This window comes from Saccopteryx leptura, chromosome 1, assembly GCF_036850995.1.
Source record: "Saccopteryx leptura isolate mSacLep1 chromosome 1, mSacLep1_pri_phased_curated, whole genome shotgun sequence".
NCBI lineage: Eukaryota > Metazoa > Chordata > Mammalia > Chiroptera > Emballonuridae > Saccopteryx > Saccopteryx leptura.
Genome location: NC_089503.1, coordinates 244,833,322 through 244,966,351, shown reverse-complemented (window position 1 = coordinate 244,966,351; position 133,030 = coordinate 244,833,322). Strand labels below are relative to the sequence as shown.

The window sequence follows — 133,030 nt, the reverse complement described above, 5'->3', positions numbered from 1 at the left end:
TACCGCTTTTTTGTTTTTTTTCACAGAGGCAGAGATAGACAGGGACAGACAGACAGGAATGGAGAGAGATGAGAAGCATCAATCATCAGTTTCTCGTTGCGCATTGCGACTTCTTAGTTGTTCATTGATTGCTTTCTCACATGTGCCTTGACCGTGGGCCTTCAGCAGACCGAGTAACCCCCTGCTGGAGCCAGCGACCTTGGGTCCAAGCTGGTGAGCTTTTTGCTCAAGCCAGATGAGCCCGCGCTCAAGCTGGTGACCTCGGGGTCTCGAACCTGGGTCCTTCCGCATCCCAGTCCGACGCTCTATCCACTGCGCCACCACCTGGTCAGGCTGGGTAGCTCATTTCTGATTCACCAAGGTTGTGGGGTTGATCCCCAGTCAGGGCATGTATAAGAATCAACCAATGAATGCATAAGTAAGTGGAACAACAAATCAATGTTTTTCTCTCTCTCCCCCTCTAAAATCAATAAATAAAGAGTCCATGGATAGTGAGGGGCTTTCCTACAAGCCTCTCCAGCTCCACATTTCTCCCAACAAGTGTGGTTTGTGTTTACCTGGCTAATCATCCTGCTGACCCCTAAGTTTGCCAGGGGCAGTCATGTGGACCCCAGGTGTTTCCCATTTCTGTGGTGATCCTCAGGCCAGACTCCAGAAAGGAGGTGAGGTGGGGGGACTTCCTTTAACTGTCCAGCAAGGCCAATCTAAACCTGCTGGACCCAACAAGGAGGGGAAAAACACTATCTCCTGTTTCCTGGAGGTTATAGGACACTTTGCTGCCCCCAGCAGATCTCTTGAGAAATGAATTCCTACTTACCTGCCCTTACTCTTTGAAGGCTTCAAGACTCCATCTCTCCCTCCCTCCCCCTCCCTCCCCCCCTCTCTCTCACACACACACAAACACACAAACACACACACGCACAATTGATCAGCCACCAACCAGCGCTCAATCCCCCTAGCCTGAAAACATTTGTTTCCAACAGGCAAACTCAAGTTCCCAAAATCTAAAACTCAACCTCTTTGCTCAAATCCCTTTCACCTTTAGTTTGCACACAATAATAACCGAACTGGCCCTAGAGGACTATTTACGATATAACAATATAATGTGATAATGGTAATAGCCATTATTACTAATTATAATGGTTAATATTTACTAGGTACTTATTTGGAACCAGACATCATTCTGGTTCTAAACACTTTACATCATCTCATTTAATCCTTATGTTGTATTGGAACAGTGAGAAACAGACGTTTTTGCCACACAATTAAGTAGCCAAGTTAAGGAGTCTATTTTAAAGCCAGTGACTGCTCGGAAACCTAAGTCATTCAAATCATGCAGCCCTGAACACAGTTTGAAGTCAGCTTTTAAAGACAAAATCACACACTGTTTGGGGAATAGGGAGGAGGGGAAGCCTAGCAGTAAAACAAAGTAGTGAAACAAGCTTTTTTACAATGCTTATCTATAGGATTAATTCAGGGAGAAACATTTTGGGAACACCTGCAACCTTGCAGAATCAGCCCAAGGCCATAGCCTGGGAAACCAGCCTCAAGGCCAGGGGTAAGGGAGTCTTTTAGAAAAAGTAAGTTCTGCTAAAAGTCTCTTTGTTTTAGAGAAATTAAGTTCTTCTAAAAGTTACTTATATTAAGAGCCTTTCTTTTCTACATTTCACTTACAACTTTATAGGACAGTATAAGTGCCGCAGCCTTCACAGGTCAGGGGGCTGGAAATACACCCCACCAGGCACATAGTTTCACAACATATTCTCCCCCAAACCCTAGCCACATGGGATTGGGGTGTGGAGGTAGTCCTCATCTCAAGTAGTCCTATCCTCTCCTGGACCATCTTTTATTTTATTGTCTTCCTAACACGTGTTATTACCTGGTAATATTTATCTAGAATGTCTAATTCATGAGGGCTAGAAATTTTGTTCACTGTGGATTCCACTACCTGGCCCAGAGTGAGTGTTTGGTGCATGTGAACAGACAGTGTTGTTATTATTATTATTTTAGCAAGACAAATGGAATTTCCAATGCATCTCTGCACCCCAGCCCTGCCAACCTTCTTCCTTGACAGTCCAAATATCAAGCAAGTCGTCACTGTTGCCACTTACCGACCAAAGACAGCATGACTAAATCATAGGCTTCAGACAAAACAAGCAGCTGCTGTTTGACCATTGCCAAAATAGCCAGGGACCAAAAAAAGAAAAAAAAGCCAGGGACCAGCACAGGGTTCCAGCTTCCTGTGGGGCAGGGGCAGTGCCTCAACAGTGAGACTCCAAGCAGGCTCCAACAGCACCTGGGGTCCTTTAGAAATGCAAGTTCTTGGGCCTCACCCCAGGCCAGCTGAATAGGAAGCAGGGCTGGGTGCAGCACCCAGAGGATTTCAGTGCATGCTCAAAATTGAGGGGCAGGCCCTGGGGCCAGCAGGAACTTTGGTCCCCTACATTTGCAATGTCTGAAGACCTGTAGTCATCAAAACTGGGGGTGCTCCTGGCATTGAGTAGATGAGGTCTATGGATGCTGCTCAACCCTCCAGTTCCCAGGATGTTCCCACTACCAAGAATCATCAACCCCAAGTGACAGCAGTGCCAAGGGAGAAAAATCCTATCCTAGAGTCAGGCAGATATGGAAGTTATACTGGGGACCTTGGACAAGGGTCTTGTTGGATCAGATGCGGCCTCTGTGTTTAATCTTTTTTTTTTCTCTTATTCTTTTTTTTTATTATTTTATAAATAAATTTTTATTTTAATGGAGTGACATCAATACATCAGGGTACATATATTCAAAGAAAACATTTCCAGGTTATCTTGTCATTTAGTTCTGTTGCATACCCATCACCCAAAGAGAGATCATCCTCCATCACCCTCTAGCCAGTTTTCTTTGTACCCCTCCCCCTCCCCCTCTCCCTCATTCCCTCCCCCCACCCCCCCATAACCACCACACTCCTGTCCATGTCTCTTAGTCTCACTTTTATGTCCCACCAATGTATGGAATTCTGCAGTTCTTGTGTTTTTTTTGATTCACTTATTTCACTCCGCATAATGTTATAAAGATTCCACCATTCTGCTATAAGTGATCCGATGTCATCATTTCTTCTAGCTGAATATAGTATACCATGGTGTATATGTGCCCCATCTTCTTTATCCAGTCTTCTATTTTTTTTACAGTGATTAAAAGCCTTTAAGCAAACTCTTGGCCAATACAGCAAGAATCCATAAAAGAGTAGTGTCCTTAACATGTTCACCAAGTCCAAGTTGGCCCCATCACCATGCGAAATCCCTGAAAAATGCAACCCAACCACAGTTCAGTCTGTTAGGAGCTGTCACAGGGAGCAGGAGTCCAGGAAAAGTCCGCATGGCACTGGAATTGTTGTCACCATTCTATACTTTGCAGCTCATGTCCAAGTCCCAATGACTGCTGCTTCCAGCTGGTAATGATTCAGGTAGACTGGAATCTGTGTTTAATCTTTAGAGGAGCTGCTACACCTTTCCCACAGCCACTGCCCCTTACACTCCCCTTACTTCATGTGCTGGTTCTAATGTTTCCACATCCTCCCCAATGCTTATTATTATCTATCTTTTTAAAGATATTTTTATTTATTAATTTTAGAGAGAGGATAGAGAAAAATGGACCTCTAGCTGCTCTAGCAGTTTCTACTAAAGCTAAACTCTTGTATATTCTCTAACCTAGCAAATCAGCTCCTGAAAGGACAGCTGTCTGCTCTGTGTCCCCCACAAGTCATACATTGTAGCCCTAACAATTGAAGCTCAGGATGTGACTGTATTGGGAGACAGTCTTTGAAGTGGTGGATGTTTCTGTCTAGTAAAAGACTTATGACTGTTAACAGCAAATTTATTCATAGTAGCCCCAAACTATAAACAACTCAAGTGTCCATCTGCAGGAGAATGCGTCAAGAAATGTGGTACAGGCCCTGGCCGGTTGGCTCAGCGGTAGAGCGTCGGCCTGGCGTGCGGGGTACCAGGGTTTGATTCCCGGCTAGGGCACATAGGAGAAGCGCCCATTTGCTTCTCCACACCCCCCCCTCCTTCCTCTCTGTCTCTCTCTTCCCCTCCCGCAGCCGAGGCTCCATTGGAGCAAAGATGGCCCGGGCGCTGGGGATGGCTCCCTGGCCTCTGCCCCAGGCGCTAGAGTGGCTCTGGTCGCAGCAGAGCGATGCCCCGGCGGGGCAGAGCATCGCCCCCTAGTGGGCAGAGCGTCGCCCCTGGTGGGCGTGCTGGGTGGATACCGGTCGGGCGCATGCGGGAGTCTGTCTGACTGTCTCTCCCCGTTTCCAGCTTCAGAAAAAAAAAAAAAAAAAAAAGAAATGTGGTACATTTATCTCCCTCTGGGAGCACGCCTGTGCCTTTCCATTTCCCCTCTCCTTCTTCTTCCCCCATAGGCGTGTATCTCCTAAACTCTAAAGGTCCTTAAGAGACTTGCAACCAGGGGAGCAGTAGGCAGTAGCATCTCATCCTGGGTTAACCCCCTGAACCTGTCTCCAAGGCCCACTCTTCTCTGACTTCACAGGAAGCCAAAGCAACCCTGCCTAGGCTCTCCTGTTGCTTCTCCTGTTTCAAGCCACTTCTTTCACTGTCCCCAGCTTTAATAAACTCATTCTCAAAAAAAAAAAAAAAAAAAAAAAAGGAATAAAGAAAGAAAAAGAAAATACAAAAGTATACTATGCAGCAATAAAGATGTGAATGACTGCCTGACCAGGTGGTGGCGTGGTGGATAGAGCATCAGACTGGGACGTTGAGGACCCAGGTTTGAAACCTCGAGGTCGCTGGCTTGAGCGCAGACTCATTCAGCTTGAGCACTAAGTCGCTGGCTTGAGCATGGGATTATAGACCTGACCCCATGGTCACTGGCTTGAGCCCAAGGTTGCTGGTTTGAGCAAAGGATCCCTTGCTCTGCTGTAGCCCCCAGTCAAGGCATGTATGAGAAAGCAATCAATGAACAACTAAGGTGCCACAACAAAGAATTGATGTGTCTCATCTCTCTCCCTTTCTGTCTGTCTGTCTGTCCCTATCTGTCCCTCTCTCTGACACTCTGTCTCTGTCACACACACACACACAAAAGGAGGTGAATGACTGCTACACACAACCTCATGACTCAACCTTATGGACCTGATGTGGACTAAAAGTATGCAACACAAAAGAGAATACACTGTATGACTTTATTTACAGAAAGTAAAACTGGGCAAAATGAATCAACAGTGATAGAAGTAAACTAGTAGTGAGTGACTTTTGGAGGGAAGGGACTGAGGATAGGAGGGAGCCTCTGGGGTGAGATTGGGGGTTGGAAGTGATTATTATACACAGGCTTGTATAAATGTGTGTGTGATTTTTAAAAATGATTTTTTTGTAGTTTTAAGTTCACAGCAAAAGTGAGAGAAAGGTACAGAGATTTCCCATATACCCCCTGCCCCAACATATGCACAGACTCCGCCATTATCTATGTCCTCCCACCAGAGTGTGACATTTGTTACAAGGATGCACCTACACTGACATGTCCATCATTGCCATCTAACATCCATAGTTTACACTGGGGTTCGCTCTTGGTGTTGTATAGTCTGTGGGTTTGAACAAATGTACATGTGTCCATCATTATAATGTCATACAGAGCATTTCACTGCCCTGAAAATCCTCTGTGCTCTGCGTACTCATCCCTGTCCCTTAACTCCCAACATCTTTTTACTGGTCTTTTTACTGTATCCATGGTTTTACCTGTATGTGTGCAGTTTAATTAAGCTGTGCAAACAGGGTTTGTGCACATTAAGGTCTGCAAGTTATATCTTAATTTTTTAAACATTCATTATTTCTGGGCCCTGGCTGATAGGCTCAGTTGGTTAAAAGCATCGTCCAGAAACAACAAGGTTCCATCCTGGGTCAGAGCACACAGGGGAAGCAACCAAAGAATGCACAATTGAGTGGAACAACAAATGCTTCCGTTCCCCCTCTCCTCTCTCTCTCTTCCTCTCTCTGTCTTTTGAAAAATCAACAAAAATTAAGCTGTGGCCGGATAGCTCAGTTGGTTGGAGTGTCATCCCGGAGCATGGAAGTTGCCGGTTTGATTCCCCAGTCAGGGCACATACAGGAGCAGCTTCATGTCTCTCTCTCTCTCTCTCTCTCTCTCTCTCTCTCCCTCCCTCTCAAAACAGAACAAAAAGACATTTCTGGCTGTGTAGATGGAAGAGGGTCTGGGTTGAGGAGCAGGATTCCTCAGGAAAGCCCCATGCCTCCTGGGGCTGGCTGACTCCTGTCCAGTCTACTCACCCCAATCCAACTAGCTAGCAAATGCTATTTTAGGAGCCCTCCACCCCCACTTCCTTCCTGGCTGTGTCAGGAGCCCACTTCCTGACTAGGTCTCACTCTCTCCCCTTGGGGTGAGGCAGACAACTTGCACTTTGGGATGGTTCTCCAACAGCCCCAGGGGCCCAGATCCCGACTTTGGGCCTCCCTGTCCTCTCTCTAAACTAGGACTGGCCACAATAATTTGCAGATCCCCGTTTGAAGTGAAAATACAGAACCTCTTGTTAAAAAATCATTAGGAATTTTAAGATTGCAGCCAAAGGACAGTAAGTCATGGGTGGGGCCCTTCTGAGCTCAGAGTCCTGGGTGACTGCACAGGTCGCAGTCCATGAAGCTGGCGCTTCCCCAAGCACCTGGGGTTCTTGCCCCACTTCAAGGTTTTATAAACTTTTTAAAATTTATTTTATTATGGTGAAATATACATAACATAACGTTTACCATTTTAAGTGTACAACTTGGTGGTATTAAGTACACTCACATTGTTGTGCAACTAACCTCACCATCTGTTTCCAGAATTTCTCATACCTAAAACTTTCTCATCTCCAGGATCTTCCCAAACTGGAACTCTGTCCCATCCCTTTCTCCCAGCCCTTGATTGTCACCATCCAGTTCTGTCTCTATGAATCTGACTTTTCTAGGAATCTCCTATGAGTGGAATCACACAGTTTTTGTCCTTCTGTTTCTGACTTATGTCATTCCCCCTAATGTCCTCAAAGTTCATCCACATTGTAGCAGGTGTCAGAATGACCATCATTTTCATTTTATTTTTTTGAGAGAGACAGACAGACAAGATGGGAGAGAGATGAGAAGCATTGACTCATAGTTGCATCACTTTAGTTGTTCATTGATTGGTTCTCAAATGTGCCTTGACTGGAGAGTTCAAGCTGAGCAAGTGACCCCTTGCTCAAGCCAGTGACCTTTGGTCTCAAGTAAGCAACCCCGCACTCAAGCTAGCAAGTCTGCACTCAACCTGGGGAACCCACACTCAAGCCAGTGACCTTGGGGTTTCAAGCCTGGGACCTCAGCGTCCCAGGTCAATGCTCTGTCCACTGTGCCACCACTAGTCATGCATCCTTTTCATTTTTTTTTTAAATTTTATTTATTTATTTATTTTTATTCATTTTTTTTTTTTTTTTAGAGAGGAGAGAGAGAGGGCGAGAGAGAGACAGAGAGAGAGGAGAGAGAGACAGAGAGAGAGAAGGGGGAGGAGCTGGAAGCATCAACTCCCATATGTGCCTTGACCAGGCAAGCCCAAGCTTTCAAACCGGTGACCTCAGCATTTCCAGGTCGACGCTTTATCCACTGTGCCACCACAGGTCAGGCCTATTTATTTATTTTTTACAGAGACAGAGAGTGAGAGAGAGGGATAGACAGGGACAGACAGACAGGAACGGAGAGAGATGAGAAGCATCAATCATTAATTTTCTATTGCGCATTGCAACACCTTAGTTGTTCATTGATTGCTTTATCATATGTGCCTTGACCGCGGGCTTTCAGCAGACCGAGTAACCCCCTGCTGGAATCAGCGACCTTGGGTTCAAGCTGGTGAGCTTTTGCTCAAACCAGATGAGCCCGCACTCAAGCTGGCGACCTCAGGGTCCTCTGCATCCCAGTCTGATGCTCTATCCACTGCGCCACTGCCTGGTCAGGCCTTTTCATTTTTTTTTTAATAAAAACTATGTTTTTTATTTATTGATTTTTAAAGAGAGAGAGAGAGAGAGAAACATTGATTTATTGGTTCACCTATACATGCATTCATTGGTCAATTCCACTTATGCATTTATTGGTTGATTCTTTTTTTTAATTATTTTTATTTATATTTATTTATTTTTAGATTTTATTCATTTTATTTTTATTTTTTTATTTATTTTTTATTTTTCATTTTTCTGAAGCTGGAAACAGGGAGAGACAGTCAGACAGACTCCCGCATGCGCCCGACTGGGATCCACCCGGCACGCCCACCAGGGGCAACGCTCTGCCCACCAGGGGGCGATGCTCTGCCCATCCTGGGCGTCGCCATGTTGCGACCAGAGCCATTCTAGCGCCTGAGGCAGAGGCCACAGAGCCATTCCCAGCGCCCCGGGCCATCTTTGCTCCAGTGGAGCCTTGGCTGTGGGAGGGGAAGAGAGAGACAGAGAAGAAAGCGCGGCGGAGTGGTGGAGAAGCAAATGGGCGCTTCTCCTGTGTGCCCTGGCAGGGAATCGAAGCCGGGTCCTCCGCACGCTAGGCCGACGCTCTACCGCTGAGCCAACCGGACAGGGCCTATTTATTCATTTTAGAGAGAGGAGACAGAGAAAGAGAGACAGAGAGAGAGACAGAGAGAGAAGGGAGGGAGGAGCAGAAAGCATCAACTCCCATATGTTCCTTGACCAGGGAAGCCCGGGGTTTCAAACAGGCGACCTCAGTGTTCCAGGTTGATGCTTTTACCCACTGTGCCACCGCAGGTCAGGATTTTTTTTTTTCTTTTTACAGGGACAGAGAGAGAGTCAGAGAGAGGGATAGACAGACAGGAACAGAGAGATGAGAAGCATCAATCATTAGTTTTTCATTGTGTGTTGTGACACCTTAGTTGTTCATTGATTGCTTTCTCATATGTGCCCTGACCGCGGGCCTTCAGCAGACCGAGTAACCCTTGCTCAAGCCAGCGACCTTTGGTTCAAGCTGGTGAGCCTTGCTCAAACCAAATGAGCCCGCACTCAAGCTGGCAACCTCGGGGTCTCAAACCTGGGTCCTCCGCATCCCAGTCTGATGCTCTATCCACTGCATCACTGCCTAGTTAGGCTTGGTTGATTCTTGTATGTGCCTCCAGTGGGGATCAGAATCCCAAACCTTGGCCTATGGGGACAATGCTCTAACCAACTGAGCTACCTGGCCAAAGCTGTCCATCCGTTTTTTTGTTTTGTTTTGTTTTGTTTTGAGAGACAAACATCAATTTGTTGTTCCACTTATTCATGCCGTCATTGGTTTAATTTTGTAATCTTGTATGTGCCCTGATGGATCAAACCCACATCTAGGCATGTCTGTACGATGCTCGAACCAACTGAGCTACCTGGCCAGGGCCTAGCCATCCTTTTAAGGTTCAATAATATTCCACTGTGTGGGCGGGCCAGATTTTGTTTATCTGTTCATCTATCCATGGCTATCTTGAATCATGCTGCTACAAATATTCATGTACAAGTCCCTGTTTGAGTCCCTGTTTTCAGTTCTTTTGGGAACCAACTGAGAAGCATAAGCAGAATTTTTCATAGCCAGCCTTCTTTTAGCCATGTAGCTTTATTTCAGCCTCTGCCTGATCATAGCAGTGCAACACATTCTACGCCAAACAAAGCCAGAACAAACTCAGATGTCAAACTGTGAAAAAGAGAAAAATTCACCCGACTTCTCATCTCCCCCATGTGATCCGTTCCCACTGTGGTGTGATTTTCTCAGAGAGGGGACCTATGATTTTTGTTTCCTGGGTGCAACTGGGTAGACCTTTTCATTAGAAGCCTCTGGTTCCAGGAACCACAGGTCCTCTCCCTCAAGAGTGAAATGCCTCACATGCCATTTCTGTTCTGGCCCCAACCAGAATCAATCTCCGTGTCCACCAAGAGGAGACTGAGTAGCCCTGACCAGGTATCTCAGTTGGTTAGAGAATCATCCCTATATACCAAGGTTGCGGGTTTGATCCTGGTCAGGGCACATGCAAGAATCAACCAATAAATGCATAAGTAAGTGGAACAACAAGTTGATGTTTCCCTCTCTCTTCCTAAAACCAATAAATTTTTAAAAAAGGAGAAAAGAGGGGACTGAGGATGCATGCAGTGAATCAGCACTAGGAGTTTCATGAGAGCATCACAGATGGGCCAAAGCAGAAGTGATATCTGCATGGAGTTTGTTGAAAGGGTTTCTGGCTATACAGATGCTGGGTTTCAAAGCACTGAATCAGGAGCTACTGGGGATATTGGCACCCTTGGGACGGGGTCGTCTCCTTCCTGATGAACAGCCTCTTAGATGCTTTGGATTTTAAACCATGTAAATAGTATATTTATAATAAAAAACATAAATAAAAGTAAAACTATTTTTTTAAAGGGTACTTTTTTGTGTTTTTTTATTTTATTTTATTCATTTTAGAAAGGAGAGAGAGAGGAGAGAGAGAGAGAGAAGGGGGGAGGAGCAGGAAGCATCAACTCTCATATGTGCCTTGACCAGGCAAGCCCGGGGTTTCGAACCCGCGACCTCAGCATTTCCAGGTTGACGCTTTATCCACTGCGCCACCACAGGTCAGGCCAGTAAAACTATTTTGAAAACAGAACCAGCCCTGGCCAGTTGGCTCAGTGGTAGAGCATCCGCCTGGCATGTGGATTTCCTGGGTTCGAATCCTAGTCAGAGCACACAAGAGAAGCACCCATCTGCTTCTTCACCCCTACCCCTCTTGCTTCTCTCCCCTCCCCCCCTCCACTCTCCCCTTCCTGCAGCCATGGCTCGATTGGAGGTAGTTGGAGGAGTGGAGAAGAAGATGGCTCCATGGCCTCAGCCTCAGGCGCTAAGAAGAGCTTGCTTGGTTGCTGAGCAACAGAGCAATGCTCCTGATGGCAGAGCATCGCCCCCTAGTGGGCTTTCTGGGAGTATCCCAGGTGGGACGCATGTGGGAGTCTGTCTCTATTTCCCCTCCTCTCACTGAATAAAAAAGAAAAAGAAAATAACAGAACCAACAGCTTGTATTGTCTCCATACCTTAGGGCTGCATTTTTTTTCTATCAAGGGTTAACCATAATCTTTTTTTCTTTCAAATTTTCTTCTTTTTTTTTTTTGGTGGGCCATTAGCTTTAATCCTAGCTTGTACCTGGCAGGTGAGCAATACACACAGTGGGAAAACACTTCTCTTTCCATTCAGAGCTTCCAAAGCCACTGACTCATTCAAGTATTCCTAGAATCAAAGGCCCCACCAGCCTTATTCACCTCTGTTTCCCATCTCCTCTCTGCACAAACTGGCTTCTCCTTCAGCAGTTCGCCATCTTGGCTGCCTCTCCTCTGCAATGCTGATGACAGGATCTGAGCCTTTTTTTTTTCAAATTTTAAGACAAAGTTTATTTAGAAAGTTACTGAGATAATAGAAATGAGCTAGCTGGGCTGAGGTGGCTCAGGGAACTAGTTACAGAAGATAAAGAAGGGCCCTTGGGGTTTAGGAGAGGGAAAAGCAAAGGTAATGAGCCTGGGGGAAAGAAGAGGGGAATGGGAAAGGCATTGGTGTGCTCCTGAGGGGGAGAGCACATTGGGTTGATCATAATCTTTATATCTAGTCTCTTCAGATAGCACTTCGAGACTATTTTTCTGTTTTTCACTGCATTATGATTAAAGATTTAAAAAAATATTTTTTTCTTAAATGAGAAGTGGGGAGGCAGAGAGACAGACTTGCACATGTGCCCCGACCAACAGGGGTCTACCCAGCAAGCCCCCTATGGGGTGATGCTGTGTTCATCTGGGGCCGTTGCTCTGTTGCTCAGCAACTGAGCTATTTTAGCACCTGGGGCCAACTTGGTCCAACCTAGCCATGGCTGTAGGAAAGGAAGAGAGAAATACAGGGAGAGATGGAAGAGGGGGAGGAGTGGAGAAGCAGATGGTCACTTCTCCTGTGTGCCCTGACCAGGAATCGAACAAGGGACATCCACACACAGGGTCAATGCTCTACCGCTGAGCAAACTGGCCAGGACTATGATTAAATATTTTTATTTATTGATTTTACAGAGAAAGGAGATAGGGGTGAGGGGGTGGAGCGAGAAGTATTAACTCATAGTTGCTTTTCTTTAATTATTGCTTGCTTCTCTTATGTGCCTTGACTGGGCAAGCCCAGGATTTTGAACCAGTGACCTCAGCATTCCAGGTTGATGCTTTATTCACTGTACCACCACAGGTTAGGCCTGTGCATTAAAATTTCCAGTAATGTAGGGATGAAAATCTATGGACAGACCTTGCTGTCTTTCATGTTGTTAACTTAGATCCTTAGAAGGAGAATTCCACCCTGGTCAGATAGGTTGGTTGGTTAGAGCATCATCCAGAATCACAGAGGTTGCCGGTTCGATCCCAGATCAGGGCAAACATCAATGTACAGAAGCACATCAATGTACCTGTCTCTCTCCCTCAAGTCAATAAATAAATTTTAAAAAGAAGAATAAGCCTGACCAGGCAGTGACACAATGGCTAGAGTGTCAGACTGGGCCATGGAGGAAACCACATTCGAAATCCCGGCTAGAATGCAGGCTCATTTGGTTTGAACACAGCTCACCAGCTTGAGCCCAAGGTCGCTGGCTTGAGCAAGAGGTCACTCAGTCTGCTGTAGCCCCCGGGTCAAGGCACATATGAGAAAGCAATCAATGAACAGCTAAGGTACTGCAAAGAAGAACTAATGCTTTTCATCTCCCTTCCTGTCTCTCTGTTCTTCTCTCTGTCTTTCTCTCTCCATCTCTGTCACACACACACACACACACACACACACACACACACGCATGAAGAAGAAGAAGAGGAGGAGGAGGAGGAGGAGGAGAAGGGGGAAGAAAAGAAAGAAAGAAAGAAAGAAAGAAAGAGAAAGAAAAGGAGAAAGAAGAAGAGGAGGAAGAAGGGGAAGAAAGGAGAATACCTCTCTCCCTTCCTTCCTTCTCTCTGTCCATCAACATTTATTGAGCACTTACTGAATACTAAGCCCTGAGCTGGGCACTAGGGAAAAAACTGGTAAAAAACATACACAGATGGTTGGTGGAACTCACCATCTAGCCTGGTGCTTCTATATTTTAAAAAAACAAAACAAAACTTTTTTTTTTATTGATTTCAGAGAGAGAGGAAGGGAAAGAGTGAGACAGAAACATCAATCTGTTTCTGTATGTGCCCTAATCAGGGATCAAGCCAGCAATGTCTGTACTTCAGGACAATGCTCTAACCAACTGAACTGCCTAGCCAGGGCTGGTGCTTCTAGAATTTTGTAGGTGATAGACATATTCTCCATCTGTGCTATCCAATATGGGAACTAGCAGTCCCATATGGCTCTTAAACACTTAAATTAAGGCCATTGCAACTGAAGAACTAAATTAAAAATGTTATTGACTTTTGCCTGACCAGGCGGTGGTGCAGTGGGTAAAGCGTCGGACTGGGATGTGGAAGACCCAGGTTCGAGACCCCGAGGTCTCCAGCTTGAGTGCAGCCTCATCTGGTTGTTTTTTCTTGTTTGTTTGTTTGTTTTTTTTGTATTTTTCTGAAACTGGAAACGGGGATAGACAGTCAGACAGACTCCTGCATGCGCCCGACTGGGATCCACCCGGCACGCCCACCAGGGGGCGACGCTCTGCCCACCAGGGGGCGATGCTCTGCCCCTCTGGGGCGTTGCTCTGTCGCGACCAGAGCCACTCTAGCGCCTGGGGCAGAGGCCAAGGAGCCATCCCCAGCGCCCGGGCCATCTTTGCTCCAATGGAGCCTCGCTGCGGGAGGGGAAGAGAGAGACAGAGAGGAAGGAGAGGGGGAGGGGTAGAGAAGCAGATGGGCGCTTCTCCTGTGTGCCCTAGCCGGGAATCGAACCTGGGACTTCTGCACACCAGGCCGACGCTCTACCACTGAGCCAACTGGCCAGGGCCCGGGCTCATCTGGTTTGAGCAAAAAGCTCACTGGCTCAAGCAAGGGGTTACTCGATCTGCTGAGGGCTTGCGGTCAAGGCACATATGAGAAAGCAATCAATGAACAACTAAGGTGTTGCAACGCGCAACGAAAAACTAATGATTGATGCTTCTCATCTCTCTGTTCCTGTCTGTCTGTCCCTGTCTATTCCTCTGTCTCTGTAAAAGGAAAAAAAAATGTTATTGACTTTTAATAATTTCATTTAAATTTAATAAGTAGCCATGTGGGGCTAATGGTTCCATATTGAACAGCTAGGGGCTGGAATTCATGGCTCCTGGGTGAGAGTGTTTTTAATACTATTGATTTTTAAAAATATTTTTAAATTGATTTTTTTTTAAAAAGAGAGGGGGAGAGAGAGGGAACGAGATCATTAACTGCTTCACTTTAGTTGTTCATTGATTGCTTGCTTCTCCTATGTGCCTTGACTGGGTAAGCTTGGGGTTTATGAACCGGTGACCTCAATGTTTCAGGCTGATGCTCTATCTACTGAGTCACCACAGGTCAGTCTAAGACCATTGATTTTGGTGGAGACCTGACTTGGGGTGATGAACACACAATGCAGTGTACAGATGATGTGTTGTAGAATTGTGCACCTGAAACCTGTATAATTTTAACCAGTGTCACCCCAATAAATTTTTTTAAAAAGATTGCTGATTCCTGTGGCCAAGTTATTTTCCAGACAGGTTGAGTGTCTCAGATCAGGAGAAAGTGAAGGAAGTCTTGAGTGAGGAAGGGCTGACTGAGTTAGTTTAAAAAAGTAACAAACCACAGCTGTGCAGTACCTTTATCAGCTCCCTGAAATAACTTGCAACACAAGCAAGGAAAACAGGATATGTGAATAGTCAAGGACAGTTTGAACCTCCTCTCACATCCCCTCCCCTCCTGGAGACAGGAAAGTCCTGTGGGTCTGCAGACAATCAAAGAAATCAGGTGCTTTTCATGTGCAAGCTAAAGCTGTAAAGGTATATAAGGCTCAGAAAAGCTAACTTCAGAGAGTATTGTGATGCCTAGTAGCTATGCTGCTCCGCTGGCTTATAAATCCTCTTCCTCTAGCATGTTTTCTGAGTGTCTTTGTCCTCCGTGAGTCACTTCCTTTGTTCCTGCAACAGTCCGAGTTCTGGGTGGCACTCAAAGGCTGGGTGAAGCTCTCTCCACTCTCACAGAAGCCATTCCCGGCCCTGGCCAGTTAGCTCAGTTGGTTAAGTGTCATCACCAAACTACAAGGTTGTAGCAGGTTAAATTCCTGGTCAGGGCACACACAGGAAGCAACCAAAGAATGCACAACTGAGTGGAACAACAAATGAATGCTTCCCTTCCCCCTCCCCTCTCTTTTTTCCTATGTCTCTCTAAAAATCAATAAAAATTAAGCTCTGACTGGATAGGTCAGAGCATCAAACCAGAGCGTGAAGGTAGCTGGTTCAATTCCCCAGTCAGGGCACATACAGGAGCAGCTCCATGTTCCTGTTTCTCTCTCCCTGCTTCTCTCTTTCTCTCTCTCTCTCTCAAAACAACAACAACAAAAACCCCCCAAAACAAAAAACAACACACACACAAAAAACATCATTCTCTGGGTCAGGGATTATCTCTATCCCATTTGTTATGCATCAATCAATTCATCAAACAGCATGGGGAACAGCTGGGAACATAGCGGAGGATAGCCCGGGTCCCTGCCCTGGGAATCAGATGAAATATGGAAAAGACAGATGGTAAACAAGAAAACAGCTCAATAAAATAATGTAAGATGGCAAGTTCTTTTTTTCTTTTTAAATTTTATTTGTTTTATTATTATTTTTTTGTATTTTTCTGAAGCTGGAAACGGGGAGGCAGTCAGACAGACTTCGGCATTCGCCAGACCGGGATCCACCCGGCACACCCACCAGGGGGCGATGCTCTGCCCATCCGGGGCGTTGCTCTGTCGCGACCAGAGCCACTCTAGTGCCTGGGGCAGAGGCCAAGGAGCCATCCCCAGCGCCCGGGCCATCTTTTGCTCCAATGGAGCCCTGGCTGCGGGAGGGTAAGAGAGAGACAGAGAGGAAAGAGAGGGGGAGAGGTGGAGAAGCAGATGGGCGCCTCTCCTGTGTTCCCTGGCTGGGAATCGAACCCGGGACTTCCACACGCCAGGCCGACGCTCTACCACTGAGCCAACTGGCCAGGGCCATTTGTTTGTTTTAGAAAGGAGAGGAGAGAAAGAGAAAAAGAGGAGGGAGAAGCAGGAAGCATCAACTCCCATATGTGCCTTGACCAGGCAAGCCTAGGGTTTTGAACCGATGACCTCAGCATTCCAGGTTGCCGCTTTATCCACTGTGCCACCATAGGTCAGGCAGATGGCAAGTTCTGATAGAAATAGAGTGATGGGACAGGGGTGGGTTTAGTAGGGATTTCAGCTCTGGGTGGTTTGGGAGGGTTCTCTGAAGAGATGACATTTGAGAGGGTGCTTTAAGATGAGGGGCCAGCCGTGTAGCTATTTGGGGACAGGATACTCCAGGCAGTAGACACAGCTTGTGCAAAAGCCTTGTGGTAGGAATAAACCTGGCAATACAGTGTGGCCGAGGCAGAAAAAGTAAGGGGAAAAGACACGGGAGGTGAGGGGGCAAAAATGGACCAGTGGCTGGAGGGGTGGGACACTGTTCTGAGGTGGTGGGAAGCTTATAACAGTGCCTTTATATTTGCAGAGTCCCCTTTGGTCAGTAGGTGAACTAGGTGAGGGCAGGGGCAAGCCATATTTAGATGGGAATTGAGCCCCCTCTGCACTTCCTGGACCCTGCCTCTTCACAGTATCTGCCAATGTTCCCTTTGGTGCATGCAGGTGGAGTTGGAATTTCTGATGCAGCTGCAGCTCTGGCCATTCCCAGCCCAGGGAAAGAGGGGCTGGATGGGAAGATGGACCTGTGGAAGGAGGCTGTGGACAGGCATCTTTCTGTTCCAGTGCTGGAAGAAGTCACAAGAAAACCAGAAGGAACCTGACCAAGTTGTGACCTGTGGACCTTAGGAGAACTTCAGCTGATGCTGGGAGCCTTGAAGGGGTCAGCAGAGGCAGGGGGACTCTGGGGCACCCCTGGACAGCCCTCAAGCACATGGTGGGGAAAGTGATGGCTGGGCCCAGGTCAGGGGACCAGGGCTGAGGGCTAGAGAAAAATAGCTGAAAACCAGTTATGGGCTGTGTCCACTCCTGACCTTGGGAATGGGGAGACTCCAGGCAGCTGACTGGAGGAATGGGGCCTTGGGAGAGGGGAGAGGGCTAGCCAGGGAACCCAGAGCCTTAAGCTTATCTCTGTAAATGAAGCTAAAGATTAGCATCCCTGAGAAGCCAGAGTGGGGGTGGGTATGGGTACTGCCTGCTGGATGTAGGGCACTTTGAGCTGGAATGCAGGCAGGGGGAAAGGCATATGTAAAGACAGGAGGCGTGGAAGGACAAGAGTATCCAACTAATTCACAGTCCTTCCTCCAGTTGGGCCCTGTTAGCCTCTGCAGCCTTTCTGTCTCTATCACTGTCACCTCCCCAGAAAGGCCTACCTTGACCACCCCAGCCACCTTTTAGCCATACCTCATTTTGTTCCCAACCCTTATCATCTCCCTGCAGTGTAAGCAGAGCAGGGGGGGACTAAGGTAAGGAGTACAACGCACTTGCCTCAGGCACAAAATTTAAGGGATGCCAAAAAATTCGGCTACCAAAATTCAAAGTATTTTCAAGCAATATTTAAAAAGATGAAACATGTGAATGCTTGACTGATGATGGTGCAATGGTTAGAGCATCAACCAGGGATGCTGACCAGGTTTGAAACCATGAGGTTGCTGGCTTGAGCAAGGGGTCACTGGTTCAGCTGGAGCCAAGCCCCCTCCTCCCCCTCAAGGCACTTATTAGAAAGCAACCAATGAACAACTAAAGTGCCACAACTACAAGTTAATGCTATGTCTCATCTCTCTCTCTTTCTGTCTATCTCTCTCCATCACTAAAAAAAAGAGAAACATGTGCAAAAGAACCTAGGAGGAACAAAAATATCGTGATTTTAAATAAAGGCAGGATCTGACCCTGCACTTGCACAATGTCATCTCAGCTTAGTCCTCAACCTGGAATGAGTAAAAGAAAGAATGATGCCTGACCAGTGGTGGCCCAGTGCATAAAACATCCACTGGGAATGCTGAGGTTGCCAGTTTGAAACCTCAAGGTTGCTGGCTCTGAGGGCTCATCATCTCCAGGTCACTGGCCTGAGCGGGGGAATTACCCATATGATCCCAAAGTTGGCCAGCTTGAGCACAAAGGTCGCTGGCATGAAAAGCCCAAGGTCCCTGGCTTGAGCAAGGGGATCATGGCACGCCCCGGTCAAGGTATGTAGAAGAAACTTAATGTACAGCTAAAAGTGAAATCAACTATAAGTCGATGTTTTTATGGTCTCTTCCTGCCTGTCTCTCTCTCAAAACAACAAAAACACAAAAAAATCCCCACAGACTGACCAGGCGGTGGCGCAGTGGACAGAGCGTGTACTGGGACACACAGGACCCAGGTTTGAAACCCCGAGGTCAGCCTGACCTGTGGTGGCTCAGTGGGTAAAACCATCAGCTTGGAACACTGAGGTTGCCGGTTCAAAACCCCGGGCTTCCCTGGTCAAGGCACATATGGGAGTTGATGCTTTCTGCTTCTCCCTCCCTTCTCTCTCTCTCTCTCTCTGTCTCCTCTCTTTAAAATTAATAAATAAAATCTAAAAAAAAAAAAAAAAAAAATGAAACCCCGACCTGGCTTGAGTACGCACTCATTTGGTTTGAGCGCGGGTTCACTAGCTTGAGTGTGGAATTAAAGACAGGACCCCATGGTCGCTGGCTTGAGGCCAAAGGTCGCTGGCTTAAAGCCCAAGGTCACTGGCTTGAGCAAGGGGTCACTCGCTGCTGTAGCGCCCCCCTGACCCCCACCACCAAGGCACATATGAGAAAGCAAAACAACTAAGGTGCCCCAACGAATTGATGCTTCTCATCTCTCTCCCTTCCTGTCTGTCTGTCCCTACCTGTTCCTCTCTCTGTCACAAAAAACAAAAAGACGAAAAATACCCCCAAACGACTGAATGATGAGGAGGCTTCTTGACGAGGAGACTCTACTCTTGAAAACCAAAGGTGTAACCTGGACCATGCTCACTCCCTGCGGATCTTGCACACCACAATCCTGCCCGTCCAGTCAGTGAGCCAGCCCTGCCTCCAATCAAGACCCACCTGACCAACCACAACTCGGTTCCGCGTACCCTACGATTAGCCCGGCTTCCAAGCCCGACCCATCCTATCAACAAGCCAACCCGCCCCCAGAAACCCAGTCTCTTTTCGGTAGGCGCGCCACCGCCGCGCGCGCTCGGGGAGGGAGGGGCTCCGGGTCCTTCTGGCCTCCGCGCGCGCCTGCGCGTCACTTCCGGGGCGGTGGCGGGAGCGAGGCAGTCTTCCGCCCGCGGGGGAGCGGCGGAGGTGGCGGAGGCGGTGCAGGAGGCCGGGCTGGGGCGCTGAGGGACCGACGGACTCACGGACCTGCAGCCGGAAGCCATGGATTGTGGCCCCGGGGCTGGGGTGCGCGGGCCGCGGCGGTGAGTGCCGAACAAGGGCGGGCGCGGCGGCGTGGGGCGGCTTCTGTTCCACCGCTGGCCGTTTGGGGAGCCAGACCTGGCCGCGAGGCCGGGGTAGCCTGGTATGACGCCCCCGAGGCCCGGCATTCCCAGGGCGGCGGCAGTGCCTTCTTGAGGGACCCCGGACCAGGGGCGAGGACCGCGGGGCCACCGTCCCTGACTCCGACAGAACCCTGTATGCCCTCCAGTCAGCCTTACGACGTGGGTTGAGCGCCCACTCCACTTCTTTTCCCCTTTCTATTCAGCCCTCCGATTGCGGTGAATGCCCATCCTCCTGGGATGCGGCCCCTGTTTTCTGGGAGGCGCAGTCCGAGTCGCGGACTCTGCTCCTGCCCCAGAACCGGCCCCCTAGCCCAACACCCGGGTCCGTTTGCCGCTGCAGCCCGCAGCCATCCCTGCTTTCTAAACGTCTCCTAGACGCTTCTGTCCCTTCGCGGCCTCTGCTCCAGTTCAAAGGACATCCACAGCCCCTAACCTGGCCCAAAGATCCTCCGGGGTTCCCTGTTTTCCCCAGGATGGAGCCCAGTCAGCTGCAAGGCTCAGGAGCGCAGCTCGATCCTGGCCTTCTGGGTGACCCGTCTGCTCTCTTTTTTCTCCCAGTGCCTGGAACGCGCTCTCACCTTTTTTTGCCCGTGCTCTTCTCTCTGCCCTGTCCCCCTGATACTCGGCCACTGCTGCTTCTTCCAGGAAGCTTTCCCACCCTGACTGCCTGAATAAGGTGTCGTCACAGTCGTCTGTATTTAGGTCGTCCTAGACTCAGTATTCCAATTGCCTTGGCTCCTCATTGGCCCATTTTTTTTTTTTTAAAGTTGATTTTAGAGAGGCAGGAGGGATGGGGGAAAGAGAGACAGTGATTTGATGTCCCACTTATTTGTGCATTCATTGGTTGATTCTTGTATGTATGCTGACTGGGGATTGAACCTGCAACCTTGTGTATCTGGACAATGCTCTAACTAGCTAAGCTACCTGGCCAGAGCTAGTTGGTCCTCTTAATACCACCAGCCCACATGGGGCCTGGCAGCATGGTGCTTAACAAGTGCTTGTGGGTGGAATCCCTGGGGCTTTTGATGCAGTGGTGGGGGTGGGGTGCCGGGTGAGTGAGGCACCTGGATGTGGACTGCCCAGTCTGAGGCCTGGCTCTTGAGGCACACTCAGTGATACCTGTAAATAAATAACATGCAGGAGGTCCCAGCTGTGTGTGGCCTACTAACTGAGAAGAGACTGTCCTCTTTCCCGGTTAAACCTGGCAAACTGTAGCTTCCTGGTTTCCATTTCCTTTTTTCCCCTTTGTCATTTGCCTGTTTGTTCAGCCATTGTTTATTGAGTAAAAACAAATAGTGGTCCTGCCTTCCTGGAGTTTTTGGTTGGAGCCAGGTACCATGAGAGTACAGTGGGTGCAGGGATGGGGGGGGGACCTGACCAGGTTTGTAAGGCCTCTCTGAGGGCACCGAAGTAAGATCTGAATGGTGGAAAGGACAAGAGCAAGGACCATCAATTGCGATTGGAGAGGGTTTCCTCAGGAAGGGAACTGGATGGGCTCTGGCTCTGAGTTATGAGTGGGCAGAGTGGCTTACCTGGGGAGAGATGAGTGGGGTACCAGATGAAAGGCTGGAGAGGTGGCCCCAGCCAGCTGCTGACCTGGCAGGATGTGGGGAGGGATTTGATCTAAATCCTGAAAATAGTGGAAGGCCACTTGGGCATCCCAAAAGGGAGGTGGTGTCATCTGATTTTGTTGTGAAAAGTTCCTTCAGCTGCTGATGGGGGGAATGGCCTGGAGTGGGGTGATGGTGGCCAAAGGGGGACCACCAAGGAAGGAGACTGCTGAAGTCCAGGTGATGACACAAGAGAGGACCAGGTGGCAGTTAAAGAGAGGGAAAGCCAACAGGGAAGAGTCAAGGACCACATCCAGGTTTCTGAATTGGTCAGTGGAGCTTGGCCACCTTTATGTACTCCTTTATCCTCAAGGTTGCTGGGGGCTTCCTAACTGCTCAGTAGCTCTCAGCCAGCTTTCACAGTGCTGCTCAGATATCAGACCTTTCAGTTCCCCCTTGTACCAGCAGACCTGTTGGAACCTGGACCTCTTTGAGAATGTTGTTTGACATTTTGGGACAGAAAATTCTTTCTTGGGGGGTGTACTGTGGGGTGTTAAGTAGCATCCCTGGCCTCCCCATTCTTGATTCCAGGAGCTTCCTTCCTTAGTTCTCATAACTGAAAATGTCTCCAAATATTGGCAAGTGTCCCTGACGGAGGCAAACTTTTCTGCATCTGAGAACTAGTATGATAGATCCTCTTCTCTGAAAAATACTTGCACATAAATTACTCATCCTATCTGGGAATTCAGAGACTCCTGGAAGCCATCTGTGTCCCTAGCTTGGCTTTTGCAGCTCTCCCTCTCCCCTGTGTGCCCCGAATCCAGGTGATGGAGGGATATTGTTCTCTCTAGTCCTTAGTCTCAGGTCACAGGTCTGGAGGGAACAGGTGTGTTCTGGGCCTCAGACTGTTCTGACCTACTCTGAATTCGCGTGTACCTGGCCTAGTGGTTTTCGGGTGCTGTGACCTCAAAACAATGTGTCAAGGTGCTCTCTGCTAAAGCTGAGTGGTGTGTGTCTCCGTCTATTTGTCCAGTCTGTAGGGAAAGCATAGTAAGAGGTCAGGTTTCTTCCAACCTCTGGTTTTTGTTGTTGTTGTTTTTCTCTCCATTGGCAGCTCTGTATACAATTATAGTTGCTTTAGCAATTAGCTGCCAAAACGAAGAACATTTGAGCTTCTACTCTGAGCCATGCCCTCTGCCCACTACTAAACTCCTCATCTCATTTATACCCCCTGTGAGGCGAGTGGTGTCTTTGTTGATGAAGAGACTGAGGCCCTAGGAGCATTAAGCAACTTGTCCAAGGTTCCAGACCCTTGGCAGAGCTAGAGGAGGAGCCTCAGTCACAGTGACCCCCACCCCATTAGCAGCTTGGCCCCAGCACCGGGAAGAGCCATTGTTCAGCTCAGTAGTCTGAGATGTATCCTGCTTTTGTTCCCAGAACCTTTGTTTATTGTGTTTTGTCTGCCTGGGTTCCTCTGTCTTCCAACATCACAGTCTTGCCGCATGTCCTGAGGCGGGCCCAGTCCCTACAATACTTAGGTCCCTCTGGTCCACAGTCTGCCCTTGCCTGGGCTGCTCTCTGTCACTTGAGGGTGGCAGTTGAATCATTGAAGGATAGCAGGGATGGGCATGGAGGAGAGTCTGGGTTAGCCCTATGGACAGAGGCATTGGGGGAGGTGAGGGGTGACAAGGTTTTACTGGACCCAGAGCAGGAGGGGGAGGAGGAGAGCTGGGGAAGGCCAGCATTTGCTTGTCCAGCATAGCCTCAGGCTGTGGCCAGGGTGACAAAAGGGCTTAAATGACAAGAGTCCGTGACTGGAAGGTGAGGAAGGGAGGTAGCTGATGGGGACAGGTCAGTTTTGGGTCCCACAGATATCACTTGGGAGGTGTGTACTCCCCTCAGAGGGCAAGCTGGGCTTGTAGGTCCATGGTGTGGAGCAAGGGTAGTCAACCATTTTATACCTACCACCCACTTTTGTATCTCTGTTAGTAAAATTTTCTAACCGCCCACTGGTTTCACAGTAATGGTGATTTATAAAGTAGGGAAGTAACTTTACTTTATAAAATTTATAAAGCAGAGTTACAGCAAGTTAAAGCATATAATAATAATAATTACTTACTAAGTACTTTATGTCAGATTTTCGCTAAGTTTGGCAGAATAAATCTTTATAAAACAACTTACTATAGTTAAATCTATCTTTTTATTTATACTTTGGTTGCTCCACTACCACCCACCATGAAAGCTGGAACGCCCACTAGTGGGCGGTAGGGACCAGGTTGACCACCACTGGTGTGGAGGATGAAGCAGTCTGAGCAGGAGAGGGTTTGGGTGAGATTGGGTCCCTGTCTCTGGTGGTGCCCTGGGGGAACTCACATGTCGCTGTTCTTTGCAGGGCTTCCCTGTGCACAACATGGAGACGTGAGGCTGCGAGGCTCCCGAGGGCTCGGCTTGGACCGAGATGGGGCTGGGCTGCTGCCTCCTAACAGGGCTCTTGTCTGGGGCAGTGGCTGGGGGTCGCCCTCCTCTTGCCTGCATCTTGGAGCACCCCCACCCCTCCCTTGCTGAGCAAGGCCTGCCCTGGGGCCTGGTGCCCGCCATGAACGGCCTGTCGGTGACTGAGCTCTGCTGCCTCTTCTGTTGCCCACCCTGCCCTGGCCGCATTGCCGCCAAGCTCGCCTTTCTACCACCGGAGCCCACCTACTCACTGGTGCCTGAGCCTGAACCCAGGCCTGGTGGGGTCGGGGCTGCCTCCTTGGGGTCCCTGCGGGCTTCCACAGGCACCCCTGGACGCTGGAAGCTTCACCTGATGGAGCGCTCTGATTTCCAGTATAGCCAGCGTGAGCTGGACACTGTTGAGGTCTTCCTGACCAAGAGCAGCCGGGGCAACCGCATTGCCTGCATGTATGTGCGCTGTGTGCCAGGAGCCAGGTGAGCCTTGAGGACTCGACCTGGACAGACCTGGAGCTGGGAAGAATGGGAGGGGGGCAGGACTGGGGAGTGCCCCATGCTATTCCTGAGGGTCCCTGAAGCGCCAGAATGGGATGAAAGGCCACCAGATGCAGAGCCACTAAGGGTGGGCCTCACTCTGCTCTTGGCTGCTGCCCAGCTGTCCTGGGTCCTATTTTTTTTTTTTTAATTTTAAGGTTTTATTTATTTGTTTTTAGGGAGATGGGGAAGGGGCAAGAAGCATCAACTCCCATATGTGCCTTGATTAGGTAGCCCAGGGTTTTGAACCAGTGGCCTCAGTGTTCCAGGTCGATGCTTTATCCACTGTGCCACCACAGGTCAGGCGGCGCTGGGTCCTTAATGCCAAGTGCCCTTCAATGTGCAGCTTTGAGGAGCCCTTGCAGTACCCCATCTTGCAGATGAGGAGAGCCAGCAAGGCTCAGGGAAGTGGCTTTAAGTGGCTATGTCACAGCACCTACTCAACAAGGAGCAGGGTCTCTCAGGCACTTGGTGTCCAGTGAAGTCTTGGTACCTGAGGCTAGCTGGTCACTCAGGCTGTCTGGCTTCCCATTAACAGGGTCCCTCAGGACCTGCCAGCATAACTTTACCCCTGAGTCTGAGGGGTGGGGCAGAGGCAGACCTGCCAGGTGCTTCTGCCTCAGACCATGCAGATTTATACTTCTGGTCTAAGTCCAAAGGACAAGCTCTTGCTTTTTCTCTGGGCCATGCTGGGCTGGCAGAGTGGGGAGCTGAGACCCAGTGGTGCTCGAAGAAGACTTCATGAGTCCATTGCCCAGGAACCACCAGGTTGCCTGTTCTTGGCAGGACCTTGGCAGGACCTTGGCAGGCCCTGTTACAACTGGCTACTTATGGGACACAAGGGCTGAAATGAGTGCTCTGGTCATTTTCTGTGGAAGAGAGACCCACACCATTGTAAACGGGTTGGCTTTATTCACTTGTGGGGTGGAGGTGGGGGCTAGCTGTCAGGAAAGGGGCAGCCCTGCTAATAGAGAAGCTGTCTCATTCTTCAGGAAGGCTCTGAGCAGCAGACCCATGTGCCTGCCTGCCATCCTCGAGCTGTTGGGAATCACTCTGAAAGGAACAGACCTAATGAGAGGCCACTGGGCCCATCCTGTGCTCAGAACGTGAGCAAGGGTCTCAGTGCCCCCTATCACAGAGAAGGAGCTTGAGGCTTCACCGGCTATCCCCTGCTCAAGATCACATAGGTGGGAGGAGCTGTGCCACTTTGTGGCACAGGTGGTTTGTGCTCATCAACATTCCTGTCTCTTCCTGGGTTAGGCAAGAGTAGCCCCCTCCCTCCCTTGCCCTCTGACTTGTTTCCCCCCATCCTCCTAGGTACACAGTCCTCTTCTCACACGGCAATGCAGTGGACCTGGGCCAAATGAGCAGCTTCTACATTGGCCTGGGCACACGCATCAACTGTAACATCTTCTCCTACGACTACTCGGGCTATGGTGTCAGTTCGGGCAGGCCCTCTGAGAAGAACCTCTATGCCGACATCGATGCCGCCTGGCAGGCCCTACGTACCCGGTGAGCTGTGTGCTGGGGACTTAGCCAACCTGGAGTGTCCTCTTGGAGGGGTCCAGATCCTGTGAAACTGGGTGGGTTGGAAGGCACCCACCAGGGACTTGGGCTGGCCTCCCTGAGGAGGGAGGCAGCTTGGGCCAGGTCCTGGTGGGTGGCCCTGCTGGAGAGGGAGCCATCAATGTCCAGTGGTCCAGAAGGTGAGTCTTGACCCATGTCCTCTCAGTATAGTAACAGGCGTGCTTGGTGTGCAGGCAGGGGCGAGGACAGGCTGGGGCTGTCCCCAGGGGAGTGGAGGTTCTCTCAGGAGGGAGTAGTAGGCAGAAGACTTGGGCCCAAGAGGTAGCCTGTGAGGGCTGTGTGAATGAACTAGGAGCCCCAATGCCGAGGGGCAATATGGAGTACGGGGCTGGGCTGTGGGCCGCATTGAGGTTCTGGGGGGTGGCCCTATGAGACACTTGTGGCCATGAAGCTTGACCTCATTCTTGGGTCAGTGGGTGGGGTATGGCTCCTCTAGGCCTAGAAGGTTCTGTTGGGCAGCTTGGTGCCCAGCATAGCTCTGGTCGCTGGTGGGAGGTCAGCAAGCAGAGGATATACCCATATGCTCTGGGCCACTCCTTTTCCGGACTGCTGTTATCCTGGTCATCCAGATCCTAGGCAGACCCCTCCTGCCCTAGTCCTCATTGAATTACATTCCCTCCGTCTCTAAACCAGCATTTGCAGCATGCCACCCTGTTCCTAGCACTGCCCACCTGGAGGTGGCACTCTGTCCACTGTCTGCTGGGGAATGCTGCACCTCAGTCCTGCTTGGTTGACCTGCAGGACCCTCTCCTTCAGGGCCAAAAGTCATTCTGTTCTGGGAAGACAGAGCCAATAGTGATGCACCAGGCAGTCCCTGTGCCAGGCCCTGGGAGCAGGGTCCCTAGCACTGCGGACCTGTCGGGTGGTGTGGTATAGTTACATGCCTGCCTTTTGCTGCCTCAGTCCTTCCTGCTATCCCTGTTCCTGCCAGGGGTTGCTGACAGAATCATACCCACTGTGGTGTGAGGGCTCTGAACTCTGTCCACCTGTCCTGCCACTGGCATTGATTTCCAAAAACCTGGTCCTTTGCTCCAACAGCTTAGAGGCAGCAGGAGGCTTGGGCCCAAGCAGTGCCTGAGGCTGGGGAGGCCTGGGGAAGAAGAGCTGATCTGTCTGGCACCTGTTTATACAGGTGGAGATGTCCAGGGGTTGCTGAAGGTCCTTGCTTGGAGTTCGGTGATAGGGCTGTGCTGGTGCCCAGAACAGTGATGGCCATGGCAGCCTGGGAGCAGGCTGGGGAGGAGTGGCCAGGGTGGTAGGCACATGGCCAGGTGGCATCCCTGAAGCCTGCAGGTAGGCAGGGGTTAACTTGGAATGCTACCAGAACAGGGACAGATGGGGATGCCCCTGTAGACGAGGTAGAGTCTGGTTTCCCAGGTGTGTTCCCCAGATGAGATGTAGAACTGCCCTGGTCCCTGTCCACCAGGAAGAGGGGTATCCCTTCGGGATTGGGGTTGGATGTATTAGAGGACAGCCTTGTGTTTGCCTGCATGAGGAGGGTGGCAAGTGGGTCCTTGTGTGGTTGGGAACAGGCATGTCGGGGCTGTGGAGCTGGCTTGTAATTGGGTCAGCTGTGCTGGGGAGTACCCTAATGGGAGGTGTGTGGGGAGGTAGCAGGGCAGGGGAAGGGGCTGAGGATCAAAGGTGGGAGTTGGTGCTGAGGAAGGAAGCCCAGGACCTGGCCACTATGTAGGGAAGGTGCAAGGAGGAGTTAGCACCCACCCACCTCCCCACAGCAGCAGGATATTCTACTCACCAGTGTTGTACTAAGCACCTAATTGACACGGGGAACACCAAAGGGTGAGGCATTGAGAAAGTTGCCTTGATTTCCCACAGCAAAGGGGGTAGGTGGAGGGTGCAGGGAGGAAGACACCCTCCCCCCTCTCCTGGAGTGCTGCCAGGAAGGGCTGTGTCATCTGGAACTCTAACTGTAGGGACCGGAAAACCCCAAGCAGAATCTGGGTGTGGCCTTGGTCAAGTATATTTAGGGTTGAGGGTTGAGAGGGTGACCAGGAGGAGCAGGAGAGGCCCCAAGTCTACCCTCCACCAACAGCCTTTCTGGGGTCCTCACCAGGTGTACTACCTACACTTGACTGAGTAGGTCCTGTTGAGAGAAACTGTGAGTAGAGCCAGGTGACCTGGGACTACAGCTATGGGGTGAGGGTTACAGCAATCTTCACAGGGGTCAAAGGCCCTGCCTCTCTGTGAAGTGTACTACCTCTGTTGAGGGGCAGAGGAGGGTCTGAGAGGCTGTCCAAGGAGAATGGGGGCTGCCCTAGGAGGGCGGGCTGTGGGCGTGTTGCAGTTGCGACTGACCCTGCTCCGCTGCTAGGTACGGCATCAGCCCGGACAGCATTGTCCTGTACGGACAGAGCATTGGAACAGTGCCCACCGTGGACCTGGCCTCGCGGTATGAGTGCGCCGCAGTGGTGCTGCACTCTCCCCTCACTTCGGGCATGCGCGTTGCCTTCCCAGACACCAAGAAGACCTACTGCTTCGATGCCTTCCCCAAGTGAGCTCTGGGTGCCTTGGGAACCTGGGTGGGGTGGGGGAGGGGCCTAGGAGGGGCAGGGTGTGGAGGTCTGACGTTTCCAACCCTGCAGCATCGAAAAGGTATCCAAGATCACATCGCCGGTGCTTATCATCCACGGCACGGAGGACGAGGTGATCGACTTCTCCCATGGGCTGGCGCTCTATGAGCGCTGCCCTAAGGCGGTGGAGCCACTGTGGGTAGAGGGCGCTGGGCACAATGATATTGAGCTCTATAGCCAGTACCTGGAGCGACTGCGCCGCTTCATCTCCCAGGAGCTGCCCAGCCAGCGCGCCTAGTGGAGCTGCTGTGCCCCGAACCAAGCCGAGACAGACCTTAGCAATAAGGCAGTGCTAGCCCCGGCCCTGGGGGCTGCATGTGAACCCCTGGGTGCCCCAGGCCCCTGAGGCAGCTGGTGGGTAATAGGGTCAGAAGTGCCCCGGCCCAGGGACTGTGGACGATGTATGAGCGACAAAGCTACGCTCTCCTTTCCTTTTGGAAGCAAAACAAAGGAAAAACATGAAAAACAAATTAAAGATTTAAAATTTTAGCATTCTTCGCTTTTATGGTTCATGTGTGTTCTCCCTGAAGCTCAGGAGCTCTCACAGGGTGCTTGGCTTGCCCCGAACCTCCAGGAAAGTTAGGCACAAATGCAGATGCTACCATTACTCTCCTGCGGAAGAAGGGTAGGGTTCACATCTCAACCATAGCGCCCCTTGAAGCTTGTTTCCTGGATAGTGATGGCGGGGTGGGCAGCATTCGAACCAAGGACCCTCCCTGTCCAGATTGGGCGCTCCTCCTGGGAGGGTGGTAGGATCCCTGTCGTTTCATGACAGTTGTGGGTAGGGGCGGTGAGTGGCCTGCAGGAGGTCTGGTCTAAGCCTGTACTGGGGTCCCAGTGAGGCACCCTTATTCTGCTCCCTTGTTGAGTAAGGACACTGCGCAATCGCTCCCATGGTAGCTAAGGACGCGGTAATCACAAGGCTGTTCTTTCTGTCCCACCTGTTCTGGGGGGCGGGCTGCAGGGTGGGACAATAATACCGTTCACAAAGGTCCTGGGGGACTGGGCCAGGTTACTTCCTTTGCAAACGGGGCAGCTGAAGCGGGGGTGGGGGGTGGGGGGGTGGTAGGAGAGTTCTATGGGGCCTCCCCCAGGAAAAGGGGCCACCTGAGGCTGGGTTTCCACAACACGCCCTGGGGCCTTTGAGCTGTGTTCTCCTGGGGTGCTCTTAAGGTCCCTGGTCTTTTTGGACCCCAGCTGGAGGAGGCAGGGCTCAGAACCAGAATGTCTCCTGCTACCTCCAGGGAAAAAGTCCTAGAGCCGGGAATGCCTCGGAAAAGAGTGACCTATAGTCCACCCCGAGGTCGGGTGGTGGGACCGGGCGATGTCGTGGTCAGAACCCTGGGCTGCTTGTTTCCACCTGGCCATTGTACAAGGCAGCCTGTTGCACGGTCCCTTTAAGAGGGCGGTGCTTCAGCCTACCGGTGGGGACGACGCTGAGCGGGAGCGGAGACCCGGGGAGCTCTAATCACACGTGTGCCGGGAGGGAGTGGGAGGGAGTGGAAGTGTGACGCTCACCCGGAAGAGGCGGTAGACGGTGAAAGAGGTCGTGGCCTCGCCGGTAAGTGGCGGTATCTCGGACCTCGCCTTTCTGGGCCTTGCCCTTTCTGCCGCTCCCGATGGCTACCCCAGTCCCCGCGCCTCAAACTTGCCTATATCCAAAACGAGCTGCCGCATGATCCTGCGGCACGCATTTTCCCCGTCTCCGGTGCTTCCTCCGGTCTGTTGACATCGAGCGGGATCAGGTGGCAGTGGATCGCTCCCCGTTCATCTGGCTGGGTTTGGCCTCCTAGGCCTCATAGTACTTTCCTTCACAGAGCTTTTTGTTTCTTGTAATTGGGAATGAGGGACTTGGGTGCTCATTAGAGTGGCCCGTCGGGCGCATAAAGAGCTCTGCAATTGTCGCTGTCAGACGAAGGTAACTCGCTGTGGTCACGCGGTAGATGTCCCTCCTACTTACCCCAACCACTGCTGTCCGTCCAGGCCTGCCCGCGTATTCTGGCCACTCTGGGCAACCCAGCCCTTGAGCCTACGGAATCCCGTCACTGGAAAGTGCTCTGGTCTGGGAGTGGGCGGTGGAGCTGCTGGTGTCATCGCCCCTCCCGAGCCCCACGGCCCCCTCTGGTTAGGAGTCTGGGGCCATTTGTGATAATATGGGACGTTTAGAAGCCAAACTGAACGTGAGAGGCATACTCACTAGAGTAGAGACCGTCTGTAGCCCTAGTTCTCAGTTGCCCTCCTCACCCCAGGACATGTGCACAGACTGGTCTTTGAGTCTGACATACCCTCACTAAACCCTTGGTCTTCTGTCGAGGCCACCAGCATAGCTAACTTTTCTTAACAAGTCTGGCCTCCTTTCAGTCTCTTGCTTCAATTGCTTTCTTTCCCAAATCAACTCTCGTCCTTGACCTCTCAGCCCCATGCATCCACTGATCTCTGGCCCTGCACTTGTCACAGAGCATATTGTCTTTTCACTCTATATCAGAATGTAAGTATACTGAGAGTCAGGGCTCCACAATACAGCAACCTCAAAGCAACTGAGCATGGAAGGGTGTCATTCCTACCCCTAGCCTCCGAGGCTGGGTTCCCCCTCTCCTGGAGCAGAGATAAACCAGTTTGTCATGTATGAACAGAGAAAGTCTATTCATGTATATCTAGAGCGTTTGTACAAAACGTCATTCACTGTTCATGTGATCCCTCTTGGAAAGTGTTTTCTTTGGATTTATTCGTTTTAATGGCTATACCATATTTTATTCGTACTGTGTATTTATCCTGTTTCCTGCTGCTTGAAATTTAGGTTCTTTTCAGTCTTGTAACAAACAATGCGAGGTTGACTGTACTTGGTAGCCAAGTAGGAATATTTTTGTTAGCTGAATTCCTTGGTGCAGAAGTGCAAGTCAAAATGCTTTCTGTAGATCTCTAACTGGGTACATAATCTCTCAACTGTCATACCAAATTGTCCCCCTCCCAACAAAGGAAGCAGATGGTGTCCCCCATTGCTTGGTAAGCATAAAATAGTGTTTCATTATAACTTTATTTGTGTTTCCTGGAAGTACAGTGGATCTCAATGCATTTGTCAGATTTTTGTTTTTTATTTATTGCTTGATTTTAGAGACAGAGAAATGAAGGTAAAGAGAGAGAGAGAGAGAGAAAAGCATTCATCTGACCGGGGATCAAAACCTTGCAACCTTGGTGTTTCTGGATGATGCTCTAACTATCTGAGCTAACAGACCAGGGCAAGATTTATATTTTTATGTTGATCATTTCTCCCATTTTGAAACTGGAAAAATCTATATCTATTGTAAACATCCCTATATTTAACAGCTATTTGTATTTCATATTCTTTGCCCATTTTTCTATTGGGTTGTTGTTATTCTTTTATAGGCACTCTTTCAATATTAAGGCATTTAGGCCTGACCAGGTGATGGCACAGTGGATAGAGCATTGGACTGGGGCGCAGAGGACCCAGGTCTGAAACACCAAGGTCACCAGCTTGAGCGCGGGGTCTCTGGTTTGAGCATGGGAACATAGACATGACCCCATGGTTGCTGGCTTGAGCCTGAGGTTGCTGGCTTGATCAAGGGGTCACTCAATCTGCATGCAGTAGCCCCCTGGTCAAGGCACATATGAGAGAGAAAGCAATGAACAACTAAGGAGCCATAATGAAGAATTGATGCTTCTCATCTCTCTCCCTTCCTGTCTGTCTTTCCATCTCTCTGTCTTTCAGTCTCTGTCTCTGTCACAAAAAAAAAAGGCAATTAGCCCATTGTCTGTTAAAAGTGTTTTTTTTTTTTTCTAATCTGTCATTTGTTTTTGACTTGGATAATTTTTTTTAAGTTTATTTTTGCCACGCATTTAAAGTTATTAATTATTATTAGTGGTTTTTTAAAATTTTTATTTATTTTTTACAGAGACAGAGAGTGAGTCAGAGAGAGGGATAGATAGGGACAGACAGACGGGAATGGAGAGAGATGAGAAGCATCAATCATTAGTTTTTCATTGCACATTGCAACACCTTAGTTATTCATTGATTGCTTTCTCATATGTGCCTTGACTGCGGGCCTTCAGCAGACCGAGCAACCCCTTGCTGGAGCCAGCGACCTTGGGTTCAAGCTCGTGGTCTCTTGTTCAAACCAGATGAGCCCGTGCTCAAGCTGGTGACCTCAGGGTCTCGAACCTGGGTCCTCAGAATCCCAGTCCGACGCTCTATCCACTGCGCCACCGCCTGGTCAGGCTATTATTAGTTTTTTAATGTGTGGCTTCTGCATTTTGTGTCATGCTCAGAAATATTTTCTGTATTCCAAGATTATATTTGATACTTTCTTCTGGAAATGTAATGGTTTCTTTAAAATATATATATATATTTAAAATTTGGTCTAATTTTAAAAGGTACTCCACAGAATGAGTGAGGTAGGAACTCAAACTGCTTTTTTCCAAATTGTTTGCCCCAACTACATGTCCTGAAAAAGCCATCTTTTGGCCCTGGCCAGTTGGCTCAGTGGTAGAGCGTCGGCCTGGCGTGTGGAAGTCCCGGGTTCGATTTCCGGCCAGGGCACACAGGAGAAGTGCCCATTTGCTTCTCCACCCCTCCCCCCCTCCTTCCTCTCTGTCTCTCTCTTCCCCTCCTGCAGCCGGGGCTCCATTGGAGCAAAGATGGCCCGGGCGCTGGGGATGGCTCCTTGGCCTCTGCCCCAGGCGCTAGAGTGGCTCTGGTCGTGGCAGAACGACGCCCCGGAGGGGCAGAGCATCGCCCCCTGGTGGGCAGAGCGTCGCCCCCTAGTGGGCGTGCCGGGTGGATCCCGGTCGGGCGCATGCGGGAGTCTGTCTGACTGTCTCTCCCTGTTTCTAGCTTCAGAAAAATACAAAAAAAAAAAAGCCATCTTTTCCCACTGAAGTACTTACTGTCTTTATGGCATGCCGAGCCCTTGCCTGCATGTGGATTGCTCTAGGTTATCATCCCAGTTAGCACTGTCTTCATCACTGAGGTCTCGAGGGCCATCTTCTCTCCTCATTCCTGCAGGTTGTTTTTCGTTGTCAACCTTAGGCAGGCTTATTTATTTCCCCAACTCTGACTTTTTTTTTTTGCAGAGAGTGGGATTGCTTAGAGTTATAGATTCGTTGAGAGAAAACTGTCATCTTATAATAAATATAGTAGTCGATGCCTTGCACATAGTCCATGCAATGCTAGATAGAAAGGATTCTGAAAATTTAAGTATGAGCAACGTCCTCACCCTACTCTCCCATTATTTACAGCAGGGGTCGGGAACCTTTTTGGCTGAGACAACCATAAACGCCACATATTTTAAAATGTAATTCTGTGAGAGCCATACAACCACCAGTGTACATTACACATTATCCAATAAAAATTTGGTGTTGTCCTGGAGGACAGCTGTGATTGGCTCTAGCCACCCACAACCATGAACATGAGCGGTAGGAAATGAATGGATTGTAATACATGAGAATGTTTTATATTTTTAATGTTATTATTATTTTTATTAAAGATTTGTCTGCGAGCCAGATGCAGCCATCAAAAGAGCCACATCTGGCTCGCGAGCCATAGGTTCCTGACCCCTGATTTACAGTGTATGATGTTGACCTTGGTGAGGCAGTCTGCTGAGACTGCTTTCTCCATGGGGCTCACCCTGGGCATTTCTCTGGATTTGGGGTTACCATGCAAGGGCAGTGATGGGGGAAGCCAGTGGTACATTCCAGAATATCCTTCCCCTTTCATTTGGTATGGTTCATAGGCAAGGGCTCCTGGGAGAGGGGCCAATTTTCGCTTCTCCGTTTTGTAAGTTTTTTCGACACATGTTCATACCGGCAGTGGTAGTGGCATTCTCCTGCTGCCCAGTGGCCCCCGGAGCATGAACCCCTTCTCTAGGAGGGTGGCCCATGACTCCGTGGAACCTTTTGTCCTGGCTTGGCATACCTCAGACATAGGCCCCTGAGATGAGGCCTTCAGTCTAAGGTGTGGGCACCCCCTTCCTCTCTGGAGCAACACTTAATCTGATTCACGATTGGGGTGCAAGGCCAACCTGTTGGCCATAGAATTCATCAGATGGGTTTGTTGGTCCAGCATCAGGGCTCCCCTTACATTTCACAGCTCCTGCCATATGCTAGGTTGCTCATGAAAACCCTGGGCTGCTGGGTTTACCATCACCCCTGTCCCCACTTACAGGGGAGACAGCTCAGGCAAAGCTACCCCCAGAGACAGTTCCTGGGACCCTGCCTGGGCTCTGGCCTCGGGCTCCTGTAGTGCTTACAGTCTTGGGCTACTGGCAAACCTCTGCTGGACAGTGAGAATGAAGCTGCCAGACCCCAGTGCCTGGCACTGGCAGGACACAGGCCACAGCCGTGTATGTGTCCATAGCACATGCAGGTGACACTTAGAGGGGACTGGGCCTGGCCGAGGCCGTTCTCTGAACCCAGAGTGCCTAGTAGAGCTCTCTCTGACCTGTGTTGGATGAGGGCATCCTGAAGCTGGCTTTCCTCCTTCAGCAGATCAGGTGGGGACCAGAGGAACACGGGCCTGCGAGAGGTGGTTTCAGAGGTGTCCTTGAGAGCTAGACAAATGGAACCCCTTTGTGCCTCTGTGAGCTTCTACTTTCAGGGTCACTGTGCCAGTCAAAGAGCTCTGGGGAGGGAATCCCCACTTGAAAGGAAGTAACGGAACACCAGGTTAGAGCCAGATATTGCTCTTCTTGCTTCCTGAGAAGGAATGGGGGTGCTGGGTCTGTCCCCAGCAGCTCTGAGCAGGGAGCTGGTATATCCTGTGTGGTGTGCCAGCAGTCAGTCAGTCAGATACCCACCATCTGGCTAGGTCTGGCCTGAGGCTGGCTGCTTCCTGGCCTCATCCATTGTCCCACCCCAAGCTCTCAGCTTCTGTGTGTGAGAGATCCCCTGACCATAGTAAGCAGCCTCACACATGTTAGAAACAAACATGCCTTAAGAGAGTGGAAAATGTGCATTAATCTCTAAAATGTTCTGTCACCAATATCCATTGCTGGAATGTTGGCTCAATGAGGGGGGTGACTTTGTATTTGTACTAGAGCAGCTAGCAGGACCATCACAGAGTGGTCAGGGTAACATCTGCAAATGCCTTATGCCAGGCAGTTGGAAGAACAGGATATGTGCTACCCAGTGTGCTCCCCTGAGGAGCTGGTCCACTGCCTCCTAAACCCCCATGTCCCCTCTTGCTCCTCCCATGTCCCTGTCAGGTTCTTGCAGGCCCCTCCAGAGGTAACCACCGTGGACAAATTGCAGATACAGGTGAAAACAGATCACAACATGAACAGGCCTCCTTGGGAGTTGGAGCTGGTTTTTCCCTCCTGACTCTGTCCTGTGTCCTGGTTCTCCGAAGGCACTTTCTCCATAACTTAGTAACTAATGTTGAGTTTCTTTTCTTTTTTCCCAATTACAAATAGTGCAACTATACATATTTGCTTCTTTCTTTAAAAAAAAAAGTTTATTGATTTTAGAGGAAGGGAGAGAGCTACAGAGAAAGAGAAACATGTTTCTGTATGTGCGATAACCATGGATCAAACTGGCAACCTGTTATATTTCTTTCTTCTTCTTTCTTCTTCTTCTTTCTTTTTCTTCTTCTTTCTTCTCCTCCTTCTCCTTCTCCTTCTCCTCCTCCTCCTCCTCCTCCTCCTCCTCCTCCTCCTTCTTCCTCCTTCTTCTTCCTCCTTCCTCCTCCTTCGTCCTTCTTCTTCCTCCTTCTTCCTTCTTCTTCCTTCTTCTTCTTCCTTCTTTCTTTCTTCTTCTTTTTCCTCCTTCTCTTTCTTCTTCTCTTTCTTCTCCTTCTCCTCCTCCTTCTTCCAGTTGAGGACAGCGAAACAAGGAAGGGCTTAGGACGGAAGCAAAAGGGGAGAGCCTCGGCAATGCTCTGCTTTGGCTCTCCAGAAATGTTATAGAAAAGTGAGTCAAGGTGGGGCTTCTTTTAGCTCACTGGAAAGCCAGAGAAAAGTGGGTCTTGGAGATAAGTTCAGGGGGTTAGTCCAGGATGAGCTTCTGCTGTCCATTTCTCCCTTAAGTGCAAGCCTTGTGGAGTCCCTTAGAGTTTAGGATATGCTTGCCTGTGGAGGAAGGAGAGGAAGAGAAAAACACGGGTGTGTTCCCAGAAGGAAGAACGCACTATACTTGCTTCTTTTTTTTTTTTGTATTTTTCTGAAGCTGGAAACTGGGAGGCAGTCAGACAGACTCCCGTATGTGCCCGACCAGGATCCACCCGGCACGCCCACTAGGGGGCGATGCTCTGCCCATCTGGGGTGTCGCTCTGCTGCAACCAGAGCCATCCTAGCGCCTGAGGCAGAGGCCACAGAGCCATCCTCAGCGCCCGGGCCAACTTTGCTCCAATGGAGCCTTGGCTGCGGGAGGGGAAGAGAGAGACAGAGAGGAAGGAGAGAGGGAGGGGTGGAGAAGCAGATGGGTGCTTCTCCTGTGTGCCCTGGCCGGAAATCGAACCCAGGACTCCTGTACGCCAGGCTGATGCTCTACCACTGAGCCAACCGGCCAGGGCTTTATACTTGCTTCTTTATGAATGTTTTTTGGGTACCTTCTTTTGTAATGGAATTGCTGGGTCAAAGAACACAACATTGACAGTTTTGGTAAGCTGCAGACAAGAGCAATGAGACTGTGAAATGCCTCTGATATAAACTGCTACTATCATGTGGTCATTAAATGACTCCCATGTTCACTGTCCACGTTTAAAATTTTCATTTTGGGGCCTTGCCCAGTTGGCACAGTGGATAGTGTTGGCCCGGTGTATGGATGTCCCAGGTTCGATTCCTGGTCACAGCACACAAGAGAAGCAACCATATGCTTCTTTCCTCCTCTCTTTCTTCCTCTTCCCTCCCGCAGCCAGTGCTCTATTGGTTCAAGTATCAACCTGGACGCTGAGGATAGCTCCTTTGGTCTGAGTGCTTCAGCCACAGGCATTAAAAATAGCTCAGTTGTTCGAGCATTGGCTCCAGATGGGCATTGCTGGGTGGATCCCAGTCGGGTCACATGTGGGAGTCTATCTCCCCTCTTCTCACTTAAAAAAAATTTTTTTTTCATCTTGGAATCGTTTGGGGTTTACAGAAAAGTTGCAAGGACAGTATAGAGTTCCCATCTACCCTTCACCCAGCATCCCTCATGTTCACATTGTGTTAAAGCCAAGAAATAGACTTGTGTGCATTCCCACCAACTACATGCCAGGTTGTATGCCAGTTTCATCAGGTTTTCCACTGACATCCTTATCTGTGTCAAGATCCAACTCAAGTCCCCACATGGCATTTAGTCATTTTGTCTCCTTAGTCTCTTACAATCTAGGACACTTCAAGTCTTTACTTGTTTTTTATGATCTTCACAGTTTGGGGGGCATTTTGTGAAATGTTCCTTAATCTAGCCTGTCTCTGTTCTCATGAATAAATTGGGATAATGGGTTTTTGGGAAGGACATACCAGTGTGAGATGCCCTCTGGTCATATCCCAGCAGGATTCCCCAAAACACACAAGATATCTCCCTGAGGTTGACCTTGATCACCTGGCTGAAGTGGGGTCCAGCAGTGTCTCTATGGCAGAATGTTGTCTTTTCTTGCCGTCCTTTGGAAGTGAGTCCAAGTCCAGTCCATACTAAAGGAGAGATTTATTTAGAAAGTCATTTTTCGGGGGCTCTAGTGGCGCAGTAGGTTAGTGCACGGTATTTATATGACAGAAAATCATTTTTCATATCGAAAAGTATAAGAAACAAAAGACATATGGCCCACAATTACACTGCCTAGATACCTGTTCACATTTAAAAAGTAAAAAATACACATGGGTAAAAAAGTTGAATTGTACAGAAAGTACTATTAAAATAAAACATTAAGCCCTGGTTGGCTGGCTTAGTTGGATAGAGCATTGTCCCAAAGTGCAGAGTTTGCTGATTCGATCCCCAGTCAGGCCACATACAGAACAGATGGAGATTCCCCTCTCTCTCTTTCTCCCTCCCTCCTTCCTCCCTTGCTATAATCAGTAAGTAAAAAATAAAACAAAAAATTAAGGCTTCACTGTCTTAAAAGATAGGGCCATTCTAGTGTGTTTGTACATCTATACACATACATACCCTGAAGCCTTGATTTCAACCTGCCTGCACCTTCCCTCTGGGCACACCTCACTTTATGTAGCCTTCCCTTCACAGGCACCAGCGTGACCTCTACCTCCATACCTGGCTGCATCTTCCTCCCACCCCCACCCCTGAGCCCCTCAGTGCTATCAGTGAAGGGCAAAGATGGTCCCCTATTTACAGGTGAGGAAACTGTGGTCTGGAGAAAGAAGGGTGCCCAGTCCGGACTAAACTCAAGCCATATTCCTTTGTATTTTCCCCAAACTTTCACTGCTGCTTAGCTGTGCATGGGCAGACTGCTGCTCAGCCCTCTTGCAATCTTGATTTCTGCATCTGTAAAATGGAGGTGGCCACTCCTGAAGGGATGTAGTGAGGACAGAGTGACCAGGCACAAGGCCAAGCTGAGCATGGAGTTAGAGGGGTTGGGGGCTGTCACAGGGGTTTGAGGGTTATATACGTCATGGTTGCTGCAGGTTGCCCTGGGTGTGAAGAGAATCCCCACAGGAAAAGCGGGGACCTCCTCATGGGGGCTCCTGCCTGCAGAGCAGCCAATGTGGCCTGTAGATGAAGGCCACAGACCCAAGACCCTGATCATCTCCAGGAGTGGTACACACCTGAGGCCCTGAGAGAATGACTTGTCCAAGGCCACTGGGCCTGCTGGGCATAGCCAGTATGGCAGCCCCAATCCCTTCCTTGCCACTGCCCTGTATTCCTGCCACCACCAGCTGGAGGTTCTCACACTTCAGGCCCCAGGCGGAGCTGCCTCTGGGACCATATCCCCACTTCCTCCACTTGTCAGGTTTGTGCCTGCCCACCCATGCCATTATTAGACTTCCAGCTGTCTTGCCCTAGACTGAGCCCCTGGAGGTCAGCCCTTGAGGGGCTCATTCTGGCCCAATAAACATGGGTGGAAGGAATGACAGGTACCAGCCTCTTTCTTCTGCTGTTTGCCCGTGTGCCTGGTGGGGAAAGCTGCAAGGTGCTGCTTGCCTCTTATCTAGACTTGGAGACGCTGGGCCACTGGGGCTCAGTAGTACTTGTGGTGGTAGTGGGGGAGGGCTGAGGCTCCTAAGGGCTGCTGGGGTGGGGGTGGGGGCGGTGGCGTAGGCGTAGGCCTGCCCAGGTGATTCACCTCCCAGATTTTCAAAGGTACAGGGGCCCTGATCAGCAGGTATGCTGACCACCAGAGCCCACTACTTAGTGCTCACCTAGAGGGTAGCTGTCCAGAGTGGGCCTTAAGAGTCCCAGATGTGCCCTGGCCGGTTGGCTCAGCGGTAGAGCGTCGGCCTGGCGTGCAGGGGACCCGGGTTCGATTCCTGGCCAGGGCACATAGGAGAAGCGCTCATTTGCTTCTCCACCCCTCCTCCTTCCTCTCTGTCTCTCTCTTCCCCTCCCGCAGCCAAGGCTCCATTGGAGCAAAGATGGCCCGGGCGCTGGGGATGGCTCCTTGGCCTCTGCCCCAGGCGCTAGAGTGGCTCTGGTGTCCGCAGAGCGACCCCCCGGAGCGGCAGAGCGTCGCCCCCTGGTGGGCGTGCCGGGTGGATCCCGGTCGGGCGCATGCGGGAGTATGTCTGACTGTCTCTCCCCGTTTCCAGCTTCAGAAAAATACAAAAAAAAAAAAAAAAAAAAAAAGAGTCCCAGATGTGAGAGTGGGCTTGTCTATCAAAAGGAGCCTAGTGGACTGCAATACGTCTCTGCAGCCTGAAATCAATTCTCCATGCTTCTCTCTTCCCTTGGGGTTGCCAGAGGGGGCTGGAACAAGCTGGCATCACCAAGGACGGTAGGGCAATGGGGGTCGGGAGACACCAGGGACAGTGGCTTGCATCAGGGCAGAGGGACCCAGCCGGGTCAGTTCAGTTAGCAGGAGTTGCAGGTAGAGAGAGTGAAGATAAGAGTTCCAGAATGGGGTTGGGACCAGGGTCACGGCCCCTGTCCACACGCAGGTCAGGGTGGGTCACCGAGTCGGCGTTAGCGATTGGAATCCGGTCAGGGAGGCCACGCAGGCCCCCTGGGGGCCGTTTAGGCCACTGCATGGCCCTTACCGTCGGCATAGGAAAGAGTGGGGGGCGTGGTCGCCCATTTACGCGCACCGCCACTTTGGGTCTGCAGACCCCGGCCATTTCTGTCCCCAGCTGGCCTGGATGCCCTCAGGGGCTTGGAGAGACCCCACTTTCACCGTCCCAAGCTCCAAGGATCTCTGCTCATCGCCAGGGAGCTATGTCCCTGACCCGCGTGTCCCGGAAGGGCCAGATGTTATGCCTCGCCAACGCGCCCGGAGCCCAGACCTTTACAACTCCGGTGGGCTTCTTTTCCCTACCCCGCTACTCTCGCCCTACTCGAATGCAAACCGGTCCTTCCTAATGCTAGTGAGGCGCAAAAAGAGGAACGCAGGCTCCTTCCACCTGGAGGAGTGAGATGAGCGCCGTCCCACCCTTCCCGGAGCCTAGGCCAGGGAGGCTACAGAGTCCTCGGGAACGGCGAGGGGACGCAGATACGCCCAGCTAAGCAGGGCACTAGGCCCGGCAGAAGGGAAAAGGGTCGCGCACGTGGCTTGGGGGCGGGGCTGGCCGCCTTTGAACCCCCACCAAGCCACGTGGGTGTGGAGTCCTTCCCCCATCGCAAACGGGGGCACGCCGGGACCCACGTTGAAGCGTCCGGGGAGGGGGCGGCCTCCTGTCGGCCGCGCGCAGCACCGCAGGATGGGAGCGCGCCGAGAAAAGGCGGAGGCCGCCCGGGGAAGGAGGGGCGTGCCGGGAGGGGCGGGGCGGGCTCTCGGGGGAGGGTTGTATGGGGGCAGGGGGCGGAGATCCCCGGCATGCGGAGGGAGCGCTCTGATGAGGGCACTGAGACCCGCGGGGCAGGGGAAGGGACGAACTAGGAGGGTCGAGCTCCGGAACTGGCGCCCCGCGTGCGGGAGAGCTCAGGGCATGAGGCTGAAGCACACTCTGGGGCAGAAGGGGGCGCGCCGGGGAGACGATTTTTTTCGCCCAGGCCGCGCACCCGGCGGCAGCGAGCGGCTTGTTAGGCGGTGGAGGGCGCGCCGTTCTGGGGGCGTGGCCACTGCGCCCCGAGGGGGCGTCCTCCGGGCGGGGCGGGACGTGGCCGCCCCCGCGGGCTCCGGTGCGTCAGGGCGCGTCAGGCGAGGCGGGGCGGGTCGAGCGCGGGCGGCGGCGGCGGCGACGCGCACCGGCCTCCTCCTCTTCCCGCACTCAAGCAGCCGCCGCTGGCCGGACGGGCGCCGCTCCCGCCGCCTCCGCTCGGTCCGCGTCGCGCGCCCTTTTCCGGCATGTCGGCGGCGGTAGCGTGCGTGGATTACTTCGCAGCCGACGTGCTCATGGCTATCTCCTCGGGCGCCGTGGTGCACCGCGGGCGGCCGGGCCCCGAGGGCGCGGGCCCCGCCGCCGGCCTGGATGTGCGCGCGCCGCGCCGCGAGGCCGCCCTGCCCGGGCCCCCGGGGCCTCCAACGCCGCCCCCCCGGGCCGTCCCGGGCCCGAGCCCAGGGGCTGCCGCCGCTCCCCACCTGCTGGCTGCCAGCATTCTGGCCGACCTGCGTGGCGGGCCCGCTGCGGCCCCGGGGAGCGCCTCGCCTGTCTCCTCCTCCTCGGCTGCCTCGTCTCCGTCCTCTGGCCGCGCCCCCGGCGCCGCGCCCTCTGCCGCCAAGAGCCACCGCTGTCCCTTCCCGGGCTGCGCCAAGGCGTACTACAAGTCCTCGCACCTCAAATCGCACCTGCGAACGCACACAGGTGAGTCCGGTCCTCCTGAGGGCGGCCTCTCAGGCCCCCTCCCCCCGCCGGGACCCCGAAACTGCGTGGCGCGTCGGGGGCGGGGAGGGGGGCGCGCCCGGGCCGCCGCCGCGCCTGCCGGGAGGGCGGGGCCTCGGTGGGTTGGGCGCGCGCAGGGGGCGTGGCGGCCATGCGGTCGGGTGGTGCGCGGTTGGCGGGTTCGGCGGCGGCGCCAGGGGCTTGCTAGGCTCGCGATGCCGCGCAGTTGGGGAGTGGGGTCAGGGCTCCTAGGGAGCCCCCTTTTGCGATGACTTCTTTCTCTTTTATTTTCTGTTGTGTTAGGATCTGGGTGGTATGCAGCATCGTTGGAGCACCTAGTTCTGAGGTTCTTCTTTTCCGGGGCCTCAGTTTCCTTAGCTGTAGAGAGGGAGGAACCACGTCGCGGACTTCGGGACAGTCGCGTGGGTTCTCTCCAGGGGGCGGTGCAGCGCCTGGCTTGGGGCCAGGGTGTGTGTTGGGGGTGTTTTAATAGGGCGGAGAGCTGGACTGGGAGTGAAGGTTGGGGCCTGAGTCTGGAAAGGAGAGAGATCTGATGGGGGAATCTCCTGAGGAAAACAGGTCCTCGCCGTGTTTCTAGCGTGTTAGTTACCCCCACTTGCTGCGGAACCCGGAAAGTGCACAGGGCCAAGGGGTACGGTTTTGGAACAGAATCTTAACAGCCTGGGGGGATTGGTGGGGCAGCTAGGGAGCCTGGAGGCATGGAGGTGCTCACGGCCACCCTTTCACTCTTTTATTCTGTCATCCTCTCTCCTTGTCTTGAGCTCCCTCTCTTCCTCACTAGTTCCTACCCTCCATCCTGAGAATGTCCTCCAAGCTGCAAGGTTGGGCTGGGGACAGGATGGTGGGCCTTGGTGGACACGGTGTCATTGTCTGGGTACCGGAAAGCAGGTTGGTCTCTGTGGCCTGGCAGAGACAGGTAGCCAGGCCTCAAATGCCACACAGGTGCTGGCAGCCCCTCTCCCCCTCTCTGCCCCATTCTCACCTCTCCTTGTCCTCAGGAGATGGAGGCTCTGCCTACCTGTGTGCACAGCCAGGACAGGACTTGGGGTGGAGTCTACATTTCCTTACAGGGAACCACCATCTTTCTCTCTCTGGTCACTGGATATTATTTTCTCTGTAAGATAGTGGGGTCCTTGTGTCTGTGGGAGAAACATTTGGGGGTCCATGAAGATGGAGAGGTAACTAACTCTCTGGGCGGCAAATTGGGGTCTAGGAGTTCAGTGGCTCATTGGGGTGAGTTTGCCCATCTCAACAGCGTGGGATAGGGCTGAAGTGGGAGACTTGACAGACGGGCCCAGTCCCTCACTTAGCAATTTGATCTTATGCTTGTCCCATCTCTGGCCTGAGGTATTTGTTATCTGAGAGCCTTTTGGATCCCCAGTTCTCTGATTTGGTTTGATTTTTCCTTTTCCAAATTCTGTCAGATTTCCTGGATGGATTGAAGGGGGCGGCCATGTCACTTCCTACCATGGCTTCCAAGGGACACTTCTCTAGGGTGTCCTAGGATCCTTCAGAGCCTCTGTAGGTCCCTGGGCAGTGGTGGCCACCTCCCTAAGCCCATGGGGAAGGAAGGATTCTTTGCTGAGGCCAGTACATCAGCATTGCCACCCCCATTTTTAATGAGAAACCGAGGCCCAAGAAGCTGAATTGCAGGGATGGGTGAAGATGGTGGCACGGGCAGGGTGCCATCTCTGCTGGGTCCTGTGTCTCTGTCTCTGGATGTCTTGTTTGGACCTTCCTTTATAACAATAGTGTGATGACCTAGTGAGGCACAGCTCTTGGACCCACTTGGCAGGCACCCTCTTTTCCATTTCCCAAGGGTTTTGGATACTTGTGTGCTTAATGGTTGTTGTTCAGTGTATCTCCGATTCCTGGTACCTTCCCAGAGTCTGTATGAAGGCCTTTTGGTTTTTCTAACCCCTGGGGGATGGGCAGTTGCTGTTAAAGCTTGTTTTGGAGGTGAGGAATCCATGCTTATCCTTGGTGTCCCACCGCTAAGGACAGAACATAGAGCTATTTGTCTGCTGAGCTGTTCCCTCAAAGGCTTTTGGGAGAGAGTCCTGCTACCCACCCCTTTATGAGGATTGTTCTCTCTGTAAAGGCAATGCCAATGCCAATCTTGGTCTAGCCCTGCTGTGCAGATGAGCAGACTGAGGCATTGGAGTGAGCGTGGTGCTACCACCATCCCTGCTTTTTGGTGCAGGGTGGGGGTGAGGAGGCCTGGAGAGGCTATGAGTCTTTTCACAGGGCCACCCAGTTGCATAGGGTGTGAAGAGGGCAGTCCTGTGGTTTGTGTCCATCCTGCAGTTCATGGCCCAGCGCGGAGTTCTTCTGTGTGGGGCGGGCAAGGACTTTAAAAGCTGCCAATGTTGACGCTGTTGCCATGGATACGAGAGTGCGAGCTGGGAGATGGGGCGGGGGCGGGAGAGGCTGGCTGTCTACTTGCTCTCCCCAGCCTCCCTCAGCTCCGAAGGGCTCCCCTGCCTGCGCCCCCAGTGCCCAGCACGCAGTCAGCCATGTGTGCCTTGAGGGGGCCTCAGTTCCCTGGCCCCCATCCACTCGTTGTAAGAGCTCTTTCAGTTATGACAACTGTAGATGTCCCTGGACATTGCCTAGTGTTCCATGGCAGGTTGCAGATCACCTCCAGTTGAGATTCCCTGTACCGCTCTAAAATCCTGTCTACTTAAGACTGAGAAATAATAGCTGAGCATCTAGGCACTGTTGGGGTCCCAGTCCTTTTCCTTGGGCCCCGGGAACCTTGGGGATTTGATGGAGGAAAAAGCTTCCAGGAAGAAGAGATCTGAATTGGGTGGGACAGGGAGGGGTGTGTCCCAGGAGAGGGGACAGCACCCTGACTGCAAGGGGTGGGGGGCGAGGCCCTGGGATGTGGATTTTGAGAGGTGATAGTGTAAACTGGGGAGGGGGCAGAGCAGTCTAAGGGCTACATTTAATCCCAAGGGCAGGGTGGGGGACAGGCAGAGAGCATCTGGGCTTTGCAGAGGAAAATCCGTTTATGGAAAAGGGATTAGGGCTTGAGGATGCAGGCCACTGTGGGAGGGGAAGGGTGGGCTGATTTATGAATTGAGTGTGGGGGGAGCCTTAGGATGTTGGGGGGCAGGAGGAGGCTAGAGTGATCTGCTTGAGGTGGCGCAGGGTGGTAGTGATGATTATAGTTTTTTGAAGAGGCCACCAGGAGGAGAGGGCAGATGGGGAAACTGAAGCCTGGAGGAACAGTTCCATGCAGCTCAGGCAGAGCTGGGAGTTCCCTTAAGGTCAGGTGGGGTTCAGGAGATTGGTGTTGGGGCAGGAGGACATTGCTAGTCCTGAGGAGGGTATGGGTGCCCAGGAGCTGCCTCCCCACCTAGCCTCTCTCCAGTGGGCAAGGGTACAGAGAGCAGCTGAGACTAGCTGCAGGTGCCTATGCCCCAGCTAGGGGTGGGTGGAGGAGGGCCCTTCAACATTGCAGGGGGCGATAACCACCTACCACCCAGGCTCCCTGATAAAGGTGGCCCAGATGGCCTGGCATGGGCAAATGATATGGGGATGAGTAGCTTGCGGAGGCAGGCTCGGTGGGTCACCTTCACCCAGTGATGTTTTCAGAACATTAGGCCTCTGAAACACATGTGCTGGGCGGTCCTGTGGGAGCTGTGCCCCCTTATTTCAGGCACCAAGAGCTCCCCCTCCATGCCAAAGATACCAGTCCGGGTAGGAAGTGAGATGGGGCAGCCTGGGTCCTCCAGGAGGGAGGAAGGACATGGGAGAGACTGCAGATGGACATCTTCTTAAATAAATGGGAATAATCATAGCTCCTCTCTGGGGGTAAATGAGATGATGGGCAAACATGTTAGATGCTACCTGAGCTGTGCCAGGAGCCTGAGCTTGAGTTTCTAGGTCTGTAGACTCTTTCCAGAGATTTATTCCGCATGCCAGTTGGGGGTGGGCGGCAGTCTCACACCCAGGAGATGCTGAACACAAATACAGAAAAGTGGGGAAAGGGGATGTTGGGGTCAGGGAGCACCAGCAGTTAGGGAAGAAGAGACCACTCTGAGGGGTGATGCTGAGCCTGCTGGCACCATGTTGTCTCCTGGCTGTTCCTAGTTCACCCTGGCCTAGCCCATCACAGGATCAAGTCCACTACAGTCCTACCTACCACATGCTCCCCAGCACCCATTCCAGCCAAGTTGCCTGGGCAGCCAGGTGGCCACACTTGGGGGCCCTCGTTGCCCCTGAGTCTCCAAATGTACCTACCACCTTTCCTGGCTAGTGGACTGTGAGAGGGTGGCAGGGCCTGGCATCTTGCAGGCATTTGCCCTGTGTTGTGGTTGGCATCTTGCAGGCATTTGCCCTATGTTGTGGGGGCTGGAAGCTGGGCCGGCCCCTGTGGGGGTGGGACCACGTGAGCAGTGAGGGCTGGGGCTGCGGATGTCCCCACACCAATGACCTATGTGCGGCAGCTGTGTTCCCAGCGGCTGTGGCTGCGTATGTGTCCTGCCCTGGCTGGCCCTATCGCCACTCCTGCAACCTGCTCTGTGCAAAGTGGAACTGTGGGGTTAAGGGGGAAGGTGGGGGCCAGCCCCACTGCCCTAAATGGGGAAGTGAAGCCAACTGCTGGCTGCCAAAGCAGTGGGATGCTTCCCCCTACCCACTTCTGCTCTCCTGACCAGTGCCCTGCAAATGGCGACATGACTGCATGTCCCTCAGAGGGGCATCACTGCCCTGGCCCTGGGTCTAGTCCAAAGCTAGCAGCCCTGCCACGGTAACCAGACTCCCCTTCCCCAGGTAACTCTTCTGAGTGGCTACAGTTGAGGTGAGTTTGGGATCCCTGATTCTGAAGAGAACTTCCCTGCTGTGACCCCTTCCCTGGCTGCTGCTGTTCCTGCCTTCTGGATTGTTTGGGGGAGGCATGGGGCATAAAGGGGACAGCCCCAGGGATTTGGGGCTACCCACAGTCTTGGGGACAGTTACTCTCCCCCCAGCAGCACAGTGTGGTCTGAGACTTCCGGGGGAAGGTAGCTCTGCTAATCTTTCCCATACACCTGGGCCCACATCTTCTAAGGACTGTCTTCCCCCAGCTGTGAGCATAACCGACAGGTAGCCCACAAGAAACTTTCTGGGGGTAGCCTGTTTGGCTTCTGACCCCCTTTGTTCTGTTGTGCTAGGGGTGTCCACGTGTGGCCTGGAGGAAGGGGTAGGGTAGGGGAGGCTTTAGTCTTTCCTAGGCCAGGGTAATGGCTGAGCCCCTGTGTCCACTGGTGGCCCCCACACCAACTCCTCTTCCGAGGGCAGGCCAAGTTTGAGCTTTCAGAGCAGAAATGTCACCAGGTTACCCTGGGAATCCTGGCCCTGCTCTCCCCATGGCTGTGGTGTCTCCTGTCGTCTCTAGGTCACCTCTGTCTATTCCCCACTATGGGTCCTGCTTTGAGGATCTTATCTGACTCTTGGCTGAGGACCCCCTTCTGTCTGTCTCCCCAACCACTTGCCCTTCCGGGGGAGGTATTCCTGGAAAAAGGATCAGCCCAAGTCACCAAAGTGTTCCAGATTGGGACTTTCATTGTATAACCCATGAGGTGACACCCTGCCCAGGCTGTGGCTTCCCCCAACCTGGTCTAGCTGGCTCCTTTCCTTCATGGGCTTGCATCCAGTGCCACAGGGGGTGTTGTACCAACAAGGTGCGTGAGCGCCCCAGCTCACGTGCCCATATTCTATCTACACCTGCCCCCACACACTTCAGAACCTTTAGGCCAGTGGTTCTCAACCTGTGGGTCGCGACCCCGGCGGGGGTCGAAGGACCAAAACACAGGGGTCGCCTAAAGCCATTGGAAATACATATTTTATTTAAAAATGTATTGTATAATAAATATGTATTTTCTGATGGCTTTAGGCGACCCCTGTGTTTTGGTCGTTCGACCCCCGCCGGGGTCGCGACCCACAGGTTGAGAACCACTGCTTTAGGCATTGGGCAGAACACCACAGGGGGAAATCCAGAGCCCCAGATACCTGGTGCAGAACCCTGCAGAGCACAAGCTCTGGATGCTTGGCCCTGTGGCCTGGAGTGTGGTGGGGTCAGGGATGGACAGAGTTCAAGGGTGGAGCCCTTAGTACCCTGGCTGGCTGGGGAGACGCTGGGGGTGGGCTGGTCATGGTTGTGGGGCAGAGACCTCAGATGGGACAGGATGGGCTAGGCTAGCCTGGGTGGTGGGTGTGGCCTATGGAGGAAGTTGCAGGGTAACAACCGGGCCTCTGTGCCCTGCCTCTTCCCAGCGGCCCAATGCTGGGGCCCTTCCTGTAGGGCTGCTGTGCCTGAATATGCGGGGATGCAGGTAGCTGGGGATGCCCTTCATATGTCTGTCTGCCCATACAGGGGCCACGAGGGTCAGCAGAGGGGTTGGGCATGGGAAACTGCCCACATTGTATCCCCTACTTTGCACCCCGTTGGTCATTTCCAAAAGGAGGGTGTTTTAAGTGGGGTCAGTAACACCTGGGAGGCCTTGGAATGCCTGAAAGAAGGGGTGGAAAAGAGTAGTTGGGGATGGGGATGGCAGGACCAGTTTGCTTGAGAAGTCTCTTCAAAAACCCAGCATGCATCTGAGCCTTCACACGTGTGGCAAATACACAAGGAGGCCTTCATCACTGTGGAGGTTTCATTTTAGGGGGGCGCCCACGAGGGGGTGTGTTGGTAGAACCCAGCCTCTGTAGGTTGTACTTACAACTAACGGAAAGTGCTCACAGCTGTGTAATTACTACTAGTTCCCAGGAAATCAAGGGCTAGGATATTCATTAGGGGTTTGTGAAATGAGTGGGGATCCTTTTTTTATTTTTCACATTTACATGGTTTAAATTCACACCCAGAATTCAGCTGCTAAAACTATGGGTGGGGGTGAGACAGATGACCAGAATGCTTTGGGATCTGATGGAACATTCCCTTCTCCCTATCTCCTGACACCCACCACACTGACCATTGTCTTTGTCTTCTGCCTCCTCCATCCAGGTGAGCGCCCCTTTGCCTGCGACTGGCCAGGCTGCGACAAGAAGTTTGCGCGCTCCGATGAGCTGGCCCGCCACCACCGGACGCACACAGGGGAGAAGCGCTTCCCCTGCCCTCTCTGCTCCAAGCGTTTCACCCGCAGCGACCACCTGACCAAGCATGCACGCCGTCACCCTGGCTTCCGTCCAGAACTACTCCGGCGCCCTGGTGCTCGCAGCACCTCGCCCAGCGACTCCCTGCCCTGCAGCCTGGCTGGCAGCCCTGCACCCAGCCCAGCCCCAAGCCCAGCCCCTGCCAGCCTGTAGGGCCCATCTAGCCTGCCCAGAGCTCCCCCTGCCCAGAGCACCAGCAACATGCCTATTGTCCAGGCTCCCTTCCAGCATTCCCTGAGGGCCCTAAAATGCCTCTGATCCCCTCAAGAAAGCAAGGAGGGGGCCTGAGACTGGACTGGGGTCAGCTGGATCTTGGAGATGCCCCATCCTCCATCCCACCTCTTGGGATGGGTGCCTGGGGCCTGTGTCTGTAAATAGCCATGACCTATAACTCTTTCCATCTGCTAAACTGGGACCCCAGGTGGGTGGCCAGCAGGTGTTCCCCTTTCCCCTTAGTCCCTTCCTTGCTTTTGGGGATATTGGGGAGCAGAAAGCCACCCCCTGCCCAGTGCTTGGAATTGGCCCCAGGCCCCTCTCTCCAGGTTGGGAAGAAGTGTGCAACGAGCCATAGAGGAACCAGGGGTGACTGAGGGCCCACCTGTCCCCACACACCCTCCTGGGGCCCCTCACACCACAGAAAGCCATTGGAGATGTTCAGGGAAATGGGGTGCGGCCCGGCCGTCCCCCACTCGGGTATTCGATCTCAGGTGTCCACAAGTTCTGCCCCACTGCCCATAGGAGGGGCCCCTGTCTCCCTGCCCCTGGGAGGCAGGGGGAAGGGAGGGTAACCACAGGGTCTGGATTTTGCTTCTGAGATGGGGGAGGGTGGGTGAGGAACAGGGTTCTTCCAAAGAGCATTGCCTCACTTAGGGGCTGGGGGGCGGATATGGAGATAGAGTGAATGCTGGCTTATTTATTTTCTTGTTTCTACTGGCTGAGGTGGTGTGTGAGTGAGTGAGAAAGACAGTTCAGAAAATTCTGGGAAGCTAGTGCCACAGCTGCTCCCTGCCCCTGACTTTGGCCTTCTGTAGCATCTCGTGACAATCATTCCCTCCCCTTAGGGACCAGTGCCACTGGGTTTGAATGCACCCCTTTCCACCCCCCACCCTGCAGGTGGAGGCAGGAGCCCTGGCTCCATCCCACCCTTGCTGCATGTCTCCCTGGACTACAGGGTTGGACCAATGATTGAGGTCCTGGCCACAAGGACAGGAGGCAGGAGGACTGGCCCCAGCCCCCTGGGGATAGCTCGTTTTTTTGGACCGGGTAGAATATTTTTTCAGGCACCAATCCCTTTCTTGATCTGGGCCACTGTGGGTGGTCCATCATCCTCAGGGGATGGGGGGTGTGAGGGAATGGTCCTCAGTTACCTAAACTTAGGGTAAAGAATGATGGTTACCATGTCCTTTGGTAGGTTGGTTGGGTTTCATTTTGGATTTAGGACCCTGCACACCTTGGAGTGGGAAGGGACCCAGGCTCTCTGCCCCCAGACTCTAAAAGGGCCTGTATCCACACCAGTCACTGCAGGAGGTTTGTGGCAGCTGCATTTGTTACAGAGCCTTCTTTGTATCCTGATTGGGGGCTGGGGGTTTGGATGGCACTGTTGTGGACCCAGACCTGGCCTGGCAGGATCCAGGGATGGGTGCCTGGGATCCTGGGTGGGTGCCTGGGATCCTGGGTGGGTGGGGGCTGGTGAATCCTTTTGGAGCTGGGCTAGGGAGGATCTGTCTTCAGGGGTTTCCTATGGGCAGATCATTGCATGGCTGGTCCATCTGCCCTCAATCCTTCCTTTCCCAGAGGTGGTAAAATGCCTTTGTCCATGAGGGTGGATTGGTGTGTGCTCCATTCACCTTTGTGTTTATGTGGTTATCCTCTTGGTTGTCCTAGGCCTGGCAGGTATCTGTCTGCAGATAGACTGTGGGTCCCAGGGCCCAGGAAGCTGAGATCTCTGGCCCCTCTCCAAGAGGGGCCTGGAGAGACCCATGCCTCCCTCCCTCAGTGGGCTGGTGGTAGCTGTGGCCTTTCAGAGGGGGAAGTGGAGGGGGGCAAAAAATGGTTGCATCCCTAGGGAATTGTGCTTTCTTGGGTAGCACCCCTCTCCTCCCCTGCCTGACCTCATCCTTGTATTTAATTAAACAAGCCCTTTTTTAGACCCAATTCAGTGCTCCTGTGGTTTTTCCCACCTCCAATTCCCAGCCAATGGCTCTGTACCACTCATCAATGTAGGCCCAAGATCACCAACCGTTTGGGGAAACTGAGGCAGCAGGGATGGTGAATTCAGAGATCCCTGGTGGGGAATCTTTGCAAGTTTACAGTGGCTGGGACATAAAATAACGTGACGCAGCCTTGAACTTCCAAAAGTTTAACGCTACCTGCAGCAGGGAATGCTGCTGCCCAGTGTCATCCACGCCTCGCACAGCTGCAACCACTGCCCACCTTCCCACCCTGTTACCCGGCTACCAAGGCGAGCAACAGGGCTCCTCCCGCCCCTTCTTCCGGCGCCCAGCCTTGTGGTAGCTCTTGTACATCTACTGTATGCTCTCAATTGGGAGGAGGACTGGTGAGGGTGAGGAGCCCCTTAGAAAGGGAGGATTAGCCTCCCTGGGAGCATCGCGAAGCTGGTGCAAACTTTGAACTCCCTTCCTAGGAAAAAGGCACCCCAGATCGCAGCGATCTCCAAGTCCCTGAAGGCCGATGGAGCTGTGGTTGTGAACGCAAACCCTCTAGGGTGGCTTCCCTTCTTCCCGCTCTGGGTAAGCATAGAACCCCGCCATCTGGTGGTCGCTTACTCCTTGGGCACCTGCCCAACATTGCTCAGGGCCTTGCCCTTGTGGCCGTCAAAATAGCCACCATCCTCCTGAGCCTGGGCTCACGTTAGATGACGGCCTCCCTCTTGCATCCCCTCGTTCCCGCTCCACCAATTTTCTCTTTATTGGATTCTGCCCCGCAAGACTGCAGACATAGCTTCCTCTGTCCTCTGGCAGGATTCCTGGAATGCGGAGTCCATGCGTGCAGCCCCTCCCTCAGTCTCTCCTGGACACACTCCCACACGCCTTCGAAACAGATTAAAGATGCCCCCTCTGCCTCTTGGACGCTCCGTTGGCATGTGGACCCCTAGCCCTTCCCCCCTGCTCAGGTCCCCCTGTGTGCAGACAACACCCCCTGCTCCATCACTAGTCAGACCTTGCCTTCAACTCCAGATCCGATGTCTCCAGTTCATCCTCTGGCTGCCCTCTGCTTCACCCATTCAGTCACTGGCAGCTCTATCCACGTGTGCAAGCCTTGGGGTCACCCTTGACTTCAACTCTTTGTCTCACCACCCACGTCCATCCAGTCCATGAGGAAATCTCCCTTAAGTTGTACCTTCAAAACATATCCAGAATCTGTCCACTTCTCCCTTTTCCTCTCCCTAACCCCATAGTTTGTCCTCCCATGGTATCCACTAGAGGGCGCATGCGAGCGCCTGAGTCAAGTCCCACAGCTCTCCAAGGTTCTCACCTCCCTCCTGATAAAACCCCAACATCCCAAGGCTCACAAGACTCTGTACCACCTGCTTCCCTACTCCTGTTACCTTGCTGCCCTCACCTCCTCCATCTCTCTCCCTTGCTCACTGTGCCTGCACACTGTTCCTCCAACATGCCAGGCACAGACCTTTGGATGTGTTGTTCCCTCCTCTTGGAATGCTCTTTCTCTAGATGTCTCCTTGGCTCTTTACCTTCTTCAGATCTGCTGAAATCCCACTTTCTCCATAGTGATCCACTATGGATCACTCCTTTTCCCTACCCAGTTCTACTCCCCCCCACTTTCTGCCTTTTGTCATTTTATCTCATTTATTTACTTATTTCCTAAATTTCCTATTGTCTCTCTACTCCGTCTAGAACAGGGGTCTCAAACTCAACTCAGCATGTGGGCTGCAGAGCAAGATCACAGCCGTTCGGCGGGCCGCACTAGGTCTACAAAAGGCAACTGTTACGCAACACTTTTCTCACTGCAGTTGAAAACAAAAAAAAAATCAGTACAACAAGCACAATCGTACATGCAGTTTACTCAGTGTCACAAAACGACCAGAAACTGTAGTTCGCATCACAACTGCTGTTAACTAAGCTAATATCTAGCTAGGATGCTAGAGAAATGAAAAATACAAGTAGGCCCCTAGGCTTACTTAATTTTATCCAAAATATTTTGAACTTCGTGGATTAGTCTGCGGGCCGCGGTGGGCCGCATGTGGCCCGTGGGCCACGAGTTTGAGACCCCTGATCTAGAATGTCACCTCCATCAGGGTGGGGTCTTTTCTTTGTTCACTAATGTTTCTAGCACTGTGTCTGGCATGGAGTACATATTTGGTAAACATTTGTGGAATGAACGGCTAAGGCCAGTGAGTATGAATGGAGCCCTTACTAGTGTGAGTTCAAGGATGACCTCATTTCACTGCACTAACATTGTCACTAGCTAGACTCAACCCTTTTGTTGGTGGTGGGGAGGTGTGGTGAGATCTCTGGGCAAGGAGTTTCAATCTCAAATGCCCTGGGGCTGGGTGGCTGAAGTAAGGAGAGAGGTGGGCTGGGAGAAGGGGGACCTGAACAGACACACCCCTCACCCCTCACCCCCTTCACACGGGGGTCCATGGCAATTGCCAGCTGGTGGGCCCAGTGTCACCAACAATTCATAGAGTGGCTGGGGATTACAATTTTTATGTGACATCACCCCATTCTAAACATGGGCAACAAATTTATATCATTTTAAAAACAAGCCTGACTGGTGGTGGCACAGTGGATAGACTGTACATCCGGGATGCTGAAGTCCCAGGTTCGAAACCCTAACGTCACTGGCTTGAGCATGAGATTATCGACATGATCCCATGGTCGCTGGCTTGAGCAAAGGGTCACAGGCTTGGCTGGAGCCCCCTGTGGTCAAGGCATGAATGAGAAGCAATCAAGGAACAACGGAAAGTACTGCAACTACGACTTGATGTTTTTCATCTCTTCCCTTCCTGCCTGTCTCTCTCCCTCTAAAAAATAAAAACGAGTACTGAAAGAAAAGGTACTTAATCAACTATACCTACATACGTGTTCATAGTAGCACAATTCACAATAGACAAACGTAAAGCAACCCAAATGTCCCTCATCTGATGCATGGATAAACAAAATACGGTTCAGCATAGCATGTACGGCAGCTGGCATAGAGCAGGCGCTCAGTATTTGGTAGACAGATGAGTGAATGAGAATAGGACTTCTGTGGACCTGGGGATTATTACACTGCTGACAAGAGTCCAGGTGGGAGAAATCAATCACTGAATTTTAGAGTGTGAAGTAACTCGGGCATTGGGATTGTTGGGTACAGGTACAGGACTCATTTGTCCAGCAGAGGGCGTATTGGAGGAAAATGCTAATATACACAAATTAAATGCAAATAAGCCATATACCAGCCCTGAGGAGCTTTTTTGGTCAGGCGCACCGTGGGCAACCCAGGCACCACAGGGGCTTTGGCCTCAAGATGATGCTCCAGTCGCCGCGGAAGGCCGGGAAGCGGCACCAGAGAGGCCGGCAGAAACCTCAGGTAATACGGTCTGCATCTCCCACCTCATCGCTCGTGGCTGCCTGTCCCGGTCCACGGGCTCGCGACCCGCCTCGATCCCGCGAGATTAGGTGTTTCTGATCGGGCGCGCTGTGGACAGCCACTCCCCGGGGCTTTACGGCGTCGCCCCGGGGTCCTCTGGGGTCCTCTGAGCAAGATGGCGGCATCGGGGTTTGTGAGGCGCGGGCGGAGGCGACCACGGCACCAGTGAGGGACCCGGTCTGGGACCTGGGCGGCTCCGGGTCGGGGCCTTGCCACGGGACTGATCATGCTACGCTCCACCGGCTTCTTCCGGGCCATCGACTGCCCCTATTGGTCTGGGGCGCCCGGGGGTCCATGCCGGCGGCCCTACTGTCACTTTCGGCACCGCGGGGCCCGGGGCCCGGGCGCGCTCGGCGGCGGCGGAGCGGCGCCCCCCGCAGCAGGTAATGCCAGCCCGCTCGTTCTTCCCGGGCTAGGCTCCTCGCCCCGGGCCTGGACTCCACCGCCGGCGCTTCTCCGGTCCTCGTTCCCGTCCCAGCCCTCTTCCCACACACACACTCGCGGGCAACGTCCCTCCAGTCAGGACCGGGACCACCCACCTCAGGGCCCGGCTAAAGTCCCGAGATCTCTGTGAGCCTCCGTTTCCACATGTGTAAAACGTAAACAACGGGAAAACATGCCCTTCGAGGGGTGTCACACGAGGGTGGAGTGAGATAATGCAGTCCGAGCGCGGGACTCGGGAAGCGATCCCGGCTGACATTGGTTAGCAGGCCCCAGGATTCCTCCTACTCTAATTCGCATCTGAACTCCTGGGGAGGGAGGACTGTGCCCGCCGCTTACCCGGACCTTTTAAGTGCCTCTGACAGCCCTTGTTTATTTCTGCGCTACTTCCCCGACTGTGCCTTACTTAGGAGCACCTACTGTGTGTCAAGCTGTCAGTCGCGACTGCATAGGGAAGGAGTCAGACCCACCTGACAGGGACCGGAGGGGGATAGGCTCCCAGCCCTGCTTTGCTTTGAGCAGAGAACATTATTGGACGTGCTTCTCTTTTTCTCTTTTTTATTTTTAATTTAATTTTTAAATTTATTATTGATTTTAGAGATACAGAAACATCAGTGTTCCTGTGTGTGCCCTGACGGGGAATCGAATCAGCAACTTCTGAATATTGGGACAATGCTCTAACCAACTGAGCTATCCGGCAAGGGCTTTATTTTTTATTTTTATTTATTGAATTTCAGAGAGAAAGGAAGGGAGAGAGAGAAAAACATCAATTTTGTTGTTCCACTTATTCATGTTGTCACAGGTTGTTTCTTGTATATGCCGTTACCGGGATGGAATTTGCAACCTTGGCAAGTTGGGACTACACCGTAACCAACTGAGCCACTCTGCCAGGGCCTGAGTTGCTTCTTTAGGTATCATAGTGGTGATTGTCACGGTCATAGCAGGGTTTGGTGACAGCTGGGAGAGATCTGGGGGGGTGGTGGTGTTCTTGTAGGAGGTGTGAGATTTGAGCTGAGATGTTAATAACCTCTGGTCATAGATTATTCTTTTCTTGCTGAGGCTGCCTTTTTAAGCATCACCTCTATGTCCTTCCATGGAAGCTCTGTGTACAGGTGTGGTTCCAGCCCCCCAGGGACCCCCTCAGGGAACTGGGGCTATGAGCCTCCTGAGATTGAAGCCTGAGGCCTCCCAGAGGAGGGGCCTTCACTGCTGCAGGGTGGGTGATTGTTTTGTTGTTCTTGTTTTTTCTGTAAAGGTGGATTAGAGTAAAGGTGCTGTGGGTTGTCAAAGCAGTTCTCTTTTTGTAAATGTCACCAGCACTGAGTTCACTTCTTGCACTAGCTGTTTCACGGATAAAACAAACCTGGGTTTGTTTGTGCTTCTGCCTCACACAGATCCCTCTGTTAAAATAAGTTTTTTTCAGAACTTAGATGGTGCTCATTTAAAAAACATTGAAGAGTACCAAAAAGCCAAAAGAAAAATGTTTTGTATGTTGTCCCAAGTCTCCCATCTGTCAGCTTGCTTTCCTTCCTCTCAGCCTTAAAGACAAAAGACTTTGTGTCTTTTCACCAAAGTTGTGATCCTGCCACACTGATTACGTTGGATTCTGTTTAGTAAGGCCATTCCTGGTCTGTGGTTTCCACACCAGGCAGCCCCTCCAGATGGTCTGGGAGCTGTAAAAACCTGTTTCTCACCGAGATCCAGGCTCGGGTATTTTAGGATTCTTTGCTTAGTGCTGATCAGTAGAGCAGTGAGATTCTGGGCTCAGGCTTTGACAAATGACCCACAGCCTGGGCTCAGGCTGTATGAAAGTGGGTGGTGAGTGGCTGGGATACATGGAGGAGCTAGGGAAGGGGGCTGTACTAGGAGGGACATGAATGTGTTATGCAGGTGGTGCATGTTATCTGTGCATCAGCTTCTTACTTGAAGGAGTCTGCACTCCCCAACCGAGGGAACCTGGGGCAATGTCTGGGCACGTCTGTGGTGGTCACAACAAGGGGTGCTGCTGGCATTCAGTGGGTGGGGGCCAGGGATGCTGCCTAATACCGCACTGTGCCCAGGATGGCCCCTTCCCCTACACACAGATTTATCAGCCCCAAATGTCAGTAGTGCTGACATGATCAGTGTCCTAGCACTGGCCTGTTGTGTATTTTGGAATGGGATGGGTGAGCTGCCAAGGCCTGTGGGGATGACAGACCCTGAAAACTCCACCTCTGTTAGTTCCTCAGGCCCAGAGGCTAGAGGCACAGGAGTCTAAGAACCTTGGTTAGGGTTGGGGGACCACTGCATGGGGCTTGGGTGTGGCCCCCCAAGTTCTTCAGGGGCTCTAGAGGGGAGGTGGAGTACCCAACAGATTTTCAGCCCTTGCAATGGTGTGGAGACCCTAGTGAAGGCGTTTTGGCTTCGTTTTGTATTGTGCAAAGAGCCGGCCCAGGAGGGGGCAGCCTGGCCTCTCATTTATCTCTTCTGCAAACCAGGCCTCAACAAATAGCAGCGTGCCTCCTCTCCATCTGATGCTGAGCTGCAGCAACCCTTCTTCCTGCTTTTGCTTCTCTCCCCCTCCCCCCCAGAACCCCCTTTACAAGTATTTTCCAGCAGATAGTTTGTAAGCTGAGCAGTAGGAGCTGAGCGGTAGGTTCTCAGGAGTTGGGTTTGTTATTCTTTGAGCTGTACATGTGCAGCAGTCTGACTGTTGTGATCTGATTCACAACAGAGAGTGGAACAGAATGAAATTAAGTATTGAGGGAGAGGCTGGTCCAGGCCAGTGTGGGCATATTTGGACTGAGATTCATGAAGGCATCTCCTGGCCACCGTTTTCCTCCTTGGTGGTGGCCAGGACCTCAGGAGTACCTGCAGTAGTTAGCCTGCACTGTTTGAGGAAGCAGGCATGTGTGCCAGAAGTTTTGGGGAGATTGGTCCTGTGGCTACCTCTAGGCACTGGGTTTTCTGGAGATGGCTGTGTGGATTGCCTGTCAGTGGAGCTACATTGGTGGCAGGCAGGATTGAAAAGGCCAAGGAGCATTCATGGGGGAACTGCCCTCCCGATTGCTGTTTTAGTTTGCTGGAGGAGAACAGGACAGGAAGATGATGGGGGGCCCAGACCCTGAGTGCTCTGAGGAGTGGGACTTGGCCATTTCACAAGCTGTGACCTTAGCCTGTACCCACGCATGTAGGTACATCCAGGCCTTCATGTCACCTGTAAAAGCAGGAGCTGCCCTGGGGCCCTCCATAAGAGCTCTTCTGGGTCTTTGTGAATTCAGTACATATCTGGAAGCAAAGGAGGTGTGTCCAGCATCACAGATATAGGCCAGAATCCGGAGACAGAGAGCAATTGGCACATGGGGTGGTAGGGAAGCAGGTGCATGTCCCCATGCACATGGTTACTGAGCTGGGCTTTGAATGATGAGTAGGAGTTCTACCTGGTATTAGAAATAGGTTGGAAGGCTGGCAGCAGTCTAGGATTCTGGGCAGGGAGATAGCGCACTGAAAGGCCTGGGATATTCTCGTGCTCTGTGGTTTGGAGGGGCATAGGAGGGGAAGAAGAAGCTGTCCCCAGCATCACTTCTATCCCTGGCAGTTTTGATAGGGTTCCCATTGTCACACTGACTTATAACTTGTCCTTTTCTAGTACAGGCCATGAGAGTGCCACTGCGGTCCAGCTGGTCTGCCCCAAAGATGGGGAGATGGGGGGACTCAGAGCCGGTTAACCTTGCTGTGTGGCTACTTGGAGTTGTCTGTCCTGAAGGGACTGTCTCTACTGATCATGACAGAGGCCTGTGTCCTTGGGAGTGGACGTGCTCCAGGCATTGAGAGGCCCATGGCTTTTGGTCGGTATTTCATTCATTCATCAATTCATTCATCCTATAGACCTTTGCAGACATTTGTACTGGTTAGCTCAGGCATGCAGAGAGAAACCAGGGGCTCAGCATGTTGAGCTGATAGACGGAGGAGGCAGAGCCTGGAAGGTGATGGGGAGGGCATGTCCAGAGGGCACTGGACCACAGTCACTCCAGGCACATTCTGGTGATGCTTGTCCCTCTGTGTCCTAGAGGCCAGATCCATCCCTGCCTATTTGACAGTCATACATCACAGTCTCTTGTCTGGAGAGACTGGTGTCCCCTCCTCTGGGAGTGTGGTCCAGAGGGCCCTCATAGAGCAGGGTGTGAGCACTGCTTCAGGAGCTAGCCCTCTGTCACCCCCTCCCCAGCACCTGCCTGCAAGTCAAGTAATAAAAGCCACTGTGCTCATGTGTAACCCCTGTGTGTGGACTCTTTCTTAGGGGTTGCAGTTGGCTCCCCCCTCGCCTTGGTCCTACATCCTGGGACTGCCTGTAGGAGCACAGCACTCTGTCTTTCCTGGATGGGGTGCACCTTCACCTGACTTCACTTGGAACATCTGAAAGGTGCTCTGAGTCGCTGGGTCTCTGTGCAGGGGTTGGGGGGCAGGGCAAAACACTCCTGAGAGCCTGTGTGATGAAGGAGACGACCCCAGAATCACTCATTGTAGAAAAACCGTATGTTTGGGAAGTCAGTGATGCACCAGTCCCAGAAAGAGTGGCAACACTATTTTGAGGCTTTCTTGGTTGGGCCCATTAAAATATTCATGCTGTCATGGACTGTGAGCACAGACAAGTGCAAAGGAGAAAAGTCCGCCTTTCACCCCACACCCAGGGTGCCCATCTTTGCCCTTGCAGCCTGCCGCTCTAGATTTTTCCCTGAGTTTTTATACTGTCCTGTATATTTTGAAGCGTAGTCTGTGGGTGTTTAGAGGGCAGGCTGGCCCCGGGATCCAGATTTGGGGAGCAGGGCTGTCCAGCAGCTGGTGTAATGATGGATGCCAGGGTGCAGAGAGAATGGACTTGGTGGTGGTCCCAGGTCTGGTGGGATTGTCTTTTCCCCTGGAGGTGGCTATGTGGTGCCACCTGCACTGAGACCCTGGACTTGCACTGTTTCCCAGGTGGGACTAGAACTGAGGGGCACTAGGGGAGGCTGTAGGGGGTCTGAGCCTCAAACCATCATCCCAGGTCCTCCAGTGTTGTCATCAACCACAGAGGCAGGTGTGGACTCTGCCAAGTGGGGAAGAGGACTCCAGACCTACTCCTCTAGGTGCAGCTAGCCTCAGCAGGGGCATGTTTCAAATGTCCCCATGTATATCTGGTAGCACATTACTGGTGGCCTATATGTTCTCTCTCCAGGTGTCTGGGGTGCCCTGGGCAGCATGGGGCTTTCTCCTGTGGTTCAGAATGAGTGGGTGGCCAGGTACCTTCATCCCTAGGCTCCTGGCCTTACCAGTGGGGTGTCCTAATGTCTAGGAGTAGGGATGAGAGGAGGCCCCCAGTAGCAAAGAGATGGCTTGAGAAGAAGTAGCCAGTCCCTCTTAGGACCTGGGGAGTTACTCTGCCTTCCATTGGGGTAGCCTTCAGGAGTACTGTTTGCCAGATCCCATTACCCAGAAAAACCCCAAGCGTGGAGCACTCCAGCCCTGTTCCACCTTCCCTAATACCTGTTCCACCACTGCAGCCTTAGGGAATGTCCTTAGTCTCCGGGCTCCATCTCAAGGCCTCTGCCATCCTGACTGAGTCTAGTTACTCCATCATGAGTAGTCCTCGTGTCTCCGCTTATCTCCTGTGCAGCAGGACTGTGTCTCCTGGTGTCCCTAGCACCCCTGCTGGGGGTGGGGGGGTGGATCAGTAGGCTATGACTGCACCAGGGTTGGAGGAGTCCATGTTGATGTCTTAACAGATGCAAAGCTGGGGGACCCCTGTTGCAGTCCTGCATTTATCTTCAGTCCTTGGATGGATTGGGGAGAGAAGAGGGTGGGTGATGGCTGGGCCTTCAGAAGCCAGAGATGGTGGGATCATGTCCTCCCCAAGTGGGGTCTTTACACTCGATGTCTTGTCATTGATTTCACGTTTAGCGGTTAGGGAAGGGCACCTGTGGTCTTTGGAACAGAGGGTGTTGTTGGAGCATGGAGGAGAAGCCAGGACAGGGCCAGAGGGGGAAGGGTGTTTTGGCAGAGAAAAGATCTGGAGGGGTTGGAGGTGGCTGCAAGGACCAAGGAAGGCCTGTGCCTGTCTTGTTTGTGGGTCAGCCTGTTGGAGTTTGGCGGTGTTCTTCCCCAAGCTCATGCCCCAGCCCATACAGGTTTTTCATTCATTGTCCACAGCCCCAGAAACTGGGGGAAGAGGCCTGGTCTCTGCTGTGCCAGACGTCTGTCCCAGAAGCTGATGATCAGAGAGTCCAAGGGGGGATGAGGTCACTGGGGGAGCCGCCAGTGATGCTGGAACCAGGAGAGGAGCTGCTTTCTCCTTCAGCCAGGCCAGGTTCCTGTGGGTGTGTGGTGCTGGGTACACAAAGTCAACACGAGTGACCAGGGGAAGGTGAGCTGTCGGGGCTGCTCCCTATCTTTCCCCCTCCCCAACCTGGCAAGGGGCCTTCCCAAGGGACACCCCTCAAGTGATCACCTGATATGCACTTTACCTCATTGGTGTCTCATGAACTGAGCAGAAGCTGGCCCATCCCTTGCCTTGGAGTAGGGGGCAGGAATTAGGCCTGTGGTTTTCTCAAGGTGTAACTCCCTGGTCTGGGCCTTTAGGGGGCTTTCTCAGCCATCCCCAGATGGCTCTCTTTTCTGATAAACGGCCCAATTAATCTTTCTTAACAGAGGCATGCTTACTGGTGTGAACAGCGCAAATGAGCACTCTTCTCTTCTATCCAAATTAATCCCCAATAATTGGAGGACTCCTTCCAAGGTGCCTGTGGCCCTTCTAGACCTCAAGGGTCACCTGTTGAGTTGCCTTCTGACTGCTCCCATCAGTGGGTGGGCAGTATCCGTAGGGTATCGGGCAGCTTACAAAACCTTTTCTTGGAACCTTTCTGATTCTGACAGATCACATGAGGCACCTGGTCCTCCAAGGCAGGTGGGGCAGGAAGCTAGATGGCATGAACAAGTACCTTCTGTACTTGTGCTCCCCAAACCTCAGATAATCTTGGGTTCAGGGGATGTCTGCCTCGGGAGCTGAGCTCTATTCCTATGTGCTTATTTCTAAGCCTCAGGGCTATAGCAGAACCCCTGGAAGCTCCCAGATCTGTCTAGAGCACCTCAGGTTGGTGATACAGCCTTATGATACCAGTGGGGAAACTGAGGCCCAGAAGGGCAGGATCAGGACCTTGACACAGGCCCACCTTGGGCAGTTTCTTTTGCTCTTTGGTGTAGTGGGTAGGACAGGGAGACAGCCTCCATTTGGGATTGAAAATGTCCCATCTTGGCAGAGCTCATGGGTGCTCAGATCCAGGGCTGGGTAGAGCCAGGAGCCGCATCCTTTCAGAGTGAGTGGCTCAGATCCCCCAGTGCACTGCCCTTTCCATCTGACAATTGAGTTTGTGGGCTGCCTGGAAAATGGAAGGGGTAGAGCATGTGTAATAGCCCTAAGGAGACATGCCAATACAGTCTCTCATTGACAAAGCCACAGCTCTGCCTCTGGTCCACTGGAGCCAGTGAGGCCAGGTGGTCTCAGGAATGTTGCAGGGCTGCCACCTTCCTACCTCTCTCCCAGGGCACAGTGGCTCCTCCACCTGTCTTCCAAAGCACTGGCTCCTTGGAGAAAACCCTTCAAATCCAAAGAGGCTGAAAATCCCTAGGCTCCGTACTCTGACCTCCTGACCTTGGAGAAGGGCTAAGGCATCTGTGGATTTGCCTGTGGCCGTTTGTGGGCTTTGCATGGGTCCTGACCCCCATCCATTGGTCCTGCTGAGTTGTCCAGGGGGAGAGCCTTCCTAATAGGTGGGCCCTTGCTCCAATACCCCACAGGGAAGGCAGGGTGGGGCAGGAGCCATCTTAACCAAAGGAGGGAGGTTAGGGAGTGAGGTGGACTGGGCTGGAGTCCCTCATCCACCCCCCCTCACGCCCCCCCCCCCCCCTGCTAGAGACCAGTGCAACCCTCTGTAGACAGGCCCAGTAAGTGATCCTAGTTAATGGCTGGTGGCCTTGGCCTGGGCTCTGTTGGCAGCCAGGGCTTGGGGGATAGGCAGGGGCATTAACTCCTATCTGTTCATACAGGTGGGTGCGGGGTTGGAGTGGGTCTGCCTTTGGTGTGAAGGAGTCCATCCTGGGTCAGGGTGGGGCTAGGAGGGTGCCCTCGATCCTGCTGCTGGGCTCTCTAGCCTTTCCTCAGGATGGTCCCTTTACCTTGTCCCTCAATGGGGGCAGAGAGCCTGTGAGTCTTGACCCTGGGTCCTTACACCCAAGTGTCTTCAGCTCTGATATGGGAGACATGGAGTGGCTTCTCCCAGCTTGAATGCCGCACAAGGACAGCCCCTGAAACCTGGTCTGCCTCTGGCACTCGGCCCTCTGTCGTTTTACCTCCTGTCTCCCATGCCCAGCCCTGGCATGTCCTCTGTGGTCTAAAGCATAGGTACATGCTTCCTTTCTCCTTTCCAAATATACTATAATTTCAAAAATTGTATCCAAGTTAAAAGCCAGACTACACATCTACAATAAACCCTTCCCTCTCTCATCCCCTCCCCAAAGGCAGCCCAGGCCCAGTCACTGTCCCCTGCAAAGATTGTCACCGGTGGGCAGCCAGCCAAATGGACATCTCCCTAAATAAGGTGACGTGAGTTTCCTGGGGCTGCTATGGCAAGTCACCACACCCTGGGGGCCTTCCAGCAGCACAGATGGATTCTCTGACAGTCCTGAGCAGCGGTTCTCAATCCTCTCATCCCTGTGTTTTGGTCGTTCAACCCTCGCCGGGGTCGCGACCCACAGGTTGAGAACCGCTGGTCCTGAGGACCAGAGGTCCACACTTGCTTTCATGGGCTAAGTCCACATATGGGCAGGCTGGCTCCTGGAAGCTCTGGGAGAATCAGTTGTCATTCTCCAACCAAAGGGCATCTTTATTGGCCTTTTCTTTGGAGATGCTGCAGGGTTATGTCTGATAGACTATCTAGTGATGAACATATAAACTCTGGAATATTTGTGGTAAATTGGTATATGTGAATATGTATATTACTCCTTTCTCAAAGTGTCATGTGTTATTTTCTCACATTTAATTGAAGATATCTGCATCTCTGTCCATAAGGGAGTCCTTGAGGTTCATGCCAACACTGGTGGCACTTGGGCTGTGCTGACCTCTGGCATGTACTTTTTCCTTTTTTATACCCATGGAATCACCCCATAGATTGCCTTTTGCCTCGTTTTCCGTTAAAAGTGTGGGGGTATCCTTTGTCCACAGTGCTACTTAGTGATTTCTATTTTCTCATTTGTATACACACAGCCCAGCAGACTTTCCTGCAGAGAGGTGTGGGACAGAGGCCTGCACGCCTAGACCTGTTGTGTGGGCATGTCTGCTCTACTCTAACCCTCAACCCTGAACCAGGGAGCTCTGAACAGGTTCCCATCTTATCCTGTCAAATATCTCTGTGCCCTTTGACCTGCCTGGATGTCAGGCCCCTCCTTCATCCTCCTAGCTCCCCATTGCAGGAAGCAGTGTGGGGTGGCTTTGGTGTAGGTGTGTCCAGTGGGACTCTTACTGCCATCTCACCCCGGCTTCTGGATCTTATGGTCTTATCTGTCAAGTATCCACCTCTTTCAGTTGTTGTTCCAGGGGTCATGCCAGTCTCTTGACCCAGGAGACTATGTCTCTCAGCCCAAGGTTCTTCTACACCCCTCACCCCACCTATCAGCCTCTGTAGGCTAGGGCCTGCATGAAGAAGTGCTCTGGAATTCTTGCTGTGCACACTGAACCTTGGTGGGGGTCTGCTGGAGGTTTGGTTCCTACTAGGTTCCCCAAAGCCAGTTCTCTGGATCAAGGCAGTGGCTGGTTGCTGGCTCGTATTGGTCACTACTTCACAGGCCTGCTCACCGCTATTTCCTCCCTCTTACCATTCCAGGGCTTGGTTATGACCCGTACAACCCTGAGCTGCCCAAACTCCCGGCACAGAGGGAGAATGGCATCCTGGGCAGAGGGGATGAGCCCCACTCAGACATCCTGGAGCTGGAGCTGGTCAACCAAGCTATTGAGGCCGTGCGCTCTGAGGTGGAGATAGAGCAGCGACGGTACCAGGAGCTCCTGGAAACAGCCCGCGACCCCACCCTGCCACCCCATGGCCCTGCTACCAGCCTGGATGAGGATGCCTTCCCACTGTCCTTTGATTACAACCCTGTTGGCCGAGGCCTGTTGAGTCCTAATACTAGCTACCACCCCACCCCACTAGCTGGCCCTGCTGAGCTGGGCAGCAAGTACTTGCTGGCCTCCCTGGACCCGGCCCAGGGCCATGGTGGAGGAGGCAGCGGTTCCCTGGAGTACATTCCCAAGGCTGTGAGTCAGCCCCGGCGGTACAGCCGCCCAGTCTCTAGCAGCAAGTATGTAGTAGATGATTCCAAGCCGTCCACTGACCTGGAATATGACCCACTGTCTAACTTCTCTGCTCGGCTGCTCAGCAGGGCAAGCTCCAAGGATGACCGGGCCCCCAAGCGGACCCGGGGCTCCCGTGGCAGCAGTGAGCCCTACACACCTGCACTCAAGAAGCCCTGTGACCCCTTTGGTGGCTGCGATGCCAGGTTCTCTGACTCAGATGATGATGTTTCCACAGCCCTTGGGGACAGGCCTGCCACTGCCAGCCCCCAGGAGGCCCAGGCAGGGTCCAAGTGCAAAGGCCTCAGCAAGCCGGGCTTTAGGGAGGCCCAGGAGCCTGAGGAGGGCAGCCTTCGGGAGACCAAGGAGATGGCCGTGCAGTACGATGTGGGGGACCTTGGGCAACCTCCCAAGGGCCCTAGTGAGACGTACCCGGCCAAGACTGGCTCCACCCCAGCCAGGGCCTCACAAGAATGCAGTGGCCCCAAGAAGGGAAGATCCAAGAAGAAGAAAAATGGAGTTTCACTGGCCCCTGGCCCCAGGGATGGTGTCCAGATAACAGACAGGGGTAAGAACAGAGAACACAGGAGGCCAGCTGTGAAGCCCTGTGTGGACAAGAGGGGCTCGAAGGCCAGCAGCCCCCATCAAAGGGCAGAGCGGCCCCAAGGGACCAAGAAAAAGCCATCTCTGGCCACCTTAGTGGCCAGCTCAGGGAAAGGTCAGATTGACCAGCTAAGCTCCAGTTCCACTCTTGGGGATGCCCCCCAGCTGTCGGGCAGGATGGGTGGGAAGACCCCACCTGGGAAGCTGGTGGAGCGGAAGGCCCACTCTCTGGATGAGGGTATCTCCCAGGCTGGCCCCAAGCTGCAGAAGCGGACCCTGAGCCATGCAGACCTCTTTGGGGATGAGAGTGAGGACGAAGACCCAGGGCCCATGGCACCTGGACTGCGTCCCCCTGCCCTCCCTGACCTCAGCTCCAGCTCGGATTCTGACTCGGACTCTAGCCTGGGCCTCTCAGCCACACGAGGGCCACGCAAGCGCTTCAAAGCCTCCTCACACCCCTCGCCTTGCCCAGCTTCCCCCTCATCCTCAGGAGCAGGCACAGATGTGGACTACTCTGCCCTGGAGAAGGAGGTTGACTTTGATTCTGACCCCATGGAGGAATGCCTGCGCATTTTCAATGAATCCACCTGTGTAAAGACAGAGGACAGGGGCCGGTTGGCCCAGCAGGTGAGAGTCTGGGCTGGGCTCAGGAAGACGGCTGGTTCTCTGTCCTTGGAATATCCCTGTGACTAGAATCTCAGCACCCAGATGGAGACAGCCTCTTGTCCAAAATTCAGGAACCCTTGGTGATTGCTTACTGCCCCTTTGCATCCTGTCCAGAAAAAGAATGCTGGCTTATGGCCCACTGGTGGGATTCTGGCCTGCCCTGTGGGGCTTCTGTGGCAGCATCCAAAAGTGTCAGGTAGTGCTGTATCGGGCACCCCCAACCTCCTCCCCCTCTTTCCAGTTTCTTTCCTTCTCCCTAGTCCCTCTCCTTTCAGCTCCTCTTCCTCCAGTCCCTCCTCCTTCCACTACCTTCTCTCTTCCCCTCTATCCATTGTCTCCCTCTTCCCTTGTCCCTTCTTACCCCTCTCTCCTCTCTCCTCTCTCCTCTCTCTCCTCTCTCCTCTCTCTCCTCTCTCTCCTCTCCTCTCTTCCCTCTTCCCTCTTCCCTACCCCCTCCCTGTTCTAGCCCCTTTCCCTTTCCTCCTTGGACGTCCCTCCCAAAATTTGCTGGCTCTAATCTGTTTGGGTCTTCTTGGTCCCTGTTCCCATGTCAGCCACCAGAGGGAGCTTGCTTTAAACAACAGGACATACCAGTCCCCTGCACAGAAACCTGCTTTTTTGTTTCTTTTTTTTAATTGATGTTAGAAAGAAACCAATTTTTTGGTACCACTTATTTATGTATTTTTTGGTTGATTCTTGTATGTGTCTTGTATGTACCTGCAACCTCGGCTTATCAGGATGACGCTCTAACCAACTGAGCTGCCTGGCCAGGTCACAAAACTGCAGATTCTCTGTGGGGTCTCAGAGTCCAACCCTGGGCTCCTTGTTCCTTTAGCACCACCCTGTTCACATCCCTTTGAGGCATTGCCAGCTAATACTGATTTCCTACCCTTGGTTCCCACATTTTTTTTTTTTTTTTGATTGATTTTAGACAGAGGAAGGGAGAGAGACGAGGAGTGAGGGGAAATCCATTTGTTGTCTCACTTAGTTGTGTGTTCATTGGTTGCTTCATGTATGTGCCCTGACTGGGGATCAAACTCACAAACTTGTTTTGGGATGACACCTACAGAGCTACCTGGCCAGGTCTGATTCCCACATTCCTAACTCTGCCTTGGCCAGGGTGGCAGGTATAGGTGGGTAGATGAGGGAGGGAGAGGAGGAGGCAGTTAGTCCATGAAGGGCTGGGCACATCTGCAGAACTCACCCCCAGCAAGGCATGGGAAGTAGGCTCAGGACTGGGCCAGTACCCAGGGTCCTTGGCTGGGGGCATTGTCTGTTTCATCGCCTGTAAGGTGGGGCTGGGAGTGCCTTTTTGGGTGGAGTTGAGTACCTGCATCTCATATGGAGCCGCCCTTCCCACCCTACTCCTTGTTATGGTCTGGGAATCCCATCCCTAACTCCCAGGCTGACTGTGTTGGTATGGGTGGTGAGGCCAGGGGAGGGAGCCTTGTTGAGGGACGAATGTGTGTTCTAGCCCCCCAAAGAAGAGAAAGTAGAGGACAAAGAGCAGTTGGGTCTGACCACTCTGTTCCCTGGGCAAAAGAGGAGGATCTCTCATCTCTCCAAGCAAGGCAAGGAGGTAAGGATCCTCTGGGGTCCTGGTTGGAGGGTGGCAGGGGGAATCTGTCTATGGAACAAAGTTTGATGGGTTCCTTTGGCAGACACAGTCCAGCTCTCCCTGTGTCCTGGCAGAGAAGTACCTGGCGCCCACATCTAGTCTGTGTTGTGCTGCATGCTGGGGGCAGTGGGGCCCAGAACAGGGAGAGTGAGATACAGTTGAGCCCTCCCTCAGGGTCATACTGCGTGATCCCTGTTTCACTCTGAACTGCACTGTGCGACCTTGGGCAAGTGGCCAGACCTCTCAGTCTTAGCTTCCTCCCACGGCCCAAAGACAGGAGTGGTTGTCGGATCTCTGTGGCGCAGTCAGTGAGCTGGCACAGGGAGGGCTGGACAGAGGATGGGTCCTATGCTCTACACTTGGAGCTCCCTCCTGTTGATTCAGTCTTGAGGGAGGTTTGGGATTCTGGAATTCACTCCAGAGAAGGTTAGATCAAGTGAGATTGGATCAGCATGACAATCTGATCAGGAGCAGGGATTTCCACGTACCCTGTGTCTATATCAGGGCTGAGGGCATGGCCTGGGTACTTAGATGCCAGAGGCCAGGAGAGCAGGGCCACATCGGCACCTGGGGCAAGTGGGACAACATGAGCTTGAGGATCACAGTGCTGAGCTGGTTTCCACCAGGGAATTGGCAAGTCTTAAAGGCAGAGAGGGGTGCATCCCGCCCAGCCCCGACCCTGGAGTCCCTGCCTCCCTGCCAGTGGCCCTACCATCAGCCTGTTGCTCTGGGAAGCCTGCCTTGGGTGCGTCCCACATATAGTCAGGCCCTTGAATTTCTCATCACCCAGCCAGAGCCCATGAGGAGAGGCCTGGCCCCCCCAACCCGGCTCCCCACTGCCCAAGAGGTGTGCTACCAGCGGGCTCAGCAGGCTCAGAGGGAGTCAGCCAGCTGGCTCCAGGTTGCCCAGCAGCCGGCCGAGAAGCCATCCTCCATCCATATCTCAGTTCCTGGAGAGAAGAGGAGGATTGCCCACGTCCCCAACCCCTGCCTGGCTACAGGTGAGTTCTAGAGCAGGGGTCTCGGGAGGGGGTCTCTGGAGGTGAAGCTCCCAGTGTATTTGCAGTCGTGGCCTTGAGCAGAGGCCAGCCTGGCCTCAGTGTATTGGTCTGTAAAATGGGAGAAAGTGTTCTCAACTGTTAGAGGCTAGAGTAGACTGTGCATGATGCCTGGCGGCCTTGGGCCTCTCCTGGCTTTGGTGTTGGGAGTAGGGGGCTGGCTGTGGAGTCTGAGGGATGTCTATCTGCTAGACCTAAGCCTTGTTAGCATTAGCTTCCTGTCTTCCTCCAAGGCCCTGCCCTGGAGGTTTCCCTGTGGCCCTCTTGCTTTGTCCCTGCCTGGTCTTTGTGTCCTTGCCTCCCCCGGGTTCCTGGGATATTGGAGGCCAGTGACCTGGTGGGAACTGGTCTGAGTGTAGTCACTGGGCCTCAGACAGTAGTGCTAGGAAGGAGGAGCCAACCTGGGGGTGTAACCGAGGGTGTCAGCCCCTAATTGAACTGTGCATTCAATCTGAGAGAGGAGCTGAAGACTGTGCCTCTCGTCCTGCTCTGAGGGACACTTCCCAATGGAGCCTTGTCTGAAAGTAGGGCTGCACACACAGTGGGAGTGTCTCTGTGGTGGTGGCTGGAGCTGAGAAAATGTGGCAGGCCAGGCTTTTGTAGCCACCTAGAAGCCTCAGATGTAGGCTCAGCTTCCCTGGGGTCTGTTCCAGTCTGGAATGTCCTTGCTGCTGGATTTTTTGCTTTTGTTTTTGTTTTTGTGACAGAGGGATAGATAGGGACAGACAGTCAGGAAGGGAGAGATGAGAAGCGTTAATTCTTTGTTGCGGTTCCTTAGTTGTTCAGTGATTGCTTTCTCATATGTGCCTTGACTGGGGGGCTACAGCAGAATGAGTAACCCCTTGCTCAAGCCAGCAACCTTGGGCTCAAATCTTGGGCTTCAAGTCAGCGACCTTTTGGGCTCAAGCCAGCGACCATGGGGTCATGTCTGTGATCCCACGCTCAAGCCAGTGACCCCATGCTCAAGTTGGTGAGCCCGCACTCAAGTTGGTGATGTCAGGGTTTTGAACCTGGATTCTCTGTGTCCTGATCTGACGCTCTATCTACTGCACCACCACCTGGTCAGGCCCTTGCTACTGGTTTAAAGACTCAAACAGCCAACTTAGTGGGTGGTCAGGTTCCATGTAGGGGTCCTGCGTGTACAAATGTCCACAGCCTTTCCCTGGTTTTCCCTGGTGTGTCCAGACTCTGATTTCTCCCTCCCCAAAGAGGTTGAATTAGAACCTGACAGTGACAGACATGGTTGTGGGTTTATAGCAGTGATTTAGCCCAGAGTAAGGAGATTGCATCCTGAGACAGGTACAGTTTCATTAATCTGCACCTTCTGCATTCAGCCATCTATAGCCACCGCTATGGCAGCCAGCATTCCTAAATACTGCCTGGCTCTCCCGAGCCTCGACAGCTCTCTTGAAGCTTTGGGAGACCCACCTGGTGCAGCTGCACACTTGCCCTGCAGGAAATTCTTCATCCATATGAGCCTAAAAGCTGAAAAGTGCATGTTTCTCCCTTCCCGTATGGCCTGCAAGGCCAACCCTAGCCTAGGACTCCCAGGAGCCAGAGACCTGGGCCCTCCACTCTGTGCCTTGGTCTCCTCATCTGCTCTTATCCTGTCATCAGAGCCAAGCCCAGGCTCAGAGCTAGTCAGAGGTCCCCTTGCACACACACTCAGGGACACACCTGCCCCAACCCCACTGCTTTACCTGGAGCCCTCAGAAATAGCCCCAGAGGAGGCACCCTCCACCCTGGGGGCAGGAGACTGTCTGGTTTGTGACTTCATCAAAGGGAGAGGAGAACACAAAGACAGTGGTGGGCAGGCTGACCGAATCACAATGACCAGGCTGGAGCGTCCCAGACCCTCTGGTCCTCAGTCCAGGAACCAAAACTTTCCTCTCTCAGACATCAATGCTTCAGAGTCAGGGGCTGGAACATGTGGCAGAGGCTATCCAAGCCCCCAGCCACTTGCCAGACCAACCTGCCGTCCTTCACAGCCCTATTTTTTTGTCCCCCCTTTCAATGGACTTGTCCAAAAGCAGATAGAGCCTAATGTCCTTCCACAGCCCATGTTCCCACCCATTGCCCTACCCCCTGTGCTCCGAGATGTACATTCTGCTGATGCTGAATGACCGCAGCTGCCTAGTGCTCTGCAGCTCAGTGATGGGTGTGCTGTCTTCCTGCACTCATGTCCCCTGTCCGCCACCAACCCCTACAGGTGCCAAGAGGACCCTCGCAGCCAGCAGCAGCCAGCCTCCCAATGGCCTCGAGCTGGGCAGCCAGCCCCTGAAGACTCGCACACTGTCAGGAATGGCGTCCAAGACCACCAGCACCATCACCCCCAAGCGTGTGGCACACAGCCCATCTTTGCAGGTAACTGTCCCTCCCTGCGTCAGCCAGAGCACCCCCCTTATGATGCACTCAGCATTACGGGCTGGCTCTCCCTTCTTCCCGTTCCCTGTTTTCTCTTTAATTCACACCTTTCACGTTTTAGAGTAGTTTTATAGTTTTGATTTACAGAAACATTGAGTGGAGAGAGGACAAGATTGCCATGAGCCATTACACTGTTGTCAACACTGGTGTGGTTATTTCTTGGCACCAGCCAGCCCATGATGACCCCGTGGTCATTAAGGCCCAGTTTCCAGTAAGCTCCACCCTATATGGAGAGGGTGCTAAAAAGTGTGTCAGACAACTAGCCAGGGGCATGCCACCCTCCACTATTCCTGTGTCTCCTCCAGAGTTTAAAGAAGCCTGTTATCCCAAAAGAGTTTGGGGGCAAAGTCCCCACCGTCATCCGCCAACGATATCTCAACCTGTTTATTGAGGAATGTCTCAAGTTCTGCTCCTCCAACCAAGAAGCCATAGAGAAGGTGGGTGACCCTGGGAGGTAGGGCCAGCTGGCTGTGGGGTACAGGGCCAGGTCCTAGGTAGAGGGGCTGGGACCATTTGTCGGGATATCCAGGGCTGAGTGGAGTGTTATCCCTAGGCGCTGAATGAGGAGAAGGTGGCTTACGACCGCAGCCCCAGCAAGAACATCTACTTGAACGTGGCTGTGAACACCCTAAAAAAGCTGCGGGGCCTGGTCCCCAGCACTGTGCCTGTTCTCAGCAGTAAGTCCGACAGGACGGGGCAGCCTGGGTGTTTTAGCTATAAGATTGAAGCCACACCTCCTGCAGTGGGTGGCTGGGACCCTCCCTTGGCCTTTCTGCTGCTCTGAGCTGTAAGATTCTCAGACAAAAGGCCCTCGGCTGTCAGACTCTATCTAAGCTGGCATTGGCCCCATGCCCTCAGAATAGCCTCTTCTCACTCTTAACCACCCTCCCTCTCTGAGAGCTGGGTCTCTCCAGTGAGGGGCCAATCACCTGCTAATGGGGCTACCTCTTCAAAGCTCGCCTGCCTGTACATTAACCTGAGAAGACATTCATGGTGCTTCTCGAGGATACATTAAGCCATCAGCGGGTGCTTCCCTGTTCTGTTCTTAGCTGGGCTGCCTCGCCTCAATCTATTCTTCCTGGGTGAAATGGCCATTATAGCTCATGTTAAATTCTTTCCCTATGAGTGTGAAAACCCCTAGGCAGGGAGTTGGAGGTGGAGGGAAGACAGAGGGGCTTCCAGGCAGCCCAAGGCCTGATGGTGCTGAATTAATGTGAGGGGTAGTGTAACTTGCCCAGGGTCACATGAGGTCAGGTCTCCCCTAACTCTGGGTGGTGGGAGGCTATCCTGGAAACAGGGCACTGAGGAAGTGGGGGAGCATTTGGGAGGAATGAGGGAGTTTGAGCCTACTTTACTCTTCCCCTCCCGCTTCCAGAAACCAGTGGCCGGAAGGTTGTGTCCCATGAGGTAGTACTGGGGGGCAAGTTGGCCGCCAAGACCAGCTTCTCATTCAGCCGCCCCAGCAGCCCCCGTGTGGAAGATCTGAAAGGTGAGCCCAGCTCCCCCAGAGTCTGGAGCGCAGTGCCTGCCCTCCACCCTTGACCCTGTCTTCCACCCATTTCCTACCCCTTGACCATCCCTAATCCCACTGTTAGCTGATTGCCTGTCCTGGTCATCTTTAGGGGCCGCCCTGTACAACCGCCTCAAAGAGTACCTGCTCACTGAGGACCAGCTCAAGGAGAATGGCTACCCCTTCCCTCACCCCAAGCGGCCCGGGGGCGCTGTCATCTTCACCACTGAGGAGAAGACTCAGCCCAAAGACTGTGAGTTGCCTGGTCATTGTGCTCTGAAGGTGCACAGGGAAGGTCGTCTGGGTAGAGGGAATGCTGCAACCACAGGTTCAGGCCATGGGACTGGCCTGACTTCTCACCCTTCCCCCTATCTGCCTGTCTGCACCTGACAGCCTCCTGCAGGGTCTGCTGCCGCTGTGGCACTGAGTACCTTGTGTCCCCCTCGGGCCGCTGTGTGCGTGAGGAAGAGTGTTACTACCACTGGGGACGGCTCCGCCGGAACCGAGGTGAGATCCTGCCCTTCTCCCCTCTGACCCTGGCCAACCCCTTTTAATTTTCTTTTCCTTTGTTGTACTTAAGACAAATATAACGTAAAGACCTTTCTGTCACAACATTTAGACACAGGTAAAGAAAGGCTTCCCACAACCTCGTCATCCCCCCTTGCTCTTCTTCAGTACATAAGTGCTTGTAGAAATACATGGCATTTGGGGATAAAGGATTTGTTTTGTCCTGTGGCTGTTTTCACTTAGTCAGATTTTCACCTATGGGGACACACACGTCTCCCGGAGCGTCTTTGGGGAGCATGTGGAGGGTTCCTTGGGATGCAGCATTCTTTTGGGCATACCCCAAGGGGACCCATGCCTATACATGTCCTTGTTGCCAGTCTGGGGATGGGCCCTTGCAGGGTCAGTGGGCTGCACCTATCCCAAATCCTCTCTCCCATGTAGGGCCTGGTGCCCCCCAGAAATAGGGCTGGAATTCTTGGCCTTTCAGGGGCTGCCCTTTGACCTAGGGCTGGGGTTCACTTTCCTGGGAACCCCTTGCCAGCCCAGACAAAGTGAGTATCAGCAACAACCTACAGGAGGCGTGGTCGTACTGCCTCTGACCTCTGCCCCATCTCCCTTTCAGCGGCTGGTGGCTGGGAGACTCAGTACATGTGCTGCTCAGCCACCATTGGCTCCACTGGCTGCCAGGTTGCGAAGGTAGGTACCTGTCCTGGGCCCTGCTTGATACTTCCTTGTCCTGGGAATCTTCTACCCTGTCCTGGTTGGAGAAGATTACCCTCAGCTGCCTTCTTCTTATCCTTTGGTTTCTCTGCAATGGAAAGGGGAGCTCATTCCGTGAAAATGTCTAGCACCAGCCTGGCCCCATGAACTTGGCCTCATTGACTTTTCCTGAGGTTCCTTTTCCACCCTCCAAGCCTGCCACCCTCCCCTTTCTTCCCCTCCCCACCTTCAGCAACATGTGCAGGACGGCCGCAAAGAAAACCTTGATGGGTTCATGAAGACCTTCGATAAAGAGCTTCCAGAAGATGCTCACCCTGGAATCTATGCCCTTGACTGTGAAATGGTGAGTCATCTGAATGACCACAGGCACTTGCTGAGGACTCATGGCCCTTGTAGGCTGCAGGGGTCTTTGCTGCTCTGTGGGGCTATCCCATCTCCTCTGCTTGAAGCTTTGGGCCAGTGCAGGTTTTAGTATAAAGAGCAGAAGAGCTGTGAACAACAGTTGGGTCTGCCTCCCTGTGGGTTGCGCTATGTCTGTTGCTCTAAGGCTCATTCCCAGCCTTGCCAGCATCTGCTTAGAACGGACTTTTCTCTTGTTACCAAGTAGATGATCTCACCCTACCCCCGGCACACACTACATGCTGTGGACACGTCTGGCTTTACTCAGGGTCCCCTCTGCACTCAGATGCTGTGTGGATTTCTTGCACATAATGCAGGCTTTGGGGAAGGGTGCCTGGTTCATGGCCACTTTGACCCCTAGAGAGGCCTCAGAGGTCTCTGGCCTAGGGCCAGCACCTCTGCTGCGGGGCTCAGGAACCAGGGACATCCCTGTCATGAGCACTGAGCTGGAGGTATCTGGTCAGTGGTGCCTGGGGAGGGATGCAGGCCATGGGGCATGTCTGAGCCATGTCCTCCTGGTCTGCAGTCCTACACCACATATGGCCTGGAGCTGACACGTGTCACGGTGGTGGACACCAACATGCAGGTTGTTTATGACACCTTCGTCAAGCCGGACAACGAGATTGTTGACTACAACACTAGGTGCGGCCTGATTCTCAAGGACCTGGGATCCCAGGGTGGGAACCGCATGCTCCACCACGGTCCAATGTCCCTGGCCCTGACCCAGCTCCAGGGTTTGGAACCCCAGGTACCATCTCAGCCACTCTAAGGCCCCTTTCCTTCCTTCCCCAGGTTTTCAGGGGTGACTGAGGCTGACCTTGCTGACACAAGCATCTCGCTCCGGGATGTCCAGGCCGTTTTGCTGAGTATGTTCAGTGCCGATACCATCCTCATTGGACACAGCCTGGAGAGTGACCTACTGGCCTTGAAGGTATCCTGGCCCCGCAGGTTTTATCCTCACAGGGTGGGTAGGGCTGCAGGACAGTGACCAGTCATGCTGCTCCGGAACCCTCCTAGGCTCTGGGTGCCTTCGTGGCCCAGCTCTCCTGGGGCCCTCTACCCTGAGGTCTCTGACAGGCTGGCCATTCCCACAGGTCATCCACAACACTGTGGTAGACACGTCTGTGCTCTTCCCGCACCGCCTGGGCCTCCCCTACAAACGCTCCCTTCGGAATCTCATGGCTGACTACCTCAGACAGATCATCCAGGACAATGGTGAATGGTGGGGGTGGGGTGGGTAGGAACAGCATTGGGGCTTGGTGGGGGTGGGGTGGGACCCCAGGACTGGCTCACCCTGAGCCTCTGCCCATTCCACAGTGGATGGGCACAGCTCCAGTGAGGATGCCAGCGCCTGCATGCACCTGGTGATCTGGAAGATTCGAGAAGATGCCAAGACCAAGCGGTGACTGCCGCCCACCCACCTGCCCTCCTGACTCCTGCCTCCTGCCTCCTGCCTCCCGCCTCCCGCTACCCTGGCCTGTCCTCTAGCCCCAGGCCTCTTCCAAAACAGTGCAATAAATCTCGAGAGCTAACCCTGTTCACATCACCAAGACACGGAATCAGCACAGGAGGAGTTGCGTGGCACTCCAGGACCCAGCTTGAGACCTACCTGGAGCCCCAGCCCCTGTGTGGCCCCTTGTGCTCTCCCTGTCTCTGCCCAGACCACTGTCTTCTGGAGACTGCTGCTGCTGACAGCAGAGGCTGGGACCACCTACCTGGCACATCAGCCAGGCCTGCTAGTGTCGCCAGCAGTGACCCTTATAGGCTGACCACCTGCTCTTCTCCCCTTACCTGTCAGAGTGTCCAGTGGGTTGGGTGGGCTTGTCATGGGTTTATTTGGACAGGGGTTGTCTTTTTTTATTTTGTATTGTTATTTTTATTATTTTTAATTTAAACCTATGACTTGCATGGTTGTCTTCCCCAACCTGGAGGAATAAGACCCTGGTGCTGCCTTCCCTCCTGGGGTAATGGGGGTTGGGGGCGGGAGCAGTCAGCTGGTGCCTCCACAGCCACCAGGACTCAAAACGCCAACCTGGCCTGGCCTGTTTGGGTGGGAACTGGTCTCCCCCAACCCACCCAGACTCCTTGACTTCCAGGAACTGAGCCAGCTCCTGCCCCAGCCCCCAGGGTCCTAGTCCTGGCATCTGGACACATTCCATTGGAGCCCTGCCCTCACCTGGGAGCTGTCAGTCAAGGCCCATAGTCCCTCCCACTCCCCACCCCAGTGCCTAAACCTCTCTCCCACCCCTAGGCAGGGACAAAATAAATGTTTGTATGAATTTTAGATGTTGGGTCTACTGGTGTTTTTGATGCTAGGTATGGCTCCACATACCCTGTGAGGTTATTGTCCCTGTGGCCAGGACTTAAAAGCCAGCTCTGGGCCTGACCAGGCGGTGGCACAGTGGATAGAGCGTCGGACTGGGATGCGGAAGACCCAGGTTCGAGACCCAAGGTCGCCAGTTTGAGCCCAACGTCGCTGGCTCCAGCAAGGGGTTACTTGGTCTGCTGAAGGCCCGCGGTCAAGGCACATTTAAAAAAAAAAAAAAAAGCCAGCTCTGGTTCTCCGTTAACGATTGGGGCCTGTCACACTTCCAGTCCCCACTTCCAGTCTCAGTGGGAGCCAGTAGCCAAGTCCTGTGAGGGTTAAATATCTGAGAAGCTACCATGGGAAGGACAGAATGGCCATGGCCCACTGTGCATTGTTTGCCCATCCCAAGAAATGTACCCAGCACCCTGAATCTACCCCATTTGTGTGTTCTGGCTCTTAGGGGTTAGGAGGGCTGGGGTTGTTCAAAATGCCACTTTTATTTGAAGTGGAAAGTGAAGCCAGAAATAGCTTTGTGGGACAGGAGATGCTGGAGGTCCCTAGGTCCTGGTGTGGGAATACAAAGGTGCTGGGAAGAAGGCTGCCCGAAGGAGGCCCTGCCACCCTGTCACTCTGGCTTTTGCTAAAGGCCAAGAGAGAAGGATCTGTGGCTTAGGACATGACAGTGCCTTTCCTGGGGCAGTGGGTTCCTGGGCCAGAGCTGAATCAAGTTTCCTCTCCAGGTCCTGGGGGCCCTAGAGTGGGACAGGGCTTGGGCCAGTCAGGCCCCTTGCCACTGTCACATCCCTCTGGCTATTCTTGTAACCATTTGACTTTACTCCTCCTCTTCTGTAAACAGGAGCTTTATAATAGGTGGTGCCGGTGGCTCTGGAGAAACCTATTTCTGTGTGGGGTCTGAACCCCTCCTTAGCACGAATGAAGGGAAGATGGTAGAGGAGCTCCCCAGCTTCCGAGGTATGCAAGCTTTCAGCTTGCCAAACCTGTTGTCTCTTGTAGACCGAAACCCATTTCATTGCTCTGGAAGATCCTTTCCCTGCTGTTACTATCCTGGGTTGGAAATCAGCTCCCTTTGAACAGCTGCACCCAGCAAGTTCTCTCCTAAAGCCCCTTCCCCATGGTCTTTCTCACTAACCACTGGGTAGGGCTATATAAACGTTTATTGAGTGAATGAATGAATGAATTGAGAGGTTTACCTGGTGCCCCTAAACCATAAGCAGGATATGCAGATCTGGCTTCCAAAGAAATATGATTGAGAGATTGTTGCTCTAATGTTGAAGGTGGGATCCCACTCATTATTCATTCATTCATTCATTCATTCACTCACCCATCATCTGCTCATAGGTAATACTGGTGCCTCAGGTGGGGAGAAGAAACTAGGGCAGAGTCAGACATAGGCATCCCCATCTGTTTGGTAAGGACTGGGCCGGAGTGAGGGACCCTAGGGCTGGAGGGAAAGTGCCCAGAGTCCACTCCCTTCTTTTTTTTTAAATTAATTTTAATGGGGTGACATTGATAAATCAGGGTACATATGTTCAGAGAAAACATCTCTACGTTATGTTGACATTTGATTATGCTGCATTCCCATCACCCTAAGTCCAATTGTCTTCTGTCACCTTCTAACTGGTTTTCTTTGTGCCCCTCCCCTCCCCTCCCCCAACCCCATCCCTCTCCTCCCTCCCTACCCTGTAACCCCCACACTCTTGTCCATGTCTCTGAGTCTCATTTTTATGTCCCACCTACGTATGGAATCATATAGTTCTTAGTTTTTTCTGATTTACTTATTTCGCTCAGTATAATGTTATCAAGGTCCATCCATGTTGTTGTAAATGATCCGATGTCATCATTTCTTATGGCTGAATAGTATTCCATAGTATATATGTACCAAAGCTTTTTTAAGAGGTTTTTTTTTTTAGATTTTTAAAATATATTTATTCATTTTTTTTAGAGAGAAAGGAGAGAGAGAGGGAGAGAGAGAGAGAGAGAGAGGGAGAGAGAAAGAAAGGGGTGAAATCGGAAGCATCAACTCCCATATGTGCCTTGACTGGGCAAGCCCAGGGATTTGAACCGGTGACCTCAGCGTTCCAGGTCGACGCTTTATCCACTGTGCCACCACAGGTCAGGCTGTACCAAAGCTTTTTAATCCACTCGTCCACTGACGGACACTTGGGCTGTTTCCAGATCTTCGCTATTGTGAACAATGCTGCCATAAACATGGGGGTGCATTTCTTCTTTTCAAACAGTGCTATGGTGTTCTTGGGGTATATTCCTAAAAGTGGTATAGCTGGGTCAAAAGGCAGTTCGATTTTTAATTTTTTGAGGTATCTCCATACTGTTTTCCACAGTGGCTGCACCAGTCTGCATTCCTACCAGCAGTGCAGGAGGGTTCCCTTTTCTCCACATCCTCACCAGCACTTATTCTGTGTTGTTTTGATGATGAGTGCCATTCTGACTGGTGTGAGATATTTCATTGTGGTTTTAATTTGCATTTTTCTAATGATTAGTGATGTTGAGCATTTTTTCATATGCCTATTTACATCTATATGTCCTCTTTGGAGAAGTGACTATTCATTTCTTTCGCCCATTTTTTGATTGGATTGTTTGTCTTCCTGGTACTGAGTTTTACAAGTTCTTTATAAATTTTGGTTATTAACACCTTATCAGACGTATTGTCAAATATATTCTCCCATTGTGTAGTTTGTCTTTTTATTCTGTTCTTATTGTCTTTAGCTGTGCAAAAGCCTTTTAGTTTTATTATATAGTCCCATTTGTTTATCCTTTTATTTCACTTGCCTGTGGAGATAAATCGGCAAATATATTGCTGCGAGAGATGTCAGAGAGCTCACTACCTCTGAGAGATGTTTTCTTCTAAGATGCTTATGGTTTCACGGCTTACATTTAAGTCTTTTATCCATTTTGAGTTTATTTTTGTGAATGGTGTAAGTTGGTGGTCTAGTTTCATTTTTTTGCAGATAGCTGTCTAATTTTCCCAACACCATTTGTTGAAGAGGCTGTCTTTACTCCAATGTATGCTCTTACCTCCTTTGTCAAATATCAGTTGTTCATAAAAGTGTGGGTTTATTTCAGGGTTCTCAGTTCTGTTCCATTGATCTATGTGTCTGTTCTTATGCCAGTACCAGGCTGTTTTGAGAACAATGGCCTTGTAGTATAACTTGATATCCGGAAGTGTGATACCTCCCACTTTATTCTTCCTTTTCAAGATTGCTGAGGCTATTCGTGTTCTCTTTTGGTTCCATATAAATTTTTGGAATATGTGTTCTATATCTTTGAAGTAAGTCATTGGTATTTTAATCGGTATTGCATTGAATTTATAAATTGCTTTGGGTAATATAGACATTTTAATGATGTTTATTCTTCCTAACCATGAGCACGGTATATGCTTCCACTTGTTTGTATCTTCCCTGATTTCTTTTATCAATGTTTTATAATTTTCTGAGTACAACTCTTTAATCTCCCTGGTTAAATTTATTCCTAGATACTTAACTTTTTGGTTGCAATGGTGAAGGGGATTGCTTCCTTAATTTCTCTTTCTGACAGTTCATTGTTAGTGTATAAAAATGCCTCTGATTTCTGAGTATTAATTTTATATCCTGCCACCTTGCTGAATTCATTTATCAGGTCCAGTAGTTTTTTGACTGAGACTTTAGAGTTTTCTATATACAATATCATATCATCTGCAAATAATGATAGTTTTACTTCTTCTTTTCCAATTTGGATGCCTTTTATTTCTTTTTCTTGTCTGATTGCTGTGGCTAGGACTTCCAGAACTACGTTGAATAAGAGTGGTGAAAGGGGGCACCCTACCTTGTTCCTGATCTTAAGGGGATTGCTTTTAATTTTTGCCCATTGAGTATGATGTTGGCTGTGGGTTTGTCATAGATGGCCTTTATCATATTGAGGTATGTTCCCTGTATTCCCATGATGCTGAGAGTTTTGATCATGAATGGGTGCTGGATTTTATCAAACACTTTTCCTGCATCTATTGAAATTATCATGTGGTTTTTCTCCTTCCTTTTGTTTATGTGATGAATCACATTGATTGATTTGTGAATATTGTACCAGCCTTGCCTCCCAAGAATAAATCCCACTTGATCATGGTGTATGATTTTTTTCATATATTGCTGGATCCGGTTTGCTAATATTTTGTTGAGGATTTTTGCATCTAAGTTCATCAGGGATATTGGCCTATAATTTTCTTTTTTTGTGTTGTCTTTGCCTGGTTTTGGAATCAGAATTATGCTCGCCTCATAAAAGGAGTTTGGAAGTCTTCTTTCCTCTTGAATTTTTTGAAATAGCTTGAGAAGGAAAGGAGTTAGTTCTTCTTTGAATATTTGGTAGAATTCACTTGTGAAGCCATCAGGCCCAGGACTTTTTTTGGGGGGGAGTTTTTTGATAGCTGTTTCAATCTCATTTGTTGTAATTGGTCTGTTTAGGTTTTCTGATTCTTCCAGATTGATTTTTGGAAGATTATATGATTCAAGGAATTTGTCCATTTCATCTAGGTTGTCTAGTTTTTTGGTGTACAGTTCTTCATAATATTTTCTTACAATATTTTGTATTTCTGTTGTGTCAGTTGTTATTTCTCCACTCTCATTTCTAACTTTATTTATTTGAGTCCTCTCTCTTTTTTTCTTGGTGAGTCTGGTTAAAGGTTCATCAATCTTGTTTACCCTTTCAAAGAACCAGCTCCTGGTTTCATTGATCCTCTGTATTGTTTCTTTAGCCTCTATGTCATTTATTTCTGCTCTGATCTTTATTATTTCCTTCCTTCTACTACCTCTGGGGTTTACTTGCTGTTCTTTTTCTAGTTCTTTTAGATGCAGTGTCAAGTTGTTTATTTGAGCTTTTTCTAGCTTCTTAAAGTATGCCTGTAATGCTATGAACTTCCCTCTCAGGACTGCTTTTGCTGTGTCCCATAAATTTTGAGTTGATGTCTGCTCGTTATCGTTCGTTTCTAGGAATTTTTTTTTATCTCTTCTTTGATCTCATTTTTAACCCATTCGTTGTTGTTGTTGTTTTTTTTTTTTTTTTTTTTTTTGTATTTTTCTGAAGCTGGAAACGGGGAGAGACAGTCAGACAGACTCCCGCATGCGCCCGACCGGGATCCACCCGGCACGCCCACCAGGGGGCGACACTCTGCCCACCAGGGTGCGATGCTCTGCCCATGGGGGGGGTCGCTATGTTGCGACCAGAGCCACTCCAGTGCCTGAGGCAGAGGCCACAGAGCCATCCCCAGCGCCCAGGCCATCTTTGCTCCAATGGAGCCTTGGCTGCAGGAGGGGAAGAGAAAGACAGAGAGGAAGGAGAGGGGGGAGGGGTGGAGAAGCAGATGGGCGCTTCTCCTGTGTGCCCTGGCTGGGAATCAAACCCGAGACCTCTGCACGCCAGGCTGATGCTCTACCACTGAGCCAACCAGCCAGGTCCTGGGTTTTTTTTTGTTTTTTTTTGTATTTTTCCAAAGTTGGAAACAGGGAGGCAGTCAGACAGACTCCTGCATGCACCCGACCGGGATCCACCTGGCATGCCCACCAGAGGGCGATGCTCTGCCCATCTGGGGCGTTGCTCTGTTGCAACCAGAGCCATTCTAGCACCTGAGGCAGAGGCTACAGAGCCATCCTCAGCGCCTGGGCCAACTTTGCTCCAATGGAGCCTCAGCTGTGGGAGGGAAAGAGAGAGACAGAGAGGAAGGAGAGGGGGAGGGATGGAGAAGCAGATGGGCGCTTCTCCTGTGTGCCCTGGTCGGGAATTGAACCCGGGACTCCTGCACGCCAGGCCGATTCTCTACCACTGAGCCAACCGGCCAGGGCCTACCATTTATTATTTAATAACATGCTATTTAGTTTCCAAGTGTTTGAGTATTTTTGAGTTTTTTTGTTGTGGTTGATTTCTAGTTTCATGTCATTGTGATCAGAGAAAGTGCTTGATATGATTTCAATCTTCTTAAATTTGTTGAGACCACTTTTGTGCCCTAACATGTGGTCTATCCTAGAGAATGTACCATGAGCACTTGAAAAGAATGTATATTCTGCTGCTTTAGGGTGAAAGGTTCTGAAGATATCTATTAAATCGAGTTGATCTAGTATGTCCTTTAAGTCTGCTGTTTCTTTGTTAATTTTCTTTCTTGAGGGTCTATCTAGTGATGTTAGTGGGGTATTGAAATCCCCTACTATTATAGTATTGCTGTTGATCTCACCCTTTAAATCCATCAAAGTCTGCTTCATATATTTAGGTGCTCCTATATTAGGTGTGTAGATATTTTTAATGGTTATATCTTCCTGTTGGATTGCTCCCTTTATCATTATGTATTGACCTCTTTATCTCTTACTATAGTCTTTACTTTTTTTATAGTCTTTGTTTTAAAGTCCATTTTGTCTGATATAAGTATTACTACTCCAGCTTTTTTTCATTTCCATTTGCGTGAAATGTTATTTTTCATCCTTTTATCTTCAGTCTATGTGCATCTTTTGTTTTAAGGTGTGTCACCCTGGCTGGTTGGCTCAGCGGTAGAGCGTCGGCCTGGCGTGCGGAGGACCCGGGTTCGATTCCCAGCCAGGGCACATAGGAGAGGCGCCCATTTGCCTCTCCACACCCCTCCCTCCTTCTTCTCTGTCTCTCTCTTCCCCTCCCGCAGCCAAGGCTCCATTGGAGCAGGGATGGCTCGGGTGCTGGGGATGGCTCCTTGGCCTCTGCCCCAGGCGCTGGAGTGGCTCTGGTCTCGGCAGAGCAACGCCCTGGAGGGGCAGAGCGTGCATGCAGGAGTCTGACTGTCTCTCCTTGTTTCCAGCTTCAGAAAAAAATACCAAAAAAAAAAAAAAAGGTGTGTCTCTTGTAGACAGCATATGTATGGGTCCTGTTTTCTTATCCACGCAGCTACCCTATGTCTTTTGATCGGATCGTTTAATCGATTTATATTTAAGGTTATTATTGATATGTAATTGTTTATTGCCATTTTATTTCTTAAAACTGTATTCCTCTTTTGCTATATTATTTTTCTCCTTTGATCTGTTTACAACAGGCCCCTTAGCATTTCTTGCAGCCTTGGTTTGGTTGTAGTTAATTCCTTGAGTTTTTTTTGTCTGGAAAGCTTTTTATTGCTCCTTCAATTTTAAATGATAGCCTTGCTGGATAAAGTAGTCTTGGTTGTAGGCTCCTGTTTTGCATTACTTTGAATATTTCTTGCCATTCCCTTCTGGCCTCAAGTGTTTTTGTTGAGAAGTTGGAAGTCATCCTTATGGGGGCTCCTTTGTAGGTGATAGTTTTTTTTTCTCTAGCAGCTTTTACTGTTTTCTCTTTTTATCACTTAGCTTTGGTATTTTTTTATTTTTTTTAATTTTTATTTATTTTAGAGAGGAGAGAGAAAGGGAGAGATAGAGACAGAGAGGGAGACAGAGAGGAGAGAGAGACAGAGAGAGAAGGTGGGAAGGAGCTGGAAGCATCAACTCTCATATGTGCCTTGACCAGGCAAGCCCAGGGTTTCGAACCGGTAACCTCAGCATTTCCAGGTTGATGCTTTATCCACTGCACCACTACAGGTCAGGCAGCTTTGGTATTTTAATTATGATGTGTCTTGGTGTAAATATCTTTGGGTTTCTCTTTAATGGAGTTCTCTGTGCTTCTTGAACTTGTGTGATGTTTTCCTGCATTAATTGAGGAAATTTTTCAGCTATGATATGATTGAACAAAGTCTCTATTCCTTGTTCTTTCTCTTCTTCTTCAGGAACCCCTATGATGCAGATGTTATTTCTCTTCATGTTGTCACAGAGCTCTCTTAGAGTTTCCTCAGACTTTTTGAGTCTCTTTTCTTTTTTCTGCTCTGCTTCCTTGTCTTCATTTATCTTGTCCTCTAACTCGCTGATTCGATTCTCAGCTTCATCCATCCTGCTTTTAATTCCTTCCATTGTGTTCTTCATTTCTGATATTGTATTTGTCATTTCTGACTGATTTTTTTATTATTTCAATGTCCTTTTTTATATTTGCTATCTCTTTCTTTAGGTGTTTGTAGTGACCATCTATGAACCATATTGTTGTTCTAATATCTTTGAGCATCCTAACAATCGTTATTTTAAACTCTGCATCTGGTAATTTGGTTATATCTGACTCATTCAGGTCCTTTTCTGGGGATTTCTCTTGATTAATTTGTGTTGCATTTCTCTGCTTTCTCATTTTGTCTGTGTAAAGGAAGGTTTTGGCCACTGGAGTCCACTGGGTGTGGACTCTGTGTTCCCTAGGTGTGGTCTGCAGGCCCACCACCCCCTCTGCTGTTGCTGCCTAGGGAGTTCAGGTATGGGTGTTGCCGGTGCCTGCACACTGGGGCTGTTGCTGTGGTTTCTGCCTCTCCTTCACAAGAGTGGCTGTGATCATGTGCTCGGGTGTACAAGCCTTGGTGGCCTTGGCCTTCGCCCTGCCCCCAGGGGTGGCGTTATGCTTGGCCCTGAGGGTAGGGGTGAGCACCTTTGCTCAGCTGTGGGTCTCCGCCTGATTCCGGGCTTTTGCCCCGCCCTTGCAGGAGGAGCCTACTCGTGGGACCCCTGCAAGCCTTGGCTCCATAGGCGGGATGGGACTGCGTGCCCACGCTCAGTAGTGGAACTCCGCCTGTTCTGCCACTCCCTTCTTAATTTATGTACTTTGGGTGGCTCCTAAAAGTGAAAATGTGAAACATGGAGTTTAGTCATCTCCCTTGTGCTCCGGAATTTGCTCCTCCCAGAGCACCAACTCAAGGGGACCCTAACTTTAATAACCCCTTCCACACGTCCTCCCACCCTGGCTTTAGATCCCTGTCTCCTACAGGAGGCTGCCCCAGCACCCAGCCTCACCACTGTCTCCCACCCCCATCACCTCCTTCAGGAAGCCCCCCCCCCAGCCCCAGCCCTGTGCACTTGCTGAGTGGGAACACACCAGGACGCTGAATGGGAACACATCCGGACGGAGCCCTGTGGGTTTCCTCCTGGCATCAGGACGGTCTCAGTGACTCCAAAGGCCTTCCCCCCATCTCGGCGCCCAACACTGCGCCTGTGCATAGGAGGTGTGACAATTCAGGCAGGTCAGACTCACGCCCAGGTACCTACAATTAACTACCCAGGTATCCCTCTCTGTCCCTAGTTCCATACTAGCCCGGTCCAGCCTTTGCCAGCTCCAATCCACCTTACTCAGGCCGTTTTACAAGGTCCCACCCCTAAATGACAGGCTCCTTAATTCCCTGGAGCTTATTGAGAGCCCCCTCATCCCACTCCGCTGTTCAAGACCCCACTCACTGACTCACCACAGCCCTCTACCCATTGTAGCACCCCAACCCTGTATCTTGGCTCGCCCCTACTCTGACACCACTCCAGAGACCCTCCCAGGCTCTGCCTCTGTTCTGGCCCGCCCACAGGACCTGTTCTGCTTTGCCCCTACCTCGGCCCTCTCCGCAATGCCCCGCCCCGACACGTCTTGGCCCCACCTTCTGTCTTGGTCCCACCTTCCGGAGGGGTGGTCTACTCTCCGTCAGTGTCTGGTTTACCTAAATCTCCCTGCCCAAGGAGGCCCCAGGGTGGTAGTTTGGGCCTTGAATCCCCGTGCCTGAGGCTTGCGGGGGAGGTGGGGTTAGTGGGGTGCTTGGGTGAGTGGAGTGGAAGTGAGGAGGGGACAAGCACTGGGGGGAGGGCTTCCTACCCTAGATATACTTTGGGTGAAATTTTGGGTTCTCCCTGGGCTCCAGGTCCTACTGGCCGAGCCTCACTTCTCATTTGGGGAATGGGCATACAGGCTCAGGCTCCCAGGAGCAGCAGAGCTGTCCCTGAGCAAGTCCTTCCCCTTAGCTCCGGGGAACCTGTAACTCAAAACAGGCCGTCCTGACCCACGAGGTTTCCTATTCAACCCGTGCTCAGAAAGGGAAGAAAGCAGAGGAGAGAGGGTGATGAGACCTGGGATGAAGGACACCCCAGGCAGAGGGAGAACCCAGAAGAGATGCCTGGACAAGCCTGGTCCATCTGAGAACTATGAGCTGAGACTAGAAGGGTGAGACAGTGACCAAGCTCGTGGGAAGGGTGCTCCCCTGGCAGAGGGAGCAGCCCTGGCGCTGGCTTGGAGATCTGCTGAGGGCCTGCTCATGAGACAAATTCCTGGCATTGAAGGAATGACCAAGAACTAGACGGTGGGAAGGTTCTGGGCTCTGTGTAAGGTCTGGTGTCTGCCTCTGTCTGGTTAACTGTCCCGAGACCGCGCTCAGACCTCTCAGAGAAGCTTGGCTTTCCTATATAGGCTTAGCAATATAACATATAACCCTGGGACCCATGTTGTCAGTCAATAAACAATATGGGATTCCTCACTGGGGTGGGCATTGTGTCCCATGTAAGAATAGGGGCAGGATGGGGAAACAAAGACTAGGGAGAAGGTGGGTATGGCCATCCCAAGAGAGGTGATGGCGACCTGAACAGAGAGCAGTCCTGGAGGGCGTAGAACTGTGGCTGGAGGTAGAATTTATCCTGGGGGACTGGCTATAATGGATGTCAAGGCAACCTCAGCTTGGTAGCTGGGGAACTGGTGGACGTGGGGCTGTTGCAGGACTGAGGATCAGTGGAGGCCCTGGATACTTAGGGAAGGACACATAGTGGCTGGTCCTTTAAAGCCTGGGGAGGGGACAGGTGATGGAAGTGGGAGGTGACATTTTGGAGAGGGCATAGTAATGGACAGTGTCTGGGAAAGCCTGGGCCACTGGTGTGACCTTGGCCCCTCTCCCTGACAGCCCCACCAGCATGGGCAGTCTGGCCTATGGCGAGGATCTTGAGGAACAGAAGAACTCAGGTGCATCATTTTGGGGCTAAGTGTGGGGTATGGGGTCTGTGGAGGAAGCCACGTGGCATTGTAGGGTGTGGTGGCTAAAATGTGGGGATGGGGAGAACCCCCAAACCCATTCAGTAGACCCAGCATGGGGTTCTCATTGGGTTACAAATAGTCCCAAATTCCATGACTGAATGCTAGACTCAGGAATTGGGGGCTCCAGACCTGAAATAGCTGGGCTGCCCAGGCTGGGTTAGCAGCCTCCCACACCTCAGAGCTAGGCACCAGGCCTCAATTTTACCCCCTCTGTAGAAGAACTGGGCGTGAATGGATCTCCTAGGGTCTGTCCTCTGAGCCTAGGGATTGGCCCAGGATGGTGTTTGTTTACCGGCTCCCATGCCCATGGCAGAGAGCCAGGCATCCCCAGTGGCTGGGTTCCCTCTGGAGCTCATTAGATCTCCTCTGGGGGATCCTTAGGCGGTGTTTGTCTGCATCCCATAACACCCTGCTCTCTCTAACTTCAGCATTCACCTGGGAGGTGAAGGCCAACAACCAGACCTACAACAACCAGTTCAAGGAAAAGGCCTTCCTGTGTTGGCAGAGGAAAAAGTACAAGGTAGGTGGCCGCAGCTCCACTGCCCTCCCCTACCTCCTCCCGCCTAGTCTACCCCCCCCCCCCCATTTTAATGATGAACAAATCACCAATTTGGTGCTGGATTTCCTGTGGTTCCTTGGCCCTACCTCAGTTCATGTTAAAATAAGTTAATACTTAACCATAAAAATGCAATGTGTCCATCAAGCTCTATTTAAAATCCCCTTGGGTGTGTCTCACTTTTGGAAATACTTGGGTCACAGCGCTGCTTGTTATGTCTTTGCATCCAATAGGGGCTTAATTAATGTTGCCCCAAGGCTTTGCACTTAGCTGGCACTCAGAGCTGGCTCAAGGTCTTGGATTTGGTAGTTAACTGTGGCTTGAGGCTTTGCATACACTCAGTGCTCAATTATTGCTAATTGTGTCCAAAGGATGGGGCGAGACCAGGGAAAGGCTCTGGCCTGAGAAGCACTGGGCACTGGCCTGGGCAGCGCTCCCATCCTGGCTCTCATTCCAGGGCGACATCATCCACACGGCCACCTACAACTTCTTCTCCTTCCTGCCCTTAAACCTGTATGAGCAGTTCCACCAAATGTCCAACCTCTACTTCCTTCTTATTATCATCCTTCAGGTGGGTTGAGGTGGGGTGATCCCAAGGGTCAGCACCTATGCACATACCATTTCTCCTACCTGCTCAAATTGCCTCCTCCCTGACTACTTCCCGCACATGGCTCTGTAGACATACAAGGGTTCAAGTGTGTGTCTGCAGTTGTGGGGGTCAGTGTTCGGCTCCTCATACACTGGGAGCTCTCTCATGGCCGCATCCTCACTGCTTGGCCCAGGGCCTGGCACACAGGAGGTGCTCACCATATGTTTTATGATGAAGGTGCATGAGTAGCTTTGCCTTGGCCACATGACCCCCTTGGCCCCAGCACACAGAGCTGACCCCAAAGGGTGAGGAGAAAAGATGGATTGAGAGCAGGTTCTCAGGACCTGCTGGGCTACTTCCTAGCACCTGGGTGGCCCTGCCATAGGGGCGGATATCCAGCATGGACAACTCCCTCTCTCAGTAGGTGGGCAGTTTGCAGAGCACCCTGACCCCTATCCAACATTTCATTCTGTTCTGATCCTCTGCTTTTATCCATTGATCCAATAAATATACTATGTGCAGGTCCTATGCTGGACCCAACAGTGGCCTTAATCCCACTGTCACAAAACCAAATGGCAGGGACCAGTGATGGGAAAGGGACCCCCCCCCCCAAGCCAGGCTGGTCTGGGGTTCACTTGGAGCTTAAGCCTGAAGGGTGGCTGGGAGGAACAGGATTATAGGGAGGGGAACAGTAGAACCAAGGCTCTGAGGAGGGAACAAGCTTGAGGTTGGTAGGGCTTCCTGGAGTATGTGCCATGGGAGCCAGGCATGGAGGGAGATGAGTTTGCTAGGGAGAAGTTCTGGGCAGGGAGAGGAAATAGAGGGGCAGTTGTCCCAAGGTTTGTTGAGGGGGGTGGCTGGCCCTGAGCCTAGGTGGTTGGCAGCTGGGACACAGGATACCAGGTTGAGGGGCTGAGGACAGGGGAAGCAATTGGGGGAAGTGTCTGAGATGGTGGTTCAGTATTACCTGCCTAGCATGACCCACTTTCCGTGTCAGGGCATCCCTGAGATCTCTACGCTGCCCTGGTTTACCCTCTTTGCTCCACTTGTCTGCCTCCTTATCATCCGGGCCACCCGAGACCTGGTGGACAACATTGTAAGTGGGGTCAAGGGACAACTGGGGAGGGGATTGGGGCAAGGTGGGGTCCTTGTTTTACTGCCACAAGGAACAGGTGCCCCATGGCCCTTTGGCTCTTGCTGCCAGTCTGGGTGACAGGTAGACTATGCCTTTTTCCTGTTGCCAATAGCAGTTGTCAGAGCAGCCCCCCTCCCCCTTCAGAGTCCCTAGACAGATGTGGCTGGGGTGGGCTCACGTTTGGGGCCACGTGTGTGATCTAGAACTGTGCTCTGCATCTGGGCCCTCACCAGGGCAGTGTGGGGACAAGATGAAGCATGGCTGGGGGTGGGATCATCCTGGGTGGGGGCAGGACTTGGGTGGGGTCATCCCTCTGACCCAACCCTGTTGACTCAGGGGCGACATAGGAGCGACAGGACCATCAACAACAGGCCCTGTCTGATGCTGGTTGGAAAGAGGTAAGGGCTCTGGTGCTGTGTGGAGGAGTTCATCCTGAGGAAGGAGACTCCAGCACAACTGGAGGGCCTGTGTGTGTAGGAGGGTGAGGACGTATCAGGGAGTGGTGCCCAACAGAATGCCTGGAAGCTTCTATGGCCCCCAGACATCCTAGTTGAGTCTGGTGTCTGACAGGGACCCAGCCAGCATTTATAAGATGCCTGCTGTCTACGGTCTAGGGGGTGGGTCCTGTGTTGGTGACAGAGGCTGAAGACCTGACTGTTAACCCTTTCAAGGCTGACAATTTAGATGAAGGGGGAGGTAGAGAAGGTCTGAAGGGACTTGGATGCCCAAGCCAGGAGGAGAGGCGGGTTTAGGGAAGGTTGAACTTCCTGTGTGAGCTGAACATCCGCCCCTCACTACCAAAGACCTGCAGATGGACATGCAGGGAAGCAATATAGCATAGGGCCATCAGCAGCCCCCTTCCCTTGCTGTTCTTTCAGCTCGGGGGTGGTTTGGGGGACAGGGGTTCCAAAGATAGACCTGGTTGGGACCCCCTCTCACACCTGTCACCCACTCCCCACAGCTTTCTATGGAAAAAATGGAAGGACCTTCATGTGGGGGACCTGGTCTGTCTGCACAAAGACAACATTGTCCCGGTGAGCTGGTGACAGCCTAGTCCAGAACTCCCCACTCCTGAGGAAGGGTTGCCTTCTTGCTTGTCTTCCTCCTGCAATACTGTTTCCTTCCTCCTACCCACACCCTCCCCACCCCAGGCTGATGTGCTTTTGCTGGCCAGCACAGAGCCCAGCAGCTTGTGCTATGTGGAGACAGCTGATATTGACGGGTGAGATGCAGGTCATCACTAGGGGTTTGGAGGCCTGGCAGCCAGTGAAGCGTTCCTCCCCAAAGCCACTATGATATTTAGGTCATTCATCCTGGGAGCATTTGTGGGGCACTTGTAAGCTGGGGGGGGGCAATTACATTAAATCAGACAAAGGGACCCACATTCTTTGCACCAACATTTCTGGAGAACCTACTGTACTCCAGGTGCAGCTGCCCAAAAGAGAGAAATTTCGGGTCTGGTCTCAGCCATTTCACAAATGTCCTATGTGACCCTGGGCAAGGTTTGCTCCCTCTCTGGGCCTCAGCCTCCTGATTGGCAGCTGGCGCATAGGGGCTCAGTGAAAATGTTTGAGTAACTCTGGAAGGGGGCTTGGGGTGCCTTGCTTGGATGCTGTCTGTTCCTACGTCTCACCTCGCTCTCCTTCTCATCATCAGGGAGACCAACTTGAAGTTCAAGCAGGCCCTGATGGTCACACACCATGAGCTGACCAATGTAAAGAAGATGGCTTCCTTTCAAGGTAAGAGATGGCAAGTTCATCCACCCCATCAGGGCCTTCATCTGCCCCTATGAACAGCGGGCATAAAAGTTCCCCATTTCATTGGGTTTTGAGGATGGTGATGGGGTCTGCTGCTGGGGGGTTGAGATAGCCTTCATCAGGCCAGCTTATCTTAGGCCTTTTTCATGTCCGGGCATTTTCTGTTATTGTTACAAAGCATGCTGCACCATTTTATCAAACATTACATTTTATTTTTAAAATGTGATTACATTAAAGCAAATGTTTTTAGTTGTTTAATCAAAAAGGCAGCCTGTATGCACAGAGACAGGGAACTGATCCAGCCACTGCACTTTTTTTTTCAATCTGAAAAGTGAGACATTTTGCTGTGGGTACAACTACTATTTGCCAGGTCCCAGAAAGTGGATACATTATTTTTATTTTTCCTGTCTTGTTGCAAAGAATAGTTACTCTAACTGGTTCTAGGAGGACAGAATCTTTCTCTTAAACCACAGCCCTTTTGTTCTTGACATTCAAGCACTGGTTGCATTTGTTTTCATGATATCTGAGGCAAAGCCTTTCTTACATGGAGGGCCAGGCACTATATGCCAGGTGCTGAGCTGGGTTCCAGGGTTCCCAGCTTGACAGAGATGAGGCTGACGCCTCCTCTCATGGAAGTCACAGGTATTCATGACACCACTGGTGGGAATAAATGTCTAGTGACCTCCCAGGATTGTAACCAGCAGGAACGGGGCTCAGTGGGAGAGACCTGATCTGGCTGGAGGATCAGAGAGGCTATCCCTGAGGAGCTGTGAGTCCTGGCAGAGGAAAGAGCACACACAAAGGCCATGAGGCTTAATAGAGCCAGCTTTGGAGCATCCAGGAGGAGGCTGCATGGCAGGGGGTAGAGGTGCCAGTGGGGCAAGTTTGGGGCAGTGCAGGTCCCTTGAGGGTAGTCGGAGCCAAAGGGTGACAGAATGTTCCCCACACCCTAAACCACCCTGCACTGGAGAGGGTTGGTCCAACCCCAGCCAAGCCCTCAGCTTCCTGACTGCCTGTCACCCATAGGCAAGGTGGTATGTGAGGAACCCAACAGTCGGATGCACTACTTTATGGGGTACCTGAAGTGAGAGGGCAGGAAATACTCCCTGGACAATGGCAATATCCTCCTATGTGGCTCCAAGATCCGAAACACTGACACATGCTACGGAATGGTCATGTATGCGGGTATGGCCACTATGAAGCCTCTGCAGTAGGAGCTGTCCTGGTAGGAGTGGGTGAGAACCCTGAAGTTGTTGGCAAGAAGTCACAGGCCAGGTCTGGCTGCCACGTGTCTGCTGCCATAAGATGTGGGGCTCCTGCCATGGCATCTATGGGGTCTGGGTTCTAAAACGGTGGAAACAGACATATTGAGCCAGCATCTTTGTTATTTGGCTGGAAAAGTGGGATGCTTGTATATAGATGGATGGGTGGGTAGGCAGGTGGATGGATGGGTAGAGTTGTGGGGTAACAGAGGGATATAGGATGGAATGGATGGATAGATGGATGGGTGGATGGATGGATGGATGAGTGGATGAGTGGATGGATGAACTGGTGGGTGGGCGGGTAGATGAATGGATAGATAGATGGACGGACAGATACATTCAAATCCTGTAGGTTTTGACACAAAGATCATGAGAAACTGTGGCAAGGTACATCTGAAGAGAACCAAGACAGACCGTCTGATGACCGGCTGGTGATCTTGGCGAGCTGCCTAGAGCCCCTGCGCTGGGGTGGGTGGGGCACAAAAGAGAGAAGAGGACCCCTCCCCATAGACAGAAACCCCAGCTGACTTTTTTCAGGCCTTGGATTCTCTCTTTTGCAAAATGTGCATCCTGATCCTACAAACAGGTCTGTGGGTCACAGAATCTCCTTATAATCATGATATTTTAAAAATGTCTTTATAAAATAATTTCTTTTTTGTGACAGAGACAAAGAGAGACAGAGAGAAGGACATATAGGGACAGACAGACAGGAAGGAAGAGAGATGAGAAACATCAATTCTTTGTTGCAGCACCTTGGTTGTTCATTGATTGCTTTCTCATATGTGCCTTGATCAGGTGGCTACAGCAGACCGAGTAACCCCTTGGCTCAAGCCAGCGACCTTGGGCTCAAGCTGGTGAGCCTTGCTCAAGGAGATGAGCCCGTGCTCAAGCTGGCGACCTCAGGGTTTCGAATTTGGGTCCTCCGCGTCCCAGTCTGATACTCTATCCATTGTGCTATAAAATAAATTTTTATCCTGACATTTTTCCAAACCCATAGGAGATAATAAAATGTTCACCTATCCTCCATGAACATTTCTTTTAAAATTCTTAACTTTTTGCCTAATCAACTTTATCTTTTTTTTTTTTTTTTTTTTTTTACAGAGACAGAGAGAGAGTCAGAGAGAGGGATAGATAGGGACAGAGAGACAGAAATGAAGAGAGATGAGAGGCTTCAATCACTAGTTTTTCATTGGAACACCTTAGTTGTTCATTGATTGCTTTCTCTTATGTGCCTTGACCGTGGGGCTACAGCAGACCGAGTAACCCCTTGCTCAAGCCAGCGACCTTGGGTCCAAGCTGGTGAGCCTTTGCTCAAACCAGATGAGCCCGCGCTCAAGCTGGCGACTTCGGGGTCTCGAACCTGAGTCCTCCGCGTCTCAGTCCGATGCTCTATCCACTGTGGCACCACCTGGTCAGGCTCAACTTTATCTTTTTAAAAGTTATTGTAATAGGCCTGACCAGGCGGTGGTGCAGTGGATAGAGCGTCGGACTGGGATGCTGAGGACCCAGGTTCAAGACCCCGAGGTTGCCAGCTTGAGCGCGGGCTCATCTGGTTTGAGCAAAAGCTCACCAGCTTGGACCCAAAGTTGCTGGCTCGAGCAAGGGGTTACTCCATCTGCTGAAGGCCCCCAGTCAAGGCACATATGAGAGAGCAATCAATGAACAAATAGGGTGTTGCAACGAAAAACTGATGCCTCTCATCTCTCTCCGTTCCTGTCTGTCTGTCTCTATCTATCCCTCTCTCTCTGTCCCTGTAAAAATAAATAAATAAATAAATAAATAAATAAAATAAAGGTTATTGTAATAATTTTTAAAATAGCAGCCACAAAATCCAGCAAAACATCTGGAAGCTCCTCTCTCCCTGAGACTGTCAAGTCACTTCCGCCTAGCCCCTCTCCCCCATCATGATGGCAGAGCTTAGGTTCAGGGGCTTTCTATCTCCTGTTTGTCTTTTACACTGAGTTTATCCCTGTTGTCAAGTCCCTGGGATGTCTCTATGTTGCCCTGGGTCCCTCTATATGCTCCACCATCTCTGTTTTCTGAGCAGATCTTTGTGTCCCTGGTACTTATCTCTATGGCCTTGACCTTGGGCTTCTGGGACAAGGTGACAAATTCAAGGCGAAGCACCACTATGTGTCTGGGAAGCACATGTACAATGTGATCACTGAGTCTTTCCTCATCTTTTTGGGCTTCCTAATCCTGCTCAGCGTCATGGTGCCCATGACTATGTTCATCATGTGAGTCCCAGAGCCCCTTCCCCATGCACTACTCAACTGGAGAGAAATGGAGCTAGGGTGGGCTATGGGCCAGGGCATAACCTCTGTGTTTGCAGGGCTGAATTCATCTACCTGGGGAGCAGCATCTTCATCAATTGGGATGTGCAGATGTACTATGAGCCCCAGGACATGCCTGCCAAAGCCTGCAGCACTAACCTCAACAACCAGCTGGGCCAAGTGGAATACATTTTCTCGGACAAGACTGGCACGCTCACACGGAACATCATGACCTTCAAGAAGTGCTGCATCAATGGCATTGTCTATGGTGGGGACTGGCCCTGGTGTGTCCCTTCCCCATGGGGCCGTCCAGCAAGGAATGGCCTTTGGGTGTGAGAGGGCCCCCAGGGAATTGCGACTGCCAGGAGACCTGAGTGGGTCTCAGGGCTGGTGGACCTACCCTGCCCTCAGCCCCATCCCCAGCATGCCCACCCAGATCTGAACCGCAGAACTGCATCCAGAGCCATCTTCTCTTTGGGGGTCAGCAAGCTATTCCTGTAACAGGCCAGCAAGTAAATATTTTGAGCTTTCCCTGCTGCACTGTCTCTGTGGACACTTGGCTCAGTCCTTGTCCCCGGAAAGCAGCTACTGCTGTCCTTGAGCAAAGAGTCCTAGGAGCTGGTTGAAAATGTGAATGTGGACATGAAAGAGTCCAGGCAAGAGCTAGGTGAGCAGAGGACAGACCTCCTGCAAGCCAGGCGCGTCTCTCTGATGTGGCAGACCCTCAGGACCCAGCCGAGGAGCCCAGGGTTGAGGCCACAAAACAAGAATTCGAACGCCGTGCTCGCTTCAGCAGCACATACACTAAAATTGGAACGATACAGAGAAGATTAGCATGGCCCCTGCACAAAGATGACACGCAAATTCATGAAGCGTTCCATATTAAAAAAAAAAAAAAAAGAATTCAAATCCCAGAAGAGCCCTGAGGTGCAGCGGGAGAAGGCCTTTGTGGAACTGGCCTCGAGGTGCCAAGCAGTCATCTGCTGCCGGGTGATGCCCAAGCAGAAGGCCTTGATTGTGGCACTGGTCAAGAAATACCAGAACTTGGTGACCTTGACCATTGGGGATGGCGCCAACGATGTCAACATGATCAAGAGTGAGTGGTGGGCACCAGGCTTGGGGGAGGCCTGTGGTGGGCTGAGGGTTGCCCAGAGCCAACAGCTATGTGTGCCCCTGCAGCTGCAGACATTGGTGTAGGACTGACAGGCCAGGAGGGTGTACAGGCAGTGCAGAACAGCGACTACATGCTGGCCCAGTTCTTCTCCCTGAGGCGGCTGCTGCTGGTGCACGGGCGTTGGTCCTACATGCGAGTCTGCAAGTTCCTACGCTACTTTATCTACAAGACACTGGCCAGCATGATGGCTCAAATCTGGTTTGCTTTCTACAGTGGCTTCACTGCCCAGGTGCACTGGGAGAACAGGCCTTTGGGGATTGTGGGTGTTGTGCCCTTTTTGTGGCCTCCAGGAAGGCAGCAGGCATGCTCACACTCTGGGGTCCTTCGGGGTAGGGCTTGCCTGAGGTTCCAGGACAATGCAACCTTTTCTATGATTGCATTCATAGAAGTATAGAGTCCAGATAAAGGGAGGGGATGGCTCCTGCCCAGCTCTGTGCCCAACATTTTCAGGGATATTTGGCAGATTTGAGCTTTGCACCCAGAGCAAGGCAGATGCTACAAAGGTGGATATTTTTAGGAGAGAGAGGGAAAGCTTGAACCTTAGACAAGATAAGACTGTAGGGGTTGGGTCTCTGATTTCAAGACTCTTGGCCCTGACCAGTTGGCTCAGTGGTAGAGCATCAGTCTGGCATGTAGAAGTCTTGGATTTGATTCCTGGTCAAGGCACACAGGAGAAGCGACCATCTGCTTCTCCACCCCTTCTCCTTTCCCTTCTCTCTCTCTCTCTTCCCCTCTCAAAGCCATGGCTCGAATGATTTGGCAAGTTGGCCCCAGGAGCTGAGGATAGCTCAATGGCCTCGTCTCAGGTGCTGGAATGGCTCGGTTGCTGAGCAACAGAGCAACAGATGGGCTGATCATTGCCAAGTAGAGGGCTTGCTGGATGGATCCTGGTCAAGGTACATGCAAGAGTCTGTCTCTCTGACTCCCGACTCTCACTTAATTAAAAAAAAAGACTATTGACAGTATCATGGTGAAAATAGATATGCCTTCTAGAGCCTTAGAAGAGTCACAGGGTGATGATTTCCTGTGCAAGTAAGGAAATTGTCTGAAAATAGATGGCCGTAATAGGGAATAATCTTCCTGTCACTGATACCAAGGCATTTGAAAGGGAGCTTTACAGAGGCATCCTTGATAAGTATATATTGTGTTTGTTTGACCTTTTTTTTTGTTTCTAGATATATATATATATATTTATTTTTTTATTATTATTTTTTTTTTCATTTTTCTGAAGCTGGAAACAGGGAGAGACAGTCAGACAGACTCCCGCATGCGCCCGACCGGGATCCACCCAGCACGCCCACCAGGGGCAACGCTCTTCCCACCAGGGGGCGATGCTCTGCCCATCCTGGGCGTCGCCATGTTGCGACCAGAGCCACTCTAGTGCCTGAGGCAGAGGCCACAGAGCCATTCCCAGCGCCCGGGCCATCTTTGCTCCAATGGAGCCTTGGCTGCGGGAGGGGAAGAGAGAGACAGAGAGGAAAGCGCGGCGGAGGGGTGGAGAAGCAAATGGGCGCTTCTCCTGTGTGCCCTGGCCGGGAATCGAACCCGGGTCCTCCGCACGCTAGGCCGACGCTCTACCGCTGAGCCAACCGGCCAGGGCTAGATATATTTTTTAAACAAGCAAGAGAGACAGACAGAAACAAAGAGACAGGGAGAGAAATGAGAAACACCAACTTGTAGTTGCAGCACTTTAGTTGTTCATTGATTGCTTCTCATACATGCCTTGGCTGGGGGGCTCCAGCCAAGCCAGTGACCCCTTACTCAAGCCAGCGACCTTGGGGTCATGTCTCTGATCCCACGCTCAAGCTGGCTACCCTGTGCTTAAGCTGATGAGCCCACACTCAAGCCAGAGGAGCCCACGCTCAAGCCGGTGACCTCAGGCTTTCGAACCTGGGTCCTCAGCGTCCTGGGCCGATTCTCTATCCACTGTGCTACCACCTGGTCAGGTGATTCTTGTAAAACTCTTGATCATCACTTTTTTGCTCACTCACAGAATGTGCATAAAATGGTTTTTGGAACTGAAACTCATATCCTTTAATTCAGGGGTCTCAAACTCAACTCAGCATGTGGGCCGCAGAGCAAGATGCTAGAGAAATGAAAAATACAAGTAGGCCCCTAGGTTTACTTCATTTTATCCAAAATATTTTGAACTTCGTGGATTAGTCTGCGGGCCGTACAAAATTGTTTGGCGGCCACATGCGGCCCGTGGGCCGCGAGTTTGAGACCCCTGCTTTAATTGGACTAGATTCATGCATTGGGAAGGAAGATGGGCTCATTGTCTGTAGGGTCTCTTCCAACTCTTTTGCCCATCAGTGACTCCCTAAACCATTTTAAAATGACAAAGCCCCACATTCTTTAGACTTATTTTATCCTGTAGCTCTGTATTGAAGCCTTCCAATTAAATATTCAAAGGTGTTGTTTTAAAAAAATTAGACTCTGGTTCCACTCTCTGCCTTTTATCTTCCAGCCTCACTTAACCCAACCCTTGATTATAATGCAATTTTTTTAAATTTCTTTTTTTATTTTTAGTGAGAGAGGAGAAAAGAGAGAGAGAGAAACATCAATTTGTTGTTGCACTTATTTATGCATTCATTGGTTGATTCTACTATATGCCCTGACCAGGGATTGAACATGCAATCTTGGTGTAGTGGGATGACTCTCTAACTGACTGAGGTACTCGGCTAGGGTTATAATGCAATTTTCTAACTCACCTGAAATCCTCGCCAGGTGCCAAAGCTAGCTTGGGTGGGTCTCCTCAGATGAAGAGCATTTCGTTTCTGACCATTCCACATCTGAAGGCTGACAACTAACTATATCCTCCCATTCCTCCCCCTTCCTAGCCTCTCTATGAAGGCTGGTCCCTGATGCTTTTCAACCTGCTCTACACTGCCCTGCCAGTTCTGTACATTGGGCTCTTCGAGCAGGTGAGCAGGCCAAGGACGTGCCTCCTCCTTCCTTGTAGATGTTTCTGTCTCCACCTCACTTTCTCTCCTTGGGGAACTGAGATGGGATAGGGGAAGGATGGGAGACCACTACCATGCGACTGTTCCTACCAGAGCCCAACCTGATAGTGGGTGAAGCCTTCTTGTCTGGCTACCACCACCCTTTTTGGGACTACCCCCAAATCTCAGTCCCACTGTCTGCCCATCTATCTGTACAACAGTGGGGAAAGGATCAAAAAGGATGGTTTTCCTCTTTACCCTGTCTCCTTCCCCGAGAGGGTGTGGCTAAGTGATCTCTACTAGGGAGTCCAATTGAGTTTTTGATGATGGAAGTGTCTCATACCTATGCTTTTCAGATGGGGGCCACCAGCCATAGGTGGCTAATGATGAACATCTGAGGCATGCCTGGTATGACCCGAGGAATGGGACTTTGCTTTTCATTTTTTAAATTAATTTTAATGGGGTGACATTGATCAATCAGGGTACATATATTCAGAGAAAATATCTCCAGGTTGTCTTGTCATTCAATTATATTGCATACCCATCACCCAAAGTCAGATTGTCCTCCATCACCTTCTATCTAGTTTTCTTTGTGCCCCTCCCCTCCCCCTTCCCCTCTCCCTCATTCCTCCCCCCCCATAACCACCCACTCTTGTCCGTGTCTCTTAGTCTCATTTTTATGTCCCACCAATGTATGGAATCCTGCAGTTCTTGTTTTTTTCTGATTTACTTATTTCACTCCGTATAATGTTATCAAGATCCCACCATTTTGTTGTAAATGATCCGATGTCATCATTTCTTATGGCTGAGTAGTGTACCATAGTATATATGTGCTACATCTTCTTTATCCAGTCATATATATATATATTTTTTTTTCTTTTTTTTTTTTTTTTACAGTGATTAAAGCCCTTAAGCAAACTCTTGGCCAATACAACAAGAATCCATAAAATACGGAGGACCCGGGTTCAATTCCCGGCCAGGGCACACAGGAGAAGCGCCCATTTGCTTCTCCACCCCTCCACTGCGCTTTCCTCTCTGTCTCTCTCTTCCCCTCCCGCAGCCAAGGCTCCATTGGAGCAAAGATGGCTCGGGCGCTGGGGATGGCTCTGTGGCCTCTGCCTCAGGTGCTAGAGTGGCTCTGGTCACAACATGGCGACGCCCAGGATGGGCAGAGCATCGCCCCATGGTGGGCGTGCCGGGTGGATCCCGGTCGGGCGCATGCGGGAGTCTGTCTGACTGTCTCTCCCTGTTTCCAGCTTCAGAAAAATGAAAAAAAAAAAAAAAAAAAAAAAGAATCCATAAAAGAGTAGTGTCCTTAACATGTTCACCAAGTCCAAGTTGGCACCAACACCATTCCAAATCCCTGCAAATGCAACCCAACCCCAGTTCAGTCCGTTAGGAGCTGTCACAAGGAGCAGGAGTCCAGAAAAAGTCCACATCCAGGAAAAGTCCGCATGGCACTGGAATTGTTGTCACAATTCTATACTTTGCAGCTCACGTCTAAGTCCCAATGACCACTGCTTCTAGCTGGTAATGATTCAGGTAGACTGGAAAAGCCATCTGCAGAATGTGTGGAGATGGAGCCTCTGTTCTCCTCTGTCTGGAGAGATGAGACCAGGTTGCTTTTCCCTGGAGCTCTGTGACTGTGGCATGGTAAAGAGAACCTTGGGATACACTAAGCTGGGTGGCAAAGGTAAATTCACAATAGAAGTTGGCAAAAGGGGGAGAGAGATCTATAAATTAGGAGTAGGTCCCAGCCTGAAATATGAGTGGGGCATTGAGGTAGGAGGAATAAAGGAAACACTATATATTAAACAAAGCAGCAGAAAATAGGACTATCAACACCCACAACAGAGATCTTCGAGGGAAGAATAAAAAACCTGACTATTCAGGCAAGACATAGTTAAGTGGCCCTTGTGCAAATGAGATCAGTTTACCTGCTTCTTGGAAGAAATACACTAGGCTCGTCCACAGTGTCGTAGATGGGGCCGACAGCCCTGGGCACCTTCAGCCTTCAGTGGAAAACCACAGCTTTCTGGGCAAGGTTAGGTCATAGGTGGCTGGAGCAGGGCTGGAAGAAACTGAACCCTCCCTTAGAGGAGCGAGGGGGAAGCCTACCTTCCAGTGTCCCTTTCTCCTCACAGCAAAGGCATGTAAGCCTGGCAGGCTTTAGCTCAATGACCTTCCTATTCACTATTGAAGCAGGATGCTTTTCATTTTTAAAAATGTTTTTATACTGTGGTAAAACACCAGTAACAAAATTCACCATCTCACCATTCTCATGTACATAGTTCAGGCATGTTGAGAACAGCCCAACACGTGCATGTTGATGTGCAAGCAACCTCCAGAATCGCCTGCCCCTCCCCATACGTGAGCGCTGAGCAGAGCCTGGAGCTGCCCAAGCTGTACATCACTGGCCAGAAGGATGAGCTTTCAACTACTGGGTCTTCTTCCAAGCCATTGCCCATGGCATGGCCACTTCCCTGGTCAACTTCTTCATGACCATGTGGATCAGCTATGACACAGCTGGGCCCCTCAGCGACTATCAGTCTTTTTCTGTGGTCATGGCCCTGTCAGGCCTGCTGTCCATCACCATGGAGGTAGGCAGGGCTGCCCCCCCACACATGGGACCTTGGACACAGGTTATGGAGGTCTCATCACCTGGTGACCCTGCCTGAGAGGCCTTAGCAGATGTCCTTCGACCCTTGACGCTTAGCCCCCACCCTCCTCTAGGTCGCTTTGCCTGGGGTTCCAGCGCTCATGGTTTAATCCCCCTTTCCTCTTCAGGTCATTCTCAGCACCAAGTACTGGACTATCCTGTCCATGATGGCCATTTTCTTCAGCCTCTGCTTCTACGTGGTCATGACTTGGGCCAGCCAGGGCTTCTGGCTCTTCACTGTCTCCCCCAAGACCTTCCCATTTCTGTGTAAGCCCCCCAGCAAGGGACAGGGAAGCCAGCCCTGGAGATAGGTGGGAACTGTGTCTTTAGGGAATTTGCACAAAGATACCCTGGGGAAGTAAAGGGTGAGGGAGGAGGTAGGGTGTCAGGAAGAGGGGCACCGAGCAGGTTCTGGAAAGGCTCCGTCCTGGGCTATGCCGTGACCCTGCCCTGCCACCAGATGCTGACCGAAACGTGCTATCCCACCCCTCCATACTGCTGGTGGTCCTGCTGAATGTGTCATTCAACACCCTGCTCATACTGGTGTTCCGTGTAATTTACCAAGCCCTCAGCAAACTCAGCCCCAAGGTGAGGTTGGCTGGAGTCCCCACTATGTGTTCTTGGGACTCATCAACCAGAGCCTGTGCTGGGAGCAGGGACTCCAAGGAGATGTGGAGCTGGGGGTAGGGTTTTGGGGACCCAGATGCACACTCAGTGCCTTCAGTTGGGGGCAAATAACAGGCCCCAGGACCCCAGGAAGGAGCCTGTACTTCCTGGGATGGAGACAGCCAGCCTGGTTCCAGTGCTGACACTGTCACGCTTCCACCATGAATTATCTAGGACTTGGGGGTTGAGATGACAGAAATAACCTGGAAAAGGTCTAGGCAAATGGGGGAGTTTAAAAACACCCTTAGTGTCCATTAATAGATGAATGGATAAACATAGTGTGGTTTATCTGCACAATGGAATATTATTCAGCCCTAAAAAAGAAGGAAATCCTGACCCCTGTTACAATGTGGATGAACCTTGAGGACATTATGCTCAGTGACATAAACCAGTCACAAAAAGACAAATACTGTGTTATTTTACTTACAGGAGGTCCCTAGAGATGTCAGATTCATAGAAACAGAAAGTAGATGGTGGGAGGAGTCAGTGTTTAATGGGGACAGATTGTCAGTGTGGGAAGATGAAGTTCTAGAGATGAATGAAAGTGATGGTTGCATAACGATGTGAATGTGCTTAATATCACTGAGATGTGCACTTAAAAATGGTTAAATTGGCTCTGGTTGGTTTGCTAAGTGGATAGAGTGTCATCCCAGCATGTGGACATCCCAGATTCAATCTCTGGTTTGGGGCACACATGAGAAGTGACCATCTGCTTCTCTTCCCCTCCCTCTCTCCCTTCTCTCTTCCCCTCTTTCAGCTGGTGTCTTGATTGGTTTGAGCGTCAACCCCAGGTGCTGAGGATAGCTTGGTTCACCTGAGCATCAGTCTCAGGCTTTGAAGCTAGCTCGGTTGATTCAAGCATTAGCTCCAGAAAGGGGTTGCTGGGTGGATCCCGGTTAGGGCACATGTGGGAGCCTGTCTGTCTATCTCCCCCTCTCACTTAAAAAAAAAAAAGAAAAAAGAAAAGGTTAAATTTGTACATTTTATGTCTATTTTACCACAAATGAAAAATGGTGGGGGATATAATTATTGGCTTTGGTAACAAAAACCTAAAAGGAGCAGTTGCAGCTGGGATAGGCTGCAGAATCGACTGGAATAGTGGATCAAGAAATGACCACAAACCTGCCATGTTGTGCCACACAGGCTGGAGACATGGCTACCCTGTGGTTAACCTCTCCTGTTCTTCCATAAGAGGGTACCAAAGCCACCTGGTAGCTGATCCAGTCAAGTCCCAGGGAAGTACTGAGAAGTACTGTGACTGGCTGGTCAAAGTCAGGTTCGTGGGAGGACTCTAGTAGGGTCAACTTGGGTAGCAGAGAGACTGGCTGATGAGTAGTGGCTAAGGGTTATGAATGGCCCTCACTGGGTGCAGAGGCTGAGAGCAAGCAACACGGTGTAGGAGCCTAATGACTTACTCACTCCTTTGTTCTGCAGGAAGAGGAGGAGGCCCGGACTGAGGAGATCATAGCGGAACCTCTGCCCTACCTATGCCGGGAGTCAAATGCTCGGCGCTCTAGCTATGCCTTCTCCCACCGGGAAGGCTACGCAGACCTCATCACTCAGGGCACAATTCTTCGGAGGTCACCAGGGTTCAACAGCCACACACTGGTTGATCACACAATCCCATATGATGAAGAATTAGCCCTGAGCATCAAGGAGTCAGCCTTGTACCAGAGGAAGATGCTGTTCCTGAGGAAGAAGAGGCACCAGCACTGCGGGAAGGTGTCCTCCGAGAACATGCAACCCACCTCTGTGATGAGCTCCTCCTTGACTAGGGAGGGGCAGTTCTCTTTCACCAAAAATGTGACTCCTTCCACGAACTGGCAATCTGGGTCTTTCCATGAGAAATTGCCAATGAAACAAACAAGGCCACATTTTCCTAAGAATCTGCCACCAACCAAAGAGAGGCCACCATCGCCCAGAGAAAGCCAGATGCCCCTTTCTGAGAGCCAGTCACTGCCTTCAGGCCACTCATCTTTCCAGAACCAGCCAGCATCCCTGGAAGAGAAGATGTCTCTTTGGAAGGTTTCAGTGCTGTCTCGGAAGAGCTGGCCATATATCTGGCGAAAGGAGTTCCAGCTCCACAAGGAGGCAAAGGAACCACTTCCTGAGTCCCACCCTACTCGGGTGGAAGCTCTGCCACCACATAGGGGAGAATGGTCCACAAATGAAGAGCTGGTGGAGGTGGAGCCCTTGCCCTCAGAGAGGCAGCTGTCACCCGTGGAATGGCTGCCAGTGCCCAGTGGGAACCAAGTTCCACCTCTTCCGGAGGGGCAGCCACCCCTGCTTCAAGAAGAACAATGATTGCCCGAGCTCAGGAAATGTCAACCAGCAACAGGAGACATTCCCCTGATGGCAAGGGCTTCACATCCTTTTCTTTTTCTAATTAACCAGGGTTCCTCTGACCCAGGGCTCCTTGGGATAACTCTTTTCCAATGCTTCTTTCTGTGATACATCCTGGAATAGTCTTTCCTGGTTTTAAAAATCAAAACACTAACCTCTAGGGGGCAGATGGGGGATTTGCAGGGAAAACTTTCTTTGTTGTTGTTTTTTGTTTTTGTTTTTGTTTTGGTATTTTTCCAAAGTTAGAAGCAGGGAGGCAGTCAGACAGACTCCCACATGTGCCTGACCGGGATCCACCCGGCATGCCCACCAGGGGGCAACACTCGGCCCATATCTGGGGTGTTGCTCTGTAGTGGCAGGAGCCATTCCAGCACCTGAGGTGGAGGCCATGGAGCCGTCCTCAGCGCCTGAGCCAACTTTGCTCCAATGGATCCTTGGCTGTGGGAGGAGAAGAGAGAAAGAGAGAAAGTAGAGGCAGAAGGATGGAGAAGCAGATGGGTGCTTTTCCTGTGTGCCCTGGCTAGGAATTGAACCCAGGACTTCCACACGCTGGGCCGATGCTCTACGCTGAGCCAACCGGCCAGGGCCAGAAAACTTATTTTTTCTTCTCCCTGGGGTTGATAATGTGGGTAAAACTTTATTGCTCTCAGAGGGAGAAATGTGCTGAACAGATTCTGCTTACCAGTCCTGGCTCCCTGACGCCACCTACTGGCCCTTCCCAGGACAGTTGTAAAAGTCTAATTGTATCGCCGCCCCAGCCTATACCCCCACCAGGTTGCCCTGGTTTCTTCCCCTCAAATAAACCACCTTACACTTCATGCTTTAGAAAGCAAAGGGGAGTGATCCCTCACATGCAAGTCCCAACAAGATCTTTGTTCTGAGCCTTGACTGGCTCAAAGGCCTTGAGCTTTTCTTTGATTCTTAATGGTTCCCAAGGAAGGTGCAGCCTTGTGAGGATGGGGGCTCAGGGACAGCTATGGCTGTGACTGTGGACGAGGGCAAGGTTTGGAGAAAGAAGACCGGACTGGGAGAGGCCAACTTTCTTCTCCCTTTTCCCCTCTGTCTCCATTCTCGAGGTGGGTGAGCTCCATTCCTTCCCGTCCTGTACCCCATCCCCCCACCGTCGGCCAACACATACGCCTAGGTGAGTGACTAGAAAATAATTTATTGGAGAAAAACAAAACAACAAATCCAGCACAGCAATGGTTAACAATGATGATGATTCTTTTTTTTAACTTTTAAGCCTGTCGCCTGAGGGTGGGGTGAAGAGGGCTTCAGTTCCCTCTAGCATTAGGAGGTACTTTGGATGACCCCAGTAGGGTCTTTCCTGAAAACAGCCTTAGTGTCCAGTCTTGATTAAATACTCAGGGCTCTCCCTTACCCCTGGCTGAGGGAATCCACACAAAGACCCGCCCTTGGGATGGGGTGTGGGGGGTCTATTGGGGCCACAAGGAGGAGCCCAAGGATCTGATGGGCTGGTGTGGCTTATGCTGCTTTGGGCAGAGAATGTGAAATGTCCCAAGTTCTAGTTGATGCAGGGGCTGCATGGCAGGGGCCCTGAGGTATGCACTACTCCCTCATTTTGGGTGTGTTGATCTTCCAAACTGAGGCTTTCTGTCCTTCAGGGTGTAAGGGGCCCCCTTCCTGGAGCATGTCCTGAAAGGTGGGCTTTCCTGGTGGAAGCATGGGGCTTCATGCCAGAAGTGGAGTCATAGGCATGGAGACTCTCCAGGAGACCCTTTCATGATTTTGGGGGCCCCTCCATTGTGTAGGGTCCCAACATGGGCTGGAAGGAGGGCTCCACAGAAACGTATCCCCCTCCACCTCCCAGGCCAGACAGAAAGATGAACTCAGGCTCAGCCCAGAGCCAAGGAGGCTGGAGGTGTCTGGGTAGATTCTGGCCAGTGTGTGTCCTGGGTCCATGCGAAGGGGTGTCTCAGGAGGGTTCTTAGGATCTCAGGAAGTTGGGGTACACCCTAGCCTCACACCACCCTGGGCGACAAGACTCGAATTGATTGTCTCTCTCCTCTGAACAAGACACTTGGGAATTCATGCTAATGTGAAACCAACGGGGGTCCAAGATGGCAGTGAGAGCCACCTGCGCCCAGGAACTAGGAACAGGATACTCAGCAGGCACAGGCAGGTGGCATGTGGGCGCCAGGAGGTGGGAACCTGGTCTGGGTGCTTAAGCCCTGCTGTCTGCCGTCTTTCCTCCCCACCTCCCGCTGGCTGGACACAGATCCTTGGAAAGGGGGAAATTAACAGAGAGCAGCGCAAAGGGGCCCGAACAGCATGGATCGGGCACAAAACACAAGGATGCACATGGACTGCGGGGGCTCTGGCCCCACGCCCCGCCCCACCCCCCACCCCATCCACTTAGTACATTATCAAGAAAGAGTACATTAGTCATGCATCAAATCAAATTCCATTGCGTCTTTTTTTTCCATTTTCTTCCTTTTTTTAAATTACATTTGAACACAGACCACATAGAATAATAAATACTCTTATAAGACATGACTCCAAAAACAAGAAACAGAACACACCAGAGAACACAAAAGTATCCTTCTCTCTCTCTCTCTTCCTTTCTTCCCTAAAGGACTCGTTTAAATAAATCTGTAAACGCCTGGTCCTTTGGTCCTTCGAGCTCAGTCTCTCGCTCGCACTCCTCTGTCTTTCGCCTCTGACCACCCAGCTTTCGCTGCCCCAACATTCAATATGTCTCCCATGGAACTCGTCAAAGAAATGACATACCATTGTCTGCAAAATTATAATTTAACGGTATAAAGCTTCAAGTCACGTATTCCAAAAACTAGCTAAGGATTTTTTTTTTAATCACATAAACTATACATTAAATATTTTGAGGTATTTCAGAGAAAATTGTCAAAGGCTCGAAGGAGCTGTGCTGGAAGTGTTGTTCCCTGCGTGGAGAATGGTCTTCGGTTTGTGATGACCAGCTGGGTGTTGGCAACAGGCAGTATGGGACCCAAGGGGGCTCAGGAAGAGGATGGGGTGCAGGTCTGCTGGAGGGGAAATGGCCAACCAGGGAAGGAGGTCTAGGAGCTGGTGTGTGTGTTTGTGCATATGTGCACATGTGTGATATGAAGGTGTTATAAAAGGACCAAGGGATGGCGGTGGGGAAGCTTCTGTGACCTGCATCAATTGGGCTTGACCTGATTGGACCACAGTTTACCATAACTGGAATGTTCTACAACCAGAAGGATCCCAAGACAATTTCTAAATTTCCAGACAAAACAAGAGGCTTTTTGCTTCCGACTCTTGGGCCTCAAATGCAGGGAAGAGCAAGTGATTTGCTCAGTAAGTGTCCAAGAAGCCACATCCCCTTCGAAGCAGGTGCTCTAGCCAGTGGGGCCCAGGTGTTATCGGGTTTGGGGGGTGTGCAGATGGGTGCAGGTAAAAGGGGCTATGTCCACCTCTGTTTGGGGAAGGGGTTGGTGAACCAGAATGGGGACTCTTAGGATAACGCCCCAACACCCAAAGGTTTTAGAAGCATCACTCAGATTCAGTTGCTTAAAAAGCCTGGACAATAGCGAGTCGATAAGGACAAGAGAACATTTCACACACATCTTTGGTTCAAGAACAAGGCACTCATCGACCTCACTATCCTCTCTTCCTCTCTTTCTCTCTCTGGTGGGGTGGGGGCACCTAGAGGGCAGAACTCAGGGCAGGCCCTTAAGCACACAGTAAGAGATGAACTCGAGGGAATTCTAGCGACCAGCACAAGTCCTTGGTGGTGGGGGGAGGGGATCTTTGGTATCAGACGTGATTTTTCCAATCACAGACATGAATGTTTGAGTGAGGTAGCCTTTACCTGGAGGAGGGGGAGGGGCATTTCACTAGAAATGTCTCTTGCATTCTCAAGGGGGGGGGGGTGGCCACCTCCCTGGGAGGCAGCCACGAGGATGGGGTTTTGGGGAGGTTCCTTCTAGCCTCTAGATCATGAACCCCCAAGGAGGTGGGCTCTTGGGATCCAGTTGTGGGCCAGACTTGGAGGTCACCTGGACCAGATGAGCAGGGGAGGTGGGGGCGTGCTCACTGTCATTTCTGACCCTTCCTACCCCCTCGTCAAATATTTTTTGGCATAAAACAGAGTAAGCAGATTCCACCTTCTCTGAGGAGAGAGACGTGGCAAGCATAGGTGCACTCCTGTTACCCCTTCAGGCCCAGTGCAGCATCCCAAGCACTGGGAGGTGGTGAGTAACTTCCTAGGGTTCCAAGCAGACAGCAACATCATGACCCCAGTTCCGGTGCTCTCTGTGTCTGTGGAATTCTCTGTGGAACCTGGATGTCTTCTTCTGTTTCCTGGGGTCTGTCTCTCCCTGTGTGTCATTTTCAAGGTGCCTAAAGCTAAAGTGAACTGACAGAAGGGTGCGGGGATAGGGGAACGGGAAGCCTCTGGAGTCTAGCGGCATGGTTGAGTGTGCCATAGCCTCCAGTCCAGGATGGGGTGAGAGAGGGTGCTTGCCTGTGGGTGCTGGGCGGTTGCCGCTGCAGGCCCCCTCCCCAGACGTTAAGGCAGGCAATTCTTGGCACAAGGAATCCTGGCTGCTGCCAGGAGGGGTAGCTGGGTTCTTGGCTTTGGGGCAGTTCTGCCGGCCGATGGGGTTGGTCATGGTGTGCACTTTAGAAGGGATTGAGTTCTCGGGAACAGGTCCGTGGGAGGACTGCTGGGGAGGAAGGCTCTTCCTGCCTCCCTCTATGGGGGTGGGGAGGGCTGGCAAAGGAGGGCTTATTCTTAAAATTCCTTTTTTTTTTTTTTTAAATACCCGGTTTATATTTCTAGTATGTGCTTCTTGACCCGCTTTCGGGGAGGACACAGTAAGCCCTGGTTTTCCCAAGGCCCCTGAACATCCTAAATTGAGAGGGAGCTGGAGAGTCCCTTTCTGTCACCCCCACCCTCTGGGTGGAGATGGTGGAGGGCTTCCTTTGGCCTGGAGGGGTGGGATGAAGGGAAGAGGGGGGCCCTTTTGTGCACTTGGGCTGAGGGGTGTGCTGCGTCCCCTCCCTGGGTATGGGGGGCCCGGAATGCACCCCCTCCAGGTGCCCCCTGAGGCGGGTCTCCCGGCCGGCGGGGTTGGGTGGGAGGTGTGGGGCAGGGGGTGGGTCAGCGCCCAGGCTGTGGAGGCAGGGAGGGCGCGTAGCCAGGGGCCTTCAGGCCTTGGAGAAGGTGGCAGGGCCTGCGGGGCCCCCAGGGGCCGCGCCGGGCTCCTCGGCCCAGCGATTCATGCAGCGGCGCCGCGCGTTCATGAAGAAATTGCTGACGGTGTTGAGCTCCAGGCCGAGCTGCTGCGAGATGGTGACCTGCATTTCCTTGGACGGCCGCTTGTTCTCTTTGAAGATGGCGATCAGCGTGCGCCGCTGCAGGTCGGTGAACACCAGGCGCTGCTTCTTTGGCTGCAATGCGCGCTCCTTCTGCTGCTCCTGCTCCTTCCGTTTGCAGGCTGCGGACCAGGGGCGCGCCGACGGGCGAGCGAGTGGAGACAGCGCCACCGCGCGGCCGGGTAGGAGGAAAGAGGCAGCACCGAAGGAGCCGAGTGCAAAGAGACACCAGGAAAGCAGAAATATGGGAAGCACAGAGAAATGGAGAGACAGCAAGAGACAGGGCCAAAAAGAGATAGGGGACAGAAATGTCAATAGGGCGACACGGAAAAAACCAGGGAGCAGCAAAAAGGTGGGCAAGACAGCCAGAAATGAAAAAAGGGGCAGACAGTCACGGAGTGAGGAGACAGACATGGGACAGGTAGGTAGGGTGAGGGGGGGACAAAGAAGGGAACATGGTGTGAGCATACCTCTACAGGCTTATGTCACCACCCTCCAATACCTCTTCTGCAGGCTATCCGTCTCCCCAGCTCATATCCCCAAACCTCATGCTCCACCCCCACCAAAGGCTCCCAAACCCAAAGAGTACAACAATACAACAATTGGTGCCCACACCTGGGGAGTGTTGGGGAAAATGACTTGGAAACTCTGAATTATTTGGCTCACTGTAGATGGGCAAAGAAGCAGTTAATTAATAGGTCCTTGGGGTATGTCACAAATCTCAGTAACTTCCCCTTGGGGTGCTGGCAACCCTGCTCTCAGAAGGACCATGATGGTCCATGCCTCCTTCCCTGGGCTTTCCTTTGAGGCCTGACCACCACAGGGACCCTGTATCCGACCAACATTGGCATCTACCATCTGATTCCAATATCTGAGCTGCCACCCTGGCTTGTTTCCCTCCCTCATCAGCTGGCTGAGACTCAAGTGCCCAGTGGAGTTGGGAGGATCGAAGGATGAGTGGGGGGGGGGGGGCTGCAGGGCCACCCCTCCCTAGGGCCACCTGGCACAGAGCAGGGAGAGGCTGCCTCTGGCCAGCAGACGCTTGCTATAGGGAAACAGCAGCAGCTAAGAGTATGGAGCAAGGCTATCATCTGTGGTCTTGCTCCTCCCTCCCCAGCTCCAAAGTTGGCTCCCTCCTCAAATGCAGTAGGGGCCTGTGGGTGGAAAAAATGGGCTCTATCAGCCAGGGTGGGCTACCTCCACTTAGGGTCTGGGGGATGCTTGTGGCTTCAGTACAAACTCTATCAGAGTCCTAGTTTCTCTGTCACATATCAGTCTGGGGCTGTGGGTGGTGGAGAGCCTGCCTCATCATGCCTCCCCATGAACTCCATGTCCCCAGCTACTTCTCCAGCAGTTACCAATGATGCAGGCTGTCCTAGCAGATCCCCACTGCCAGCCCTGGTGGTGGCATGCTGGGACCACACACTGAGCCCCCCCCCTGCTTTTTTTTGGGTTCCAGAACAGTCTGAACCACATGGCACACCAGATCAATGTCCATATACATCCACAAAAAGAGATGAATGTTCCCTGTGCTGTGGATCACATTTCTCAGGGACAGGTTCTCCCATGTGACCTGACAACCATTCCATTCTTTGTCTCCCTCTGACTTGGAACTCATGGCACTTCTTACTGACTACTCTGGGCTTTATATTAAATAACAGTGATGGCTAGAGGTTACTGGACATTCTAGAAAAGCCTCTAATATGCGAGAAGGAAGAGGAGAGGAAACAAACAAAAATGGTAGGAGGCAAGGGGAACGATGATCTTAGAAGAAACAGACAAATCAGTCAAAGTTATAATTAATATTCTTGGATGGGTATGAGAAAAACACTGTATCCATGAAATGGGAACAGGATGCTGTTCAATAAAAAGGACAATGGAAGGGTCAATGTGTTACAATTTAAATATATAATGTAATAGCTGGAATAAAATCAATGTAAGGATTGAAACATACAGTTAAGCAAAAATCCCTGGGAACAGAATGAAGCAGATGCAGAGATAAGAAATGAGAGGAAGATAATAAAGTTAGAGGATGAATTGGGCAGGTTTGTCATCTTGTCAAGAGGTACTCCAACAGTAGAGGAGACTGTCAAATAAATAATGAAAAAAAAAGAATGCAGGACTGAGGGACATGAGAGTCCAGTTTAAAGAGCCCATGAAGCCTGACTAGTTGATGGCGCGGTGGATAGAGTGTTGGACTGGGATGTAGAGGACCCAGGTTCAAAGCCCCGAGGTCGCTGGCTTGAGAACGGGCTCACCAGGTTGAGCGCAGGGTCGCTGGCTTGAGCGTGGGATCATAGACATGAATGACCCCATCCATGGTCACTGGCTTGAAACCCAAGGTTTGAGCCCAAGGTCGCTGGCTTATGCAAAGGGTCACTCACTTTGCTGGAGCCCCCCCCCCCTCCAGTGTCAAGGCACATACATATAAAGGCACATATAAGAAAGCAATCAATGAACAACTAAGGAAACTAAGGAGTAACAATGAAGAATTGATGCTTCTCATCTCTCTCCCTTCCTGTCTCTGTCCATATCTATTTCTCTATCTGTCTCTCTCTGTCTGTCACAAAAAAACCCCAAAAACAAAAAACAAAAAAAAGAGCCCATGAAGTGCTCAACTTAACAAATGAAAGAAGACACTCCTAAGTCCATCCTTGTGAAATTTTAGAGACTCAGAAAAAAAGAGATTGTAAAAACCCTCAGAGAGAAAAGGCAGATGTCACATAAAGGACTAAGAATAAGAATGGCTTTGGGCTTCTCAAAAAGCTAGGAGACCATGAAGTTATGCCTTTAAAATTCTGAAGGACAGTTATGTTCAGCTAAAATTATATGCCCCACCAAACATCAAGCATGAAGGTGTACTAAAGATATAGTCAGACAGCAACATCTTTCTGAGAAAGCTACTGCAGGATATGTTCCATCAAAATGAGGAAGTAAATAAAAAAAGGAAGGTGTGGCAGTAGATTAGTGAATAAAAAAGCTTGGTACATTTACATAATGAAATACTACTAAACCATAAAAAGGAAGGAAATCTTACCTTTTGTGAACAGCATGGATGGACCTGGAGATTATTATGCTTATTTAGGTGAGATAAGCCAGTCAGAGAAAGACAAGTACTATATAATTTCATTTATATGTGGAATCTAATGAACAGAATAAGCTAACAAACAACATAGAAACAGACTCACAAATATGGAGAATAGACTGAGCTGTTAGAGGGGATGGGGTTGGGTGAAAAAAGTAAAGGGATTAAACAAACAAACAAAAAAAACCTTATAGACACAGACTACAGTGTGGGGATTGCAGGGTAGAAAGGGTGTTGAGGGGAAGTGGAGGAGAGTAAAGGGGGGAATAAATGCTGATGGAAGGACTGAGATTTGGCTTGGGGTGGTGAACACACAATGCAATATACAGATGATGTATTGTAGAACTATGTACCTGAAACTTGTATAATTTTCTTAATCAATGTCACCCGTAATAAATTCAATAAAAAAATTTTAAACTGAGAAATAAAAAAAAAAAAGGAAGGTGTGGGATTCAGGAAATGTGGTTTAACTTAGGAGAAAGAGAAAAGAGGTCCCTCAAATGAGGAGGGGAGAGGCTGGAAGACAGCAGGACAAAGGCACCAAGGGCAAGAGGGAAACCTCACCCAGATCAGAGCAGGAGCACCAAGGGAAGTGCAAAGGGAGATGACCTCATATGTGTGGAAAATCCTATTGAGTTGGTTTTGCATGTTGTTGGGGAGTGTGGGAAGAATTTGTGATTGGCAACTATTAACTTCTGGAAAAACAAACAGTTGTACAAGAAAGGAAATCCAATCCCAGTAGTCTGTGTGACTCAGCTGTTGATATTCACTAAAATCATAATAATGTTAATACTGAATATTGATTTAGGCAAAATAATGTTTTTGTAACTATACTGAGAAGCTGATAGAAGGAGAGGGTGTGGTATGGCTACAGAAAGAGGGTGAGACAAACCTACAGGGTGAATAGAGTACTAGGTAGCCTTTTAAAATACAAAACAAAGGAGAAAGAACTTACATTCACTTTTTTTTTTTTTTTTTCATTTTTTCTGAAGCTGGAAACAGGGAGAGACAGTCAGACAGACTCCCGCATGCGCCCGACCGGGATCCACCCGGCACGCCCACCAGGGGGCGACGCTCTGTCCACCAGGGGGCGATGCTCTGCCCATCCTGGGCGTCGCCATATTGCGACCAGAGCCACTCTAGCGCCTGAGGAAGAGGCCACAGAGCCATCCCCAGCGCCCGGGCCATCTTTGCTCCAATGGAACCTTGGCTGCGGGAGGGGAAGAGAGAGACAGAGAGGAAAGCGTGGCGGAGGGGTGGAGAAGCAAATGGGCGCTTCTCCTGTGTGCCCTGGCCGGGATTCGAACCCGGGTCCTCCGCACGCTAGGCTGACGCTCTACCGCTGAGCCAACCGGCCAGGGCACATTCACTTTTTATCTGCATAAAAAAACATTGGAAGGAGGACCTGGCCGGTTTGCTCAGTGGTAGAGTGTCGGCCCAGCATGTGGTTGTCCCAGATTCGATTCCCAGTCACAGCACACAGGAGAAGCACCCATCTGCTTCTCAACTCCTCCCCTCTCCCTTCTCTCTTTCTCTTCCCCTTCTGCAGCCATGGCTCAATTGGAGTGACTTGGCTCTGGTCACTAAGGATGGCTCCATGGCCTCTGCCTCAGGCTCTAAGAAGGGCTAGGTTGCTGAGCAATGGAGCAACGCCCCAGATGGGCAGAGCATCACCCCCTAGTGGGCTTGCTGAGTGGATCCTGGTCAGGGTGCATGTGGGAGTCTGTCTCTCTGCCTCTCCTCCATTCACTGAATTAAAAAAAAAAAATGTAGGGAGGAAGTGTAAGGGATTGCTTGAGCTCCCACCTCCTTGGAACTTGGGTCATGGGAGGAGTCCAGGTCCCTCATTCTTTCAATGAGAAAGCTGGGTCTCAGGCAATGAGGCCAGGGATGAGGGGAGACTCAAAAGTCATCCCCAGGCATTTAAATTCCCTTTCTTGATCACTTGTTGTAATCAATTTATTCATTCATTCACTCATTCTCTTAGCAATTCACTTACAGATTCATCATACATTTGCAGTAGGGACAGAGATACAAATGCTCCATAGAAAGCTGACAGGAGCATTACATGTATCTTATCTTTTAATCCTGTAGTAATTCCATTAAGGCAGAGATTTTTCTCCTTAGGTATTCAGAGAAGGTGAGCCACTTGCCCAAGGTTGCCCAGTGAGCCTGGCAGGGCAGAACAGAAAAGGAATCAGGGTTGGCTAGCCCAGACAGGGGTGGGGGAGAGTTCATATGTGGGTCACCCCTTTCCTACCCATCCCCTCTTCTCCAATCAAGTGCCCACAAGTGCCCCAAATGCAGAGGCTGGGGGAGGGGCTGGGTGAAGCAGAGTTGTGAAAAAACTTCTTGTTTTGTCGATCACAGCAAAAAGAGGCTCCGTTCACTACTCCCCCGCCTCCTTTCCCGCGTTCAATCTAATTACAGCTCCTCACAGCCCCAATCGATCCAGGCTCCAGTTGGAGCTGTTTACCCCGAGCAGCTTTGTCATTCTTTCCATCCCCCACAACCCCCCAGAGCCAGCCTGGCGGCCCCTGCCTGTGGCCCCAAACACCCCCCATCAGTATCCCTCCAGGCACCCAGAATCACTCCTGCCAGCCCTGAAGGCCACTGCATTTTCTGTGTGGCCCAAGGCAGCCCGGGAAAGGGAGAAGCCATGCATATGAACCCCTTTCATGGAAGTGAAAACTAAGGCTGGGAGAGAAGGACTGACCAGGAAGCAGGACAGGGGACAGGGGACAGGGGACTGGCATGAGAAGTCCTGGACTTACCCAGGGCACCAACCACCAGCCTCAGACTATGCTGCCCTTGCTATGGCCACCCCTTCCATAATGATCTCCACTAAGGTCTGCCACCTGCATTGCATCCTTTACCATCACTTCCTTGACCTATATCCCTTCTACATCCATCAGCTCCTCCACCATCACCTCCTTCACCATCACCTCCTCCCATCTACATTTCTTCTATCTCTACTGCACCCTCCATCAGCACCTCCTCCACTGTCAGTGTTACTTCTACTTCATCATACCTCCTACCATCACCTCTGTCACTTCCACCTTCATCCCCTGCATCAATTCTACCACCATCACCTCCTCCACCATCCATATGCCTTCCACCCCATCAGCTCCTGAACCTCCATCACCTCTGCCTTTACCACCATAACCTCTATCAACAAACAACATCACTTCCACAGCTATCACCTCCCTTATATCACTCCATCATTTTTCTTTTTATTACCACCATCAACCTACTGTGTTTTCTTCATCTTTGCCACTATCAACCGCACCAGCACCACCACCATCATCTTCTCCATTATCCTCATCTACATTGCCAAACATCACCACAGGGTCCATTTCATATGTGCTCAGCACAGGGAAACTCCGGGGCTCCCAATCTGTGGTGAGGGGACGGGGTGTGGTCCCGGACACAAAGGCTCACCACTAACTACAGCTGCCATGACAACTGATGGAGGAGCCAGCAGGGCTGGCTTGTGGGTTTGTTGCAGTGTGGGGGAGAGCAACTGACACCTCTGGGACCCTAGGCAAGTCAGTTCCTTGCAAGTCCTCAGTCTCTTCATTTGCAAAATTGGGACACTGCCTCCTTAAAACATTTTTCAGTGCACATCAGCTGCTCCAAGCCCCCTTCCCCATCTCACTGAGCCCCCTCCTCCTTCCTCTGCCTCCCACCTAGTCACCTCTCTGTCCTGATTTCCTATTGCTGCCTCTCACTGCACTGTCACACTGCTCTTATCCCAAGTACGGTCCAAATTCAGAGCCTTTGCACTGGCTGTCACCTCAGCCTGCTTCTCTCTCACCTGCATTTCTTTATGGTTCCCTTGCTTCCTTCTAGTTCTTGCTCAGACATCTCTATGAGGCCTACCCTGATCCTCAGTTTAATACTGCAACCTCCTACCATTTTTCTTTATCTTTTTGTCCATAGCACTCACAATGATTTACCCACTCTATCCAAAGGTCCCATTAAGTGAGGGTTTGGGTCCAACTTTATCTTCTATCTGCCCTCTATGACCCCAGGGACTGAGAGCCTGATGCTAAGAATCATTAATAACAAGACTTGTATCTCAAGACATCCAGTGCTTCATTCACCTCAACCTGTCTCCTCCACTGCTCCCAGTCTTTTTTTTTTTTTTCTCTTACAAGGACAAGGACAGAGAGTCAGAGAGAGAGGGATAGATAGGAACAGACAGACAGGAACAGAGAGAGATGAGAAGCATCAATCATCAGTTTTCGTTGCGAGACCTTAGTTGTTCATTGATTGCTTTCTCATACCCCTTGCTCGAGCCAGTGACCTTGGGTCCAAGCTGGTGAGCTTTTTGCTCAAGTCAGATGAGCCCATGGCGACCTCGGGGTCTCGAACCTGAGTCCTTCCGCATCCCCGTCCGATGCTCTATCCACTGCGCCACCTCCTGGTCAGGCTGCTCCCAGTCTTTTTATTGTCTAGACCTGAGGAGGGCCTGAGGCTGCCTCTTAGCAAGTCCCAGAAGCCCTGGGAGGATATCAAAAGCCACCCAGAAGAGACAGAAATCCCATTCCCAAACCAGCCCCAAGAGTGCTAACAGGGTCTTTTCTTCAGCACCTGGTCCGAGGTTCCCTACATGACCAGCAGAGGGCAGCCATCCCACAGAATCCCAAGTCCAGGTGTGGGGCAAGAAAATTGAATCCCGGGACTTTCAAGTTCCAGATGGAAAAGCCCATTCCATTCAGATCCCCTGAAACTTGCTCCACAGCACCTCTTTCTTCCTGCTTCTCGCCCTTCTAGAAAGTTGCCGGGTTCAGCATACCCACCCACCGGGACCCTCCAGGGGGCCAATGAAGGAGCCAGCGCAGCCCCACCCCCCATGAATTATTGCGAGGTGTCAGCTCTCTGAGCGTCAGTTTTCTCAACTGAAAATTGTTGTGATCATGGCCTTTGTCTTGCTGGGCTGTGGAAAGGAGTTTAGTCAGAAAAGTTGTGAATACAATGGTGGGGCTGGGATGAGGCCCTAAGTTCCCATCTGTGAGTTCCTGGGAGGGTCCTAACTCTGGAACCCACTTACAGGGAGGTCATGACGTTTCTCCCCCTCAGGGAAGGCGCCTCTCCTGGACTCTTCCTAGAGAGGGGAGAAACTGAAGTCAGGAGCAGGGAGTTGGGCTGCCCCAGCCAGAAAACTCTCACATATCCCTCAAAGCCCTGCAGCAGTGGCTTTTCTTCCAGGAAAGCCCTCTTCTCTATAGGAGATGGCTGCGAGTGAATTTGTCCAATGACTGATGCCCCTGGTGTCCCTCCTTGTGTGGGCAGTGTGGCAGTAAGGGGACTCAGCACAGACTCAGTGACCCGGTCAGGGTGACCCAGCTGGCCATTGCCCTAGAGGGCCAGTGGGAGCCCTGGGAGCATTCTCAGCAGGGAGCACCCCATCCCCAGTCAGTGAGGGAGCCACTGAGTCTACTGACAGGCAGGTGGGATGGGGAAGCATGAGTTCAGTCACTCCTTAGTGGGTTGAACAGAATCAGGTCTGCACCACAGGGAGCGGAGACCAGACCTGTTCACCCTCATGGGTGCCTTCTGATAGATACCCATCCATTGTGGTCTTCTTCTCCCTCCTCCCCTCCTCTCTGCTCCTCTTCCTTTACTTCTCCCTTCTTCCCCTTCTTCTCCTGTCCCCTCTTCCCTCCTTTATGTCTCCCTTTCCCTTGTCCTGTTTCTCTTCATCTTCTCCTGCTTGTCCTTTCTATACTTGGCCTTGAGCGGACTGAACATGCAGGTGTCCATCTGTTCCCCATCCTCTGAGTATGACCATATGGGCTGCACTAGGACCTGGCTGGGTGGAGGATGGTGTATGGGTGTGGGTGTGTGGTGTGCTTTGCTACAGTGGGGAAGGGGAGAGGTGTCTACACACAATCAAATCACATGTGAGCTTGTGAGTAACTGGGGCAATCTGTAGCAGGAAATATGGGCAGTAGCATAGAGGGGTGGTGGAGAGAAGAGGCCCAGAGTTGGTGGGGAAAGTCCTAGGGGCCTGCAGAGCTCAGCAGAACATTTGGTTGTAGCTGGCCTTAGGGACACACAGTATGAATATAAGACAGGAGGATGCAGTGTGAAGAACTAATGGTGTGATGTAATACAACTGGGTGTGACATTGGGTGGGTGGTGACCCAGTGGAAACCCTTTGCTTCTAAGTGCATGGATACAGGCTGTGTCCATCTAGACACCCCCTGCCCCAGGACAGCTCCTGTCTGCCTGACCTGGCTAGCTGCTCCCTCCCTCCCTCCCTTGCCATTCCTAGTCAGCAGGAATGCCAGGCCTGGGATCCATGGGCAGAGTGGCCTCAACACACACACTCTATGGATATCAGTTTCCTGGTTTATCAATGGACACAGTGACCCTGATGTCTTTGTCTGCAAGTGAGGGTGACGATAGTCTCACCATGCAGGGGTCATGAGATCTGTGCAGCAAGTGCTGAATGAACGAGAACCTTCAACCTCTTCCTTCCTCCCTCATACATTTATCAAGCACCTACTGTGTGCACTGTGCATGAGGCAATGCTGGAGACAGCTGTGAGCAAGACAAACATAGGCCCTGCTTCATGGAGCCACAATCTGATGTGGAAGCCACGTTGCTCCAATAATCACAGAAATAAATGGAAAGGGATGATCCACTTGGTCCCAGAACAGGGATGCTGCTGCTTTGTTCAGAGTAGCAGGGATAGAAGCAGAGTCTGGGTAGGGAATTTGGGGCCGGAGAGACCCGAGCAAGGCTGGATTCTGAGAGGCCTGAAAGTGGGACAGTCCTAGGCAAGGAGGATGGAACTGGAGACAGAGTTCAGGCATCTGGAACAGAGGAGGAGAGGAGCTAGTAAAGCCCAGGGGAGGATAGGAGGAATGAGCTAGAGCGGCAGCAGGAGGACTGGCCCTACCCCCCCCCCCCCAGGCTAGGTTTGACAAGGAGGGGCAACAGGATGGTGGCCCCTGAATCCAATTATGGGGGCACTTGAGTGACTGTCATTGTGAGCATTCTTGTCTTTGCCCCACCCCCAGCCTTCCTGCCTCAGTATCTGTCAACCAGGGCACACGAGGTGTGGGGTGGAAGCAAGAGCTGGAGCCGGTTGTTCCCTCCCCTCTGGCCACCTCCAGTGCTCAGCTCTGGCTTCACGAAGCAGACAATTCAATACGGAGCCCAGTCTCCGGCTGGGATGATGACTGGTTTCCTTGGAAACGAGTCCCGCCCCTGGCCACCAGCAGCCAGCCCCAGATGTGGGGAACATTGATGCCTTTACCCTGGTGGCTTGTCCCCACTGGGCTGAGCTGCCCTGTTGGCCTCCCCAGGCCAAAGAAGGTGGGTGACTAGTCCAAGGTGATATCATTCTGAGGGGTCCTGGAGAATACATGTGTCCACCACTTTTATCCACATCCTGTACATCTGAGGGAGCAGGGGAAGGGGTTTCCATGGGTGGAGGGTGCAGGTTCAGCGCTGAGTCAGGCCCTTGCTCTCAGATGAGGACCCCTGGAGGCCTCAGCAGCCCTTCATCTGTTTCCACTCTGTCCCAGCTGTCGCCTTCTCACTCTCTACCACCCCCCCCGTCCTCTTGGTCCTTGCAAGTACCTTGGCAGGTGCCCAGCCCGCGGGAGAGGCCCCGCCTCCCTTCCTCCCTCCATCCTCTCCCCCGATGGGATTTTAATGGCCGCATTTTCAAATTAGTTCTGAGCCTTTCAAAGACTTATCAGGGAAATAAGTGTTTCCACTGGACTCTGGGCTACCTTTCCTGGAGCTTCATCTGGAGGTTGTACCACATGGAGGGGCACAGAGGCCCCCTCCATTCAGGCACAGTCACACAGAGGCAAACCAGGCACACACACACAGTTTTTATGTTTTAAAAAAATGTTGAGAAGTCACAGCAGCTGACAGTTGGAAATAGATTTGAAAAAGATGACAGGAAAGAACCTGGTGATAAGAAAAGAGCAGAGAGGCCAATGCAGAAACAGGGGTGTGGGGAGGACCTAGCATTTCAATAACCGAGAAACAAACCAATCAACTCACACACAAGATGGTCCGCCCCAGAAGCCCCAGGCTCCAGGGTGATAAGGGATCACTGGGCAGGAAGCTGGCTGAAGGAAAAAGGAAATGACCAAAGAGAAGAATACTACACAGCCAGCAAAAACGACCTGGAGGCACTCTCTTTCCTAATGGGGACAGAGTGGATGCTCTCCGGTGTGTGTGTGTGTGTGTGTGTGTGTGTGTGTGTGTGTGTGTGTCTTCTTCAAGAAAAAGAGAAGGAAAAGAATGTACCCTTGTAGCTCCGGGATTCAGTGTAACTTCTCTCTAGAAGGAGAAATAGAAACTGGTTTGCAGAAAGGAGGTGAAGGGAAGATGCTTTCTTGTTCCGTTCAGATCTGGAACCTGGTGAATGTGTGCAGTGTTTTAAAATACTACAGCAGTTGCCTGACCTGTGGTGGCACAGTGGATAAAGCGTCGACCTGGAAATGCTGAGGTCGCCGGTTCGAAACCCTGGGTTTGCCTGGTCAAGGCACATATGGGAGTTGATGCTTCCAACTCCTCCCCCCTTCTTTCTCTCTGTTTCTCTCTCCCTCTTTCTCTCCTCTCTAAAAATGAATAAATAAATAAATTAATTAAAAAAATAAAATAAAATACTACAGCAGTTTTAAAGAAGTGGGGACAGAAGGGAGGTGGAGGGAGAGAGCAAAGGCTTTGCGGTTGCTCCTACAGCCCCTGCGGGAGCTTTTTATTTATCCACTTCCTGCTCCTCCTGGGCTGGAGATTCCAGTCTTCATTCAATGAAGACGGAAGTGCACAGGGCGGGGGTTGGAGGTGGGAAGCGACTTGTCCACGGTCAACGCGTGTGACTCTACCCTGCCATCCTTCCCGGAGCACCCCTCCCTTGGGTCCTCTCAGCCTTCCCCGGGGAGTGGGCGCAGCGCCCCGATGATGCTTGGGGCATACAGGCCAGCGCACCGAGACCACTGCCGCCTTGGGAAGTTCAGCCCGGAAGGAGGGGAGCCCAAAGACGGCTCCCACCCGTCAAGCTGTGGTTTCCCTGAGACGCAATGCAGGCTATCCCGCGACGTTAACCCTGAGGCCCCAGGCCGCGGGTATACAGGGCAAGGGACCAAGTGTCTTTAGCCCGGTTGTGGGCACCTTGGTCCTGCCAGGCTGTGGAGGGCCCGTGCACGCTATATTCTAGGTGGGTGTGGGGAGAATCCTTCCTGATTCCACGATTAGTTTTCCAGGCAATGAGGGGTAAACCTGGCCGGGTGGGGGAAACAGGCACAGACGTCCGCCCAATGTCTGCGGATGAGCAAGGGCACTTGGGGACTTCTGGACCTTGCTGTCTCCAAATAAGATTCCCAATTCACTGCCCCCCCTCCCCCCCCCCCCCCGTCACTGTGGGCAGATGCGACCCCCTCCCAAGCCCCCAGTACTCAAAGTAGGGTCAGACAGCATCTACGTGGATGCAGGGAAGATGTGGTCCTGTGGGAGCACCTGGAGGAGCATGGATGACTCCAAATCGTCAGCACAGGTCTTGGGGAGTTCTTCCTGATGCCTCCAGCTCTGTGTAGCCTGAAATATGCCAAATCCAGCTAGAGGGCAAATGGGAGTCCTAAGCTGGAGTCTGTGAACACTAGTTCTAATGTGAATGTGGGCATCTACATTTGTATCCCTGAACCTCTCTCCCTGGCCACCTGTGCCACTCACGGACCCCTCTCCTTGTCCCTGCTTTCATCTAGTGTGAGTCTGTGGTCTTGTGTGTGTGACTTGGTAGGCCTGAGGGGGCCCTCCACCTCTCTTACAACTGCTTACAGGACAAGAATCCAGAGGCAGGATGGTCCTGCTTCCTAGCCCCACCTACATCTACACCTACTAGGCAAAAGAAAAACCGAGGCTGCAGATATCCTGGGACTGGCTGAGGTCACTGGGTCTCCCAGGCCAGTCTCTCCCCTCCCCCACTAGCAGTACCTTCCTTATTGACCAAGGGCCATATTTAATTAAAAAGTTGATTCAAACAATCCCAGCTCCCCGGGTTCATGGCTACATACAAAGACACTAGCTAGCTTCAGGGGCCCAGGCTTAATCCTTACTACTGCTCCGGGCTTCCCACCTCCTAGCCCATCCTCCTGGCTCCACTAGCCAGCAGTGCCTTTCCACATTCACACGGGGCACAAAATTAGGGGTTCAAAGGCTTCCTCCACATCTTAAGGGCTTTGAGAGCCATTGTCAGGACACCAAGCAGAGAAGGAAAGAGCTTCAAAGTGATCATAGAAAGCCCACTGCTTTGGGGTAGTGAACACAATATAGTGTGCAGATGATGTTTTGTAATATCGTGCACCTGAAACCTGTGAATTTTGTTAATCAGCGTCACCCCAATAAATTCAATAGAAAGGGAAAAAAGCCCCCTGACACTGCAGCTCTAGAGGAGAGGACACCAGGGGCGAAAGCAAAGCCTGGAGAGCAGGGAGAAGGAGGCAGTGTCAGAGTGTCAATCAGACTAGAGTGGTGATGGTTGATAGAGGGAAACACAGGAGTGGAAGAGATTAAGGAGAATAGTCAGGTCTTTATTCCTTCAGAATAAAGGAGCCAAATGCCAGCTCCAGCCCCTTGCCCTGTAGACTTATCTGTGTGGTTATCTGTGAACTGGGGAGACCATCCATTCCTCTCAGGTAGGAAGGAATTATCACTGGGCTTGGGGCTCAGAGAGTGCTGGACTTCCAACGCTGGACCCAGGCTCACCCTAAGGGTCAGGCATTGAGGAGGGAGTGACGTGGAAGAGTGGGTGGTTCACTAGAAAAGGCATGAGGGTGGGAGGAATCCTGGTGGCTTGGAGTTGGCTGGGAGGCAGAGAGGGAGTTGGAACTTTGTTTCTACACATGCTCCCTGAGGGGTGGGGGCTCACAAGAGCCCATAATCCTGACACTCTTGAGAGAACTGAGAGGAGAAGCACAGGCCTCCCCAGCCCCCACTGTCCACTTGCCCAAGGGTCACCCAAGCTGTGACTTTAAGAGCCACGCTACTGGCCTGACCTGTGGTGGTGCAGTGGATAAAGCCTTGACTTGGAATGCTGAGGTCGCCAGTTCAAAACCCAGGGCTTGCCGGGTTAAGGCACATATGGAAGTTGATGCTTCCTGTTCCTCCTCCTGTCTCTCTGTCTCGCTCTCTTCTCTTTCTAAAAATGAACAAATAACAATCTAAAAAAAAAAAAAAAAAAAAAAAAGAGCCACACTACTGTCCTCACCTAAATTCACTGAGCATCCCCCTCCCAGCCTTTGTCTTTGCTGGGCCACCTGCCTGGAATGTTCCCATCTTTGTAGAAAGTGGGAACCTGAGCATCTCCAGCTGGGCTTGCAGCTCTACCAGACTCAGAGGTCAGGGGGATGCAGCCCCCAACCCCCTTTACTGCCAGGAGCCGGGTCTGTTCCCCCTCCTACTGGAACTGGCACCACTTTTCACTAGGTGTGTGGCTTGGGCAAGTGCCTTTCTTCCTCTCAGCCTTGGCTTGCTGGTAAGTAAAGTGGGCACAATAACTCCATTTGATTTAAAAGGTTATTCTGGATAATTCCATATCTTATTCCTGGTGGGCTGGCTGAGAGGCAGAGGGAGGGTTTCAGCATCCCAGCCAGCTCTAATCCCTCTGCATGAGGGGAGTGGGGCAGAATCACTGAATCTGGGCAGGGTCCTGGAGCTGGCCCAATCCCGGTCTGTGGTCTGGAAAACAGGGACTGGTTTCGGGGGAATCCAGAGTCATGTGAGCAGCCCCATATGGCTCTGGCACACACAGCTCCAGACTCAGATTCCTCTACTCTGTGCATCCCTGTGAGGACCTACAGTGTCCCCTCCAGACCCCAGATCTTTTCCAGAAGCCCCTGCCCAATCTCTAAGGGTCCTACAGCACCCAGGCTGCCACAGGTGACCAGGACCCCCCAAGATGAGAAGTGGGTGTGAAGGGGTGACTTAGCAACATGGCCTCAGAGTGCAAGGTTTGTGAAGGTGCCCTGAAGGTCTCCATAGGAGGAGGGAGTTGGTTGATTAGATCAATTTCAGCAAGTACCTGCTAGCTGGTGTCTGTCCATTTCTCAGGTGAGGAAACTGAGGTTCAGACCCTTGCCCAGGATCAGTCAGTGTTACAGCTCAGGTGAGTACCCGGTTTCCAAGCTCTCTGCTGGGATGTCTTTTCTAGGGTATGGGGGCAGACTTTGTGAGAAGTATGACTCCCTTGCAGTTCAAGCTGGGTTTTTTACCAGCCCCTCCAGACCTTCAAGACCCTGACCACTGCTTTGCCCACCCTACACCAACCCTGATGTCCACCATCACTGCATCCGCCCCCATCAGCAACGTGGTTCCAGAAATGGCTCCCTTCTTATATCAGTTCCTCCCACTCTGGCCTCCCTCATCTCTCAGGGATTCTGGGCTCTGAATTCACCAGTGGGCCTAAGAGGAAGAGAGGGCCCTTATTTTAATCGCCTCCATCTGATATTTTATTTTACACATTTTTTCTTCTTAGTTACAAAAATATTTTTTCTCTAGAGTTGCAATTTAAACAATATTTGAAGCCCGCTGAAGCTATCGATCGGGCAACGGTGATGAATTAGAGACGGTAATTCGAATTCATCGACCGCCCCGCCCCTGCCCAGGAGCCTGCTGCCCCTCCCCCAGCCCCTCTCCCATAATTACTGTTTGAGACAGAGCAGGGAGGGCTTCGAAGAGGAGGTGGCTGGGAATCTGACAGAAATCAGAGGACCCTGGGATGGAGTAGGGTAAGGCCCCCATGGCAGTGGGGTTGAGGCTGTAGAATCTGCGACTAGTGGGCCCCTGAATCTAAGAATGTCAGACCTAGAACCTAGCTCCTCCAATGCACAGACGTTACCGATGAGTAAACTGAGGTACACAAAAAAGGCAGGAGAGGTGGGGAGCGGTGGTCGGGTGGGGGCGACTCTGAGTTCTACCTGGTCAGATTTTTCATGTACATTGCAGAAACAAAGAAACCACCCCTTCCTGCCTTGGTCCAAGATCCAGGAAAGAGAGAGGAGGGAAAGCTAGTAGGGTGGGTGGGGGGAGAGACCCAGGCCCTGTGGAAGCAACACAGACAACACAGAGAGAGGCTTCAGCCACCGGAACTCTCCTCTCTCCTCTCTCGGTGCCTCTCTCTCTCTCTCTCTTTTTCTCTCCTCCCTCTCCCTCTGTTTTTCTGTTTCTCTTTTGGTCTCTCCAATTCTGTCTCTTCATTTTCTTTGTTTTTGTCACTCTCTGTTTCTCCTACTTATCTCTGTCTTTTTCTCTGTGTGTGTGTCTCTCTCTGCATGTGTCTCCCTTCCTCCTGGTCGCAGTTGGAACCAGACACCCGGACGGGACCGCCCAGAGGCGGGCAGGCGCGCGTGCCACACTGGGCACAAAGCTTGCGATTCTCCGGGGCAAAGAGGCCATAGGGTAGACGGGCGGCTTTCGCTGGGCCCGGGATGGGGAGGAGGAAGGGCATTTAGTTCTCTTCTGCCAGGGTTTGAAATATGCTGAGGGGGAGCAGGTGGGGCACCTGGAGGCGCTTCGGGCTGCCCCCCTGCGGGGTGGCACATTTAGGAGCGGGTTGCGCCCTGTCTCCTTCCTGCTCTAACTGCGGAGATTTGCCGCCACTTAACCGCTTTTCATTTGCGCGGCGACCAGAACTAAAAGCCTCTCCGCGGGCCCGTGCTAATTACCCTGAAGCCCTCCGCCACCTCTAACATCCTAGCCAGCACCCGGGTGTAGCCGTGGTCCGAAGTGCTCCGGAGGTGCCGCAGGTGCCCAGGGTCCTGCGCGCGGACCAGGTGGGGTCACTGCTGGGCCGCGGCGGGGAGGAGCGAGTGCTGTGACGGGCTGAATGGTTCATTATCCCCAACATCCCAGCGCTTCTAGCCCCTGCACTCACTCTCTCCACTTCCTTCCGGCGCCCCTATTCTGACTCCTATTTCCCAAAAGGGAAAGCCCAGGCTCACAGAGGTGAGACTGCTGCCAAGGCTGTGGCAGTCAGGGAGGCCCGCCCACGGGCCTCGGCTCCCCTCTGTGATTGTATGGGCTGTGGGAAGGGAAGCGTGGACTTCGGGGTCAGGGCACCCGCCACGGCTCAGTGTGAAACTGAGATACTACTAATGGATCATGTTAGTTACATAACAGGGCAGTGAGGAAACTGTAAAGTGGCATGCATTCTTTGGGATACCCCCATGTTGGACACAATGTATTCAACATACATTGGCAAAGAGGTGGAAGGTGGCCAGTATGGCAATACGTCAAATGCCACGTGTTGCCCATTTGACCAGTACCTCTTAGTGTCTAATGCACTGCGGAGATACCTTTGGCGAGAGCATAGGGGTTGTGCTGTCTGCTACCTGAGATCATCTACACTACAACAGCAGGCTGTGGCTGTGTGTTGATATGTCCCCTTCAAGCACACTTGGTCACTGAATGTGTCGTGGGGAGCAAGACAGAGCCAGTGCTGCCCTTACATAAAACTGTCCAAGTTTTTCACACTATTTCTAACATGTCACAATGGCCTCCCCATACAGTTGGCCACTTGCTATATACGAAGGAGAGTTTATGTTCCCATTCCCCAAAGTGGAGAATCGAGGGAGCCCATAGGCGTCTCAGTTAGTCACCTCCTCCGCAGAGGAGGAAACTGAGGCTGTGTGTAGGTCCAGGCTCTTCCAGCTGTCCAGTATGCCTGGGGGGAGGGAACGAGTGAATATAAGATTCCCTCTCAGTCCCCAACTGGCACCCCCCCTGCCCAGTCTCCTGTCTGAGAGGAGCACAGCCAAAGCCCACCCTGCCTGCCTGCTTGAGGGGTGCCTAGTGTGAGCCCCAGCCCACTCGCCCCTGTGCGCAGAGAAGCCATCGATCCAGCACCGGCAGCAGCTATTGTCCCTGTGGCAGGGGCTCTGCAGCCCCGTCCCCAGCATGGCCAGGGGAAGACCACCCTTTACAAGCCAGGCTCATTGAGGTGACAGTTGGGGGGGCTTTCTTGCACCCAGGAAAAGGAGGCTTGGTCAGGCCGCCTCTCTAGGGGCAAGCGTAGACCCAGGTGTTGTCAGCTGGGAGGAAAGAGAGAGTGGGGTTCCTAGGGGGGCTGGGGGCTGAGTGAGACAGAGAAGCTGAGAGACAAAAAGAGTGACAAAGGAGGAAGAATAAGGAAAAAACAAGGGAAAAACGGCGAGCAAGCGAAAAATAGATACCAGGTTGCTTCGACAGAGAGGAGGCAGCATTGAGGAACACAAAACAACACAAATGCAAGGCGGGCAGGGGGGTGTGCTTCTGGGCCAAAAGCAAACGCCAGCAGGCGACAGGCAGCGGTGTGAAGGCCTCCGGACCGCACAGACCAGGGTTCCCCGGCCGCCCCTCCCCCGCCCATTCTCCAGTGACCTTTGCCAGCGGCCGGAGGTGGGGAGGGGGCTATCGATCGCAGAGGCTGAGCCACAGAGATGCGCGCGCTGGGGCCAGGGGCTGAGCACCGGCCTGGCCCTGGCCGCCAGAGCGCCCTCGGCCTGTGTGCGGTCCCAGTTTTCTGGGCTGGAGGCACAGCGAGGGACTGTTCCGGAAAAGGAGAGTGGCACCCCGAGATCACAGCAGCGGCGTGTCTGGGGAGCACCCTCACCCCCGCACACACACCACACACACAATAATCGATCCTGCAGGCTGCTTCGGGGATCCTCGGTTTCCAGACGGGCTGGGCTGCTGGCTATGGGGGGGGGGGGGGAAGGCGGCACAACCCCTTTCTCCCTTTTGGCGACGGTACAGACGGCAGAGGCGCAGATCACACTCTAACCTCCTACAGGGGATCCCCGAGCTGGCCGGAGGGGCGCACGGCCAGGGCATGGGGAGGCGGCCGGGGCTGCTTGGTGCTAGGGAGCCCCGAGCCAGCGTCCTAGGGTCGGGCGGTGTGCTCCGCGCTCCTACCTGCGAGGCGCAGTGCCGACATGCGCTGGAACTCGGGCTCCTGCAGCCACTTCCACATCCTGCGGAAGGTCTCGCGGCCCGACTTGAGCTTGCTCCACGGCTTGGGGTTGCGCAGCAGGTCAGAGAGCGTGCCCTGTGAGCGGCACAGGATGCGCTGCGCGAAGATGGCCTGCGGGATGCTGTAGCGCTTCAGCTCCGCCGTGATGCGCTGCGCCACCTCCTTGGTGTTGATCTCCTCGGCCGCCGCGCCAGCCCCAGGGCCGCCGCCGCCGCCTGGGCCGCCGCCGCTCGCGTGCGGCCCGTGCGCCCCGGCCACAGCCAGCCCGCCCAGCGGCGCCAGCAGCCCAGCGGAGCCCCCGCCACCTGCGCCGCCGCCGCCGCCTCCTGGTAGCCCCCGGGCCAGCGCATCCTCGGCGCGCCCCAGCAGCGCTGCGTGAGGTTCGAAGGCAGCAGGCGGCAGCAGCTTATCCCCAGCCAGGTGGCTCGGAGCGCCGTAAGCTGCCAGCGGCGGGGGCGGCGGAGGCGGCGGCGGTTGGGGCTGCGGGGCGCCGTGCAGCGAAGGTGGCAGGGCGTTGGGCAGCGGCGACAGCGGCGACCCCATGGCGGGCAGCTCTTTGCCGTAGGGCCCGTAAAGGTGGCCCACGGAGGCGAGAGCAGCGCGCTCGTCGCGCATGAGAGTGAAGCTGCCGCTCACGCTGGCAGCCAGGCGCTGCGGCGGGGGTGGCGGGGGCGGCGCGGCCGCGGGGTGCGGGTGTGCGTGGGGGTGGCCGCCGTGAGCCCCGGCCACAGCAGCCGCCGCTGCGTGCTGGTGGAACTTGTCCGCCACGGCCGCGAGTGGCGGCAGGTGCTGCAGGGGCGTGAGCGTCGTGTAGGTGCCGCCCAGGCCGGGAGCCTCGCAGGCCATGCCCATGGCCGGGTGCAACGGGCCAGCTAGCTCCCCGCGGAAGTCGGTGCCGCCGCTCGCAGCGCCCGCGCCACCCGCGCCCCCGGCGCCGCCGCCGCCGTCCAGCAGGCTCGCCATGCCGGCTACCAGACCCGGGCGCCCGGGTGCCACCAGGCCGCGGTGCTGCGTCGCTGCTGAGCGCGCGTGGCCCTGGCTCAGCAGCTCGCCCGCTTGCGCGTGGGCCACACCGTGCAGGCCCCCGAGGCTCTCCAGGCTCAGCTCCATGCTGGGCCGCCCGCCCGCCGCGCGCGCTCCTAGGCGCCGGTTCGGCGCGTTCAAGGCCGCTGCATGGCCCCCTCCTGCTCCCCGGTGGCTGCGCGCGAGGCTTACTGGCTGCGCGGCGCAGGGCCCGGCCTGGCTGCGAGCGCGGCCACCAGGATGTGGCGGGGTAGCAGCGGCCGGCAGCCCGGCCTGGGTCTGACGTCAGCGCCCCCGCCCACCCGCTCCCCTCGCCGCCGCCTCCCACCACCATGCTCTCCGCCCTCCCGGGTCCCCTCGAGCGTCAGGCAGGTTGGAGTGGGCCTACTGGCGACTCCTTACTCTGCGCAGGCCGCCTGGGGGCCGGACTTACCGGGGACAACAGGAGGGGGTCTGGGGACAGACTATGGCTAGGTGGGGCTGGGGCCTCTTCTCTGTGTCTCTGATTCTGTGTCCCTCCCCAGAGGGTCAGGAAGAGTACTTTCCTGACAGCGTCCCCGAGTCGATCTCGAGAGTGTGGTGGAGTTATGGCTGACTAGGGACCTAAGATCTACGTCTTCTCCCACAGCGCACACACAGACCCCAGGAGGTGGATCCCTCGGCAAGTTCAGCTCCCTCTACACACACACACACACACACACACACAAGGGGTGGGGGCGGTCACAGACCTCTCAAACGACTTTTCTTGGGGCCATTGGTGAGAAAAGGAGGGTCCTCAAGTTGGTGCAGGGCCTGTTTGGGGGCATGTCTGGATCTGCCTCCGATTATAGACACCCGGTCCTCAGTTTTCTCAGCTGTACACTAACTTACGTGGCCTCAGGGGTGCGAAAGGCCCCTCCTAATTCTAGGTCCTTTGACTTTCTTTCCACCTCAGGATGGGAGTGGCTTGGGCTGATCCTTAAAGAGGCCCTGTCCTCCTCCAGCGGGGGCCAGCGGAGGACGCCTCTTCTCTCTGCTTCCCAAGGAACTACTTCAACCATCCCCTTCCCCAGGGCTTCTCTTTGGGGGGGGGGGTTGCACCACCACTTGGAAACAGGTGAGGCTCAGAGGCCCTGGGAACTGGGATAAATCAGGGGTCTCCACATTCAGAGACCCTCCAGTGATCTCTCCAGTGGGGCTAAATGCAGCCTCTTTCAAGAGGGGGATCAGGAGCGGCCAGACCAGACCCCAAAAGGTGCTCCCATCTCATGGTCGGTCTTGGGTGGGGAGGGAATTCCCAAATTAGCGCCCTCCCCCTTCCCCATTACCCCACCACCACCACCACCACCACGCACCTTGGAAACCTGTGCCGGTTTTCCTGAAGAGGAAAGGGAAGGTAAAGCTATTAAGGCCTCTGCTCAAGTCCCCCAGGCAAACCATCTGGGCACCCCTACCCTCACCTTTAATGGGATTCTCCTACCCTTGTAGTGTGGTTACACCTTGGGGACTAGATTGGCTGCACTGAAAGTCTGTGCAGGGCCCTTTCTGTGTCTCAGTTTTCTCTTCCTACTTGCCCCAGCTGAGATCAGATGGAGTCTGTGCAGAGCACCAGAAGGAAAGAGGACCATCTCTGAGTGCCAAGCAGTTCGTGGGCCTGGACGAGCTGACCAGGGCAGAAATCAGACGGTAGAGTCCTGGGGTGGGATAGCGCTAAAGGGGACCCCTGCTCTTGCTTCGTGCTGAGGACTCAGCATTTAGTAGCTGCCTACTCTTTCCCAGGCACACTCTCTCCTCATCCAGCCTGGAGGGGGAGCCAAGTCAAGTTCTCCATCTGTCTCAGGACCAC

The 133,030-nt window shown here is 52.1% G+C and overlaps 5 protein-coding genes and 1 non-coding gene across 6 annotated transcripts; 5 read left to right on the top strand and 1 right to left on the bottom strand.

Moving 5' to 3' along the window:
* Positions 1-19,356: 19,356 nt before the first annotated feature.
* ABHD17A (abhydrolase domain containing 17A, depalmitoylase) lies at positions 19,357-28,795 on the top strand. Its single transcript, XM_066342602.1, has 5 exons — positions 19,357-19,509; positions 23,533-24,068; positions 25,443-25,637; positions 28,045-28,224; positions 28,316-28,795. The coding sequence occupies exons 2-5, from the start codon at positions 23,599-23,601 to the stop codon at positions 28,539-28,541; spliced, it is 1,071 nt and encodes a 356-aa protein (XP_066198699.1). The 5' UTR covers positions 19,357-19,509; positions 23,533-23,598; the 3' UTR covers positions 28,542-28,795.
* A 12,388-nt stretch (positions 28,796-41,183) lies between these two features.
* On the top strand, positions 41,184-51,345 carry KLF16 (KLF transcription factor 16). The gene is made up of 2 exons (XM_066342591.1): positions 41,184-42,135; positions 49,163-51,345. The coding sequence occupies exons 1-2, from the start codon at positions 41,679-41,681 to the stop codon at positions 49,462-49,464; spliced, it is 759 nt and encodes a 252-aa protein (XP_066198688.1). The 5' UTR covers positions 41,184-41,678; the 3' UTR covers positions 49,465-51,345.
* Positions 51,346-55,036: 3,691 nt separating this feature from the next.
* REXO1 (RNA exonuclease 1 homolog) lies at positions 55,037-77,477 on the top strand. Its single transcript, XM_066342579.1, has 16 exons — positions 55,037-55,307; positions 65,256-66,949; positions 68,463-68,567; positions 69,397-69,607; positions 71,874-72,028; positions 72,394-72,525; positions 72,642-72,765; positions 73,464-73,577; positions 73,711-73,851; positions 73,992-74,105; positions 74,728-74,801; positions 75,058-75,168; positions 75,751-75,866; positions 76,017-76,155; positions 76,319-76,439; positions 76,542-77,477. The coding sequence occupies exons 1-16, from the start codon at positions 55,151-55,153 to the stop codon at positions 76,628-76,630; spliced, it is 3,597 nt and encodes a 1,198-aa protein (XP_066198676.1). The 5' UTR covers positions 55,037-55,150; the 3' UTR covers positions 76,631-77,477.
* A 9,983-nt stretch (positions 77,478-87,460) lies between these two features.
* On the top strand, positions 87,461-105,739 carry ATP8B3 (ATPase phospholipid transporting 8B3). Its single transcript, XM_066360194.1, is given in 23 exon segments — positions 87,461-87,564; positions 88,292-88,350; positions 88,851-88,942; positions 89,436-89,549; positions 90,565-90,663; positions 91,039-91,100; positions 91,664-91,736; positions 91,854-91,924; positions 92,359-92,441; positions 93,486-93,644; positions 94,074-94,152; positions 94,471-94,480; positions 95,769-95,826; positions 95,829-95,958; positions 96,054-96,262; positions 96,896-97,090; positions 97,174-97,397; positions 100,009-100,093; positions 102,479-102,538; positions 102,541-102,710; positions 102,898-103,036; positions 103,230-103,357; positions 104,870-105,739. Coding segments are annotated over 23 exon segments (3,270 nt in total). The 5' UTR covers positions 87,461-87,463.
* Positions 96,775-96,881, top strand: LOC136390216 (U6 spliceosomal RNA). Its single transcript, XR_010748648.1, has one exon. It is a non-coding gene; the product is annotated as a U6 spliceosomal RNA (small nuclear RNA).
* A 5,083-nt stretch (positions 105,740-110,822) lies between the features above and the next one.
* On the bottom strand, positions 110,823-131,292 carry ONECUT3 (one cut homeobox 3). Its single transcript, XM_066360974.1, has 2 exons — positions 130,125-131,292; positions 110,823-111,237 (listed from the first exon to the last, which is right to left on the bottom strand). Exons 1-2 carry the CDS (start codon positions 131,290-131,292, stop codon positions 110,948-110,950), a joined length of 1,458 nt encoding a protein of 485 aa, XP_066217071.1. The 3' UTR covers positions 110,823-110,947.
* Between the last annotated feature and the right edge of the window lie 1,738 nt (positions 131,293-133,030).

Bases quoted from the DNA above. Each gene is read 5' to 3' on its own strand.
- REXO1 (XM_066342579.1), top strand. From the start codon at position 55,151: ATGCTACGCTCCACCGGCTTCTTCCGGGCCATCGACTGCCCCTATTGG. The intron at 74,802-75,057 runs GTAGGTACCTGT...CCCCACCTTCAG, and splicing joins CTGGCTGCCAGGTTGCGAAG to CAACATGTGCAGGACGGCCG. The intron at 76,440-76,541 runs GTGAATGGTGGG...CCCATTCCACAG, and splicing joins ACAGATCATCCAGGACAATG to TGGATGGGCACAGCTCCAGT.
- ABHD17A (XM_066342602.1), top strand. From the start codon at position 23,599: ATGGGGCTGGGCTGCTGCCTCCTAACAGGGCTCTTGTCTGGGGCAGTG. The intron at 24,069-25,442 runs GTGAGCCTTGAG...CCATCCTCCTAG, and splicing joins CGCTGTGTGCCAGGAGCCAG to GTACACAGTCCTCTTCTCAC. The intron at 25,638-28,044 runs GTGAGCTGTGTG...CTCCGCTGCTAG, and splicing joins TGGCAGGCCCTACGTACCCG to GTACGGCATCAGCCCGGACA.
- ONECUT3 (XM_066360974.1), bottom strand. From the start codon at position 131,292: ATGGAGCTGAGCCTGGAGAGCCTCGGGGGCCTGCACGGTGTGGCCCAC. The intron at 111,238-130,124 runs GTAGGAGCGCGG...CCTGGTCCGCAG, and splicing joins GTCGGCACTGCGCCTCGCAG to CCTGCAAACGGAAGGAGCAG.
- KLF16 (XM_066342591.1), top strand. From the start codon at position 41,679: ATGTCGGCGGCGGTAGCGTGCGTGGATTACTTCGCAGCCGACGTGCTC. The intron at 42,136-49,162 runs GTGAGTCCGGTC...TCCTCCATCCAG, and splicing joins GCACCTGCGAACGCACACAG to GTGAGCGCCCCTTTGCCTGC.